This window comes from Haliotis rubra, unplaced genomic scaffold (genome assembly GCF_003918875.1).
Source record: "Haliotis rubra isolate DU_JTF1 unplaced genomic scaffold, ASM391887v1 Scf1571, whole genome shotgun sequence".
NCBI lineage: Eukaryota > Metazoa > Mollusca > Gastropoda > Lepetellida > Haliotidae > Haliotis > Haliotis rubra.
Window position 1 is genome coordinate 4886 of NW_025765527.1, and position 144179 is coordinate 149064.

The 144179-nt window shown below is 39.8% G+C and overlaps 2 protein-coding genes, 2 long non-coding RNA genes and 1 pseudogene across 4 annotated transcripts; all 5 read left to right on the forward strand.

The window, feature by feature from the left end:
* Positions 1-3909: 3909 nt before the first annotated feature.
* On the forward strand, positions 3910-16856 carry LOC124271105. Its single transcript, XR_006896945.1, has 4 exons — positions 3910-4069; positions 14946-15028; positions 15328-15447; positions 16722-16856. It is a non-coding gene; the product is annotated as an uncharacterized LOC124271105 (long non-coding RNA).
* Positions 11834-12428, forward strand: LOC124271106. Its single transcript, XR_006896946.1, has 3 exons — positions 11834-11860; positions 12123-12127; positions 12361-12428. It is a non-coding gene; the product is annotated as an uncharacterized LOC124271106 (long non-coding RNA).
* Positions 16857-27310: 10454 nt separating the features above from the next.
* LOC124271103 lies at positions 27311-47359 on the forward strand (annotated as a pseudogene).
* A 4379-nt stretch (positions 47360-51738) lies between these two features.
* LOC124271104 lies at positions 51739-63817 on the forward strand. The gene is made up of 5 exons (XM_046706174.1): positions 51739-51815; positions 59822-59909; positions 60191-60310; positions 61803-62045; positions 63095-63817. Exons 1-5 carry the CDS (start codon positions 51795-51797, stop codon positions 63286-63288), a joined length of 666 nt encoding a protein of 221 aa, XP_046562130.1. The 5' UTR covers positions 51739-51794; the 3' UTR covers positions 63289-63817.
* A 1022-nt stretch (positions 63818-64839) lies between these two features.
* LOC124271102 (receptor-type tyrosine-protein phosphatase T-like) lies at positions 64840-112291 on the forward strand. The gene is made up of 21 exons (XM_046706173.1): positions 64840-65747; positions 66177-66314; positions 66893-67027; positions 102102-102236; positions 103030-103167; positions 103637-103774; positions 104918-105052; positions 105696-105813; positions 106425-106495; positions 106751-106962; positions 107514-107601; positions 107821-107882; positions 108203-108239; positions 108360-108457; positions 108620-108745; positions 109107-109246; positions 110160-110295; positions 110484-110630; positions 111134-111266; positions 111581-111654; positions 111900-112291. Exons 1-21 carry the CDS (start codon positions 65573-65575, stop codon positions 112080-112082), a joined length of 2619 nt encoding a protein of 872 aa, XP_046562129.1. The 5' UTR covers positions 64840-65572; the 3' UTR covers positions 112083-112291.
* The last annotated feature ends 31888 nt before the right edge of the window (positions 112292-144179 follow it).

The following is a 144179-nucleotide window of genomic DNA, read 5'->3' on the forward strand; positions in this document are numbered from 1 at the left end:
ATTAAAGCTGACTTGATGTGTAAATGTCATCTTGGTATATAACAGAATTGTTATTTTAGTCAAAACTTAATTTAATTGTGTAGTTTGAGCAGGAGCGGAATAGTTATTTGGGGTAAAAATTCAGTCCTACCACATTTTCATCAACATATTCTTTCATAAAGAATAGAAAAGGTTATGGTATTTGTAAAACTATCAGTGATTAAAGCTTCTTTAACTACATGCTGATTAAATTGATGGCTATACCCTAAATTGTCTGTGGCATCACATCTTATTTTCAAAATAGGGTCGGTGGTGCTTAATTAATGCACGGTTGAATATATACATCTAGTAAATCATTACATCAATATATGAAAATTGCAGTGAATTTGCAGTGTAACGATAGCAAGTGATAAGATCGTTTCGTCTTTTGACACAACAGTGCATTGCTGGTAAAATGAACTTATTTCAATCCTGTGCTGTGTACTATGAACATTGGGTGCTTCGAGCATGCATTATGCGTGGAGAAAAGCGCATTACGAAAAAAGACTATTATTATTATCAGATTCACGGAACTCGAGAAGTCACTCGTGCGTAACAATATGTGTAGTGTTCACACACATCAACATTACAGCCTCTTAGTCATCTCTAAGCAATATCACGTCATGGTTATGATCGGGTGTCCCTGTGAGTGATTACGTGTCAGCTCGTCAATATTTAGTCAGTTCGTACATATTCTCCGACAGATACTACTTGTATTCCGGATGTCATTAAAGTGATGTAACTTTTAGCTTGAAAACGGTGTAAGATTTTACTCCGAAACGTCGCTTTATGCAATAACAAGAAGTTGCCATCCATAAAGATGTATGTTTCATTTATAGCAAGTGTCCATAGCAAAATGATAATAACAAAATGTCCATAGCATCGACAGCAGGTGAAACAGTCAAATGCAAGTGAAAGTGTTCAGATGATATGTTCACTAACATGTTATGTTCAATAAACACGTATAACCTGTCATATACTACCTATCAAAAGTTTAGACTCACTTAAAGCACTCACTATATGTTATGCATATATACTGGACAAAATAAGTTAGTGATATTGTTTTTTATTATGATTTATCTTTTATCAGCGTGTCAATGAATAAATAGATCATTATTCAAAATTTAAAAATTTACATATATCCCTAACTATTTTTGTCCAGCATATATGTGGTTACATCAAAGATGAATTTCTATACTAACTTTGGGGATGACGAGGATCATGCATCAAATTGCTGAAATGCATGTGCCAATATCCTGCATGTGCACAGCTGCGTTTTGGTGTAAGAATTCACCAATTTTCACTAAGTTTCATCATTCATTGAACTCATGACAATACCCTTTTCAGCGTTACGAATTCGTTTTACAATACATCAGTTCATGTGTAAACAGTACATTTAAACTATATAAAATATTTTCCAAAATCTAGCTTAGATAGGTTGACTGAAGTAAGTGGCTACATTTACACTAGTGAGGCTACACTTTTGATGGGTAGTATATTACGAGAAGTAAGAGACACATGAACGAAGTTCGAGTACCATGAACGAAATAACCGCTCTAACGACATACAGTAACCCAAACGCCGGGTGCCTTATACATGGATTAAGCTAACTGATAATAGCAATATCAGGGGTTTAGTGTGTCTTCACATGATACACCCCAGCCAGTCTTTAAGTGTTTCAAATGTAATCAACTAAGGCATCAGTATATGTGTAGACGTTATCAGGACACGTGCTTTACACTTCTCACATGCACACTCAATTATATACCATGTCAGCAGGAATTATATAACTGTATGAGTAAAATTGTTCGTGTAGTAAATAATATTAGTTTGCCTGTTTGGCTCTATGATATCTCGTTATCAGTGACGTATGCCCATCAGTAAAATATACGAAACATTTATGAATCCTTATATATGCTCTTCACACTATGCTAAGGATCAAATCATGGATTCAACAGAAAACTATGATGCGGGGTCAAATTTGGTTCAAATATCTAAGCTTATTGTAAGCATGGATCCTAGGTTTCAGTATGTCATTTCATATGTGGAACCCATACATGCTATTGACAGTTGTTGTGTACGTGTCACTGACACGTTCCATGATTACAAAATGGTTGATTGGTGCCATGAAAACCATTCTGATAGTTATTCATGTATCAAGTGCATAAGGTTAGATTAAAGTGACTGTCTGCCTAAAGAGGGGTTACCACATTATCATTTGTCCAGTTTTAAATGGATACAATTTTAAATTATGAATCTACGTTTAAGTAAAGTTGTGAATTTTTGTGATCCTTAGCAAAGTGTGAGTAGTATATTTTTATGAGAAACTGTTGGCCTACGGCCTACTTGTTTTGGATCCAAGCATTTAGAAATACATGTATGCACAGTTGTCATTGACAACAGTATGATACATTTCATAGTTGCCTCCTCGATTAACATAATGCTCTGACATCTGTCAGGAAGACGTATTATGAGTCGTTCAATTCAGGCGGCAAGTTATAATAATATGGTGTTCATTGTCATACAAATGACTTCCCTCACCTAAAGCTTTGTAAATACAACTAAATGTAAATTCCAGTTAATGCGATTATTTTATGACAACGTTATCAGCAGGAATCATGAAAGAGTTATGAGTTATTACTTTATAAACACCATAATCCTAATACCTTATCGTTTTATAAGCAAGGATTATGGTGATGAAGCTGACTTGCTTGAAAATAATATTGTTTCACTGAACGAATGGAGTTGAAATAAGTGAAATTTCTGACATGTAGTTATTCTTTCATTTTCACTTGTGTTTCATTTTCACCCAAAACGTAGCCTTAGACAGTTCAACATTCCCCACTTATTAGAAGCAGTATCATGTTGTTACAATGTCCTTTAATATTCCTGTAAATTATCTGTCGAAAACACGAATTTGACACAGAAATCTTAATCGGAATTAGATTCCACCTTGGCGTTGCTGAAAATATTGTATTTCTTAGTGTAAAGCGAATTTGCCTTCCTTCACAGCTTTCAAAGTGGGTCTTCATTCTGTTTTCATTTCAAATATCCGTCCACGAGGTTATACTTCCTGTGTGAAAATGTCGAAGGGACCTCGATGGGTTTTCAGGTTGAGATGAGTGCATTCAAGAGTAACATCTGCATGTGGCTTTCCACAACAGGGATGTTTACAAAAAAGGGCCAATAGTAATTCTCACAATGACACAGTTATTTGCTATCGAGTTCTTTTCTGTTGTGTGAGCGGAATTTTACAGCATAATACAAGTGAATTATTCATATGGAAATTAGGACAGGGCTGTCTTTGTCCTGTACGGCATGTTCGTTTTCTGTCCTAGGTTGGGTTTGTGCAAGGATCCCAGTTTCACCCCGATGGTGACTTGCCATAAGCACTATACATGCCCACTTAAGCATTCCTATCATTTATCGAGGCCCAACTGGTGATACCAGGGCGTGCACACTAATCGACACTTAAATATCATTCATAACAAATTAGTTATAGATTTAGGGATAGGTGCTGTATTTTACGATACGGTGCTGAGATTAATCCCACTAGTCTCTTTCCTCGATAATTCCCTTCGCTAAACTCACACACCCTCTATTATGAACTACTGTCCTTTGTCGACAGATATTTTAAATTGATTACCTTGTTTTCATCGCTATATGGCTGTAATATTGTCGATGCGATGTAAACTTTGAACTCACTCACTCACTCTGTTATGAAATATATGAGTTTAAAGAGGCAGATACATGATAATGACTACATAGCTTCATTCAATAATTACAAACCCAGGATGATAAACTGTTTGTGTACTTAGAGATAATAAGTATCCAATATTAGATAATAACAAGTGATGTTTACTTGAGCAAATCCTGCAGAGACACCAAGTACATTTTCACCACATTGAAAAAGGAGGCAACCTACAATCCGGATGTAATATCAACTTTAACGAAATACATGTTAATACACACACCAGGTGGCGAGGACGCCTTGCCACAATTTCCTTCCCGGTTGTGTTTCACTGAATTTGTCAAATTTGGAAAGACACTGGTGAGTATCAATAAGCTTGTACATGTCTATCATACATTTGCAGCTTGATATTTTTATGTCTCATATATATGTTTTAACATAACTATGTTACATATGTTGAATATATGTACTTCAACCTTGCTATTATCGCTCATGTAATATGTTTACATAGCGTCCGAAGTTTGAGTTATTGTATATTGTCAGAGCGGTTGTGTCATGGTGATCTGAGTCTATTTTCGGTTGCAATGTACGGTGAATCTTGTTGATAACAAGATGTATTTCTGGATACCTGTTTCGTTCAGTTATATGTTTCTACCTTTCTCGTAATACCCATGGGCACATGTACATACATTTAGCAGATTATTGCTTCGAACATGAGTGAGTGAGTGATAGAGTTTGTGAGTGAGTGAGCAATATTTTACGTCACGAGTGAGTGAGTGAGTGAGCAATATTTCATCCATGTCGTGAAAATTTTAAAACTGTCATCGATGGACAGAAAAAGAACAACTGGCAATATTTCACATATTTGTCTTTAAAATTCGTTATAGAACATTACAACTGGGTATTTGACATTTTACATAACAAGAAGGCAAAGTGATCAACATCCCCTGCAATGGCACAATACTCTTCAAGAATATGTCTACGAGTTACGATTATGTCAAATGTTTTGGCGTGAGTATAGCTAAGTGGAAGGAGAGTACTGAAAGGTTTCAAAGTTTTGCTCCGGAAAGAGTACTAGCACCAATTTCAGTCTAAGTCAAACTTGTTGCCATGGAAACGCAAAAATATTTTATTCAGAAATCCCAAACTACCAAAAGGCACCAGTTCACCAATAGAACTACCTATGTATGAAATTTGGTGACGAAACAGTGAACAGTTTTTAAGTTCTGCTCCGGAAAAGAGCACTACCACCAATTTCAGTCTAAGTCAAACTTGCTGCCATGGAAACGCAAACAAATATTTTATTCAGAAATCCAAAACTACCAAAAGGCACCAGTAGACAACCAGATTTATCTATGTGCCAAGTTTGGTGAAGAAATATTGAATGGTTTTAGAGTTTTGCTCCGGAAAAGACAAATGTGCACGGACGGACGCACGGAGTTGCGGGGGATAAAAATACTCGACAGTAACACAGTTAAGGACACCATACTAGGGACCATGGGGACTTACGGTACCTCTGCTGACTACATGGTTCCCCGGACGGATTTACACCTTTCACCAGTTACAGGCGGTTGTCGAAGGTTTAGCCAGATATTAAAATGAACAATTATTCAACACTTTTTGAAATTTGAATGACATGGTCTCTCTCCGGGGACAATATTTTTACAATGCTTCAACCCTATCAAGGACACAGCCACTATCAACCTCAGTTCATAATCATATCCTACAAATATATAAAAGAAGACATTCACATCAAAATTCATTAATAATTCAATTTTTTTGAAAAATGAAAATATTAAAGGATAACCAACATTGCTAAAATGATTCTTTACTGTGTTCACTTTGAAATATGTCCCTTGAGATGAAAAACTCAACAGTCAAGCAAGACGTGCTTGACTGTAACTCTCTCATCACAGGTGATACAAAACTAGGATCCTCATCCTCTCAGTAACTACTCGTATGTGTATCTCGAGAGGCATCGACCTCTTTAATTCTAGACTGACATACCAAGTAGTTGTAACCGAGAGTTGGATTGATTTCAGGCAGCCTATGACCCGTGAAGGTCCGGGTTAGAATATTGATCTTCAGTAACCCATGCTTGTCGTCAGAGGCGACTAAGGGGATCGGGTGGTCAGGCTCGCTGGCTTGGTTGACGCATGTCATCGGTTCCCAATTGCGCAGATCGATGCTCATCCTGTTGATCACTGGATTGTCTGGTACAAAATCGATTATTTACAGACCGCCGCAATATAGCTGTAATATTGCTGAGTGCGGCGTGAAACTAAACTCACTGATACAACCTATTTACCCCTACCTGGGTATCCACTGCTTTTGCATCAGATCAAGGATGTAACATCTGATAATATGATTATAATCACTATAAAGGATAAGGAGTTGTGTCACAGGTTTGTTGAAAGCTGCTTTAGCAGCAGCATCAGCATCAGCCATTGTGTTACCAGTAATCCGAACGTGGCTGAGTAAGCAACAAAACACGATGTCGTATTGGCCAGTAGCCAGATCATTATACAATTCAAGTATTTCGATTCAAAGTGAATGTTTAAAGGAGAAATTGTCAATGGCTTGAAGACAAGAGAGGGAGTCAGAAAACACATTTAACTTTTTAGACTGGCTGTTTAAATATTTAAGAGCTGTTAATTTTAAACTGGCATTTGATAACCTGAATGATATGGTTCTGGATCCAATGACAGTAGCACTAGTGACTGTGCCACCACTGAAGACAAATGCTGATGTCTTAATGTCTCATATTAATAAATGTATTTAATTTAGATTATTCTAAAGTCTCTGCAGTTCCATTGAATAATATTACAGAAAGTACTCATGGTGGTTAGACTGGTGATCTAGATCGGGGTGTAGGTCGCTAGTAAGCGGAAGCTCTCTGACACAAATGGACGATGAACTGCTAACAATCCTCCTCGTATTCTAATAATACTACAAAGTAAAACCTGGTTGGTCAAAAGAGCGGGGGTACTTTTAACATTATGTATTGATGGGGCGAATTTTTAACTTGCTCGTTGAGTGTAGTGTCGTGAGTGAGTATGTAAATATTTATCGTCACATCGGCAATATTTCAGCCATTTCGTGACGAGAACAGTTATTGATTATATTATAGATCAATAAAATTAAAAATAGAAGCCTGTTGACGAAGAACAGTAAAACTACTAGTGTATCACAGATATCCATTTAAAACTAGTAATTAAATCTAAAACTAAAACTAGAAATAACAAGACAATGTAAAACGGGCTATAGATTGCCAACAACTGAAGGTAGATCACCATACTATAGTTTAGCATGAAATGCATGTGGACCCGGTTTTTGTAAATATCTCTTCATCCAATGACCCAATCGATCTCAAACTGTGCAAGTGGATGTTTTGTCAGACAACCTAATCATATTGTAAATCACCGATTTTATGCATTTGTATTAAAGAATCTGTCTATGTAAGTGTCTACACAAAATAATCAGCAGAACGCAGATTGCTTGCAGAGGGAGGGAGCCAATGACCTGTTACAGTGGCAGTGTTGGGTCATAAAGGTCAACGTTCGTCAATGTAGGTCAGTTATGCACGTGCCAGGTATGAAGAGGTGTCACAGGTCGTGAATAGGGTAAGGTGGGTGCCAACTGTTAACCATCATACGGAGTTTGTTCCTCTGAGTTGTTCAACATTAACCACAAAACCCATTAGTGAGAATTATTCTGTAGGTTAAAATCTTTAAATTTGTAATGTTAATGTCATATTTTGTTTATGCAGTACCTAAGTTGAAATGCATTTAAAGAACACAGAAAGTATATTTACACTAAATCATTAATCGGACCACCTATGGTTAGAACTCAACAACTGTTAAAGCCCTGTTCCCTCGGACACAAGCATACACAATCATGCACACTCATTGAAGAATGAAGACAAAATTGTTATGTTTTGATGTCGTTCACATTCCAAATTAAGCAATGCATTGCTAATAGCTTTAAGCATATAGATAATTAATATTTATATTTTCATGATAATTTTATATGAAATGAGTGTTTCATGTTACACTATAAGTCGTTCGAACTAGTCAGTGCTGTCACTGTTAAAAGAAGTTATATTTCTTTGAGCATATCTGGCTGGATACTATTATTATCTGTAAATATAATAACAGAATTAAACTTCATCAAGTTCACTCCATTCTTCCACAGAGGAGTCATCAGTGTCCAGACGAATGACAACTGGATTAACTGTTTCCTCCTTCAAGCCATCTTTGAGCCAGTACTCTTTCCCCACCTTCTTGACATGTTCAACACATGCATGCCAGCGTGCAATGTCAATGTCACATATAGCAGTGTTGACAATGTGCTTGACATCATTCAACTTGAATGATTGATTTTCCGGGCCACTGTACTTTTATCCTTATTACTTATTATGCACTTGTCCCCAGATAAGTTCGATTGGGTTGAGATCACAGTGGTACGGTGGTAATCTCAAGACATTATGGCCGTGTTGGCGTAGCATGTTGTCAATGTTATATGTGGGTGGAGGTTTGTTAGGTTTAATCAAAGAGTACAACTGTGGTTTAGTGGCCTTAATTGAACATTGTATATTGTTATTTGTTAGCCATTGCTGCATATCTGACTTCTTTGTATTGGAAGTTGGGCACCTATTGTTTGCATCTCGAACACTGTGATAGGGAGCACTGTCCATGACAACAAGACTTTGTAAGGCAGAGCTGGCAACAATTGTTCCTCAACATACTGTGTGAAAACCCTTGAGTTCATTTCTGTATGATAGTCCCTACCATCTGTGCTCTTTGACAGAAATACCAGAACACACCCAGGTAGGAATCCACGGTGGGAATCCAGCATGAAGAACGATTAAACGTTCACCTTTGCCTGTTGGTATTTTCCTACCATCACTGGGATCAGTGGGTAGCCACTGTCTGGCAGCAGTATGGTTTGCATTGACCCAGGTCTCATCCAGATATATGGGTTCGAACCCATCCTCTCTTGCCTGCTTAATTTTCTCTCAGATAGTTACACCTTATTTTCACAATATCAGATCTCTCACACATTACAAGATTCTGGTTTGCTACCTTCTTGTACTTGTATCCAAATGTGAGCAGTAGTTTGCTTAGCATAACCCTAGAAACATTAATGTCGTGATCCTCTGCAAGGATGTGTTTTAACTTTCTTGTGGACAGGTGTTCATTTCTAGCAAATAGCCGGCGAATGACATCTCTGATGCCCCTGATGTCAAAAGAATCTAACGTTGGATGCCTACCTTTTGTACAAGGTTTTGTTTATTGGTTGTTGGTTTATTTGTCACAATTTTTAGCACGATGTTCTTTTTTTATGCCAAGAGCAAAAGTTGTACGTTTCATGTAATCCGACACCTTATAAATCGATTGCTACGTTTGCTCTCTTTTAAAAAAATATTCAACACATTTCTAATTAAACGTTTAGCATCATCTGAATAAGCTTTCATGATGACAGCTAGAAGTAGTCAATGTGAATGATCCAAATGGTCTATCACTGTGCAGTGCACAGGTAACTATCATGAACTGCACGTGCATTGACCTTTATGACCCAACACTGCCGCTGTTACAGGTCATTGGCTCCCTCCCTCTGCAAGCATTCTGCGTTCTGCTGATTATTTTGTTGACAGTTACATAGACAGATTCTTTAATACAAATGCATAAAATCGGTGATTTACAATATGATTAGGTTGTCTGACAAAACATCCACTTGCACAGTTTGAGATCGATTGGGTCATTGGATGAAGAGATATTTACAAAAAACCGGGTCCACATGCATTTCATGCCAAACTATAGGGGCCATGGGGACTTAGAGTGCATTTGCTTCCTGCATGGCCCCTAGCTGGATCTACATCATCGCTTCAGCTGTCAGCAATTGTCGACCAATCTAGCCGTATAGTGTTGTGAAATTGCTATCTTAACATCTCCTAGTATTAATATTACACTGTCGATACCCAATACAATAGGAAAGATGCACATATAACACATGCCCGTAACAAAGTGATAATATCAAAAATACAAGTTAAACATGCGTTCATAACAAACACAACGATAGGGAAGATGCAAGTGAAACTATTCAGACTATGTTTAGTCATATATTTTGTTTCACAGACAAGTCTGTGCAGCCCCACGTTTGGGTTTAGTGAGTGTGTAGCCAAAATATCCCAATAAGTTTTCAAAAATGTCAAATCAACTAGAACAATAATAGACATAACTGTATGTGCATGACGTGTGTGTTATTACTCTTGGACAGTTACCATGTGTTATAGTATTCCTGTAGGCAGGTTCGTATTTACTGTGACATTGTCTCCATGATATCGGGGAAAGAGGTCAGATCAAATGGCTGGGTAAGCATGACGAGATCACCCCAGGGGTTTTATCCCAAGAGTACGTTCAGCAACCCAATGTCAGTGAGATTTCCAGTTGGGAAAGTCAACCCAGTTGAAATTAGGAGAAACATGCCCCTTGCAACTATATATTTAAGCGTGTCTGTTACGACGTAAATTGGTCTCACATTTTAACATCATGAATGTTTCCTTGCATAATAGGCAATGAAATGTATTTTATTACATTTTACCACAGGGGTTATTACAATTTGCCGCAGTTTAAGTTACTACAATTTGCCGCAGTTTTTATAACAATTTACCGCGGTATTACAATTTACCGCGGTGTTATTACAATTTGCCGCAGTTTATTACATTTTACCGCGTTATTACAATTTACGTCGTAACACCTTCGTATTCGACATAACGGTGTTTGACTGTATGATGTTTATAACTAGAAATAGCAACTTACGTTCTTACTCCATGGGAGCATAAATAAAAAAAACGGCTATACACTATCACTACCAGTACCATTCAGCTGTGTTTGTTAACAGCTTTGCATCTCTCATTCGTCAATGATTAGCCTCTCCTTAAATGACTTTATTTACGATCCGTCCCTAAGAACGTCCATGTTTTATGTACGCGTATTTATTTTGCTATTGCGAGTACAGATATCTTCCTGAATATTTAGATAGGAAGATACCTGCATGTGAGGAAAAACACGAACACTTAATGCAGCATAAACATGTCCCTCACGTTGTTACAGTTTCCCGTGTACACAAAATGAAAACCCTCAACATGTTCATATTTTACCAAATGAAATTGTGTACATGAATGTCCAAAAAACAGAAAAAATAACACTGTGTATGGAAGCTGCAAATATATATCACGGTCGTGAGTAAATATTGTTTAAAACCACATCAGCAGTATTGCAGTTATTCGCGACTACACCGTCAGTTATAGAAATGTCACAATAAAGAGTTTCTCCATGAGGAAACATGATACACGGCTAGCATTTTCATTGAATAAAATTCGAACAATAACACATGACTGGGAGATTGCGGTAATGTCCATTACGGTATTTCATGGTAAAGAGATAAAATTATGATGAAAGCGGAAGTCATGTTACAAAAGAATGCGAACGTGTCTACTGTCAGTTTGCCAATATGGACCTGGTGCATGGGCGTGTCTTTGGATTTTGTGTGGTTCAAAATTGTACTGTGTACCATATCGCATTCACTCCGCTAAACTAATTGATGATGAACACGTTAGTTACTCACCACCAACGTGGTGGCCACATACATTCATTTTCAAATACAACAATGTGTTTTAGAGGTGATCGCCGTCACATCGTTGAAATATAGAAGAAACAGTATCATTCAAACTGGAGCACTCTAGCCATTTCAAAAATAAAACATACGCTCATGTTGTTGAAACCAATTCTATCACGCTGTTTCGATATTCGACACTTGTTTATTAAGTAGCTGTGAGATGAGAATTCATTTTTTGCAAGTAGTCGAACAAAGGCTATTCTATGTTGCATTGCATTGCGAATTGTATTGAGGTGGAGATGTATTTCTTGAGACCTGTTTCGTCCATGGTACTTGACATAGGTATCTGCTTTTCTCGTAATGTACATGGACACATCTGTACTCATTTAGGAAATAATTGCTTTGAACATATGAAACCAGCAGCGAACCTCGATACTGTTGGTCGCGTACCGATCCGTCGAATTTCTGATTTCAGAGTAGTAAAATGCATTCGACGGATCGGCACTGTGATCTTAGCTATGAATTAGTTATGTTATCAAAACATTGGATCATACCAAAAAAAAGACGCAAGGGGTGTTGGATGGTTTGACTCTATGTATTTTTTTGTACTTTTGTACAGTATATATCTTTGCCTACTCATATGATACAAGGAGAAATTGATGCATTAAATATATGTTTGGACTCTATATGTTTTTACTTTTGTACAAAATTGAAATTGATGTATTAAATAAAATGCATTCATAAGGAGAAATATATAGTTCGTGATGTTCAAACTTCTCGAGTAGTAATTTAGACTTGGTGCATAAACCTGGGGAGTATAATAATGTAAGTTATACAAAGTAGTAGAGTCTCGGTAGAGTCTCTCAATTCTCTCACATATCTTTGTTATAAAAATTGCTCCAAATAAGGTAAGTTTTTCATTTTGGTTGGCTAGCGGTCCTACAAACTTATAAAAAAAATGGCTGCTTTCTTTACTATTCTGGTAGATACTTTTGTCTGCTCTCCTCCTCATACCTAGGATATACAAGGAGGACATGGAACTCGTCTTCATCTGTGTTTCTACAGAACAGGCAGAGCGCTGCATCAGGGTCAAGGTTTTAGCCCAATACAAGCCGACCCCTTAATTAATGAACTTAGACTCTCCCAGTGTGTTAACGCAGTCTGAAATTCGACCGATTAGCACAGAACCACTCAAGCATGATTCGACGGACGGGCACTGCTGGTTGTTCAAAATTCGGCGGATTAGGCCGTAACCCTACTGTTAACTTGTGAACCAGTCAATAGTTATATAATCAGTGCATATTCCATGACAAATATTGTTTGTATTCCGAGCGTCGTCAAAAGTGAACGTGTTTAATGTTTCATATATTACTTACGTCAACGTAACCACATGTAAAAGTAGACGTAACACTAAAGTACTGTCGGAAATAGAAAAAACCCAACTGTTTTAGGCTATTACTCTGTATCCCTAAAATGTACATAATTACAAATAGCATATGTCGAAATAACCATCATCCGCCTAACTGAGCGTTCAGTAGGATGCTTAATAGAATATCCAGAAAAGCATGTTTACTCGTAAGATCGGTCAAAACCTAGAAAAATACGAATAGCTGCTGAAAACAATAGATCAGAATATAGATGGCAATTAGGTCGCTCAGCCAGGTATGAAGACGGACCGTCGATTCACCTGGCATGAAATGCATGTGCTGCATACAGGCACAAGGGGTCATCTCAAAGATATTTTATGCTTTTTCATGTGCGTTGTATATGTCTCATCTATTGATTAACATCTTACGTTTTCTTCTTCCATAAAGTTTATGTTGAGATATGTAAAGGTGCATGATACCCATAGAAAAGCATAAATTAGCCATCGTATTAAATGTCTAAAAATATATAGGTGACATGACCACCCGAAGATCGACAGGACTGGATATTATTTGTAAATTGTGATGACATGCCGTTTACTTACCCAGTTTAAATCTCCTAAAGGATTATATCATCTTAGCGGATATCTCTATCCCCTAGCCCGACCCCTACCACCGTCTGCGACACCGGCCCCGTCCTGGTATTGCTTTTGAGACGACCCCTCCTACCTGTTTCTTTTCATAGTGATAGTGAGACTCCAGGGTAGCTTCGTCCTTAACAGTTGCAGTCTTAAAGTTATTATTTTTACGTCAGCTATCGTTTATAATGAAGCTAATTTTAATGTCAAAATGGGCATTTAAAAAAGTTTCCTTTGTAATACAATATATTCGCAAACTAATTTGCATAAAGCCATGGTCTGTCACAAATAAGTCGCTTTCGACTTAGAAAAAGAACTGCATTGCTCATTTCTGCACTAATCTCTCTACAGTAAAGTCCTGTTTCTACGCTTCCTATCTCCCTACCCATGGGCGGATCCAGGAATTTTGAAGGGGGTGGGTGGTGGGTGGGTGGGTTTCAGGGGTTCAGGGGTTCAAACTCCCCCACGCACCCCACCCCCAATTGGCTCCGCCAACGGAAAAATAAAATCTGCAATGTGGTCTTAAGTCATTTTCAAAGGGGTGGGTGGGGTTCGAACCCCTGAACCCACCCTCTGGATCCGCCAATGCTACCACTGAGACTGTATTTAGGCCGAACTTATTTTAACAGATATTTCACATTTTCACATATTAACTACATAAATTGTAGATATAAATGCGAAAAAATAGTTTTTGTTTATTTACGACGGTACTTTAGGACTCAAATCCACTGTCATCTGTTGAAAATACTGCAACCCGACAGTCGACACCCAAGACGCTATCAGACAGAACTTCCTTTCACCCAACCCCCATAGTTGACAAGGAGTAGGTAACAATTCCTCCACGTATGCATGGCCAGCCCGACCCACGGAGCAATAGTAAAACACTACATACTAAATAAATGTTCATCTATTATCTCTGGCTATTCTGGGTTTGCATTTTATCACATTTCCTCAACATTCCAGTAATAATAACAGAAGCATTTATAGCACATGTCCATAACAAAGTATGATATCAAATATGCAAATTAAACAGGCCTCATTAGCAAACGGAGATGTTATGTTTATGTACTAGTACCTCATTTGGACCCATCTGTGCAGTCGCAAGTTGCCTCATGAGTATGGCGTGCGTGCAACTGAAATATCCCAATAAGTCTTACAAAATTGCCATTTATAATTACCTGAGACAACAATGAAGGTATATACATTAACTGTTCTGCACGTCCCACATATACAACCAATTGTACATCAAGTCAGCAGAGAGGATAAAAAATAGGTAACTTCTCTGAACTCTGAGTGTGCATTCATCCAGCCATGGACATTTACCATGTATTACAATATTCCTGCCGGGTAGTATTTTACTGTGACATTGTTTCAGTGAGATCGAGAAACAAGTCGTATTAAATGGCCGGGTACGCATAACAAGATCAGCCCATGTGCACATCCAGTAAACCAATGTTGGCAATCAGTAAACTTTAGTGAGATTTTCAGTTAAGAAAGTCGACCCAGATGAAATTAGAAGGAGAAGCATGCCCCGTGTGACTATATATACAAGCATGTCGTCATGTGAAATATGGACAGGGAGCAGAATGAACGCTAATGATTGTTTCGTTGCAGGTTCCATCCCCGGGAACAAAGCCAAACACAATGGCGTGGTTTTGACCACGGTGTTGTTTTCTCGATCACTCGAACACTCACTGGTAGGACATTTTATAGGGTATTTTGGTAGTTGGTATGTTACCATTAGTATGAACTCTGCATCTGGTACTATGTTTCTTGTAGTCCATGACATCATGCATACAACAGTTCTATCTGACACGTCATATAAGATATGATTAGCTGGGACTAAATATTAAGTGGCATTGAACAAGATGTTCAGGAAAGATGTGCTCAGGAAAGGTGAAACATATTCTTTTCTGATGTTTTTTAAATGTTAAAAGTAGATATAATTGAAAAGCTAAGACCAAGAAATCGGTTTCTTGTTTCTTCATCTCTTCAGCTGCCGAGTGTCACTGCAGCACTGCAGCTGCCTGTGCCGTGTTCCCCTCTACTCCCTGTAGCCAGGTCGGCAATCCAGACAGATGTCAGGAAGGATGGTACGGTTCCCATTGCCAGAGACGTGAGTATTGGAATTTTACATTACTCGTATCAATGTGCAAGTTGATCGAACTTATGTCCCGTTTAGATAAAACAATTTCAAGCATTGAAGAAATCCATGTCTGTAGTACTTGCCAAAGTGTTTTCTGCCTAAAACATGGGTCGAAGTCCTTTTTAGAACCTATATGTACCTATAGATACAAACACATTAAGTAAGGACCAAACCTCCTTTGTGTCGCATGTTACTCTCACTTAGACACGCAGACTAAGTACTGATTGTATCCTAGTCAATATGGCCAAAGTATAGTTTATGTCCACGGAACTAAGTTAGTGAGTTACGAGTTTACATTACATTGTCTATATTGTAGCCATATCCCGATTGAGTAAACATTAATTATATTTAAATGTTTGTCGACAAAGAACAGTACAACAGCAGGTCACAGTTTATGTATAACACATACCAATTCCATATTAAAACAAATATCATGTAGTATAACTTACAACAGACCACAAGTAGGCAAAGCTAGACCACCCTTCTGCAGACCAAGGAGACTTACAGAGATTCTGCTTCCTACGTGGCAGAAATTATATATCTAGACATAAACATTAAATTATGAAGCATATTCTTAATACTATAATGTATAGAAATATATAGAAATGGTGGTATAGCGGGTTCTTCGTAAAATGCAAAATGCAATCACATTTGAACAAATCCATTTACGTCCTTGTTGAATAGTATCGCAAAACAACGTGTGGAACAAGTTCTTTCCGGTACCATCATATCTTGGAAAGTTAATTCAACTCTACGATTTCTTAAACTTAATGACCTATGACTGTCTATGAATGGGAGGCATAATTTGTAGTGGTCATTTTGTTTTAACGTTCATACGCACCCTGATATATTCCTGAGTCTCAATTCCCTGGTTTATTTGCCACATTGGAGAAGGCCACAGAAAGAACAACAAAATGCTTTAAGAAGTGGTTGCAAACCGGAATTGAAATTGCTGAGTAGTATGTTTGTATTAGTTTCTTCTACATGTTTCAATTACGAATTGCGAATATACACGTATAAGCGCAGGTTTCTTGACTATGTGCGCACAATGTTAGAATCAGTTGTTGCAAAGAAAATAGTCATATCATATTTAGTCCTGTCGAAATGGTATTTATTTGCTGTAACCCTTACTCCATATTTGATTCTTGTGATGGATTTTTAAAGAGCAGCTACATTAATTGCCGCCGTTATTCCTCACTATTGTCTCATGTGGATGATCTTGTACATCGTTTCACTTTCTTCAGGAAATATTGCCTTAGGACGAAGTGCCACACAGAGTACTTCTTACATTGAAAACAGCGTGAGGACAGGGAATACAGAACACCGATACGACGCCAGGTACGGCGTGGATGGCAGAGCTGCCACCGACTTCTATAGTAAACCACTGACATGTAAAATACCGCCGAAGGAGATCAACAGCCAGCATGGGCTGTGTACCTGAACATCTCAAACACAGACAAGATACAACACGTTAAGCTGTATCTACGTCAGAGCCGTGAGTATGGGTCTCGCAATACAAATCCGTACTGTTTACATAAATGGAACTATCATGTTTAACTAGACATGAACTTTTACTTGTAAATGCAATTTATTACTATGCCTTTTACTTGTCGCGATTCGTTCTGGTGCTGACTCAAATGTAATATTTGATATTTGAAGTAACTATTGTCACACTGAAACCAGTACTGGAGAGAAACAGAGGGATGAAGATATATGTTGGTGGTCAGCTGTGCTTCCAGTGGTAAACGGACACATACCCGCCTGCTATAGCTGACGTCAAATGTCAACAGCAAGCTTAACAGGAAACAACCTCACTATACAGACAAGCGATTATCTCACGGTGTGCGAGGTGCAGATATTTGGTGGGTTAACATAGCCTTATGGGTTTGTGAGTGGCAGATTCTTATTTTGCGTTGATTTGCACATTAATTCCACTCATTTCAGATGGTGATACTTCTTTGTTTTAATGCTCGATTGTTCGCCTAATATATTTCGCTTGCTTTCTCAGACACTTGATATCGCTGTCACAGACAATTTTTCACGTGGCATTTACCGAAGTTCAAATTACACGTAATATAATGGGCATAACACAATCGAAATACATGATACGTGATTTTATACGTGCTGTGCAATGTAGCTTAGAATTCACTTCAGCGTTTGTGTTTGCATATTTTACCAGTGACTTTAAAAAAGCAAAGTGATCTGAGAACACAATTAAAAGTTCAGATTTCGAAAGATACATCGATATACGATATATTGTACGTTTCAACTATGAATTAAGAGAGTAGGTATGATCAAAACTCACTGTTAATTCTCACTGAAGGGTATTTTGACATAATTGTCAGCTGCATATTATCGCTTACAATGATACAAACTGTTGGACATCTGGACTTCCGACAAAGGAGCCTACTTGTCTTTTCTTGTCCTTTTCGGGTAATCGAATTTACGATTTTGTGAAAAAAAAAAGCAAACTTAGTACAAAGGGTTTTTTCCGATGGCTAGGGCGTGCATCTCTTTCAGATTCGATGTTGGAACTTCAATCGAACTCGAGATGAATGATGCACAGTTTGGTCACACTATTATGTAAATATACGAACTTTGTATCCCTTTTTCTGTTCAATGCGCACTTTTTTAAATCACGAAGGCCTTGATGCACCATAAGGGTTAAGGCAGTACCGATAGTCTGGGTAACTAGACGCAATAACCACACAGTGGTACTTTTGAAATAAGTCTCACGCAGCATAGTGACGTCATTCCTTTATCAATTGGCACCAGTGACGTCATATTACAAGGAACTGAAGCCATTGAGGCTTTATTATGGTATTAGGACCCTCAGTAAATGTGCAAAATATGGATGGAACTAATGCAAACAATAAATGCCATATGAACATACTTGTGCATATATATTGTTTTAGTTTTGAAACTAATGGATACATGTTATAATTTTATTGTTGAAATTGATTTTCGAGTAAAGTAGCACTTTAGTAGCCTTACAATCGACTATTAGTTGAGACGATTGATTGCAAATACAACCCTCAAACATCCCTGTCAGTAACATGTCATCAAGCTGGGAGATCCTAGTGTAAAATGAAGTTATAGGCAACAGATTTATAATATGTTCTCGTAATGAAACAACAGATATAATGGATATACTATGTTCATGGCTGACTGTCTTTCCAGTCTCGACTTACTGCATTATAGGTTTCTGTAGGTCGGAAGGAATGTACTCTTTTCCCAGTTGTTATACCCCAAATGCCTTTGAATATCTACCCGTGGGAGATCCGGGTTAGAAATTGATCTTCACTAACCAATGCTTGTCGTCGAGAGGCGACTAACGGGATCGGGTTGTCAGGCTCGCTGATTTGGTTGACACATGTCATTGTTTCCCAGTTGAGTATATCGATGCTCATGTTGTTGATCTCTGGATTGTCTGGTCCAGTCTGGATTATTTACAGACCGCCGCCATACAGCTGGAATAGTGCTGAGTGCGGCGTAAACATAAGCTCACCCACTCACCTTTGAATTTCTTCTTGAAATACCTCGTGTCAAAAAATAGAAACGTCACATAAACTTATCACGCAGGACGTAACATTACAACTGTTTTTTTTACTGACACGTTCTCATGTTCCTGTCTGCATCATGCCCATACAGACGTTATGGTTCTAATTGTGCGTCTCAGTGTTGTCACTGTCAGGGCACTGACGTCTGTGACTTTCAGCCAGGATGGTGGCCAGATCTCTGTTCACAGGGTAGGTACATAATCCTTAATTATTCATGTAAAATTGAAACGCTTAGTCTTTTTGTTGATGGTTTATCATATCTTTACAGCTTGCTGTGACGGTCGCCATGGACACCACTGTCAGTCTGAGTGTGGCCAATATAAAGGAAACCTGCCTTTTAACAAGATCAATGGAACATGTCAACAAGGATGTCAGCCAGGGTTTCAAGAACCATTTTGTAAAGTTGCGATATACTTTTAATGTGACGGAAGTTAACGTGTTCTGTCTTATTGCATGATAAACACTGTTCTCCACTGTTCATACATGAAGAGAACGAATGAACCGATTTTTTCATTGTTACATTCAGTATATATATACATCTCCTCCTCTTCATGTATTATTGCTACTTGACAAGGGTACAGGAGAATATGTATCGAAACGTTGCACTCACGAAATAAAGAAGTTGTTATTCTTTAATTTTTTTCCTATATTGTACGTCTCAACTTCTAAAATGACACTCAAAGAAACATAGCAGCAAGATGAAAATGTATCTCCTCTACTCCCCAGAATGTGTTGATGGTATGTACGGGGATGACTGCATGTCACGATGTGGTCAGTGTAAAGACGCCCTAACCAATGATAAATCCAGCGGGGAATGTCCCGAAGGATGTCAGGGTAACTTCATGAAGCCCCTATGTCAAGGTGAGACACTAAAATCAAAAGAAATAAAATTCTTTCTTTTATTATTTGGATTCCACAACATGCATATGCAAATTGGTTGGTTGGGTTGTTGTTTAAGGCCACAGTTCCAGCTATATGGCGGCGGTCTGTAAATAATATTGCCTGGACCAGACAGTCCACTAATAAACAGCATGCGCATCGATTTATGCATTTGGGATACGATGTGTCGACCAAGTCAGCGAGCCTGACCACCCAATCCCGTTAGTTGCCTCTTACAACAGGCATGAGTACTGTTGCTGAAAACCTAACCCGGCTTTTCACGGGTATATGCAAATTTGGTGACGAGATAAATATTTTCAAAGGTTCATTGTACATTTCATTTACTATTCCTTGAGAGTAGCTTTCTGACATATGTCAAGTCAGCTGCACATACATATATAAAGCAATACTGACCACGTATTTATGTTCTGAACCTGGGTTGGACTGCGAAGGCAGCACTCAACAAATCTGTGACACCACTTCGTATTCCATATATTGATTGTAAAGCCGTTATTAGATCTTATATCCGTGATCTAATGCAAAGAAGTAGGATACTCAAGAAGGTATTCATGCATTGAATGAAATAAAACCCTATATTGGTTACACCTACTTTGGTTGTCAGTCCAGATTTGAAAAAGTCATTTTAAGACGATGCCGTATTGACGTAGTATTTGTGTTAGTTTAAATTATAGCTAAATTTTCCTACAATCGCCACCGGCTGAAGGGATGGTGTAAATTTCCAGCTAGGGTTCATGCAGGTCGCAAAGGTACTGTATGTCCCAATGGTCCCTAGTATGGTGATCTACCTTCAGTTGTCGGCGATCTATAGCCCATTTCTATACTGTACTGACCTAATTTGAAATGCAATTTTAGAGACAGCTGCTAGTTTTGATTCTTTATACTGTGATATTCTAGTTGTTTTACTGTCATTTCCTTGACAGGTTTTATAATTTAATTGCATATATTATGAATTTAAAACTTTTAAGTCACGATATGGCTGAAATATCGACAATGTGACTATAAATTTACCTCACTCACTCTCTCACTCACTCACTCAAACTGGGTTGTACAGAGTGTCCAGCAACATCAGGATACTCAAACCGTGAAGTGCCAGTTGCAGCAACACTAGATGTACTTCTTATCTTAGCTGTCATCGCTCTGTTGACATCAATCGTTTATATCAGAAGGTAATGTGTGAATGATATAGAGGGTCATGGTATTAGACAACAATAAGTGTAAATGATTTTTACGTTTTGCGTCAAGATTGTTAATTGTCGTGTGGATGCATATGAATCAAGCTAGTGATCAACGGGCATGAGCAGCCGGGATCGCTCATTGTGTAAAATTGTCTTTGTGTGCAGACTCTTTCAGTATGAATCTAGGTACCACTACACAAAGAACCACCCACGAATCCGTTGGTATATGACCAGATTGTGGCCACATGAATATGTGCAGACACCGGTTGCAGGCACAGCAACCTGCAGTGAACTTGGACAAAGTACTGTGACTATGTGTCCCAGTCCATCCAGCTGTAAATGGGTACCTCGTAAGGATGGGAAAGCCTCAATACCTCGGTGCGCCTTGTGGCAGCCAGAGTTGTATGATCCCCAGGAAGTTGAGATTGATAATAAGATGTGCCGGTGAGATTGACATCCAATGATCGAGGGGAAAAATACCAGCGCCTTGAGCATGCACTAGTGAGCTATATAAATATCCTATAATAATAAAAGTCTAAGAATATACATCAATCTGACATGGAGCTTGTTTCAAATTTCAAACTTAACGTCCGTTAATTAGATGTACATTGATGCATGCTTTTACTTACATTTCGGTGAAGGATTCCAGGGATGTATGACTTGGTTCTAGCACACACAAATGTAGATGTGGAGCACAGTGGTGTAGTGGTTAACATGCTGACCTCTGACGCCAAAGACCCGGGTTCGAATCCCGGTGGAGACACTAAAATTTGTGACCTGGGTCTCATGCTGTCTTGTGTTCTTGGGCAAGGCATTTCGTCCATATTGCACTCAGTCCACCCAGCTGTTCAAATGGGTACCTGAGAAGCGGATGTACGAACCTATACGGTCGCGCTAGGCGCTTAGTAGCAGCTTTAAAAGTACAATTCCCTCGGGGTAATAATGTAATGCCGGAGAGCAGCATCGTGCTGGATTCTAGGCGCAAAAATTAGCATTATTATTATTAGATTGTTTTGATAGCGATACTTGTAAAACAAGGGATGATTAAAGTTGATTAAAAAAATGCATAAACCTATTTGACGTTCTCATCTTGATATTAAGTACAACAATTGATATTATTTTAAAAAAATGGAAAGCATGGAGATCAATGTGTTTCTGTAGAATCAATTGTGTGTGGTGCCTATAATAGAGGGGTTAACATGCCATGGGTATCACTATGTCATTCTTCCATATTGCAGGATGAACGTTCAACTGGATGCCTTCAAAAGAAACCCGAAGATAACTACATATCTCTAGACGAGAGGACCAAGGATCAGTTGTGGAGAACACATATGAACACATTGGGAATACCACTCAAAACGTTGCAGTGGAAGTTCCCGACGGCCGAATTTGAACGGAACAAAGAAGTTACATGAATTGATGTAGATTAGGCTATTGTTAAGTAACTTGTCTCGTCTTGACGCTCTATCACGGCAATAATACCGTTGCAACGTCACTCAGTCACTCACGCACGCACACACTCACACTTACTCACTCACTTTAGGTCACTGATTACTAAACACTTCAACTAAGATTTTTTTCTGTCGTTAATGATAACCTTTCTGAACCATTTGAACAACGCACAGTATTTACATTCTTATCAATTTCAAGCATCTCCTCTCCTATGCAGTCATTCCATCGCACATTATAACGCGGATCGTTCACCTTCCTGCATTAACATACGTCTTGTCATCGGAATGATAGAGCAAAACCGTGTCTTATCGGTGAAATTTATTTCTTCCCACTTTCTTGACGCCCATCGCTAGTCCAATCTGTACCTGTGACGACACCGAAATTGATGTTGTGCCATCAAGTTTGGTGGTCTGGCCGGGAGCCTTGCATAAATGCAGCAGATGCGTTGACCTGTCCGAAAGGTATTGTCCCCATACAGCATTGGACTTGTCACAGGTGGTGAGGAACACCTGTGCGGCCACTTTCTGATCTGCTATTTAGTCGCTATGTTCTATTTTCTTTGATTTATCTGAATTTGGAGCCAAGGCTCTGGTTTACACTTTGCCAGAGTTAGGAAAGTGGTATATTTCTTCTATTATTAGAGCAGAGATTCGTGCTCATTCACAAATTGAAAAATTATACGATATTGTGTATTATGTCCTCCAATCCGTCTTTGATAAGACTTAAAGAAGTGTGGTTTCCACATCATCTACCAGAGCAACGCTTGGCAGTAATTTATGATGGTCGGTCCACTCTCACTTAGCCAGAGTCTGACCAAAAGGTCTTTTGCACTATGGCAAGATGGGAGATACGAGCCAGGTAATTAGCATTAGCCACTGAAGCATGAGCCTTTGTTCAAGGGCTATAGTCTATATCTACAATGCGACGCGATTTAAGATGTATGTAAGTGTGTGTGCGTTTGTTTGTAATATGAAAATTCTGTTTAAACATATTTATTTCTGATATATTGTTCAGAAACTGCATCGGCAAACAAGCAAACAGCTTATATTAATGCCTGTCCAGACAAAATAACATTTATGCGACTTGCATTTCATAACATTATAACAAAAGTACATGATATCATAAACAACATTAAGCATACAATATACATGAATAGAAACATCATACAGCAAAATGCTTTTAGCAAATGTATCATTAGTGAAATTTTATACAGTACAGAATTTATCTGTGCAGTTCAATTCGCGTCTTTGTGAAACCAGAGGCATAAATGCTTGTGCTCGGAATAATACTTATTTTGCATGAATAATCTTGGATTAGTTAAAATCATTTCACTAATATCACTAATTGAGCATTTCCTGAAATCCTCCAAAAGATACCATATCAATGTTTCTCACTTAAATACAAATGTGACTAATGTCACTAACTAAGCATTTCCTCAAATCCTCAAAAACGTTCAAATAATACCATATCAATGTACAAGCATCTCACTTTAATACAAATTTCACTAATCTCACTAAATGGGCATTTTGTTGAAACAAACTATAGTTCATCTTGACCAGGTGTTATCAAAACACTAAACCCAGTCAGCCAAATACCACTCTGGCTATGTGGAGAGACCTGTTTTGACAGAATCTGGCTAAGTGAGAGGACACCAAGGCAGGTTGTTGTGGAATGTAACATATTGTGCACTAGTGCGTTGAAAAATTGAGAATTAGCAATCACTGCTGCAGCTCCAGTTCTGAGATTGGCTCCCACATCTGCCAATACAAATTTGCAATTTACATTCACCAGTGCCATTAAGATGATACTGAAAACATGTTTGTAGTTGAAAACAATCCTGTATTGTTTAGTGCTCGAATTGATAAATTCACAATAATAGACCCAACCAGTTGTGACGCGGTCACGCAATGCATTAGTATTCAGGTCAAGCTGAACAAGCTGTACCATGGCGCAGCGGGACATGAATACCCCACTCAGATATATTATACTGACTCCGAGCCGTCCAGTCCTTGTTTTACCCATTAATGCGCCAGGCGGGGAACAACAAGTACCATATTTTAACGTCTTTTGGTATGACGCGGCAGGGATCAAACCCGCGACCTTCCGCTCTTCGGACAGACGCTCTAACCACTACACCACGGAGGCGGTACTGTAACTGTCACCTTTGGGTGTTAAAATGATATATATGATAACACGACATCACATAGTAATATTTAAGCTGATATTTACCATCTGAACCCCAATTTTCACTGCAGTCATATTTGTTGCAATATGCCATCGTTTATTCGAAAGATTTATTCACAGTCATATTTAAAGCAGAATGTTGTTTTCTTAGTTGTCAGTGGTCAATACGTATGACAACTGTAGATTTTTACTGTACTTTGTTATAGTAAAACCCAACAGAAAAGAAGCGATATGAGTTAAAATTTGAGGTCACGGTTGCAGTATTTCAGCCAAATCAGTCAGGTTATAGATTTATGATAATTAAAAGTAAATAGTATATCACTTATATAAATGTAAAACTAGTAATTAACTCTAAAACATTTTATCTATAGTGGACAACACAATATAGAAACAGGCTTTAGATTGCCAACAACTGAAGGAAGATCACCATACTAGGGACCATGGGGACTTAATGTGATATTTTATGATAACCTTTTCCGAAAAGATGTTACACTATTGACGTAAAGCTTTTAATAAAAATATACATCATGGTACTTGGTCATTTTGGTTGTAACAGATTATGGTGAAAATTCGGATATATATTCAAATGTGTTCCTCATTTAAATCAGATAATAGTCATTCCAATTACCAAAAATAATGATTATAAATTTGACTGAATTTATAAATTGTTTATCTTTCACTTTCCCTTATTATTCACGTTCACTCATGAAGGTATCCTGTGGTGTTAGTGGGTGCAGCAGTTCCAACTGTGGTGTTACTGGGAAGGGGCGGCAGGGTAGCCAAGTGGGTTAAGCGTTCCCCACATTGGTACAGTTGAGTTGAGTTGAGTTGAGTTGGGTTTTACGTCACATCGGCAATATTCCAGCCATATAGTGACGAGAACAAGTTTGCATTAATAAACATTGTAAGTACATACTCGGAATGAGTTTTATTTCAAAAACATATATTCATTTCATTGTCATTTAACAGCAAAAAAAAGTCACAGCACTAAATTTAAAGGCAGGCAATTTGTTAGTCACATTACAAAGTTACAGTTTATGATACAGATCAACTTCTCTCAGGTAGTCCACACACAATGTGCGAAGACCATTTCTGCTGTCCCCGTCGTGATATTGCTGGATATTGTAAAAAGCGGTCTAAAACCATACTCACGCGTCACTCACTCGTTACAGGAAATATAAGAACACCTGTTTGCACAGAAAAACTAAATCTGAGTCAAATTATGAAAGTATCTATCGTCATTCTTTTACTCAATCACTCACTCTCCTTATAGCAGAAAGTCATATGCAAAGGTAGACTCTCTTTGTGAAAAATGTCGTAATACGACGGCGAACGTAGATGAATGAGCTTATTGCCAGGCAAGTTGACATGCAAGCACTCAAGCAGCACGATGTGTACTTCTTATACATGAATGTGTTATCGGGCCCTGTAATTTAATGCTAACATTGATGCATGCAGGGTTTTACTACATATCACATAACAATTATTCACATATTTGGATGTAATGTGTTCATCTGATACCGAAAATGGTACAGGGTTGTCAGGAATGGTACAAGGTACGGTTCGTGAATAACAAAGACCTAAGATGGGATAAATGTATCACAAAAATACCAGACATCATGAAAAGTGACAACAATAATTTAAAACTTTTGAACAGCACTAAGGGACTGGTCCTTTATTATAGGGAGGATTGGATGGATGTCACAGAAAAACTGTATTTAGTGAGTGAGTGAGTTAAAATTTAACGTCACATAGCAATATGTCAGCCATGTGGTGACGAGAAAGGTTGTGCAGAAACAATAAATACGAGTTGCTAAACAACCAGTCATCGAAGGACTGTAAAATAGCTCGAACATTACAGATGGTGTTAAAACTAGCATGTAAATCTAAAACTATTTTATTTACGAAAACAGTACAATATAACAAAACAGGTTAAAGGTCGCCAACAACTAAAGGCAGATTACCAAACTAGGGACCATGGGGGCTGACAGTGCCTTTGCTACCTGCATTGACCCTAATACGATTTACACCATTCCTTCAGCCGCTGGTGATGGTAGGAAAATTAAGCCATAATTGAAAATAACACTATACGATTGAAAGCATGGTTGCGCTACATTAACTTTGAACGTTTTGGGGACTTACTTGTATTAAGGTCCCTAGTATGGTGATCTACCTTCAGTTGTTGGCGGTCTATAGCCTGTTTTTATCTTGTATTGTCCTAATAGTGCTATTAGTTGTAACCTTCCACACACACTTTCGCCCTGAACTATTATAACGTTAAAAGCACTCGGACGCAAGCGTCCTTGTGCTTTAACTATAATAGTTCAGGGCAAAAGTGTGTTTTATTACACTATACATGGTGGTAGAGCGAAGTGTATTTCTTAAATATGACCTTGTGGAGGCAGCGTTTATAACAAAACATATACTACATCAAACACTTGATAAACTAAACCCAGGAGGAACACACAGGTTTAGTATTTTCCGTATAACGGGGATCTTATATAACAATGTGATGCTTAATAGAGCAGATCCGAGAAATCCTGTTTATGTGCATAACCACGTACAAGGTAACCTACAAACCAGGAAGTAATATCAACATATTACCTGTGGTAGCCTCTCTACAACAGTCGTCTTTGTGCTTCAGTGTCTTGTTCGTATGCTGTAGGACACATGTGAGTATTATATGGTTCTACATGCGGATGAAACCTTTGCAGTTTTATCATGATTTCCTCTACATGTGCACTACAGCAATGCAATTATTGATCAGCTACATCTAGTTGTAAGACTCACGACGTCGGGGTCACTGTGACATGAAACCATTTTAGGTTGCAATGCACAGCGAACTGTGTTGATACTGAGAGGTATTTGAGGATACATTTTTCGTTACTGTACTGAATATATGTCTCGAGCTTTCACATGATGAACATGGACTTATCTATAAACATTTGAAAATCATCGCTTCAGTGACTCAGAGTGATAAGGAAACTCTCCTCAAGGGATGATTTCACCTTTGCAATAGTCAACATTCCTTTCATGTTAAGCAACATTCCAACCTTTCCAGCGTTTAGTATTTACATTTCACAACTGCTGAGGTACAATTGAGTATGCGCTTTAAATGCTAAATATGCATGTGAGTGAGTAAGTTATAAGTTAAAGTCACATCGGCAGTATTTCAGCTATATCGTGATTAACGTGGTCATTGAATGTTAAATGTTTTGGGACCCCTCTCAGGAGGACAATGGTTTTATAGTACTTTAACCCGGATACTGCCGTCAACAATCTGAGTTACTAATTCTAATCTACCAATATAAGAAATGGACATTGACTTATTTGCAAAACATATTTTTTCGAATATTTTTTTTTTTTTTAAAAACAGACCGAATTATCAAACATCATAATTAATTACTAAAAATATCTTTCATAGTTTTTACACTGAAATATTGATCTCTTGTGATAGAAAAATCAATGCCGTCAAGCAACACATGCTTGACCGTGATTCTTTCACAAGGCATATTTAATAAATATTCATGTGTATATGATGTGTGGCCAGTACGAGATCGTCGTGACCTCTTCAAATCCCTGGAATGACAACCCAAGTATGTGTAAACGTTGGTTGGTAAATGTCATGTAACTTATTGATACCTACTTGGGTGTTCAACATTAGATCACTGACGTAATCTAATACCAGTTTGTAATCCGTGTATGGTATCAGAGCGAGTGCCTTTAGTCTTACGCAACACTCAGCAATATTCCAGCTATAACATCGCCAGCAGCTGAAGGTAGATCACAATACTAGGAACTATGGGGACTTATATATCCTGAGTCAAAAAAGAAACTTCACAAAATGTAATTTGAAAAATAATGAATAATTTTTCTCTGATGATACATCTATGTATCCGAAATGGGATCCCTATCTTTCGACTCTAGAAAAACGTTAGCAAAACCCACTCAAACCCATCCATTCGTCGTGCAAATGACGTTAGTGCCAAATCAGGTTTTGCACGTGTAGTCGATCACGTGATCTTCGCATCGAAGTTTTCTTCATATGCACGTGTTTGCATTGGCCTCAAGAATTGAAAAAAACACTTTTAAACCACAGTTCTAACGGTACTTGAAATGCCACGATTGTCAAATGTGCAACGTGAACGTGCCGTTGGCATGTTGCAAGCAGGAAGATCAGTTATTGACGTCGCAAGAGCAATGGGATGCAGCCGTCGTACTGTGTATGACTTGCGAGGTCGTCTACAACAAACTGGCACCACTTCTGATCGCCCAAGGTCGGGTCGTCCACGTGTGACGTCACGAGCAGAAGATCGTCAAATCGTCCTACGTCACCTACGTGACAGATTTCTGCTGGCTACACGAACCAGAGCTGAGATGTTTAGAGGTCGATTGTCCTCACAGACCATTCGAAATCGGTTGCGGGCTGCCAATCTCCATTCTCGACGTCCATATCGTGGGCCAATATTGACGCCATTTCATCAACGTCAACGTCTGCTGTGGGCCCAACGTCACCTCCGATGGACCCAGAGAGACTGGAATCGAGTCGTCTTTAGCGATGAATCCAGGTTTACCCTCAGATTCGCGGACGGCAGGCATAGAGTTTGGAGACGACATCGTGTGTGTACAGGAAGTCGACAGATTCAGGGGCGAAAGATGCATGGTGTGGGGTGCTTTGTGTGGGAACAACCGTTCCCGACTTCTGGTCATCCGTGGAAACCTCACAGCTGCTGCTTACCGCGACCAGGTGCTCACCCCTGAACACGTTCCTTTCCTGGCGGCTCATGGCCAAGGTCTACAGTTCCAGCATGATAATTCTCGGTCGCATACCGCGATGTTGACATGAAATTTCCTTCAAAACGCTGGAATCAACGTCATGGACTGGCCATCGAGGTCCCCTGACCTTAATCCAATAGAGCACGTTTGGGATGCACTTGGGAGAAGGCTTCGTGGTCTTAGGAACCAACCTCAGAATTTGCAGGAACTTGGCGCTGCCTTGCAAGAGCAATGGCGCAGAATCCCCAACCACGTGTTCACAAGCATCAGGCAGTCGATGAGGAGACGGTGTTTGGCAGTGGTGAATGCGCGGGGCGGCCATACACGATATTGAACTGAGAAATTTCGCATTTTTATTCTTGTGACTTGACATTCTGTATACCCATGTTTTGGAACGGCGGTGTAGCCTAATGGAACTGATTATGGCACTGTCAGTGTATCGAGTACATCACACATATCTCAGCAATGAAATAATAACAATTTAACCATCTTACCATCTCTTGTTCTTTTATAGTGCCCTGAAGAAAGAATGTGAAGTTTCTTTTTTGACTCAGTATATTTTTCCCTTGTGATGGAAAAATCAACACAGTTAAGTTAAGCTGGACACGTTTGACCGTGATTCTCTCATCAAAAGGATACTTCTATAATGGCCAATACCGTATCGTCTTAAATCTCCCAATCTCGACTGACAACCCAAGTGGGTGTAACCGTGTAGGGTTCGATGTCGTATTGGCCAGTAGAAAGATCATTATATAGTTCTATGATTTCACGAACAAGTGAACCTTGATCAGGTATATACCTTATGGGAAAGACGGGAAAGGGAGTATAGTATATCCCTTATGTTTATATTGAGCACTTATTTTTATGAGCTGTTAATAGAGCGTTAGCTACTGCAGTGAAAATGGAACTACCATTCGGTAATCTGGTAGATATGGCTCTGGATCCAATGAATGTGACGCTTGCAACTTTGTCACCATCCTTGGATTCATCAGTAAATCTAAATATGTAGTATTGTACATACTGCGCAACAGATTATATTCCTGTTGATAAATTAATCGATTTGTATCTTATTTCTTTAGGTTTGTTAATGGACAATCTACTTGATGATTTGTTTTGGTACAATTGTACCCATAGCTAAACCCAGGAACTTAGCTTCCTTAACAACCTTAACAAGAGTTAGTGAGTGAGTTAAGATTTTAAGTCACATCGGCATACTCACGAATACTAAAATGTTTTGTATCCCTTGTGATGAACGTATCACTTATCCTGCATGACTATATTAATTTTCCCATAAACGGGGCAAATATACTTCAATGTGAAAACGTTAACGGATCTTTCAAACAAAGATAATCCTCATTTACTCCTTAGTTTACTGTAAAGGCAATCGATTTAATTGATACATTTTGATCTTGAAGTGTAATTAGAAAATGAATTTTAATTTGTTAGACTGAATAGTGAGTGAGTGAGTGAGCTAATCTTAAGGTCACATCGGCAATATCTCAGCCATATCGTGACGAGGACAATTTAATTTATATCAATCTAAAAAACAGTAAATTGAGAACATAAAACCTGTCTTCGAAGGACAGAAAAAACTACTAGAATATCACAGCTCTTTAATTAAAACTAGTACCCTATCATAAAAATATATCACTATAGACAGCAATACAATATAAAACCGGGCTATAGATCACCAGCAACTGGAGTCTGATCACCATACTAGGGACTGTTAGATTGAATAAATACCTTTGACTGTTATTGGCAGTGCCTTCAAAGTGGGTTGAAGTAGCGTAAAATGAGTGTCCCCTCCGGGGAGGGTGCGCAAATCCCATTTCATTCAAAGTATTGTTTCATACTAATTTTTAATCGTAGTATATATGTTCCATTAATGTTTGGTACAATCACCAACGCCTGGATCATGGAGGGATGGTGTAAATCCAGCTTGTGTCCTTGCAGGTAGTAAAAGTATTGTGAGTCTCCATGGTCGCTTGTATGGTGATCAGTTGTTAACGATCTATAACACGTTTTTGATATGTATTGTCTTAAATAGTGGTATATTTTAGATTTTAAATTTAATTAGTTTTATTGTCTTTACTGTGATATTCCAGTTGTTTTACTGTCCTTTGTTGACAGATTTTCATCAGTTTATAGTCAACTACTCATATTAATGGGTTAGTGAGTTTAAATGATTGGCCCTTTATTACAGAAGGACTCTGGTGCATGTCACCTGTATTTAGGAACACGGGTTTCTCAAAGTGGGGGCAAGTAAAATACCATACCATTTCAAGACGAGTCACCCTGGTCTCTCGCTCCCATAAAAAACGACCATTCCCATAACTAAACTCACAAACTCATTGTTAGGAACAATTAAGATTTGTTGACAAAACGTGTTCTTGGGGAGTCGGTCAATAATCGAACAGACATGAGAATAACACAGTGAGTGTATTTGGGCATAGCCATCATCTAATGTTTAAAATAACAATGTGAGGTTCAAAAGAGCAGACAGGCCTACTTCATTTTCACTTCATAGATAACGTTAAACCATGTAAAGGTAACCTGTAATCCAAGGTGTAATATGAACTTTAGCGAACTGTTAAATGAGTGTTATGCTACCTGGTGCGATGTGGTCTCCTCCCAACCCTTTTCTGGCTACGCGGAGAGGTATTTGTTGATATCTGACATGGTACTTTATTTGTGTATCCAAGATGTACCTTGAAACTGATTGCTTGTGAACCAGTTGATAGTTATATAATCACTCCATATTCCATGACAAATATTGTTTGCATTCCGAGTGTCATTATGAAGTGAACGTTTGTCTCGTTGCAGGTTCCATCTCCAGGGAGTATAGAGATCAAATTAAAGACACAATGGCGTGGTTTTTAAGCACGGTGTTGTTTTTCTCAATCACTGGGACACTCACTGGTAGGAAATGTTATGGGGGTTATCGGTATGTTACCCTTAGTATAAACAATGCATCTGGTACTATGTTCCATGTTGGGCATGACATCCTTTATACAGCAGTTCTTTCTGACACTGTATCATATATGATTAACTGGGACTAAATATTAAGTGGCATTGACCAAGATGTCAGCCGCCGAGAGATGAAAGGTATTCTGTTCTGATTTTTTAAATTATATAGGTTGATATCATTCAAAACCTAAAAAACATCAAATCAGTGGTTTTGTTTCTTCATCTCGTCAGCTGCCGAGTGTCACTGTAACACCACTACTGCCTGTGCCGTGTTCCCCTCTACTCCCTGTAGCCAGGTCGGTGATCCAGACAGATGTCAGGAAGGATGGTACGGTTCCTATTGCCAGAGACGTGAGTATTTGGACATTTTACATTACGTGTATAGATGTGTAAGATGATCGAAATCCTTCCCGTTTAAATGAAGCAGTGTTCAATCATGGAAGAGATCAATCTACGTACTAGATGCAAAAGTGTTTTCTGTCTGAAACATGGATTAAAGTCTGTCTAGAATGTACCTTTATATACAAACATATAAAGTAATGACAAAGCATCATGTTGTGTCGCATACTGCCCTCACATAGACAGACAAACTGATCGAACCTATTCAATATGATCCAAGCATACATATAGTCTTATAGAATTGATTTACATAGAATTGCGCGTGCGAAGCACATGTATATTTGATAAGCATACTTAATCGTGTCGAAATACTGTTTATAACCTGTAATCCTCTATCTTTTCTTATTATGAGGGATTTTGTAAAGAGCAGCTACATAAAGTAAAGCCGTTATTCCCACTAATGTCTCATGTACATGATGGTGTACATTATTTCACTTTCTTCAGGAAATATTGCCTTAGGACGAAGTGCAACACAGAGCAGTACATACATTGAAAACGGTGTCTTGACAGGGTATAGAGAACACCGTTACGCCGCCAGGTACGGCGTGGATGGCAGAGCTACCATCGACTTCTATAGTAAACCACTGACATGTACACATACATTAGCGGGAGAGCAAACATGGACTGTGCACCTGAACAACTCAAACACAGACAAGATACAACATATCAAGCTGTATCTACGTCAAGACAGTGAGTATTGCACAAACTCCTTTGTCGGCACAATCCCGGGCAGAACAGGTCCACAGCATCCCACTGTTGGTCGTATAAGGCGACCAAATTCGGCAACCCGTTTGCTGTGGGTTGCGCCCCCTGAGCCTGAAACGGTGTTTCTTTTGTCCAACACACCACTTTGACCCTGACTTAACCTGGGTGGTTGGTAGAATGGGCCAGTTCTATCGATCGGCTGGTCACGCCATGTCCTGTGGATGGAAAACATTCATGGGGATTTTTGTCCATTTTTGTGCATTAGTTTGCACTGCAGAGAATGAATGTTATCATTTGAAATTTAATTATATGTATTTGAATAATGAATAATCTGCGTCTCCATTGTTTTGTCTAGAGCCGAAACAGTTTGACATTAAATTGGAATATAAATGCAGCTATTCAAGTCATATTCTCTGGAGTATAACACACCTGTATCCCTGGTGTTATCATATTGGATACCCGGTGCATATTGACATGGCCCTTGTAGACACTCTGTTGTGGGTGGGGAGCCGGGATGCTGGACAATTTTTCTTTCGCCATAACTCAACGACATTCTGTTTCAACTAGATATGAAAAGTACGAAAAGGACAATGTAAAATAACTATATAAAATTAAAATAACAGATTATCACAGATTTCAATTTAAAACTAGTAAGGAACTATAAAACATTTTAACTACATGTGATAATACAATATAAAAAACAGGCAGTAGATTTCCAACGGCTGAAGGTAGGTCACCATACTAGGGACCATGGGGACTGACAGTACATTTGCTTCCTGCATGGACCCTAGCTCGATTTACAAATCCCTTCAGCCGTCTTTAAGTTTAGACAATTTAGTCATAAATTAACATAACACATATTCTACGGTTAGAAATAATGGTATGATTAAATTTACTTCGCATGATTTTTTTTACTTACGTACCCCACAGAAGGACAATAATTTTACAAAGCTTCAACCCCCTGTGAGGATACAGCCACTCACAATCTCAGCTGCTCCATTAAACTACCAATTTTAAAATATGTATCTATTTATAAATCATTCAACAAATCTAATTCTTTTAAAAATGCAATAATTAAATGAGAACTGGTATTATTAAAAAGATCCTTCATAGTTCGTGATTTGAAATAGTTATCCCTTGTGATGGAATATTCAAGAAAGTCAAGCGGGACATGCTTGACCGTGATTCTTTCCTCACTAGGGAACGGAGCATCCTCACCTTTTAATAGGTATTTGTGAGTATAACGCGTATGGCCAATACGACATCGTCGTATGATAACCTCCTCAAATCTGGACTGACAACCCAAGTAGGTGTAACCGATTGTTTGTTTAATTTCATGTAATTTATTGATACCTATTTGTGTGTCCCACTTCTTCTGTATCAGATCACGGATATATGTTCTAATGACTGCTTTGTAATCAGATTATGGGATGAGAAGTGGTGTCACAGATTTGTTGAGGGCTGCTTTAGCAACAGAATCGGCCATTGTGTTTCCAGAAATTCCAACATGGCCGGGTAACCAACAGAGGACGATGTCGTATTGGCCAATAATTTCAATTAAAAGTGGATGTTTGCAAGAAAGATTTGCTATAGCTTGAAGGCACGAAAGAGAAAAAATGATATATTGTTTATATTGAGGATGTTTTTTAACATATTCAAGCGCTGTTAATATTGCATTTGCTTCGGGTAGTATCGCCTGGTAATCTAGATGAGATTTTCTAGATCCAATGACAGTAGCACAACCCAATGCGTCACCATCTTTGGTATTTTTGCCAACATCCTACTGTCCATAATCTAGAAAAACAGTTTTAAAAACTAATGCCAAGGCTGGACGCGCTTTTAAACAAAATATATGTCAATCACGTACACCTATGCCAAAAGGTTTGGACCATAGTCCAAAGAATATAAGGCAAACGTTCCAAATCTACTGTTCACCATCTGAAGGACGGTGATAATTTATTAGCTACTACAACTGACATTGCCAATAAACTTGGTGAAACTCTCGCCAAGCATTCGTCTTCGTCAAATTATGTCACTGACATTCAGGAATCTCAAAAACAACACGAGAAGAAAAGAATCAATTTTAAGATTTGAAGATTATAATGAATTATTTTTACTACATGAGCTCCTTATACTGCCCTTGTGCAAGGTCATGATACAGCATCAAGGGGTGATAATATCCATTATCAACTCCTGAAACATTTGCCCGAATCATGTCTGGAAACGGTCCTATATATATTTCATACAATACGGATTTCAGCAATTTTAGCAAATTCATGGCGTAATGTCAATGTAGTCCCTATACTGAAACTGGGCCAGGATCACAGTAATCCTCCAGTTTTAAATGATTCAATAGATGGATCCTTTTTCTGGATGATTTTGATGATTCTTGTCGTGGTAATCGTATGCAACAAAGTTTACAAGTGGTCACTTGAAAACGGTTTCTAAATTTCAAAATAAAAACAATAATTGTATATTTTTCTGCCGTAAACATAGACCGAATAAAGACCAAGAACTATATTTGAACGACACTCCAATTAAAGTTCTTTGGCCTAATTTTCGTATCCCATTTAACTTCTTCCGCTTTTCAAATATCTAAAAATATAAATGCCTGAAGGCACTTAATTTATTGAAAGTCGTTCCTAATCCAAAGTGGGAAGGGGATCAAGCTACCCTCCTGGACCTATATCGATAACTGGTCCGCTGGTTCTTGGAAAAAAGAACAAAACCTTCCTTTTCTGCTGCTGACAATGAGCTAGCTAATTTATCTCCTTCACGCCTTCTTTCTTTTTCCCCTTGGAAATTACATGTAGTGAGGCCACAAGTTGACCCTTACGGACAACTTTAAAAAAAATACTAAATAAATTACAACATAAGCACGAATTTAATCAATTGAAAAATAAACATAACACATACAAATCCCTATTTACAGATAGATCAAAGGATGGATTCAGAACAATATCTACTAGATTAGCAGATGACAGCTTTTTTCACAGCCGAAGCAAACGCCTTATAATACATCAATAAACACCCCAAATATAAACAATATATAATCTTATCAGACTCTCTTTCGTGTCTATTTAAAACGTATTCAGGATATTCAAAACAAATATGTTAAACATCCACTTTAAATTGAAATAATCCATATCTTGCTTTTGGGCAATTCGACATGTGGTGCCTTCGACGTCTTCTGTTGGTTACCCAGTCATGTTGGAGTTTCTCGTAACACAATACCGATTTTCCTGCCAAGGCATCTAATCTATGACACCACTTCTTATCATATATTACAAAAGCGTGATTACATCCACGATCTAATGCATACGAAATGGGCCACCCAAGTAGCTATAAACAAGTTACACCAAATAAAAACAACTATCGGTTACACCTACTTGGGTTGCCAGTCCAGATTAATAGAGGTCATCATGCGACGATGTCACAGTGGCCATACTAGATACACTGATGACTATTCGCTTGAAGGTGAAGTTCCTCCGGTTTGCATCCCTTGTGATGGATGAATCACAGTCACGCATGTCCTCCTTGACTGTATTGATTTTTCCACCAGAAGGTACACATATTTCAGTCCAAAATCAGTTAAGGATCTTTTTAGCGATGTTGATAATCATTTGATTATTGAATTTTGAAAAGAAATGGAACTAACTGAAAATTCTTTCATTAATATGTATTGTAAATAAATGGTGTATTTTTATGATTGAAAGTTTAAATTAGTAACCGAGATTGTTAGTGGCTGTTTCCTCAAAGGGGGTTAAAGTATTGCAAAGTTATTGTCCCCTTGAGAGGGTACTACTTACCACTTTTTTTAATCGTTGAATATGTGTTCTTTCAATGTATGACTAGATGTGTCAAAATTTCTAACAACTGAAGGGATGGACTACATCCAACTAGGGTCCATGCAGGTAGCAAAAGCAATATAAGTCCCCATGGTCCTTAGTATGGTGATGTACCTTTCGTTGTTGGCAATCTATAACCTGTTTATATATTATATTGTAATCTGTAGTTAAATACGTTAGATTTAATTACCAGTTTTAAGTTTATTATCTGTGATGAACTAGTTGTTTCACTGTCCTTCCATTGACAATTTTCTTTTATAATTTAACGATAATTATTATCAATCTATGACCTGATATGGCTGAAATACTGCCGATGTGACTTAACAGCTTAATTCACTCACTCACAATCACAGTTGTATCGCGTTTAATTACTAAATCTTTAAGAACATAAAATATATCGTTGGTGTAAGTTTTCTGCAGTCCTGCATGTAATAACTTCATGTACATATTCTCATTACGACAATACAACAGATGACCCGGCATTGAAAAGCATGAATCTTTTCCCTTTGAATCGTTCCATTATTGTCCTCCTGAGAGGGTACGTAAGTCCCAAAACTTTCAAAGTTAAATTTTTGCTTACCCGAGTTTTAAACGTAGTATATCTTTCTTCAGGGCACTATAAAGAACAAGAGATGGTAAGATGGTTAAATTGTTATTATTTCATTGTTGAGATCTGTGTGATGTACTCGATACACTGACAGTGCCATAATCAGGTCCATTAGGCTACACCGCCAATCCAAAACATGGGTATACAGAATGTCAAGTCACAAGAATAAAAATGCGAAATTTCTCAGTTCAATATCGTGTATGGCCGCCCCGCTTCTCATTCACCACTGCCAAACACCGTCTCCTCATCGACTGCCTGATGCTTGTGAACACGTGGTTGGGGATTCTGCGCCATTGCTCTTGCAAGGCAGTGCCAAGTTCCTGCAAATTCTGAGGTTGGTTCCTAAGACCACGAAGCCTTCTCCCAAGTGCATCCCAAACGTGCTCTATTGGATTAAGGTCAGGGGACCTCGATGGCCAGTCCATGACGTTGATTCCAGCGTTTTGAAGGAAATTCCGCGTCAACATCGCGGTATGCGACCGAGCATTATCATGCTGGAACTGTAGACCTGGGCCATGAGCCGCCATGAAAGGAATGAGTTCAGGGGTGAGCACCTGGTTGCGGTAAGCAGCAGTTGTGAGGTTTCCACGGATAACCAGAAGTCGGGAATGGTTGTTCCCACAGAAGGCACCCGACACCATGCCACTTCCGCCCCCAAATCTGTCGACTTCCTGTACACAACATTGGGCATACCGTTCACGGCGTCGTCACCAGACTCTATGCCTGCCGTCCGCGAATCTGAGGGTAAACCTGGATTCATCGCTAAAGACGACTCGATTCCAGTCTCTCTTGGTCCATCGGAGGTGACGTTGGGCCCACAGCAGACGTTGACGTTGATGAAACGGCGTCAGTATTGGCCCACGATATGGACGACGAAAATGGAGATTGGCAGCCCGCAACCGATTTCGAATGGTCTGTGAGGACAGTCGACCTCTAAACATCTCAGCCCTGGTTCGTGTAGCCCGGCAGAAATCTGGCCCGTAGGTGACGTAGGGCGATTTGATGGTCTTCTGCTCGTGACGTCACACGTGGACGATCCGACCTTGGGCGATCAGAAGTGTTGCCAGTTTGTTGTAGACGACCTCGCCAGTCATACACAGTACGACGGCTGCATCCCATTGCTCTTGCGACGCCAATAACTGATCTTCCTGCTTGCAACATGCCAACGGCACGTTCACGTTGCACATTTGACAATCGTGGCATTTCAAGTACCGTTAGAACTGTGGTTTAAAAGTGTTTTTCAATTCTTGAGGCCAATGCAAACACGTGCATATGAAGAAAACTTCGATGCGAAGATCGCGTGATCGACTGCAAGTGCAAAACCTGATTTGGCACTTACGTCATTTGCACGACGAAAGGATGGGTTTGAGTGGGTTTTGCTAACGTTTTCTAGAGTCGACAGATAGGGATCCCATTTCGGATACATAGATGTATCATCAGAGAAAAATTATTCATTATTTTTCAAATTACATTTTGTGATGTTTCTTTTTGACTCAGTATATATTTGTTCCTTTAGAATTCGGCTCAAGTTTTCCCAAATCGCCAGCGGCTGCAGGGATGGTGTAAATCCAGCTAGGGTCCATGTAGGTAGCAAAGGTACTGTAAGTCCCCATGGACCCTAGTATGGTGATCTACCTTCAGTTGTTGGCGATCAATAGCCTGTTTTTATATTAGATCGTCCTCTATATTTAAAGCATTTCAGATTTAATCACTAGTTTTAAGTATATAATTGTGATAGTCTAATTGGTTTTACTGTCCTTTGTCGACAGCTATTTAAATTGATTACCTTGTTTTCATCGTTATATGGCTGTAATGTTGCCGATGCCATGTAAAATTTTAACTCACTTACTCACTCACTTTTCCCATTGAAATGCAGTCCGAGAGCGATACAACGGTATGAAGATATATGTTGGTGGACAGCTTTGCTTCCAGTGGTCGACAGTTACCCATCCGCCAGCTATAGCGGACTTCAAATGTCAACAAGCACTGACAGGAAACAACCTGACTATACAGACAAGCGATTATCTCGCGCTGTGCGAGGTGCAGATATTTGGTAGGTTTAAATAAACATTTGAACGTGTGGGCAACATGATAATACATTTCAATCACAAGATGACTGCTTAATGCATATTTACCTGGACAATTGCTGAAAAACCAGATGTTCCAACACTATGCGGCATCTCAGAACTAACGCCACAAGCTGTAAAGCATGACTTGAAATAAGCTCTGGAAATGAAATAGTAGAAACTATAGATACGCTTCAATTATTTTTGAAGGTCTTCCCGTTGTCTCTATTGCTGTTGTTTGTTGGCCAAAAGCAGTGTGTTCTTTTCTTGTTATTGTTAATTTTGAAATCAGATTTTCATAAGGTTTGGATGTTCATTTTTATACTACATGTGAAATATGTTTCCTTTATGTTCGTTTTCAGTTTGCAGTGATGGCTGGTTTGGTGAGGACTGTGACAAACAGTGTCACTGTTCACTAAACACAGAAGTATGTGACAAGATCACTGGACAGTGTCTGAGTGGATGTTCTTCAGGATACATGGGACCAGACTGCCAAACAGGTACAGGCTCTGACACAGACGGAATTTAATAATGTATGAAATGCTGACATTTATTGTATATATGTCATGATATTGCGGAGGTAGAATCACCCAAGTTGTCAGTGATCTAGGCACGTTGCTTCTTTGTGATAAGTTTGTAAACACAAACAGAGGTCTGTGACCTTCGTAAACAATATACATGCGTAAGGAACGTGTGGTATAACAACTTTCAATAAATCTGCATTATGGTCGATATCTGCATTATTATCCCCATTGTTTTCGCCAGTTCAAAACCGTTTTGAAAAACCTGAGTGACAGTTTGCGTTGTGAGTATGTGTCTATGAACAATTATCAAATACTAATGATGTCAGTGTTCATGAAATGAAGCGTTCATTTTCCGCTATGGGTCGCAAACGTGACCAACACATGCAAACTTTCCACGACAAACCACGCAAGGGAATGTGTAGTGCAACAATTCCATCTTAGTTCATTTTGGTCCTGAGAGGGTACGTAAGTCCCAAAATTTTCAAAATCAATTAAAACTTACAAGGATTTTTAAACGTAGTATTCTTGTTATTACAATTTTGTTTTAAGTTTGGCTACATTTGCTGATAATCGCCAGCAGCTTAATAGAGATAGTGTAAATCCAACTAGGGTCCATGCAGGTAGCAAAGGTACTGTAAGTCCCCATGGTCCCTAGTATGGCGATCTACCTTCAGTTGTTGGCGATCTATAGCCTGTTTTTATATTGTATTGTCCACATAGTGCTATTAGTTTTAACTTTCCACACTAGTTGTAATTATAATTGTGATATTCTAGTTGTTTTACTGTCCTTTGATGACAGGTTTTATAATATACCCGACGGTGGCGCGGTGTCATGTGCCACGGTCATTGGATCCAGAACAATATCTTCTAGAATACCAGATAACAGCTCCATTTTTACAGCAGAAGCAAACGCCATATTAGCGGCTCTTAAATATATTCAACGACATCCCAAACATAAACAATATATAATATTTTCTGACTCTTTCTTGTCTTCAGGCTATTAAAATCTTTCTTGTAAACATCCACTTTTATTAGAAATTATTGAATTGTATAATGAGCTTGCTACTGGCCAATGCGACATCGTCTTTTGTTGGTTACCCAGCCACGTTGGCATTTCTGGGAACACAATGGCTGATCTTGCTGCTAAGGCAGCACTCAACAAATCTGTGACACCACTTCTTATTCCATACTCTGATTACAAAGCTAGCATTAGAACTTTCATCCGTGATCTGATGCAGAAGAAGTGGGACACCCAAGTAGGTATGTATAAATTGCATGAATTAAAACCAATATCGGTTACACTTGCTTGGGTTGTCAGTCCAGATTTGAAGAGGTCATCATGCGACGATGTCGTATTGGCCATACAAGGTATACTCACAAATATTTGTTAAATGGTGAAGATCCTCCGTTTTGTATCCCTTGTGATGAGAGAGAGTCACAGTCAAGCATCTCCTGCTTGACTGTGTTGAATTCTCCATCATAAAGGGATAAATATTCAATGTTAAAACTGTTAAGGATCTTTTAATTCTGTTCATCTTCATTTAATTCTTGGTTTTTTAAAAGAAATTGATTTCATTAATGAATTTTGATTAATATATTCTGTATATAGCTGTGTTTTAATGATTGGTAGTTTGATAAGTAACTTAGATTGTTAGTGGCTGTACTCTCAAGGGGGTTGAAGTATTGTAAAATTATTGTCCCCCTGAGAGGGTACGTAAGTCCCAAAACTTCGAAAGTCAATTTAAACTTACCAGGATTTTTAAACGTAGCATTTTTGTCATTTTAATTGTAGCTAACATTTCTTACAATCGCCAGCAGCTGAAGGGATGGTGTAAATCCAACTAGGGTCCATGCAGGTAGCCAAGGTACTGTAAGTCCCCATGGTCCCTAGTATGGTGATCGACCTTCAGTTGTTGGCGATCTATAGCCTGTTTTTATCTTGTATTGTCCTAATAGTGCTATTAGTTTTAACCTTCCACACTAGTTTTAAATCTAATTGTGATATTCTAGTTGTTTTACTGCCCTTCGTTGGCAGGTGTTTTATATTATACACATATTACATTATGTTCTCGTCACGATATGGCTGAAATATTGCCGATGTGACGTTAAATAATAACTCACTCACTCACTCACTATAATATACCCATATTCAATTTAAATGTCAAATATGTTCTCGTCATGAAATGGCTGAAATACTGCCGATGTGACGTTAAATATAAAATCAATCGCTAGATCATTTTGGTCACTAATGTGTCTGTTGAAATATATTCTCCATTATCATTACTCTTCTCAGTGATCCATTTACTGATGTCACTTTGATCTCACAACGTTTACATTATGCTTTTTCACCTATTCGTTCATATAACAGTTTTGTTTGTTGTAAAAACACCTCACTCAGCAATATTGCAGCTATATGGTGTGTAAATATTCGAGTCTCGGAGAGAAACAGCGATCAATCATGAGAAATCGATCTACGCAATTGGGATACGATGACACGTGTCCACCAAGTTTGCGAGCCTGACCAGTTGCCTTTTCGACAAGCATGGATTGCTGAATATCAATTCTGATCCGGATCTTCACGGGTGTTCTAATTTTGCTGTCCTGCCGATGTTTAATGTTCCTTGAGTTAATTTAACCATGACCACGTTTGCAAAGTGAATCTACATGAGGGTAGGAAGACACTTGCTGCCTGCAACTGAATATTTTCCATGTTTCTTATCATGATCAACGCTATAAAAGTCTTATGGTTTTATCATTTTAATGTGTACAGCATGTCAGGATGGACGGTATGGTATAAACTGTGCCTCCCAGTGTGGAAACTGTCTTGATGATGATGTATGTAACAAGTCAACGGGAATGTGCCCTAGAGGATGTGCAGAAGGATGGGTAAATGACAACTGTGCTCAACGTGAGTGTAAATATAGCACTGCATAATTCCATAAAATATATTTAATGTTGAAAGAATAATGTCATGAGTTTCTTAGTTCCTTGATCATTAATGCCCAACTATTGCACAGACGGTAATCTCTCTCTCTGTGTGAGTGTGTGTGTGTGTTTGTGTGCCTGTGCTTGTGCTTGTGCTTGTGTTTGTTTGGTAATTCATAATCCATATACTATTGGTCATCTGCATATTATGGACAACGGAATGTGTTCTATCTCGCCGGCGGTAATTGTGTGTTTGTGAGTGTACTTGTGTGTGCGTTTGTTTGTTTGTTAATTCCTATTCTATTGCTCATAGGCATAGGCATCAACAGAATGTGATTTGATGTTTAAATATTCATCTTCCTTTCGTCTATATTTGAACAAGAGGAAGTTTAACTCATCTTCAAATAACAGTGACATTAAGAAGGCATTATTCGTTTATGTACACAGCATGTCCGGACGGTTACTATGGTCTGGCCTGTGGCGTCCAGTGTGGCAACTGTGTGGATGGTGATGTTTGCATCAAGACAAACGGAACATGTCCTGGAGGATGTGCAGCAGGCTGGGTCAGTGACAGGTGTAATCAAGGTGAGTCAACAGCAGTTATAGCATGCAGCAACACGATGATGATAGCAAGTATTTCTTAAGATAAGATACGATGTTTTATTATCCCGAAAGAAATCTGCTTTACACGGTTAACATTGAAAACACATACAATACAACAAAATATACACATGCAAAAGACCACAATACACCTATGCATAGATGTCAAATAGTACTAAAACAGCTAGCAACAACGCCTAATGTATGAGTTAACGATAAATGATGAATGAATGATAATATATTTATGATTCAGAGCTATATAGTGGCGACATTAGGTCTCTATAACACTGGAAAACATATTTAAAATGTTCTGTTTCGTCGTTTATGACGCCAGTGAGATTATGTGATTATCCAATTCCTAACACGGACAATTTAGCATTCAAGAAAGTTTTTACAGATAATGTAAACATTTCACAGCATGGGAGGGTAACTGATACTAAAATAGGATATTCAGAAAATGAGTTTGAAATATTGTTTACAAATGACCATTTGACATTGTAACATTATATACCCTGTAGTGAAATATAGATGTCAAAATTAATCACCTGATCGAATAAAATCAAAAGAGGGATCATTAGGCCTAAGGTGTGGAGTTGAGTGGGTGGGTGAGTGAAAATTTATAGTCACTTTGGAAATATTTCAGCCATATCGTGACTTAAACGGGTCATATTTAAATAAGTTTATGATGTTATATCTTAAAATATGTCTGCGAAGGACAGTACAAGAACGAGAATATCACAGTGAGAGATTTAATACTAGCATGTGTCTTAAAAATATATACTATTTAGGACATTACAATATAAAAACAGGCTATTGATCACCAGCAGCTAAAGGTAGATCACCATTCTGGGGACCATGGGGACTTACTGGAGTTGTTGACGATTTGACACCTTTTGTTTAGATTTGACTGTATTGCTTATCTAAGCATATTTCCGGTTTGCATAAACATGGTTTCAGCAATCATCAACTTGCTTACATATACTCATGACCCTAAGATTATAAGCATGCCATTTGTCCCTGTCAAGAGTTATGGACAATATGGCTCCAATGTCATTTGATGATGCAATGTCTCGTGCTCACGAATGCAAATTAGACATAGAGTTATCTGAATCACTGAAGCTTACACTCGCTTGGCCTTTATTTTCACTGTACCGTCTACAGCATGCACAGAAAGACGTTATGGTACCAATTGTCCGTCTCCATGTGGTCACTGTCTGGACACTGACTTCTGTGACAAGGTGACCGGGAAATGTCCTGGAGGATGTCAGCCAGGATGGTGGCCAGATCTTTGTTCACAGGGTAGGTACCTAATCCTTAATTATTCATGTAAGATTGAAAAGTGTAGTACTTTTGTTGATGGTTAATCATATCTTTACAGCTTGCAGTGACGGTCGTCATGGACACCATTGTCAGTCTGAGTGTGGCCAATGTAAAGGGAACCTGCCTTGTAACAAGATCAATGGAACATGTGAACAAGGATGTCGGCCAGGGTTTCAAGAACCATTTTGTAAAGGTGGGATAAACGTTTATTGTGACTGTGAGTTTGTTGGTCCATTTTCTAACGCAACCCAGGTTGAGGAGTAAGGTGCATAGATGAATATTTCTACTCCACAGAATGCGCTGATGGTATGTACGGGGATGACTGCATGTCACGATGTGGTCAGTGTAAAGACGCCCTAACCTGTGATAAGTCCAGTGGAGAATGCCCGAAGGATGTCAGGGTAACTTCATGAAACCCCTGTGTCAAGGTAAGACACGAAAAGCAGACGGAAACACAGTGAAATAAACGTGTTTGCTTATCATTAAAAGTCGACTATTCAGTAATGTGATCACGGGATAGGTAATATGAAATAATAATATGATGGTTATGATGATAATATTCACTAAGAGTAACTTTGTAAGACATAAATATATATACAGGAATGTCTACCACGTCTTTGCGTTATCAAACTAGGTTGTGCAGAGTGTAACACCAGGACACTCAAACCAGGTAGTGCCAGTTGCAGCAACACTTGGTACACTTCTCGTTTTGGCTCTCATCGCTCTGCTGACAGCCATCATTTACAACAGAAGGTAAGGGGAGATAATACGTGACAAATATAACATCAAAGAAATTGGATAGTGGGCAAAAGTAACTGGTAATGTTTTTTTTTGCATTAGAACCTCACTATTACTCTCAAGATGCCTCGCTATTCTCCTGCATGTGCATTCATATATATCAATCTGACGTGTCGCTTGTTTCTAAGTTCACACTGATCTGCAGTCATTATATTTAAATGGTCAAACATATACTGTTAAGTACAGTTATGTGATGTATTCTAGGTATATGTGACTTAGTGATTGAGTTAGTCCACATTTACAGTCATATCGAAAATATTTCAGCCATATCGTGATTAAAACAAGTTTTGAATTCACCATAAATACACGTGAATTACGAAAACCTGTCAAGGACAGTAAAATAAACTAGAATATCGCAGTATAAAGAAATAAAACTAGCATCTCTCTAAAATTGTCTTTCAAATTAGGACATTACAGTATAATAATGGGCTATAGATCGCCAACAATTTAAGGTAGATCACCATACTTGAGACCATTGGGACTTACACTACTATGTGACCTAGTTCAAACATATACGAATTATAGTGTACAGTTGGTGATACTTGTAAAAGGAGTTGATAAAGAATCACAGATACCTATGTGGCCTTTTTAATATTGATATTAAGTCCGACTAACGTTTTGTTCAGAATTAAACAGAAATGTGTCCTTATATACTGGGGTACATTACAAAGAGTTAGATAAGACATTTGTGGAGAATCATCCTGTGGTACTTAATAATCATTGAGAGGTAAACATTAAACAGAAAGGGTATAACTAGGGTATTGTTGTATATTGCAGACTAAAGAGTCATCTGGATGCCTTACAAAAGAAATCCGAAGACAAATACATATCCCTAGACGAGAAGACCAATTATCCAGTTATAGAGAACACATATGAGCACATTGACAATATCACCCCTTACATTAATGCAGTGGAGGTTCCTCAGGACCGTAAAATTTGAATAAGAGAAGGCTCCGGTTAAATAAATTGTTCTGTGCGTATGTGTTAAAATGCGGCGGAGTTTGTCACTTTAGGCACTAGTTACTTAGCACCTCTTGGATTAAATATCGAAAATGTTGCCAGTACCGTTCTGTTGTGAAAACACATGTTCCGTGTCGTTGCTAAAAATACGTGTTTGCATTGGCCTCAAGAATTGTCGTAAATAAACGTAGCGGGAAAAACGCAACGTTACTTTCACCTCATCCTGCTTCGATCTGTCAGATAAATGTAGTCACTTGCACAACAGGCTGTTTTAACAATAACCTTTCACCTTCGTCACCGATGTGTATTATGTACATTATTTTGGGGACATTTCCTCAATTTCTGATCAATATCACCTCAGATTAACTTTATTTGTAAGATAAATGTATCCATACGCACAACACGCTGTTTTGATAATATCATGTCACCTCCGTCTCTGATGCTTATTATGTATATTATGTTGGGGGCATATCCTCATCTTGCTTATTATGTATATTATGTTGGGGGCTAATCAACATCGCCCTTTTCTATTTGGATTTGTAAGATAAATGTATGCGTAAAAGATTTTTTCGTACTGATAACTTTGAGTTATGCCAGTTTGACTCTGATTTCCATATGAAATCAATGACAAAGATTGATGATCACCTGTCTTAATGATTGAGTGAGTAAGTGAGTTAATATTTAACGTCACATCGGCAATATCTCAGCCATATCGTGACGAAAACAATTTGTATAATGCAAATATGAAAACATTGTGAAGAGTTAAACCTGTCGACGATGGACAGTAAAAATACTAGAGTATCACAGATATGAACATAAAACTAGCATGTAAAACTAAAACAGTGTAAATGCAGAAGACAATACAATATAAAACACGGGCTATAGATAGCCAGCATCTGAAGGTAGATCACCATACTAGTAACACCTGTCTTAATATGCAAAACAATATCAGGTATGAGTCCTTGTATTTGAGTAGTGTTTGACTTACTGGATTTTCCTCTTTGGTTAGGGACATATTATCAATAGCATATATCGGTAGATTGGCACATCCTATATCACTGTGGAATGTTACTTTTAAGCATTAACAGTGTTAACAAGTACAGGGCCCCGTTTCTCAAAGCGATCGTTACAACATTAAAAGTATGGGAGTTACGATCAATTTGCGCTACGACCCGCTTTGGTGCGTTGGTGCTTTAAACGTTGAATGAAACCCCGCAAAATTATGCTCGTCGTAAAGTGGATCGGATGGTCATATATGTAGATATGGTTGATTGTGGGTTATCCTGCTTTGAACGTTTCTCATCATATTACCTATCGGAATGTAAAATATATATACATGTATATAATACACTCTCGTGTTCATGTGAACATTTTCTGAAGCTAATTTTCACAGTTTATGTCGGGCAACTGATAACATCATAATTATCCTCATACCTGATCATGGATTATGTTAATAAATGGAACATACATCAAAGTACTATTAACATTTGAATAAATGTATGCTTGTAAATAAATGTATTTTGCTTACAGTTATGTATTGTATGTGTCATTTTCACTTATGTTTTGCTGACTACCAAACAGATAGCCTGAGACGTGGCAGTCGTCTAAATGTCGATATGTGTTTCCGTTGTTATACTCAAGACCTCAAACTGGTTCATTTATCTCAAAAAGAAATTTTCAAGGTTACACTCTCTTTGTGAAAATGTCACAGTTCCCCAGCGAATGCAGCTGGAAAGGGTGTATAGCCCGGCAAGCTGAAAGGAATGCAGTCAAGCGGAGCTTAAAAATGAAACAGGCTTTTCCTATCGAGACTTGTTATCTGGTGTGGACACAGTACATGCAGGGTGTAACTACAAAATACAAGAGAATTATTCACCTTATGTGAATTGCGTGTGCCCAGGTGATGTGACATCAAATTTCATGCAAAGTGCTTAAAGTTTGCTACATGTTTATTTAGTTTTCAATTAACATTTATTTTGTGTAATCTTATGTTATGCACAGTTACTTGGTCCGCTTGTATATAACACAATTTGTCATATTGCAATATACTACGATGCGTTTAGATGGTTTTCGGATATCATACTCTTTTACATATCTCAACATAAACTTTATGAAAGAATGACACGTAAGATGTTTATGAATAGATGACATAGTCAACACACATGAAAAAGCACAAAATATCTTTGAGATGACCCCTTGTGCCTATAGGCAGCACGTGCATTTCATGCCAGGTGAGTCAACTGTCCTTCGTCATACCTGGCTGAGCGACCTACTTTCCATCTATATTCTGATCTATTGTTTTCAGCGGCTATTCGTAGTTTTGCCCGATTTTACGAGTAAACATGCTTTTCTGGATATCGTATTACGCATCCCACTGAACGCCCAGTTAGGCCGAAGTGGGTTATTTGGACATATGCTATTTGCAATTGTGTAAAGTTTAGGGATACAGAGTAACAGCCTAACAACAGTTTTTTTTCTATTTCCGACAGTACTTTAGTATACTTTCTCATTGCGGCTTATATGGACATAAAAACATCACATGGTTGTGTATTAACTCTAACGCATGTTCATGACTGTTCTGTGTCCATATCAAAATTGTGTGTCCCATATTTACTGCAATGGCATGCTAATGTCCCAATTCTAGGGTGAGGTGAGGTGAGGTGAGGTGAAATTGGGTTTAACGTCGTGCTTGCGAATATTTCGCTTACATGACGACATGCATGCGTGTGTATGTGTAGGTGCGGCTGCTTGTACTAGCCTAGACTGAAGCTGGTTTTATAGTGCTAGCCCACTGAGATACCATGCCGCAGTGAAGCATGAATACCTCACTCAGACACATTATACTGACTCCGAGCCGACCAGTCCTTGTTGTACCCATTAATGCCGAGCGCCAGGCATGGATCACAACAAATACCATATTTTAACGTCTTTTGGTATGACGCAGTCAAGGATCGAACCCGCGACCTTCCGCTCTCCGGACGGACGCTCTAACCACTACACCACGGAGGCGGTCCAATTCTAGGGACTAGTCCTTCATTGCAGAGAGGGTGGGATGGATGTCACGGACAAATGCTACCTGTATTTAGGGAGGTCGTGTTTCTTAAGTGGTGGAAAGTAAAATACCATACAATGCCAGGACGAAACTCACTTGTGTCCCTTTTCCCAGCATCAACGACCAGTAAGAAAACTCATTATTTTGAAAAAATGTAAGTGTGAGTAGGCAGATACAAATACATATTTAACTACGAGTAGAGAGTAGTTTTGATTTTCTAACTTGATGAAAACAAACCATGATCTCAATGCTTCTCGAAATGATTTTAGCCCGTGACGTCACTTTTGTTAAAAATGGCTGCACCCCGTGGTGAACATCCGTCAGTCTGAGAATAAATGCTATTCAGGTTTGTTTTCACCGAGTTACAAATCAGAACTACTTTCTGCTGGCAGTAAAATATGCATTTGATTGATGGCCAATATGATTTTTCACGACACAGCTTATAACATAACACTTTTTCTCTTGGAAGCGAGGTGGGTGTTAATATAATACTACTTACAATACTATAACAATAGTATTATTATTACTTCGACCACAACTTCGCTTCCGAGGAGGAAATTGTTATGTTACAAATTGTGTCATGCAAAATCCTTTTGGTCATTTCATATACATATTTTACTACAACTAGTAAGTAGTTTTGATGTTTTAACTCCACCTTCCGTGATGTAATCTGAACACAAGTAAGATATCTTTCCAGGCTTCCACAATGCTCGCTTCGCACTCACAAACATAACCCATTTAGCACGAACTGCGGGGTACGGTGGAAATCTTTGCATGGTGACACCATCACCCGACCCCTGGGAGCAACTGACGGCAACACAACGATTCATCACGTCTTCGTTGACGTCGAGATTTCAGCAAAATGACGAGCTTGTTAAACACTTTATATACAACTAACTGAAAATCCTTCCACATATAACGTCACTTCCGGTTCGCTGGCGACAGAGTTACGTAACCTGTCCGTGGTTTCGTTGGCGGGCGAGAGTGAAGCAGACGATTTTTTGACAACTTTTGATTGCTCGGTTTTAATTAACCACAAGTTTGTTTTTTCTTAAGAATGAATTTGGTGTTCCACATATAAGTAAGCACAAGACTTTCATATGTACTGGTTAAGAGAGTACAAAAAAACACTGTTAAGACAAATGTCACTTGTATCCATTTCCCAAGCATATTAAACGACCAGTCACAAAACTCAATATTTTTAAAAAAATATAAGTTTGAGTAGGCAGATAAACGACAAAGCGTGTACTGTGTGTATCAATCGATAAAGCATGAGGAAAAGCAGTATGTGTATTTGGTTGAACTATCATGTCCTGGTCAAAATCCTGGTCACACACCCTCCATTTTACCTCATAGATAACATTAAACCGTGCACAAGGTAACCTGGAATCCGGGATGTAAAACAACTTGCACGAAATATTAAAACAGCCTGATGTTACCTGGTGTGGAAGACGTGTGGTCTCCTCCCCAGAACTTCCGTCTAGGTTGTGTGTCGCTGTATGCTTCTTACGTTCACACGGGTGAGTATCCATAAAGGTTTATATGAACATTATACAATGGTAGTTTAATCTTAATATTGCTTTCGTTTGATACTCATATTTAATATCTGGGATAGGTAGCATTATATCCGAAGGAAGTTGTATTACGACATTGCTATTATCGGTTAGCTTAATCTGTTAGTAAGTCGTCCGACGTTTTGGTTTCTGTATGTCATGAGGGTGGTTGTTATGGTAGTTGATATATGTCTCTAACTTCTCGTAATATATACGGACACATCTGTACATATGTGCATAAAATAAGCACCACCCTGTATTGTTACCCATTAATTTTGTCTGAAATGATATTCTAAACTCTTTGCAAAAATAACCTTTATAATTTGATAGAGCAAGCATTTAACATTTCAAAAACGAAAAGATCATTGAAATTACCATGTATTCTAATAAGGATAATTTAAAACAGGTGTTTTTTCTGTCCTAAAACAAGTTACCTTATTTTGAAAAAAGAAAGTAATAATTGATTGTCGTGTGGCCTATAAATTCGTTATTTATTGTGAATGGATGAAGGTTTATAAACTAAGATTGAGGAAAAGTTACAGTCAAACTGAAAAAAGGAACATTTTAAAAGTTGCTTTACAAACAAAACGAACAGATTTTAGCTGTAATTATCAGTATCCGGCAAGGAGAAATGTTTATTTATTACAATTAACTCAAAATCATAAAAAATAATATTCCAAAATCTTACTAATGTGGCCTTTTTTTAAAAGTTTTTGTCAATTAGCAATCTGAATTGTTGGAAAAAGGTCTGAATCTTTGACAATCGGGTTGTTCCTGATTATGCATAATTAAAGCTTACTTGATGTTTAAATGTCATCTTGGTATATAACAGAATTGATATTTTAGTCAAAACTTAATTTAATTGTGTAGTTTGAGCAGGAGCGGAATAGTTATTTGGGGTAAAAATTCAGTCCTATCACATTTTCATCAACATATTCTTTCATAAAGAATAGAAAAGGTTATGGTATTTGTAAAACTATCAGTGATTAAAGCTTCTTTAACTACATGCTGATTAAATTGATGGTTATATCCTAACTTTTCCTCTTAGTCATGTCTAGCAATATCACGTCATGGTTATGATCGGGTGTCCCTGTGAGTGATTAGCCCAGCCCGTTAATATTTAGACAATTCGTACATATTCCCCGACAGATACTGCTTGTATTCCGGGTGTCATTAAAGTGATGTAACTTTTAGCTTGATAACGGTGTAAGATTTTACTCCGAAACGTCGCTTTATGCAATAACAAGAAGTTGCCATCCATAAAGATGTATGTTTCATTTATAGCACGTGTCCATAGAAAAATGATAATAACAAAATGTCCATAGCATTGACAGCAGGTGAAACAGACAAATGCAAGTGAAACAGTTCAGATGATATGTTTACTAACATGTTATGTTCAATAAACACGTATAGGCTGTCATATCCTACCTATCAAAGGTTTAGACTCACTTAAAGCACTCACGATATGTTATGCATATATACTGGACAAAATAAGTTAGGGACATTGTTTTTGTTATGTTTTTTCTTTTATCAGCGTGTCAATGAATAAATAGATCATTATTCATAATTTCAAAATTTACATATATCCCTAACTATTTTTGTCTAGCATATATGTGGTTACATCGAAGATGAATTTCTCTACTAACTTGGGGGATGACGAGGATCATGCATCAAATTGCTGAAATGCATGTGCCAATATCGTGCATGTGCACAGCTGCGTTTTGGTGTAAGAATTCACCAATTTTCACTAAGTTTCATCATTCATTGAACAGTACCTTTAAACTATATAAAATATTTTGCAAAATCTAGCTTAGATAGGTTGACTGAAGTAATTGGCTACATTTACACTAGTGAGGCTACACTTTTGATGGGTAGTATATTACGAGAAGTTAGAGACACATGAACGAAGTTCAAGTACCATGAACGAAATACCCGCTCTAACGACATACAGTAACCCAAACGCCGGGTGCCTTATACATGGATTAAGCTAAATGATAATAGCAATATCAGGGGTTTAGTGTGTCTTCACATGATACACCCAAGCCAGTCTTTAAGTGTTTCAAAAGTAATCAACTAAGGCATCAGTATATGTGTAGACGTTATCAGGACACGTGCTTTACACATGCACACTCAATTATATACCATGTCAGCAGGAATTATATAACTGTATGAGTAAAATTGTTTGTGTAGTAAATAATATTAGTTTGCCTGTTTGGCTCTATGATATCTCGTTATCAGTGATGCATGCCCATCAGTAAAATATACGAAACAGTTATCAATCCTTATATATGCTATTCACACTTTGCTAAGGATCAAATCATAGATTCAACAGAAAACTATGATGCGGGGTCAAATTTGGTTTAAATATCTAAGCTTATTGTAAGCATGGATCCCAGGTTTCAGTATGTCATTTCATATGTGGAACCCATACATGCTATTGACAGTTGTTGTGTACGTGTCACTGACACGTTCCATGATTTACAAAATGGTTGATCGGTGCCATGAAAACCATTCTGATGGTTATTCATGTATCAAGTGCGTAAGGCTAGATTAAAGTGACTGTCTGCCTAAAGAGGGGTTGCCACATTATCATTTGTCCAGTTTTAAATGGATACAATTTTAAATTATGAATCTACGTTTAAATAAAGTTTTGAATATTTGTGATCCTTAGCTAAGTGTAAATAGTATATTTTTATGATAAAAATTGTTGGCCTACGGCCTACTTGTTTTGGATCCAAGCATTTAGAAATACATGTATGCACAGTAGTCATTGACAACAGTATGATACATTTCACCACAGATATACTTTGTTAGTAAATCAATGGTATCTTTTGCAAGGTCTATAACATACCATTATGTATTATGACACCAAAACATACCTGTACTGTCACCTCATGTTTTACTCTTGTTTCCTAATGCATTTGTTTTGGTCTGTATATAAAGATCAGGACCTGTTTGAGAGTCCAGGTTTCTGTGACCCACACCGATATATTCTTCTCATAAAGTAGAGGAAAGTAGATTGGATGGTCATACAGCATGACATGGGTGACTGTAGGCCTACTTACTTTGGATATCAATCACTGGAATGTCATGTTGGGACTTGATTATTTACAGACCGCTGTCAGATAATCAGAATATTACTGCATGCTGTATCGAGGTTATACAACAAACTCGTGAACATGCACATGACTTTGAAAAGTACACTGTTATCAATTTGTTTGTTTTTTGTATTATCTATTCTAGCCACAAACATCCTTTCTGATTGCCACCTATATGGACATAAAGCGTCATATGATCGTGTATTAACAATAAAGCAAATGCACGTTTTTTACTGGCGCTTTGTAGCAATGGTATGCCTCCTCGAATGACACAATGCTATGACATCTTTCAAGAAGACGTATCATGAGTCGTTCATTTCAGGCAGCAAGTTACAATAATGTGGCATTCATTGTCATACAACTGACTTCCCTCACCTAAAGCATGTAAATACAACTAGAAGTAAAAAGTAAAAAGTAAACGTTATCAGCAGGAATCCCGACAGTGTTATTAGTTATTACTTTATAAACACCCATACTCCTGATACCTGACCGTTTTATAAGCAAGGATTATGGTGATGAATATGACTTGCTTGAAAAATAATAGTTTTGTTTCACTGAATGTATGGAATTGAAACAAGTGAAATTTCTTACATGTTATGATTACACAGTGCCATTTAGGAAGTGGGAAAATGCGACATATGCTATATTTGGATTACACATTCTCAGTAAAGTACAAATTCTAGTAAGTTTTGGGTTTGAGTCCCATCCGGGATTCGAACCCACAACCTCCGATTCAGGCACTAAATCGCCAGCACACAAAGTCAGCCGCCTAACCCCCCTCAGCCACCGCGACTTCTTAAATGTCGTTGTTCTTTCATTTACACTTGTGATTCATTTTCACCCAAAACGCAGCCTTAGCCAGGTCAACATTCGCCACTTATTAGTAGCGGTATCATGTTGTTACATTGTCCTTTTATGTTCCTGGAAATATTGCGTGGTGTCCTGCACTGACTGCTAATTACCTGTCAAAAACACGAATGTGACATAAAAATCTTAATCTGAATTAAATCTCACCTTGGCGTTGCTGGAAATATTGCATTTCTTAGTGTACAGCGAATTTGCCTTCCTTCACAGCTGTCAGAGTGTGTCTTCATACTGTTTTCATTTGAAATATCCGGCTATACTTCCTGTGTGAAAATGTCGAAGGGACCTGGATGAATGCGTTCAAGCGTAACATCTGCATGTGGCTTTCCACAACAGGGATGTTTACAAAAAGGGCTAGTAGTAATTAAATTGATTACCTTGTTTTCATCGCTATATGGCTGTAATATTGCCGATGCGATGTAAAATTTGAACTCACTCACTCACTCTGTTATGAAATATATGAGTTTAAAGAGGCAGATTCATTCAATAATTACAAACCCAGGATGATAAACTGTTTGTGTACTTAGATATAATAAGTATCTAATATTAGATAATAACAAGTGATTTTTATCTGAGCAAATCCTGCAGAGACACCAAGTAAATTTTCACCACATTGAAAAAGGAGGCAACCTACAATCCGGATATAATATCAACTTTAACAATATATCAGTTAATACACACACCAGGTGGTGAGGACGCCTTGCCACAATTTCCTTCCCGGTTGTGTTTCACTGAATTTGTCCAATTTGGAAAGACACTAGTGAGTATCAATAAGCTTGTACATGTCTATCATACATTTGCAGCTTGATATTTTTATGTCTCATATATATGTTTTAACATAACTATGTTACTTATGTTGAATATATGTACTTCAACCTTGCTATTATCGCTCATGTAATATGTTTACATAGCGTCCGAAGTTTGAGTTATTGCATATTGTCAGAGCGGTTGTGTCATGGTGATCTGGGTCTGTTTTCGGTTGCAATGTACGGTGAATCTTGTTGATAACAAGAGGTATTTCTGGATACCTGTTTCGTTCCGTTATATGTTTCTACCTTTCTCGTAATACCCATGGGCACATGTACATACATTTAGCAGATTATTGCTTCGAACATGAGTGAGTGAGTGAGTGAATATTTTACGTCACGAGTGAGTGAGCAATATTTCATCCATGTCGTGAAAATTTTAAAAACTGTCATCGATGGACAGAAAAAGAACAACTGGCAATATTTCACATATTTGTCTTTAAAATTCGTTTAAGAAAATTACAACTGGGTATTTGACATTTTACATAACAAGAAGACAAAGTGATCAACATCCCCTGCAATGGCACAATACTCTTCAAGAATGTGTCTACGAGTGACGATTATGTCAAATGTTTTGGCGTGTGTATAGCAAAGTGGAAGGAGAGTACTGAAAGGTTTCAAAGTTTTGCTCCGGAAGAGTACTAGCACCAATTTCAGTCTAAGTCAAACTTGTTGCCATGGAAACGCAAAAATATTTTATTCAGAAATCCCAAACTACCAAAAGGCACCAGTTCACCAATAGAACTACCTATGTATGAAATTTGGTGACGAAACAGTGAACAGTTTTTAAGTTCTGCTCCGGAAAAGAGCACTACCACCGATTTCAGTCTAAGTCAAACTTGTTGCCATGGAAAAGCAAAAAAATATTTTATTCAGAAATCCAAAACTACCAAAAGGCACCAGTAGACAACTAGATCTATCTATGTGCCAAGTTTGGTGAAGAAATATTGAACGGTTTTAGAGTTTTGCTCCGGAAAAGACAAATGTGCACGGACGGACGAACGGAGTTGCGGGGGATAAAAATGGGGCTCGAGGACGCCAGCAACACAGTTAAGGACACCATACTAGGGACCATGGGGACTTACGGTACCTCTGCTACCTACATGGTTCCCCGGACGGATTTACACCTTTCACCAGTTACAGGCGGTTGTCGAAGGTTTAGCCAGATATTAAAAATGAACAATTATTCAACACTTTTGAAATTCAGGTAGATATAATAACACTTTGAATGACATGGTCTCTCTCCGGGGGACAATATTTTTACAATGCTTCAACCCCATCAAGGGCACAGCCACTATCAACCTCAGTTCACAATCATATCCTACAAATATATAAAAGAAGACATTCACATCAAAATTCATTAATAATTCAATTTCTTTGAAAAATGAAAATATTAAAGGATAACCAACATTGCTAAAATGATTCTTTACTGTGTTCACTTTGAAATATGTCCCTTGAGATGAAAAACTCAACAGTCAAGCAAGACGTGCTTGACTGTAACTCTCTCATCACAAGCGATACAAAAACTAGGATCCTCACCTCTCAGTAAATACTCGTATGTGTATCTCGAGAGGCATCGACCTCTTTAATTCTAGACTGACATACCAAGTAGTTGTAACCGATAGTTGGTTTGATTTCAGGCAGCCTATGACCCATAACCCGTCCGGGTTAGAATATTGGTCTTCAGTAACCCATGCATGTCGTAAGAGGCGACGACTAACGGGATCGGGTGGTCAGCCTCGCTGGCTTGGTTGACGCATGTCATCGGTTCCCAATTGCGCAGATCGATGCTCATCCTGTTGATCACTGGATTGTCTGGTCCAGAATCGATTATTTACAGACCGCCGCCATATAGCTGGAATATTGCTGAGTGCGGCGTGAAACTAAACTCACTGATACAACCTATTTACACCTACCTGGGTATCCACTGCTTTTGCATCAGATCAAGGATGTAACATCTGATAATAGGACTATAATCACTATAAAGGATAAGGAGTTGTGTCACAGATTTGTTGAGAGCTGCTTTAGCAGCAGCATCAGCATCAGCCATTGTGTTACCAGTAATCCGAACGTGGCTGAGTAAGCAACAAAACACGATGTCGTATTGGCCAGTAGCCAGATCATTATACAATTCAAGTATTTCGATTCAAAGTGAATGTTTAAAGGAGAAATTGTCAATGGCTTGAAGACAAGAGAGGGAATCAGAAAACACATTAAACTTTTTAGACTGAGTGTTTAAATATTTAAGAGCTGTTAATTTTAAACTGGCATTTGATAACCTGAATGATATGGTTCTGGATCCAATGACAGTAGCACTAGTGACTGTGCCACCACTGAAGACAAATGCTGATGTCTTAATGTCTCATATTAATAAATGTTGGCTGTTCTGAGCTTGCATGTGGAATCACATTTCCTCATCATTCTAATAACACTACAAAGTAAAACCTGGTTGGTCAAATAAGCGGGGTACTTTTAACATTATGTATTGATGGGGCGAATTTTTAACTTGCTCTTTGAGTATAGTGTCGTGAGTGAGTAAGTAAATATTTATCGTCACATCGGCAATATTTCAGCCATTTCGTGACGAGAACAATTATTAATTATATTATAGATCAATAAAATAAAACATAGAAGCCTGTTGACGAAGAACAGTAAAACTACTAGTGTATCACAGATATCCATTTAAAACTAGTAATTAAATCTAAAACATTTGAACTAGAAATAACAAGACAATGTAAAAACGGGCTATAGATTGCCAACAACTGAACGTAGATCACCATCCTAGGGACCATGGGGACTTACAGTGCATTTGCTTCCTGCATGGCCCCTAGCTGGATCTAAATCATCGCTTCAGCTGTCAGCAATTGTCGACCAATCTAGCCGTATAGTGTTGTGAAATTGCCATCTTAACATCTCCTAATATTAATATTACACCGTCGATACCAAAGACAATAGTTACCATGTGTTATAGTATTCCTGTCGTATTTACTGTGAGATTGTCTCAATGATATCGGGGAAAGAGGTCAGATAAAATGGCTGGGTAAGGAACTGTACGTTCAGCAACCCAATGTCAGTGAGATTTCCATTGGGAAAGTCAACCCAGTTGATATTAGGAGAAGCATTCCCCTTGAGACTATATCTGTAAGCGTGTCGTTATGTGAAATGTTTAGGGGATTGAATAACGCCAATGTCTGTTTTGTTGCAGGTTGCATCCACTAAGAAACAGACCCAAGACACAATGACGTGGTTAGTGACCACGGTATTGTTTTTCTCCATCACTGGCAGACTCACAGGTAGGACTTTGAAGAGATGTTATTGGAATACTGCTCTAAACATAAGCTATGAATCTGCTACTACGTTTCAAATGCACTCGAAACGCTGGATACAACAGTTCTGTCTGACACTTCATATCACTTATGATTAGCTATTATTTAATTTCAAAAGGAATTTACAAAGATGTCAGTCACGGAAAATTGACACACATTTTTTTCTACATGTGTTTTCATCAATAAATAAATATATCCCTGCGTTGTCAAAAGCATGAAATAATTTTCTTTGTTCATTATCTCTTCAGATGCAGAGTGTCACTGTAACACCACTACTGCCTGTGACGTGTTCCCCTCTACTCCCTGTAGTCAGGTCGGTGATCCAGACAGATGTCAGGAAGGCTGGTTTGGCTCCTACTGTCAGAAACGTGAGTGAAGCACTAACATTTGGCTAATCGGTGTGCACGACGATCAAAAAGGTTTAAAATAATTTCAATCTCCCAAGAAATCAGCCTATACGATGTATCAGTAGCCAAAGTCAACGTGCCTACATATACCACCATATGAGATAATGGAATAGTATTACCCACAGACAGACACGGTGCCACCTTGGAACACAAAAACATAATCTGTTCCAACCTAGTCAACCTATTACCTATATCTATCTGTCTATTTTTACTCAAGATAACTCAGTGAGTGAGTTACATTGTAATGGCAAACTTGTTGCAGCGATGCATACAAATATATTGTATTCAAATGTCTGTCGACAAAGGTCAGTGGGTCAATGATCACAGTTTATGTTGGTCGGCGAGCTGTCTAAGGCGCCAGGCTAGTGATCCAGCTGAGGGATCTTGAGGTGCGGGGATCGAGCCCACCTGTGACCGGGTGTACAAACCTTGGAGGCAGCTTTGTGTGTTTGTGTGCAGACTTTTTCAGTGTTGTGACAACCCCTAGTGTACAGTACACAACCCTGTGCAATAAAAGAACCCACGAATCCGTTGGTAAATGACCGGATGGTGACCACAATGAATACGTACATCAACGTACAGTAGTATCACTTGGACAAAGTACTATGACTATGTGTCGCATATACTTATATACTTTTATATAGTACCAATTTAATATTAAAACAAATAATATTTCCGAATATTAAAACTTTTAACACTATAATGCATCATATTAATACTGGAAATAAGGCTATATGTAACGTGAAAGGCGAAAAAAAAATCTAATTGCGAAGATATGTATTTTGCATTCATTTACCGTTACGCCTATACCTTTTATCATAAAATACAACAATGTTTCAATTTTGGTTGTTGAGTTCTTAACGGTAGATTCACAGTTCGGAAAAGCTAACTTCCAGCCTCAGGGAGGCATGACTGGTCAAATATATTCTATATGTTTGGATGTTGATTCAATTCTACGATTCCATACATTTGTGATTTATAATAGTCTGCGATGGGAAGACATGATATATGTTGTATATTTTGTCTTGGCGTTCATGTACTGCGAGTTATTTTCGCAATTCCTGGAAGAATCACTGAATGAACAACGATAATGTTTCAAAGAGTGGTTGCAATCCTGAATATGAAATGTAGAGTATCCAAATGAAAGCCTTAGATGTACAATGTTTTCCGCGACGAAAAAGGGTTCAGTTATTTGTAATTTGTAAAGAAAAATATAAATTTATGCCACATTTAGTAGTGTCTGTATTATACTTCCAAATGCTCTCTGACCCTGTACTGCATATTCTACGTTTTCTTACTATGAGGGATTTCAAAAACCCAGCTATGGTAAGTAAATAAATGTTAAGAATAATGTACATTGTCATGTTTACATTATACACACAATGAAACCAATGCCGTTATTTCCACTATTGTCTCATGTGTATGACGTTGTACATTGCTTCACTTTCATCAGGAAATATTGCCTTAGGAAGAAGTGCCACACAGAGCAGTACTTACAGTGAAAACAATTACCAGACAGGGAATACAACACACAGGTTCGAGGCCTGGTACGCCGTGGATGGCAGAACTACCACCGTCGTCTATAGTAAACCACTGACATGTTCGGTCGCAGGATCTCAATATAGCTGGACCGTGTACCTGAACAACTCAAAAACAGACAAGATACAACACGTCAAACTGTATCTAGATCAGCGCTGTGAGTATTGGGAGCAAACATATTACCTTTCCAATGACAATTATACCGTGCCTGAGGAGCTAAATAGAGAGCATCATATTTAAATGTAGTGGCAACATCCAGTTTGCTGTTATAGGCGACTTGAATGCTAGGGTCGGACTCTAGCAGGATTTATTGTCGATAATGACACTACCTACCTGGATGTAGAATATGACACTGACTCCTCTAACATTAGAAGAGAGTCTAAAGACAATGTAGTAAATTCATCTGGACGATCACTAAATGTTATCGTCATGGCGAGTAATGGGGTTACATAGGCTATAGGGTCGAACAGGAAACGATCAATTTGGAAATTGTACTGCAAGTGGTATGCAGTCAGAGATGTGGGTTGTGGGGCACTTTCAAAGTCAGCCAAAGTGGTAGGACCAGGGATGTGAGATTCGCAAGCGTGAGACATATATTAGGTGTATACATAGGCTTAGATTATCTGGCTCGGCTACTGACTATAAGAACTACATGTATATATCATCAAGAAACATGTTTAAGAACCTACGTAACCACAAAAAATGCCAGGTATGACATATCGGATAAACCAGAATTGACGAGAGTAATAAATAATGGAAGTGTAACAACGCAAGAATTGTGGAAGTTTATCAAATGCTTCAATGGACAAGGGAAGCCTGGCACTGTAGCAATCTCACCAGTGGAGTGGTTTGAGCACTTTTCGTCACTGCTAAACAACAGCAACTTCGATACTGATTTGTGTACACACGTACATGAGTATCTTAGTGGCTATGACGATCACACATACTGTAGTGACTATATTGACGATGGTTTAGTTAAGGTTATTACCATGGAGGAAATTAGTTCTGTGATTTATGACCTTCCCAGTGGTAGAGCCCCAAGGCCTGATGGAATGTTGAACGAGTATTTGAAAGGTATGTCTCATATATTTTTACCATATATTCATATGTTATTCAAGCGTGGACAGAGGCAATAGTATTCCGTATTCACACGAAAGGTACAAAAACCAGAGCCTAACAATTATAGCAGTATCTCTTTGTTATCAGTTTTAGGAAAGGTATTTACCAAAACATTGAACAACGGGCTTTCAAACTGGTGTGATTCTGAGGACAAGTTATATGAGGATGAAGCTGGCTATAGGAAAGGTCACCGTACCATGGACAATATGTTTGTATTGCAGTCTCTAGTTACAAATACAGCGTTGCTATTGTCTATGCATAGATTTCTCAAAGGCATTTGAATATGTTCAGCATCACTTGTTGAAACATGTATTATTGCAGACAGGTGTGAAGGGGAAGTTATTTCATCTCTGTACAGTCAACTACAGTCTTGTGTGCTTGTAATGGGTCTTCACTCTCTGAGTACATTTAGTGTACATTTGAAACCAGGCAAGGGTGTGTGATAAGTCCACTATTGCTCACTTTGTTTTTGAATGAGTTGCTAGATAATCACTAGTCAAGTAATTGCAAGGTTATTTTAGTGAATGAGTATGTTGAAAATATTACCTTGTTAATGTTTGCAGATGATATTGCTAATGTTGGAGATTCTGTGAGAAGATTACAATATCAGGATTTTGCAGTCAACGTGTATTACTCTTGAGGCAGGGTCTGCCAGTATCTTGGTGTGCTTTTCACTCATAAGCTCTCATGGAGTTTGGCCAGAAATACCCTAGCATTTTACATTTTATTTGTTTTTTTTTTCTAAAGAAAATCTAAGCTCAACAGGTGTAAATCCAGCTAGAGTCCATGCAGGTAGCAAAAGTAATGGAAGTCCCCATGGTTCCTAGTATGGTGATCTACCTTCAGTTGTTGGCAATCTATAGCCCGTGTTTTATATTGTATTGTCTTCTTTAATTAATATATTTTAGTTTTACATGCTAGTTTTATGTTCATATATGTGATACTCTAGTATTTTTACTGTCCATCGTCGGTAGGTTTTACTCTCCAAAATGTTTTCATATTTTATTGTATAAATTGTTTTCGTCAGGATATAGCTGAGATATTGCCGATGTGACGTTAATTATTAACTCACTCACTCACTCAAGCTAAGCTCAACATTAAACAGTCTATGTTTCTATTTGACAGGATGGCTTCTCCCATCTTATGCTATGCATCAGGAGTTTGGGGGTTTGAAAGTGTTCAGGTTCTAGAATATGTTCATTGTAAATTTCTCAGAAAAGTTCTTCACGTCAATTCAAACACTCCAGCAGCAGTTTTATATGGATTTGGGAAGGTGTTATTCTCAATAAAATACTAGTTGTAAATTTTGTACATTCCGACAACCAGATATCCAAAGGCTTGTTATCTGATGCTGTATCAGCTTGATGGAGTTGGTAGGTCCACATTGGCAACAAGCATCAACTATTTGTTCAATATTCACGGATTTGGTATAGTTTGGCTGGAACAAGATGTTGGTAATGTCTCCCATTTTATTAGAATTTGTAAGTAACGGCTGCAAGATTGCTGGAAACAAATATGGGCATATACCATAGGTGAAACCAGTAAGCTAAACAGTTATTTCACAAGCAAATTTCTGTTAGAACCTGAAAGGTATCTGTACAACTTGAAAAGTTTAAAATTGTTCAGATATATGATTTGGGAATCATACGTCGGCCGTTTGGAAGAAGTTGCTAAGAGGTCAGAACATGTAAATATTGTTTTAATAATTTGAATCTATCTGCAGTTGAAGACGAAATGTACTTTATCACTTCATGTCATTTGTATAACAAGTTGAGAAACAAGTTTTAAAAAGTGTTTGTTCTAGCGAACTATATAATGTAGACACATTTAAGATTATAACAGATAAATACTATGTCAGAATCTTTAAGCACTGTATATTCTAAAGTGCACGCAAAACAAACAGCTGAATGTTAACAGCTAAGGGAGATAACTGACAATGTTTACGACCGCTTAATTTACTTTTGGTGATGGGGAAACTTAATCCTTGTAATTGATATACATTGTGACTCAAATTTGAATGTATCTGCAGATGAAGACGAAGTGCACTAAATCACTTCATACCATTTGTATAACAAGTTGAGAGATATGTTTTTACCAAGTATTTGTACAAGTTATGACGATAACACTATATCAGAATGTTTAGCACTGCATACTCTAAAGTACACACAAAAACAAGACAGCTGTATGTGGACAGGTAAGGGAGACAAATGACAATTTTACCAAGGCTTCGTTTACATCAGGTGATAGGAAATCTAACCATTATAAATTTTAATGATACAGCATGTGACTTGATAATACACACACACTTTGGTTCTTTTCTTGAGTTAGGAACGGAATGTTCCCATCCCCAGTCCTGTACAGTAACAAGGGCAGGAAGATATCCGTTTGTGGACAGCCTTGCATCCAGTGGTCAACGGTCTCTCATCCGACTGCTATAGCTGACGTCAATGCTGGCTAATGCCATGATCATGTGGACAGCATTTGTTTTGGTGTGCATGGATTCTGAAACTTGCTGTACATTTTACATGTCTCTAATAGCACATTTTTCCTCTTCGAAATGCAGTCATGTGGTACAACAATGGTATGAAGATATATGTTGGTGGACAACTGTGCCATCAGTGGGCAACGGACACGCATCCGCTTGCTATAGCTGACGTCGATTGTCAACAAGCACTGACAGGAAACAACCTCACTATACAGACCAGCAAAGTTGTCACGCTGTGCGAGGTACAGATATTTGGTAGGTTAAGATGCGTTTACGTGTGTTTAAAGGAAATGCTTATATTTATTTTTAAGTGTAATGCACTTGTGTCACAAGAAGACTGCTTAATGTGAAGAAAAAGCCTTAACATCGATTTTGACTATTTCTCGAAACACCTGATGACAAACCAAACATCCAAACCACCGATGACATTATAGACAACAAATGACATAGTCTACAAATAACATTGTAGACAACAGGGCAGCAAAATAAGGGATCTTAATTTAAGAGCAGTTACCATTGTTAAACGTTTTAAGGCAGGCTGTCGTCAAGGTTTCTCTTTATTGCAGTGTTTTATTGTTTGGAGGGTAAGAGTTAGCTAATAGCTAATTATGAAATGTGATATTAGTAGGTTTGGATCTTATCAATTACATTTCATATTTGTTCCCCTTTGATGTTTGTTGTCAGTTTGTAGCGACGGCTGGTTTGGTGAGGACTGTGACAAACAGTGTCACTGTTCACTAAACACAGAAGTATGTGACAAGATCAATGGACAGTGTCTGAGTGGATGTGCTCCAGGATACATGGAAATAGACTGCCAAACAGGTACAGGTTCTGAGCATCTTATCGACGGAATTCGGTAATATGGACACATGTTGATGTGAACACCACAGAGTAGTGGAGGTAGTATGGATGACGCTATTATGACTGCTATGATCTTGAACCTTCATGTTCCCCTTCAACCGTATGAGTGAGTGAGTGATTTGAAATGCATAGTCACATCGGCAGTATGTCAGCCACATCGTGACTGAGACAGGTAAAGCGTTAACAGTTTGAAATATTAGAATAGAATAAGGACAGTTAAAGGTATGAAGATCCAGCGTGTTAATTAACGAGGTAAATCAGTAACCAGTTGGAATGAAAATCATAATATGTCATGGCAGGCGCCGTTAATATATAGATTGTCAATAACTTTTGCCAGCTCCATTGAATACTTACAAACGTTCATATCTCGTAAGGGAAAGGTATTTGTTACTTACATTTGCCTTCTTTGAAAAAAACATCGGATTTCTCTTAGATTCGTGTTTTATATTATCATGATCAGTAATGATGTATTGGATTCATGCAATGCGTGTCTAACGTATGGCACAGTTGAACAATCGATTCTTTTATGTCATGTAAAGCGTGTTCAGACGGTTACTATGGAAACTGCACCTCCAAGTGTGGAAACTGCCTCAACGCTGCCTTTTGTCACAAGTCAACAGGTATCTGCCCTGGAGGTTGTGCAGCAGGGTGGCAAACTGACACCTGTCTTCAACGTGAGTACCCTGTCTTTGCTTCAGTGGAAATGGTAAACTTTGGATTTAACGATATTCTTAAAGTATTCTGATTTATGGAATTCGGCTAAAGCTCGCATTTATAATCTACCTTTCCAAACGAACTTTAATGATTATCTTTTCCACGATTTCTGTGCATAGATATATGAATGACATAAAACCAAACTTTCCAGAGTCATTGATCTTCTGGTGGTTCTAAATGCGATTTCGCCAAGACTGTGATTCATGAATTTTAGTGCAAGTAGAAACGATAAAACCGTTTCGAAAGCCATGAGTGACAGCGTCTCTTGTGGGCATTTGTCTATGAATAACTATCAAATAATGATGATGTCATGTGAAGATGTCTTTGCCTGTCGTTCACAAACGGCACCAAGGCGCAAACCTAATTCAAAATTTCAAACAGAGTCCACAAGTACAAATTAAAACACATATTGCATATTACGTATTTTTCGGCACAGATTACGAAAATACCCTACACATAACGATCATTCGATCTTTTGAACGACTCACTGATACATTTACAACTATACTTCGACCAGACACCTTTTAAACAAACGTTATATGATCGAAGACTTCAGGAACGGGAATATTGCCGAACTCGATGTACAAGTTGACTTCTGGAAAGTTGTAGTAAGCCTCTTGTAATACAGGCTTGGGTCATATTGTCTAGATGTTCGTATGATATTATGTTTTCTCACCTGCTTTTTTTATATACCTCTTCTTGCCGATATCAAATGTAACTTACTGCTAATAACAAACTTTCTCCAAATTTCTTATCATCGGAATCTACTTATCTACTTTTTTTAAGTAATAGTTTTATACTTGTACAGCGTGTCAGGGTGGATGGTTTTGCTGTGGATTTCAGTGTGGAAACTGTCTTGGAGAGGATGTGTGTAACAAGTCGACTGGAGTATGTCCGTAGGAATGTGCAACCTCTGGATTTATGTTTCCTGATAATGTTCCTAATTCCATTTGTTATACGTTCGGGGGGTAAAACACGTTTCGTTTATGTTCACAGCGTGTCCGAATGGTTACTATGGTCCGAACTGTGGCTTCCAATGTGGCAACTGTGTGGATGGGGATGTTTGCATCAAGACAAATGGAACATGTCCTGGAGGATGTGCAGCAGGGTGGATCAACAACACGTGTCATCAAGGTAATTAATCCATGTGCAGTTTAAATCCAACTAGGGTCCAGGCAGGTAGCAAAGGTACTGTAAGTCCCAATGGTCCTTGGTCCTGGTGATCTATAGCCCGTTCTTATATTTTGTCTCTCGTGATATATTTTTATGATAGCGTACTAGTTTTAAATTAAGAACTGTGATATTCTAGTAGTTTGACTGTCCTTCGATGACAGTTTTTTACGTTATAAATGTATTGCTTTGAATATTGATATCAACTGTTCTAGTCACGATATGGCTGTAATATTGCCGATGTGACGTTAAATTTTGACTTACTCACTCACTCATTTGCAGTGTAAGATATGTCACCATATGAACACCAAACTAAATAAAACCAGATTTGAGTAACATAACGTGATGCTATTTATTTATTTCAACTACTGGTTTAAGGAATATGAAGAAAGTAGACTTAGTTAAGGTAGCGTATTTCCTCGGGCGTTCCACCACAAGGGATAAAAATTTCAACGTCAAAACATTGAAGGATCTTTTCAATGTTACTTATCATTTAATCATTTAAGTTTTAAAAGAAATGGAATTGCTAGATACATTTTGATAAATGGTTTGTAAATAGATGAATATTTTATTATTGGTAGCTTAAATTAGTGAGTGAGTGAGTGAGTGAGTTAATATTTATCGTCACATCGGCAATATTTCAGCCATATCGTGACGAGAACAGTTTATAATTATATTATAGATCAATAAAGTAGGACAGTAAAAAACCTGTTGACGAAGAACAGTAAAACTACTAGTGTATCACAGATATCCATTTAAAACTAGCAATGAAATCTAAAATATTGGAACTAGAAATGACAATACAATATAAAAACAGGCTGTAGATTGCTAACGACTGAAGGTAGATCACCATACTAGGGACCATGGGGACTTACAGTACATTTGCTTCCTGCATGGACCCTAGCTGGATTTACACCATCCCTTCAGCCGTCAGCAAGTTTAGACAAATTAGCCATAAGTTAAAATAACACATATTCTACGATTAAAACTAATGGTATGTTTAAATTTAGTTTGAATGTTTTGGGACTTACGTACCCCCTCAGGAGGACAATACTTTTACAGTGCTTCAACCCCCCTGTGAGGATACAGCCACTAACAATCCCAGCTGCTCAATTAAACTACCAATCATAAAATATTTAGCTATTTACAATTCATTCAACAAATCTAATTCTTTTAAAAAGGCAATAACTAAATGAGAACTGATATTATTAAAAAAGATCCTTCAGAGTTTTGGATTTGAAATAGATATCCCTTGTGATGGAATATTCAATGCAGTCAAGCAAGACATGCTTGACTGTGATCCTTTCATCACAAGGGATACAAAACGGAGGATCTTCGCCTTTCAATAAATATTCATGAGTATATCTGGTATGGCCAATGCGACATCGTCGCATAATGACCTCTTCAAATCTGGACTGACAACCCAAGTAGGTGTAACCAATGTAGGGTTTTATTGCATGTAATTTATTAATACCTACTTGGGTGTCCCACTTCTTTTGCATTAGATCGCGGATGTATGTTCTAATGCTGGCTTTATAATCAGAGTATGGGATAAGAAGTGGTGTCACAGATTTGTTGAGGGCTGCCTTAGCAGCAATATCAGCCATCGTGTTCCCAGAAATGCCAACGTGGCTGGGTAACCAACAAAAGACGATGTCGCATTGGCCAGTAGCAAGTTCATTGTACAATTCAAGAATTTCTAATAAAAGTGGATGTTTGCAAGAAAGATTTCTAATCGCCTGAAGGCAAGAAAGAGAGTCAGAAAAGATGATATATTGTTGATATTTACGGTGTGAGTTAATATATTTTAAAGCTGTTAATATGGCGTTAGCTTCCGCCGTGAAAATAGAGCTGTTATCAGGCAATCGAGATGATATTGTTCTGGACCCAATGACAGTGGCACAAGCTACAGCGCCACCATCCTTGGATCCATCTGTATATAAGGATTTATATGTGGTATATTTATTTCTTAACTGACTAAATTCTTGTTTATACTGTAATTCATTAGTTTCGGATTTTTTAAATGTGGTCAAAGTTAGGTCAACTTGGGGCCTAACCAGTTGCCAAGGAGGAGAAGAAAGAAGACGGGAAGGAGCTATATTTTCAAGCTCAATGCCGGCAGCAGACAGGAAGGGCTTAATTCTGTGCCCAAGAGGCGGAACAAGAGAAGGTTTTTTGTTGTAGAAATCCTCATAGAGGGGATGAAAGACACAGTTAAATGCAGGGTTAGACTCATTAGAAAATAGTTTAGTAATATATTGTAAAGATAATTTGATACGGCGTTGTGCAAGAGATGGCTCATCTGCCTCGACGTAGAGACTGTCAACAGGAGAAGTTCGAAAGGACCCAAGACAAAGTCTCAGACCTTGGTGGTGGACAGAATCTAAAAGTTGTAGGTTGCTTTTGCAGGCTCCACCATATATGATGGAGCCATAATCAAGTTTGGAACGTACCAATGATCGATACAGATGTAAGAGGGTAGCTTGATCCCCTCCCCACTTAGAATTTGAAACGACTTTCATCAAATCAAGTGCCTTCAGGCATTTAGTTTTTAGGGATTTAATATGCGGCAGAAATGTTAAATGAGAGTCAAAAATTAGACCCAAGAACTTGGCCTCCTTAACAACTTTGATGGGAGTGCCATTTAAAGATAGTTCTGGGTCGTTATGAGGTTTGTATTTACGGCAGAAATGAATACAATTAGTTTTGGATTTAGAGAATTTAAATCCGTTTTCCAGACACCATTTATGTATTTTGTTTAAACACAACTGCAGTTGCCGTTCAATAGTATGCATATTTTTCCCACGACAAGAAATATTAAAATCATCCACAAATAATGATCCATCGATTGAATCAGTTAAAACCTTGGATAAACTGTTGATCTTAATACTAAACAGGGTGACAGACAAAATACTGCCTTGTGGGACACCCTGATCCTGATTATAATGATCAGACAGGGTTGAACCCACTCGGACTTGAAATTGTCTATCATTTAAAAAAGTTGGATATAAATAGAGGCAAACGGCCTCGTAATCCAAAATCATGTAAATCTCTTAAAATGCCATATTTCCACGTTGTGTCATATGCCTTCTCAAGATCAAAAAAGATAGACACAGCGTGTTGTTTATTAATTAGAGCGTTTTTAACAAACGATTCCAAACGCACCAAGTGATCGACAGTACTTCTGTTTTTTACGGAAACCACATTGTATATCTGTTATGAGGTTATTTGTTTCCAAGTACCAAACAAGTCGATTATTGATCATTCGTTCCATGGTTTTGCAAACACAGCTAGTTAGTGAAATAGGTCGATAATTGGACGGATCTGTATGATCACGTCCAGGTTTAGGTATTGGTACTACTATAGCGTCACGCCATGAGGGAGGAAATTTACCTGATGTCCAAATTTCATCAAAAATATTTAAAAGAGTTTCTAGGCAGGGTTCTGGTAAGTGCTTCAGGAGTTGATAATGTATGTTATCAGCACCTGTAGCAGTATCATGAGCTTGCTCAAGAGCAGTATGGAGTTCATAAATAGAAAATGTTTCATTATAATCTTACCCATTATCTGAATTGAAGTTAATAGTTTTCTTTTCTTGTTGTTTTTGATATTGTTGGAATTTGGGCACATAATTAGAAGAGGAAGAGTGTTTAGCGAGAGTTTCACCAAGTTTATTCGCAATATCTGATTTATTGGTAAGTAATTGATCTCCATTTTTAAGATGATGGACACTAGATTTAGTACCTTTACCTTTAATTTTCTGGACCATGTTCCATACTTTGGACATGGGAGTTCGAGAATTTATTTTTGATACATAATTTTGCCAAGATTGGCGTTTATTCTGTTTAAAGACACGCCGCGCTTTAGCATTTAAAATTTTAAATTTATTCAAATTATGCACCATAGGGTGGCGACGGAAATAATGTTCTGCTTTTTCCGTGCCTTCCGAGCTTGTTTGCACTCATCATTGAACCATGGTTTTCGAATGTGTGGAATTGCAGAGGACTTTGGAATACACTCCTCAGCTATGGTAGTCAGTTCATCAGAAAAACATGTGATAGCATCAGGAACATCAATAAAACATTCAGGTTTAAGTTTGTCAGCACACAACGTTTCATATAAAGGCCAGTTAGCTTTTTTAAAATTCCATCTTGAGGATGGAGGAGCATCAGATGGGGTTACACGTTTGAGTATAGTAGGAAAATGGTCACTTCCACAAAGGTCATCGTGGACTGACCATTCAAATTCATTTAGTAAGTTGGAGTCAGTTATTGACAAATCAAGGGCTGAATATGTTCCTGTACCAGGATGTAAATATGTATCTGTACCATCATTATATATACATAAATTATTATTTGAAATAAATTCCTCCAGAATTTTACCTTTAGTGTTTGCGGTCGCACTGCCCCAGAGTGGGTTGTGGCCATTCAAGTCACCCATGAGTACACATGGTTTGGGAAGATCATCATAAAGTGTTTGAAGATCAGCCTGCATAAGAGTTGATGATGGCGGAATGTACAATGAACACAGAGTAAGTGCAACGTTCAAGGTAATTCGCACTGCAACTGCTTGGAGATTTGTTTTGAGTGTCACGGGGCTGTGGATAACACCATGTCGTACAAGAATGGATGATCCTCCAGTGGCCCTATCACCTGTAGGAGAATAATAATGATATGTGTTGAAATGACGAAAATTTAAAGAATCTGTCTGCTTCAAATACGTTTCTTGTAAGCAGATCGCTGACGGTTGAAACTCCTGGTCCAATAGATGTAGTTCATGTAGATTAGTTTTAAGGCCTCTACAATTCCACTGAATAATGTTCGAAGAAACTATTTCTTCGGGGGGTTTATTGGGGATCTACCCCTTGCCTTTCTAGAGGGCGACACGCTATGTGTCCTATTTGGGATGTTTTCGGACACATCCATGTCCTCCAACGATCCAAATTTATTGAAAAGCTGAATTTTGTTTGTAGATCCTTTTGGGGCTCTGCCACTTTGACATTTTTGTGAAGATTCACTTCTTGATTTCACTTTGGGATGTGCGATTTCTTTGACATTTGTTTGAGAATCAGATATGGATTTAGATTGAGTTGACTTACATAAAGATGCATCCTGAACACGGGTTGACTCCAGAAGAACTTCTGCAGTTTGAGTGGATATTTCAGGTGAGAGAGTCTGAGGGGAATCAGTTTTAAGCCATGTCAAATTGGTTTGACAGCTTGCAGATGTTGTAGTTACAGTGACTGTATCAGAAGGAGGTCTAGATTTGGAAGCATAAGTTTCAGGTAGTTCAGATGTTTGAACTAGTTTTTTGGCTTCTGCAAAACTAATGTCTTGCGTAAATTTAATTTTATTGATTGCCATTTGCTGTTTCCAAATGGGACAGTCTTTTGAGAAAGAGGAGTGATTTCCTTGGCAGTTGGTGCATTTTTTGAAATTGCTATTACAGTCATCTGTCGTGTGAGTTTTCTCACCACAGTGAGCACATGTAACAGATAATTTGCATGTATTGACACCATGGCCGTATCTTTGGCATTTAAAGCATCTTAAAGGATTTGGGATGTAAGTATCCACACTGATGTTACAGTAGCCAGCCTTTATTGATTTTGGAGCAGTAGGACGTGAAAAGGAAAACAGGTACGTGTTTGTTTGAAGGGTTTCATTGTTTCTACGAGTTGTGAATCGCTTAACATAAGTGACACCTTGATCCTTCATCTCTGACACAATATCGAATTCTGTCATGTCAGCAAACAAGTGATCACGGTCTCGCACTATTCCTTTACTGGTGTTAAGGGTTCTGTGTGCTGAGACCGACACAGGAATGTTAACAAACGAGTCAGTCGCCATCAGGTTCGCGGCTTGGTGTTTTTTTACTACATTCAACAAGTAGAGCACCCGAACGCAAGCGTTTGATGTTTTTGACTTCGCCCGCAATTCCTTGTATTCCCTTAGATACCGCAAAAGGGTTTAATTTCAGTGGCGTCTTATCCAGCGTCTCAATGACGACAAAGCGTGGCCAGTAATCAATCGATTTGGTAGATCTGTGGTCAGTTTCATCAGGATCAATGTCAAGTGGACGTTTTGTTTTTTTTGTTGGGGGTTTGGTAATCCATGGTTAATGTTTATATGGTTCATCATCCGAGCTCCCCACCCACCATGGAGTATCACAAGGACAATGCTAAAACAAGCGGGTCTCCGACTTGCAGCACCAAGGATACTCGGATGATATACTCCAGCAGAAAAATTAAAAGATTAATAATTCCACCAGATTGGCCCATGAGCCACCGCCTTCTGGGTATAGTACTCTAGGCAAATTACAAAAGTGAAATATTTTCAAATTCAAAAACATAAACATATAAGCCAAGTCATTTCAGAAAACAGTTTCCAAAGTGTCTAAAACGTGTGTATCAAAATATACATACACAGGGCTTGGCATGACCAGCCGATTGATAGAACCGGGCCAGTTCTACCACCCGTCTAGGTGAAGTAAGGGCCGAAGTGGTGTGTTGGGCAAAGGAACACTGTTCCTGGACCCAGTGCCCTCAACCACCAGAATCCCGTCCTCCACCGACACAGGGGCGCAACCCACGGCAAACGGGTTGGTGGACCATATATCCCCCCGGGTCCACAACGGGGGTGAAGGGCGCTTAGCGTGACCCAGCACCCACCACGAGGAGGTGGCCCTTCATGGGTGCCCTTAAATTAGTAACTGAGATTGTTAGTGGCTGTACCCTCAAAGTTGTCCCACAACATTCAAGGTAGATTGAAACCTACTGTTCTTTTTAATCGTAGTATATATGTTCTTTTAATTTATGGCTGGACTGTCAAAACTTGCTGACAGCTGAAGGGATTATGCAAATCCAGCTAGGGTCCGTGCAGGAAGCAAATGTACTGTAAGTGCCCATGGTCCCTAGTATGGCGATCTACCTTCAGTTTTTGGCAGTCTGTAGCCTGTTTTTATATTGTATTGTCCAAATAGTGCTATCAGTTTTACTTTCCACACTAGGTTTAGTTGAAATTGTGATATACTAGTTGTTTTACTGTCCTTTTTCAACAGATTTTTATAATATAAATATATTCCATTTCCAGGTCAAATATGTTCTCGTCACGATATGGCTGAAATATTGCCGATGTGACGTTAAATATTAAGTCACTCACTCACTATAGCCTGTTTTTTAATTTATCTTGTCATTTTCTGTTCAAACCTTTTTATATTTAATTACTCGTTTTAAATGAACATCTGTGACACACTATTACTTTTACTGTTCTTCGTCAACAGGATTCCTTATTTTATTGATCTATGATATAATCATGAATTGTTCTTCTTACGATATGGCTGAAATATTGCCGATATGACGCTCAATTTAAACTCACTCACTCATGTTACTGTCTTCAGCATGCACAGATGGACGCTATGGTGTCAATTGTGCATCTTCGTGTGGTCACTGTCTGGACACTGACGTCTGTGACAAGGTGACAGGGAAATGTCCTGGAGGATGTCAGCCTGGATGGTGGCCAGATTTCTTTTCCTTAATTATTCATGTAAAATAGAAAAGTTTAGTATTTTTGCTGATGGTTTATCATATCTTTACAGCTTGCAGTGACGGTCGTTATGGACACCAGTGTCAGACTGAGTGTGGCCAATGTAAAGGAAACCTGCCTTGTAACAAGATCTATGGAACATGTGAACAAGGATGTCGGCCAGGGTTTCAAGAACCATTTTGTAAAGGTGGGATAAACATTTATTGTGATAGTTAGTTAAAGTCTTATTGTATGATAAACACTATTTTCTTCTGGTCCATTTGCTAACGCAACCTGGCTTGGAGTAAGGTGCATAGATAACACTTTCTACTCCACGGAATGCGTTCATGGTATGTACGTGGATGACTGCATGTCACGATGTGGTCAGTGTAAAGACGGCCTAACCTGTGATAAGTCCAGTGGAGAATGTCCCGAAGGATGTCAGGGTAACTTCATGAAGCCCCTGTGTCGAGGTAGGACACTAAAAGCAGACGGAAACACAGTGAAATAAACTGTTGTTATTATTAAGAGTCGACTATTCTGCTGATGTGATCACGAGATATATATTATTAAAATAGTACGTATTGAGAGTAACGTTGTAATATATATAGTTGCAGCTGCATAATATATATACTGGAATATGTACCACGTCTTTGTGTTCTTAAACTAGGTTGTGCAGGACACTCAAACCAGGTAGTGCCAGTTGCAGCTACACTTGGAACACTTCTCGTCCTGGCTCTCATCGCTCTGCTGACAGCCATCATTTACATCAGAAGGTAAGGGGAGATAATGCGTGAGAAATATAATATTAAAGAAGTTGTTATTAGGCAACAGTAAGACGAGTTGATAAAGAATCACAGATACCTATGTGGCCTTTAATAATGATATTAAGTCCGACTAAAGTTTTTGTTCAGAATTAGACAGAAATGTGTCCTTATATATTGGGGTACATTACAAAGAGTTAGATAAGACATTTGTGGAGAATCATCCTGTGGTACTTAATAATAATTAAGAGGTAAACATTAAAAAGAAAGGGTATAACTAGGGTATTGTTGTATATTGCAGACTAAAGAGTCATCTGGATGCCTTACAAAAGAAATCCGAAGACAACTACATATCCCTAGATGAGAGGACCAAGCATCCAGCTACGGAGAACACCTATGAACACATAGACAATACCACTCCTTACATTAATGCAGTGGATGTTCCTCAGGACCGAATTTGAACTGATCAAAAGGGGTTCCATAAAATTATGAAAGTAGTTTCCGGTTACGTAAATTGTTCTGAGCAAGAGTTTCTCACTTTAGGTCACTAATTACAAAACAACTCAAGCAAGACAATGTTCTGGGAATGAATATTGAACATGTCACCATTACCGTTCTGTTAAAACGACAAATGGTCCTTTATAAGAACGTTCTTGGTATTGTTTAAATTCATATCAACTTCAATCATTTAAGTTCCCTCTTCCATCCTAAATCATATCGCTGATCGATTTCCAAAACACATGGCGTGAGGTATAGTTTACATTAATGCATGTAGACACGTCTTGTCGTCGGACTATCCTGGTAGATACGCCTGCGTTGTCAGGGATAGTGGCGTACTCTCTCCAACGTTTGTGTTAAAATGCGGCCGCATAAGTTTTACACTGTGTATATAGGAGAATAGTAGTTGACCTTTTGTTGATATTGCTTGAAACATTTCCCCTTGAATATCTGGTTGCGGTTGAAGCGGTTACTTCTCCACGTGAAAATGTACTTTTCATTGCCAGCATGGGTGCATTGTGTGAAGCCACCTCCAGGTTTTTCTCGGTATGGCATAAGGGTTGAACAGTGTGCAATACCATGAGCCTTTAACAATATGACTCTACTGAAATATACATCAATCATATGTCAAATCATAAATACCAAAAACATTTTAAACACAACGCTCCTATAGTTTGGCATTCGCCAAAGTTTTAGACAGACATACATGGCGGTTCTTGAGAGGCATTTGTCATATGTACATGCATGAGAGACATGCATGTACATATGACATTGAAAACGTTTCAGTAAATGTCAAAGATATCACCGTAGTATGTTTCGATAGTATTTTCCATGTCGTTGCTAATAAATACAGGTACAAAAATCCGGTACTTTCATCTCATCTTGTTTCGATCTGTCAGATAAATGTATTCCTTTGCAGAACAGGCTGTTTTAACAATAACTTTTCACCTTCGTCACCGATGCGTATTTATGTATATTATTTTGGGGACATTTCCTCATCTTCTGATCAATATCACCTCAGATTGACTTTATTTGTAAGATAAATGTGTCCATACGCACAACACGCTGTTTTGATAACATCATGTCACATCCGTCTCTGAAGATTATTACGTATATTATGTTGGGGGCATTTCCTCATCTTCTCATCACCATCGACTCATCTTGTTTGGATTTATAAGATAAATGTGAAAAAGAACTTTTTTCGTACTGATACCTTTGAGTTATGCCAGGTTGACTCTGATTTTCAGATGGAATCACTAACTAAGATTGATGCACCATATTTTAACGTCTTTTGGTACGACGCGGTCGGGGATCGAACCCGCGACCTTCCGCTCTCCGGTCGTTTTAAACTACAGATATATGTTGATATGGTAAACTGTGGGTTATCCTACTTTGAGCGTTTCTCATCATATTACCCTTCGGAATGTGAAATATATTACACACCCTCATGTTCATGTGAACATTTTCTGAAGCTATCTTTCACAGTTTATGTTGGGCAACTGATAAGGTGGAGTCTACTAATGTCTATAAGGAATAACGCCTACAGTCTTAAATAAACAGTTTTACGCACCAGTGGTTACAAATTGTACTGCCTACACACTTTCACTAAAGTGGTAGGTCCAACTTAATTGTGCACTAATGCCTACACGGAATACAAAATACAGATTTTTATATGACAATTTATGAGATTTAATCATATCATCATTTTCTTTTCTTCACACAAAAAATTACAATACATTACAAATTATTGTATTATTAATTGAGATGACATTACATTACATTCTAAATCATATATTACATCATTAATCAACTTGAATTATTTACATACGTACAAATATACAAATATACATTTCTGATGACAACTGAAGTCATTCAAGCTGTTTGAGGCATTTACACCAACCAAATATCCAGTAGCTGAGAGGAACTCCATGGGGGTCGTTATTCGAGTTGTCAGCTGGTCCTTCACTCTTGTGAGTCTCATGGTCATCCACCCAGGTGCTGGTGTCGTAGTCGTGGAAGGCATCCTTCTGTGCAATGGCAGGGGCGTCGCCCATGATCTCGATCCAGGCGTCCTGAACAATGGCCACTGGAAGTAGGGGAAGAGCTGCTGTTCTTCTCACCCAACTATTGACTTCAGGATCCTGCTGGTTGGCCGACAGTCTGAACCTTCTTCCAGAGAATCTGTGTGTAGTGGAAGTAGCAGCCACGGATGTCACATTTGTGGAAAACGGTAAAACAGCGTTGATGGTGGCGATTTCGAAATCAGTCTGGATGACAGCAGGCTGAAAGGTGGGGTGGTGGTGGGGGTTTGGGGAGGTGTGGTGAGAGAGAGAGAGGCATCAGACTGCTTGAAGAGTCCAGTCTTGAAATCTCCTCGTCGTAGATGGTCGGTGCTGGCGTTGTCTCAGTTTGTACCAGTCGCAGCAGAGCACTGGCAATCTTCAGAGCTGCTTGATCTTCCTGTGGATGGTTGTGTGGGGACTGATTTCGAAAAACTGTCCGACTATGGTGCACTTACCAATGCAGGCTCCATGAACACACTTCCATTGTACGCAGGTCTGTCGTCGGCTGTTGAGTCTGTATCTGTAGCCATCTAGTATGATCGTGGAAGGCATCCTCTGCTAATTGCTATTTGCCCTCTTCTCACCTAATCCCATTGTAGGCATTAGTGCACACTAAACGGTACAGTCCACTTGTGTGCAGGTCGGCGTATCGCTGTCACAACAAATTTTGTAGCTATTATTCCCTGTAGCTATTTTTCCGTGTATGCATTAGTAGACCAAACCACTGATAACATCATAATTATCCTCATACCTGATCATGGATCATGTTAACAAATGGAACATACATCAAAGTACTATTAACATTTAAATAAATTTATGATTGCAATAAATGTATTTTGCTTACAGTTAAATATTGTTTGTGTCATATTCACTTATGTTTTTCCTACTCTCAAATGCATAGTCTGAAACGTGGCAGTCGTCTAAATGTCGGTACGTCTATTTTAGTATTACTCAAGACCTCAAACTGGTTCATTTTCCTAAAAAAGAAACCCTTAAGGCTGCACTCTCTTTGTGAAAATGTCACAGTACTTTAACGAAGGTAGCTGGATGGGTGTATAGCCCGGCAAGCTGAAATGAATGCATTCAAGCGGTAACTCTGTAGATCGCATTCACCACATTGACATGGAACATACGAATACAAAAACGGGACAGCATAATGCGATCTTCAAAATGAAACAGGCTTTTCCTATCGAGACTTGTTATCTGGTGTGGACACAGTACATGCAGGGTGTAACTACCAAATACAAGAGAATTATTCACCTTATGTGAATTGTGTGTGCCAAGGTGATGTGACATCAAATTTGATGCAAGTGTTTTGTTACATGTTTGTTTAGGTTTATTTCTATAACTTTTCAATTAACATTTATTTTTTTGCAATGTTAACTTATGCATAGTTACTTTTTTCCGTTAGTACATAACACATATTTTATTGCATGGTCAAGATATAATTGCAACAAAACGTCCAAGCATCACATATATGAAAAGTACTTTTTGGTATAGAAGATACAATGTTTATTGGAAAATGTATGTAGGTTGGAATATACATCTTAACAGGTTAAGAAAACAGCCCATGAAGTGGCCTGTCTCACAGTCCTGTCGTAAGAGGCGACTAACGGGATCGGGTGGTCAGGCTCGCTGACTTGGTTCGATGCTGTTGATCACTGGATTTTCAGGTCCGGACTCGATTATTTACAGACCGCGGCCATATAACTAGAATATTGCTGAGTGCGGCGTAAAGCTAAACTTACTCACTCACTCACTCTCACAGTCCTGTCCGTGTGTTCTTCCTCATAACACTAACCGAAAAGCCGCCGTGATATTGCTGGAATATCCCTCATAGCGGCCTAACACTATAGCGCTAAACGACAAGCCTAGATTGTCCACAGTGTCAGGCAGAAATTATCATCTCAGTGGGGTTCCTGTATAATTCAAACATAGATGTTTGTTTTTATATATATAAAAAAAGTAATATTTTCCTAGGGACTCTTCTCAGTCTTACCGGTACGTAAGTCGAAAAATATTTCAAGTAAATTTAAGTCGACCAGATTTTTAATCGGAGTATTTTTATCATTTTAATGTATGGCTAAATATCAGTATGAACGCCAATGGCTGAAGGGATGGTGTATATCCAGGTAGGGTCTAAGCAGGTACCAAAGGTACTGTAAGTCCCCATGGTGATCTACCTTCAGTTGTTGGCATTCTATAGCCTGTTTTTGATCTTGTATTGTCCTAATAGTGCTATTAGTTTTAACCTTCCACACTAGTTTTAAATCCAGTTGTAATATTCTAGTTGTTTTACTGTCTTTCGATGACAGGTTTTATAATATACACAAATTAAATTTCAATGTAAATTATTCTCGTCACGATATGGCTGAGATATTGCCGATGTGACGTTAAATATTAACTCATTCATTCACTCAGTCTTACCGTGACACACAACCATTCCAATCACCCCCATACCATACAAGTGTATATTGCTTTTGTAAGTCTTGATTACAACAAACAGAAGTCAACTGTACGATTTCTCTTTCAATGCTGTAGGTTCATCAGGAAAATATGCTGGACATTTCCAGTTATGAATCCTTGTATGTTTCTATGAATTGTGTTCGCCTTCTTGATTTTTGCCCTGGTTATGAACACTTTGTGGCTACATTACCTGCTGGATGTGTTAGGTACATACACACAGCCTGTTTGAATATAATCATGCCAATAATGGTCGTCACCCTCACCCCACCCCAACCCCCACACACCTCAACACCCCACCACCCCCTCTCCAATTAAAAAATTGAAGGGGGTGACAACCATGATTGGCATGAGTATATTTGATGGTAGTGTTACAACAATTCACCAGACACATGTGTCAAGAAGATCAGAACCTGTTGGGGATTCCAGGTTTCACCTGCCCCTCAGGGATATATGCTTGTTGTACAGGAGAACAAAGCAACTGACGGCAACAAAACGATTCGTCATGTCTTCGTCGACGTCGAGAAATCAGCAACATGACGAGCTTGTTACACACTTTATATACAACTAACTGAAAATCCTTCCACACATAACGTCACTTCCAGTTCGCTGGCGACAGAGTTACGTAACCTGTCTGTCGTTTGGTTGGCGGGCGAGAGTGAAGCAGACGATTTTTTGACAACTTTTGATCGCTCGGTTTTAATTAACCACAGGTTTTTTGGTAAGAATTAATTTGGTGTTCCACATAGGAGTAACCACAAGATTTTCAAATGCAATGGTTAAGAGAGTACAAAAACACTGTTAGGACAAATCTCACTTGTATCCCTTTCCCAAGCATATTAAACGACCAGTCACAACACTCAATATTTTTAAAAATATAAGTTTGAGTAGGCAGATATACGACAAAGCGTGTACTGTGTGCGTCAATCGATAATGCATGAGGAAAAGCAGTATGTGGATTTGTTTGAACTAGGATGCCATGGTCAAAATTAACAATGCGATTAAGTGCAGTCACACACCCTCCATTTTACCTCATAGATAACCATGAAACCGTGCACAAAGTAACGTGGAATCCGGGATGTAAAATCAACTTGCACGAAATATTAAAACAGCCTGATGTTACCTGGTGTGGAAGACGTGTGGTCTCCTCCCCAAAAATTCCGCCTAGGTTGTGTGTCGCTGTATGCTTCTTACGTTCACACGGGTGAGTATCCATGAAGGTTTATATGAGCATTATACAATGGTAGTTTAATCTTAATATTGCTTTCGTGTGATACTCATATTTAATATCTGGCATTATATCCGAAGGAAGTTGTATTACGACATCGCTATTATCAGTTAGCTTAATCTGTTTGTAAGGCGTCCGACGTTTTGGTTTCTGTATGTCATGAGGGCGGCTGTTCTATATATACGGACACATCTATACAACTGTGCATAAAATAAGCACCACCCTGTATTTTTACCTATTAATTTTGTCTGAAATGATATTCTAAACTCTTTCCAAAATATAACCTTTATAATTTGATAGAGCAAGCATTTAACATTTCTAAAACGAAAAGATCATTGAAATTACCATGTACTTTAATAAGGATAATTTAAAACAGGTGTTTTTTCTGTCCTAAAACAAGTTACCTTATTTTGAAAAGAGACAGTAATAATTGATTGTCGTGTGGCCTATAAATTCGTTATTTACTGTGAATGGATGAAGGTTTGTAAACTAAGATTGAGGAAAACTTACAGTCAAACTTAAAAAAAGGAACATTTTAAAAGTTGCTTTACAAACTAAACGGACAGATTTTAGCTGTAATTATCAGTATCCGGCAAGGAGAAATGTTTATTTTTTTACAATTAACTCACAATTTTTTTAGTTTTGGTCAATTAGCAATCTGAATTGTTGGAAAAAGGTCTGAATCTTTGTCAATCGGGTTGTTCCTGATTATGCATAATTAAAGGTTACTTGATGTGTAAATGTAATCTTGGTATATAACAGAATTGATATTTTAGTCAAAACGTAATTTAGTTGTGTAGTTTGAGCAGGAGCGGAAAAGGGGTAAAAATTCAGTCCTATCACATTTTCATCAACATATTCTTTCATAAAGAATAGAAAAGGTTATGGTATTTGTAAAACTATCAGTGGATAAAGCTTCTTTAACTACATGCTGGTTAAATTGATGGCTATACCCTAATTTTTCTGTGGCATCACATCTTATTTTCAAAATAGGGTGGTGCTTAATTAATGCACGGTTGAATATATACATCTAGTAAATCGTTACATCAATATATGAAAATTGCACTATGCAGTGTGACGATAGCAAGTGACAAGAGCGTTTCGTCTTTTGACACAACAGTGCATTGCTGGTAAAATGAACTTATTTCAATCCCGTGCTGTGTACTTTGAACATTGGGCGCTTCGAGCATGCATTATGCGTGGAAAAATGGACTATTATTATTATCAGATTAACGGCACTTGAGAAGTCACTCGTGCGTAACAATATGTGTAGTGTTCACACACATCAACATTACAGCCTCTTAGTCATGTCTAGCAATATCACGTCATGGTTATGATCGGGTGTCCCTGTGAGTCATTACGCGTCAGCTCGTCAATATTTAGACAATTCGTACATATTCTCCGACAGATACTGCTTGTATTCCGTGTGTCATTAAAGTGATGTAACTTTTAGCTTGATAACGGTGTAAGATTTTACTCCGAAACGTCGCTTTATGCAATAACAAGAAGTTGCCATCCATAAAGATGTATGTTTCATTTATAGCACGTGTCCATAGAAAAATGATAATAACAAAATGTCCATAGCATCAACAGCAGGTGAAACAGACAAATGCAAGTGAAAGTGTTCAGATGATATGTTTACTAACATATTATGTTCAATTAACACGTATAACCTGTCATATACTACCTATCAAAAGTTTAGACTCACTTAAAGCACTCACTATATGTTATGCATATATACTGGACAAAATAAGTTAGTGATATTGTTTTTCAAGTTCAAGTACCATGAACGAAATACCCGCTCTAACGACATGCAGTAACCCAAACGCCGGGTGCCTTATGGATTAAGCTAAATGATAATAGCAATATCAGGGGTTTAGTGTGTCTTCACATGATACACCCCAGCCAGTCTTTAAAGGTCACATGCAACGTTCTTCTTACCGAGTCACTTTCTCAGTTCGATACTTAAAAGCAATGTCATTATTTAGCGTTGACACAATTTCTAACTGTGATATAGATATGTCGTTGTCACATACAAAACTTAATGTCTTGTTTTATTGACACCTGTGTGTCTGCCTGCCTGTCTGCTAATGACAATATTCAATACACAACTGCGATCACTGACCACATGCAATTTAACGCATTGATTTATGGCCCGAGTTCGGTCTCTGTCACATTATGTAATTACACAGACAGGCAGGTGTGATACTTGAACACATGACATGTTATGATGTCTGTTGAATGCAAAATGTTATACACAAAAAATGAGCATGTATTTACAACACCCAACATCTCTATATATGCACACACAATGAGCCGTGAGGGCATCTGCAAATGAACCAGCCGTTACACTTGAGTGCACACCCACCCGCTCTGACTGGGTTCGGTATTCCGGATGCTTCGTTTCTTGGGAAGTAAACCCAAGTACACAATATTGCACTTTTGATTTGCGATTGTACGCTTATAATTTTGTTTATATGTTTTTTCATAACCAGCAATGTATATTATATGTCATGAATAAGTGATAATTGTGTTTTAATTATGTTTGATTTTTGGGTAGCATGTGACCTTTAAGAGTTTTAAGTGTAATCAACTAAGGCATCAGTATATGTGTAGACGTTATCAGGACACGTGCTTTACACTTCTCAAATGCACACTCAATTATATACCATGTCAGCAGGAACTATATAACTGTAAGAGTAAAATTGTTTGTGTAGTAAATAATATTAGTTTTCCTGTTTGGTTCTATGATATCTCGTTATCAGTGATGTATGCCCATCAGTAAAATATACGAAACAGTTATCAATCCTTATATATGCTATTCACACTTTGCTAAGGATCAAATCATTGATTCAACAGAAAACTATGATGCAGGGTCAAATTTGGTTTAAATATCTAAGCTTATTGTAAGCATGGATCCTAGGTTTCAGTATGTCATTTCATATGTGGAACCCATACATGCTATTGACAGTTGTTGTATACGTGTCACTGACACGTTCCATGATTTACAAAATGGTTGATCGGTGCCATGAAAACCATTCTAATGGTTATTCATGTATCAGGCGCATAAGGTCTGCCTAAAGAGGGGTTACCACATTATCATTTGTCCAGTTTTTAATGGATACAATTTCAAATTATGAATCTACGTTTATTTAAAGTTGTGAATATTTGTGATCCTTAACAAAGTGTGAGTAGTATATTTTTATGATAAAAATTGTTGGCCTACGGACTACTTGTTTTGGATCCAAGCATTTAGAAATTCATGTATGCACAGTTGTCATTGACAACAGTATGATACATTTCAAAGTTACCACCACCACTTTGTTAGTAAATCAATGGTATCTTTTGCAAGGTCACGTGTTCTATGACATACCATTATGTATTATGACACCAAAAAATACCCGTACTGTCACCTCACGTTTTATTCTTGTTTCCAAATGCATTTGTTTTGGTCTGTATATAAAGATCAGGACCTGTTGGGGAGTCCAGGTTTCTGTGACCCACACCGACATATTCTTCTCATAAAGGAGAGGAAAGTAGATTGGATGGTCATACACCATGACGTGGGTGACTGTAGGTCTACCTACTTTGGATATCAATCTCTGGAATGTCTCATGCAGACTTGATTATTTACGGACCGCCGTCAGATAATCAGAATATTACTGCATGTGGTATCGATGTTATACAACAAACTCGTGAACATGCACATGACTTTGAAAAGTACACTGTTATCAATTTGGTTTTTTTTAAATCATCTATTCTAGCCACAAACACCCTTTCTGATTACGACCGATATGGACATAAAACGTCATATGATCGTGTATTAACAATAAAGCAAATGCACGTTTTTTACTGTCGCTTTGTAACATTGGTAAGCCTCCTCGATTAACATAATGCTCTGACATCTGTCAGGAAGACGCATTATGAGTCGTTCAATTCAGGCGGCAAGTTATAATAATATGGTGTTCATTGTCATACAAATGACTTCCCTCGCCTAAAGCTTTGTAAATACAACTAAAGGTAAATTCCAGTTAATGCGATTATTTTATGACAACGTTATCAGCAGGAATCATGGAAGAGTTATGAGTTATTACTTTATAAGCATCATAATCCTAATACCTTATCGTTTTATAAGCAAGGATTATGGTGATGAAGCTGACTTGCTTGAAAATAATATTGCTTCACTGAATGTATGGAGTTGAAATAAGTGAAATTTGTGACATGTAGTTATTCCATTATTTTCACTTGTGTTTCATTTTCACCCAAAACGTAGCCTTAGCCAGGTCTTATTAGTAGCGGTATCATGTTGTTACATTGTCCTTTTATGTTCATGGAAATTACCTGTCGAAAACACGAATTTGACACAGAAATCTTAATCTGAATTAGACTCCACCTTGGCGTTGCTGAAAATATTGTATTTCTTAGCGTAAAGCGAATTTGCCTTCCTTCACAGCTGTCAAAGTGGGTCTTCATTCTGTTTTCATTTCAGATATCCGTCCACGAGGTTATACTTCCTGTGTGAAAATGTCGAAGGGACCTCGATGGGTTTTGAAATGAAATGAAATAGTTATTTGCTGTCAAGTTCTGTTCTGTTGTGTGAGCGGAATTTTAATGCATAACACGAGATAATAATTGTGATATGGAAAATGGGACACGGCTATCTTTGTCCTGTATGGCACGTCCGTTTTCTCTCCGAGGTTGGGTTTGTGCAAGGATCTCAGTTTCACCTCGATGAATACCTCCCATAAGCACTATATATGCGCACTCAAGCATTCCTATCATTAATCGAGGCACAACTGGTGATATTAGGATGTGCACACAAATCGACACTAAAATATCATTCATAACAAATTAGTTATAGATTTAGGGATAGGTGCTGTATTTTAGGGAGAGTTGGCAAGTGTGTCATGAAAAATGTTACCTATATTTAGGGGGACAGGTCACATAAAAGGATGTAGGGGGAAGGGGTGGGGAGAAAATACGATAGTGTGCTGAGATTAATTCCACTGGTCTCACTCCTCGATAATAAATGACCCTTCCCTTGGCTTAAATCACAAACCCTCTATTATGAAATATATGAGTTTAAGAGGCAGATTCATTCAATAACTACAAACCCAGGATGATAAACAGTTTGTGTATTTAGATATAATAAGGATCCAATATTAGATAATAGCAAGTGATGTTTATCTGAGCAAATCATGCAAGAGACACCAAACACATTTTCACCACATTGAAAAAGGAGGTAATCTTCAATCCGGATGTAATATCAACTTTTTAAAAAAACAACAGTTAATACACACACCAAGTGGGGAGGGCGCCTTGCCACAATTTTCTTCCTGGTTGCGTTTAACTGTCTTTGTCCAACCTGGGAAGACACGGGTGAGTATCAATAAGCTTGAACATGTCTATCATACATTTGCAATTTGATCTTGATGATTTGTTTCATCATAACTATGTTACATATGTTGAATACATGTACTTTAACATCGCTATTATCGCTGATGTAACATGTTTACATAGCGTCCGAAGTTTGAGCTACTGTATATTGTGAGAACGGCTGTGTCATGGTGATCTGAGTCTATTTTAGGTTGCAATGCACGTTAATAGGAAGAGGTATTCGTGGATACCTGTTTCTTTCGCTTATACCTTTCCCGTAATACCAGTGGGCACATGTATATACATTTAGCATATTATTGCTTCGAACATGAGTGAGTGAGTGAGTGAGATTTAAGTCACGTCGGCCATATTTCATCCATGTCGTGACTTGACAAATTCATGCGATACTTTTAAAACTGTCATCGATGGACAAAAAGAGAACACCTGGCAATATTTCGTATAGTTGTATTTAAAATTCGTAATAGAATATTACAACTGAGTATTTGACATTTATACATAAAAATGGGTCTCGAGGACGTCAGCAACAAAGGACACCATACTAGGGACCATGGGCACTTACGGTACCTCTGCTACCTACATGGATCCCCAGACGGATTTACACCTTTCACCCGTTACTGGCGATGGTCGAAGGTGTAGCCAGAGATTTAAAAAATGAACAATTTTTCAGCACTTTTTAAATTCATAATACTTTGAAAGACATGGTTTTAAATACCCTTTTCGGGGTGACGATAATTTTACAATGCTTCAACGCTCATCAAGGGCACAGCAACTAACGATCTCAGTTCATACTCATATCCTACCAATATATAATATAAGATATGCATATCCAAAGTCTTCAAAAAATTCTTTTAAAAAGGATAATATCAAAGGATAACCAACATTGCTAAAATAATCACTTTGAGATATTTATCCCCTGTGATGGAAACTCAACACAGTCAGGTAAGACGTGCTTGACTGTAACTGTCTCATCACAAGGGATGAGGATCCTCACCTTTCAGTAAATACTCGTGTGTGTATATTGAGTGGCCAATACGGCATCGACTCATGACGACCTCTTCAATGCTAGCCTGACAACCCATGTAGGTGTAACTGATCGTTGGTTTAATTTCTTGTAACATATGCACATCTACCTGTGTATCCCACTGCCTTTGCATCAGTTCACGGATGTAACATCTGATAATAGGCGTATGATCACTTTATGGGATAGGGAGTTGTGTCACAAATTTGTTGAGAGCTGCTTTAACAGCTGCAGCAGCCATTATGTTACCAGTAATCCGAACGTGGCTGGGTAACCATCAAAATACGATGTCGTATTGACCTTTAGCCAGATCATTAAATAATTCAAATACTTCGATTAAAAGTGGATGTTTGCAGCAAAAATTGTCAATGGTTCGAAGGCAAGAGAGGGAATCAGGAAACACAATGAACAGTTTAGACTGAGTTTATATATATCTAAGAGCTGTTAATATTGAACTGGCATTAGATGATATGGTTCTGGATCCAATGACAGTAGCACTAGCGACTGCACCACCACTGAAGACAAATGCTCATGTCTTAATGTCTTGTATTACCCATACAGGCTAGGATACACAGATGATTATTTTTGTGATAATCGCACATGTGCTTTTCTGTGATTCTCAAAGTTGATTGGTCAGCTAAGCAGAGAAGAAATATGATTGGTTGACGGAACTACTTTTCATGATCCAAGTTCAGTGACAACTTTTACCGTTTCATTGATATTGAGAACGTGCTGTACTCACACATTACGAGGTTTTAAAAAAAACACATGAAGGTTATAGAATATGAATACTCTTTTTATTAGACATTATTATTTTGCAATAAAATTGCGTTGTATATAGTAGTCGTTTTAAAATAAATAACCTTAAAAAAACCAAAACAATCGTTTGCCATTAGGCTAACCCCGATCAAGGTCAATGATCTAGTTATAGTTGATGGTGACCTAATAGAAAGAGTGATAAGAATTTTACAGCCCTTGAATTCCTACAACCTGTTTGTCGTTAAAACTGATTTCGGGGGAAATAGAGTGAGCCATATCGTGACGGGAACAATTAATAATTATATGAAAGATGAACGAAGTTAGAAATTAATAGCCTGTTGACGAAGAACAGTAAAACTACTAGTGTATCACAAATATCCATTTAAAACTAGTAATGAAATCTAAAATATTTCAACTAAAAATGACAATACAATATAAAAACAGGCCATAGATTGCCAACGACTGAAGGTAGATCACCATATTAGGGATCATGGGGACTTACAGTACATTTGCTCGGGGAAATAGAAGCAGCAAGATAACGACTAAAGGTGTTACCATCCATGCCATAGAACCAAGCACAATATTCCGGGCACAAAAAAGTTCAATCAATAATCAGGAACAACATCTGTCCATTAATAATTGTTGTCAAACCCTTGTATCATGTCGCATGCCGGTAATCTTCATTCTTTACCTACACTATACTCAGGTCCAATTTATGTTGGTGTATTCCACTTCAACATCTCGAATGACCCCTCTGTCAGTCGACAATCTCCCCCAAAGAGGCGTATTCTTCCCATTGACCCGGATTCCGACTAAAGTTCTCCTTCTTGGAACTGCTGTACTCTACTGGGACCAATGACGTGACTGTAACACACCTTCCACAGAACAAAATGTTGTTTAATCTTCAAAGTTGCAAATGTTGAGTTTCTTGACAGAAAACTATTTTCTAGATGTATTCGTGGGATGGTTGTCTTTGAGATTTCCCAACTTTTAACCGTTGACTTTCCCAACAAATGACAGTTTTTTGCCAAAGAGTTTTTCAACACTACACCGTCACCCGACTTGACACAAGTCAGTCGTGAATGAACGATGTTCCGGCGCACTCACTTGATCAAATAACGTTTTAGATGTTATTGCATGAAGTTCAATGATATTGCCTTTAAAAGGTCCTTTTTATCATATTAACAAATGTTAATAAAATTATTCCATAACAAACTATTTTTGTTGCATTTTACAGCGATTTTAGGAGGTACTATTTTCAATAGCTATGTTATTACCGCTGGAGAAGTTAGGTTTAATACGCGCATGAATACCAATCAGCTGTTTGAGGTCACAAGTCCTGTCTCCTAGTGTTTTTTATTTCGTGGTTCTTTTTAAATTACATCGTGGGTAATGAATAGAATAACCAACTCGGCACTGTGAGCATTATTTCAACTCGGGCATATTTCCCGTAATCACTCGTACCGAGTTGGTTATTCTCTTAACATTAAATAACGTAAGTCATTTAGATTATTCTAAAGTCCTCTGCAGTTCAATTGAATAATATTACAGAAGCTACTCATGCTGGTTGGACTGGTGATCTAGATCTGGGTGGAGGTCCACTCCGCTCACTGGAGGCGAACATATAACCTCCATATCAAGGGGGTCAAATACGTCATGGACCTATACAGGGGATAATCAGGAAGGAACCTTCAACTTTTGTAGGCCCCAGGATCGTCTCGTCTGATTTTTACCTTTAGTGTTAAATGGATATCATCGTTAAAGATGTTGTGCGCATGCCGTATATACGACGGGATGTGACAGTAGGAGCGCGTATTATGTTACGCAGTTATTTCCCTATATCTTGCTTGTAATCATACTTCCGCCATCGCTTATCTCCCCTGAATAAACATGTCATTTATCCTGAGGAAACCCTGGGCAAGAGTTATCCACCCTTATCAAATTTAATTTGGGTATGCTGTTTTAATTGGAGATAATGTTGATACCCTCCGGTAACATAATTTTTTTTAATTTTGAATATTTATCTAGTGTGAATTTACTATATAAAGATTAATTTCTAAAAAAATCTTGTGATTATAAAATCTTTTTTCATTGATGAATCGATATTTTTTTTAAATTCCTGGGTTTTTTAATGTGTCAAATCCTACATACTGCCTTGAAAATTGATTTTCTTGCTTTTTGTCATATATATACTGAAATATCTTTATAACAAAACACATACTGAATAATAAAAGTAAACAATTTACTTTTAAGAGAACATTTATTGGCATATTACTTTTTACAGACGGTGCCACAAGGGGGCGCCACTTGTCAAACAAATGCCGTGATGACTTGCTATTGTTATTACATAATTATATTTCGGGACACATTTTTCTACAAAATGATACCAAATTTAGTAAATTCTTGACATTTTGATATTTTGTATCCAACCTCCTTAAGAGTTGAGAGTTGTGTGCACCGAGACAACAAAATTGGTGTTAACAAATTGCTGTAATCCCAGCGGTTTAACAGATTGTTGCCTCCGTGCACATTCAACTAAGAGTGAACGGCTTCGAAGGCGTGTAACATTTTTCACAACGCCACTTCAAATGCCCTTGAAGATGGCAAACGGATTCAATTTCATCGGATTACCATCGGCAGAAGTGATAACAATAAACCGAGACAAAGAAATCCTATTAATTAGTAACTGCGTCATCATCCGATGAAATACAGTCTCCGTGTCTCCTTTTATTATTCTTTGATGAACCAGCTTGTGAATGTGTAGCCGTGGTGACGTAATAGGATTCAGCACGATTGCACCCCATCCGCCATCGACCGTCAACAAGGAAGGTGTTGCAGGCAGGCTTCCCAGGCAGGGCTACAAAGGTGTCATACACCAGAAAATATAGACATGAAAAGCCATGATAATTATCTTAAAGAAAAAGTGCCAGATTGGTTCTGCTTATGACACATTTCTTAAGTACACGTAATTCAGAGGTCTATATAACCAGATTGGCCCATGAGCGACCATGAAGCGGCTTCTCATCACCAGTGCCTCGACATATGAAGACGATAGTATGAAAATAGCTATTGACGAGAGTGTCTCCCATCTGTGACGGTGCACTACTCATCGCAGTCGCGAATTCACTGGTGTGTAACACTCTGTGATCATCTACGAAAACATGAACATAACAACCTGTTAGTCTCGTCACATGACGGTTATAATCGAGTGTCACTGTTATTTGTACCGTGATACTGCCTACTTGTGAGCAAGTTAATAATTATATAGTAAATGCACATTTGTATTTCGAGTGCCATTAAGACTTTCAGGTGATAATACCATAAACTCTGTCAAAAAGAAACGCAACCCCTGTATTTTAGAGATTTTGATCTGAAGTTTTAAGACGACACAGCATTTTTATTATTTAAGACAGAAGTCTGAAATTTGGCAGAATAATAACCAAGATGGGCATGTTTAAAATTGTCATTTCAAAAGTCATCTCACAGACACCAGTTTGTCACCAGGGGGGCGTCTTTCTCAGTATCTCGTATGAGCACCACGAGCTGCAATCACTGCACGGCATCTCCTTGGACAAGAACGGATAAGACGCCGGATTCTTTCCTGGGGAATGGCTCTCCACTCCTCCTGCAGTGCAACGCCGAGCTGTTGCAGCGTCTGTGGCGGCGGCTGACGTTGACGTACGCGTCGACCCAGAGTATCCCACAGGTGTTCAATAGGGTTGAGGTCTGCGGATTTAGAGGGCTATGGCAAGACATTGACGTTGGAATTCTGCAGAAAGTTCATTGTTGCACGTGCAGTATGAGGCCGGGCGTTGTCTGGTTGAAAATCTGTGTCTGTTGGTCAATAATCGGGAGAAGGTGAGGCTGTAATACGTGGTTGATGTAACGTTGGGCTGTCAGGTTCCCTTCAACGATCACCAAGTCTGATTTCTGGTTGTATGAGATGGATCCCCAAACCATAACGCTTTCTCCGCCAAATCTGTCCCCTGTCGGACGCAGATGGGCGCAAAACGTTCATGACGTCTCCTATACACACGTTTCTTCCGTCGTGATGTTGCAAAAAGAAAACGGGATTCATCAGAAAACCAGATGCGCCTCCAGTTTTGTAAAGTCCATATCCTTACGTTGTTGCACCACCTGAGTCGTCGGCGGAGATGTAGGGGCGTAGTACAGGTCCAACAACTGGTCTACAGGCACGTAAACCCGCTTCTTTCAGACGGTTCCTAATCGTTTGAGCTGACACACTCTCCTCAAACCTGGTATTTGTGTGGCAGTCACGGTTGGTAGGGCATGCCGATTACGCAGGTGATGGACCCGGATGTACCGATCTTGAAGGGGGTCGTGATTCTTGGCCTTCCACTCTCGGGCGATCGTTGGTCAAATTGAAGTTGTTGTAGCGGCTCCAAAGTCGGGATATCGTTGTTTTGTGAACATTTAGGTGCCGTGCAACAGTTCCAAAACTTTCTCCGGCTTGAACACGACCAATGGCGATATTTCGGTCGGCAGCACTCAATCGTGGCATTTTTCACACAGCTTTTCATGCGACAAATGAATGAATATAATACGAAAGCACATGGGCTTTATACACCCCTACATTAACTGCCATTTTCATGATTTGCATGTGTTTTTTGTGCGAAGTCACCATGAGGGTCATTTCATGCGTTGTGACGGAATAAGCAATAAAATACACTTATGCGTACAAATGCAGTTGTTTGATGGTAATCTTCATTAATTACGTGTATAATTTCAATACATTCGAATAACATTTAGTTTGGAAGCAATAACTTCATTCAAACGAATTTTTCATATCTGAGGACAGGGGTTGCGTTTCTTTGACAGAGTTTATTACCGTGACATTGTTAGCACCGTGACATTGACATTGTTTCAGTGTGATCGAGAAACGAGGTCAGATCAAATGGCTGGGTAAGCATGACGAGATCACCCCACTGGGTTTATCCCAAGTGTACGTTCAGCATCCCAATGTTAGTGCGATTTCCAGTTGGGAAGGTCAACCCAGTTGAAATTTGGAGAAGGATGCCCTTTGCGACTATATGTGGAAGTGTGTCGTTATGTGAAATATGGTTAGGGGACAGAATGACCGCCAATGACTGTTTTGTTGCAGGTTGTATTCACCAAGAAACAGACCCAAGACACAATGACGTGGTTATTGAGCACGGTGTTGTTTTTCTCCATCATTGGCAGACTCACTATTAGGACTTTGAAGAGGTGTTATTGGAATACTGCTCTAAACATAAGCTATGAATCTACTACTACGTTTCAAATGCACTCGAAACGCTGGATACAACAGTTCTATCTGACACTTCATATCATTTATGATTAACTATAATTCAGTTTCAAATGGACTTTACAAAGATGTCAGTCACGGAAACTTGACACACATTTTCTTCTACATGTGTTTTCAACAATAAATAAATATATCCCTGCGTTGTCAAAAGCATGAAATAATTTTCTTTGTTCATTATCTCTTCAGATGCAGAGTGTCACTGTGCCAGTGAGACTGCATGTGCCGTGTTCCCCTCTACTCCATGTAGCCAGGTCAGTGATCGAGACAGATGTCAGGAAGGATGGTTTGGTTCCTACTGTCAGAAACGTGAGTGAAGCACTAACATTTGGCTAATCGGTGTGCACGACGATCAAACAGGTTTAAAATAATTTCAATCACTGAAGAAATCAATCAATACGATGCATCAGTAGCCAAAGTCAACGTGCCTTTATATACCATCATTTCAGATAATGGAATAGTTGTACCCTGAGACAGACACGGTACCACCTTGGAACACAAAAATAAAATCTGTTCCAACCTAGTCAACTTATAACATATATCTATCTGTCTTTACTCAAGATAACTCAGTGAGTGAGTTACATTGTAATGGCAAAATTGTTGCAGCTATGCATACAAATATATATTGTATTCAAATGTCTGTCGACAAAGGACAGTGGGTCAATGTCACAGTATGGTCGGCGAGCTGTGTGGGGCGCCAGGCTAGTGATCCAGCTCAGGCTATATGTAACGTGAAAGGAGAAAACACATTTTCTACTAATTGGGAAGATGTGTATTTTGCAGTCATTTTACTATTACGCCTATACCTTTATTACAAAATACAACAATGTTTCGATTTTGCTTGTTCAAGTTCTTATCGGTAGATTCACAGTTCGGAAAAGCTAACTTCCAGCCACAGGGAGGCATGACTGGTCAAATATATTCTATATGTTTGAATGTTCATTCAATTCTACGATTTCATACATTTGTGATTTATAATAGTCTGTGATGGGAAGACATGATATATATTGTATATTTTGTCTTAGCGCCCATATTCTACGAGTTATTTTCGCAATTCCTGGACGAATTACTGAATGAACAACGAGAATATTTCAAACAGTGGTTGCAAACCTGAATATAAAATATAGAGTATCGGGCGTCATTTTCCAGTGAGAGGCTTAGATGTACAACGTTTTCCGCGACGAAAACGGATTCAGTTATAATTAATTCTTGTGATGAAACATTTAATTTCATGTCACATTTAGTGGTGTCTGTATTATATTTACTAATGTATAATCACTAACTGTATTATATAACTATCGCTGTTATTTCCACCATTGGCCTCTATTGTATCATGTATGATGTTGTACATTGCTTCACTTTCATCAGGAAATATTGCCTTAGGAAAAAAGCCACACAGAGCAGCACATACATTGAAAACAGTGAGGAGACAGGAATACAACACACAGGTTCAAGGCCAGGTACGCCGTGGATGGTAGAACTACCACCGACGTCTATAGTAAACCCCTGACATGTTCGGTCACAGGATCTCAACCCAGCTGGACTGTGTACCTGAACAACTCAAAAACAGACAAGATACAACACGTCAAGCTGTATCTACATTTTGGCTGTGAGTACTGGGAACAAACATATTAACTTTCCAATGACAATTATACCGTGCCTGAGGAGCTAGATAGAGACCATCCTATTTAAATGTAGTGGCAACATCCAGTTTGCTGTTATAGGCGAATTGAATGCTAGGGTCAGACTCGAGCAGGATTTCATTGTCGATGATGACACTACCTAACTGGATGTAGAATATGACACTGACTCCTCTAACATTAGAAGAGAGTCTAAAGACAATGTAGTAAATTCATCTGGACGATCACTAAATGTTATCGTCATGGCGAGTAATGGGGTTACATAGGCTAAAGGGTCGAACAGGAAACGATCAATTTGGAAATTTTGCTTTTCTTTCACACACTGGAAAAAGTGTCATTGACTATGTCTTATTCTCCACGAGTTCGTACAAAAGTGTGCAAACTTGCCATGCCAGAATCTGACCACCTACCACTAACATGCATATTTACTTCAGACACTTAGGTCAAACTACATAATAAGGCAGGACAGCAGCTGAGACCTTGGAATAGACTTAAGTGGAAACCAAACTTAGGTCAAGTATATATTAGCAACCTAAGAAGTAAAATCAGTAGCAACAGTGAGCTACAAATCATATTTGTGGAGAACCTGGATAATTATGACATTAATGAGACTGTAAGCAATCTATGTATGTATCATTTGTGAATGTGCAGCTGCAAGTGGTATGCAGTCAGAGATGTGGGTTGTGGGGCACTTTCAAAGTCAGCCCAAGTGGTGGGACCAGGGATGTGAGATTCGCAAGCGTGAGACATATATTAGGCATATACTTAGGTGTATACATAGGCTTAGATTATCTGGCTCGGCTACTGACTATAAGAACTATATATCATCCAGAAACATGTTTAAGAACCTACGTAACCACAAAAAATGCCAGGTATGACATATCGGATAAACCAGAATTGACGAGAGTAATAAATAATGGAAGGGTAACAACAACAAAGAATTGTGGAAGTTTATCAAATGCTTGAATAGACAAGGGAAGCCTGACACTGAAGCAGTCTCGCTAGTGGAGTGGTTTGAGCACTTTTCGTCACTGCTAAACAACAGCAACTTCGATACTGATTTTTGTACACACGTACATGAGTATATTAGTGGCTATGACGATCACACATACTGTAGTGACTATATTGAAGATGGTTTAGTTAAGGTTAGTTCTGTGATTTATGACCTTCCCAGTGGTAGAGCCCCAAGGCCTGATGGAATGTTGAACGAGTATTTAAAAGGTATGTCTCATATATTTTTATCATATATTCATATGTTCTTCAAGCGTGGACGGAGGCAATAATATTCCGTATTCATATGAAAGGTAAAAAAAACAGAACCTAACAATTATAGCAGTATCACTTTGTTATCAGTTTAAGGAACGGTATTTACCAAATCATTGAACAACGGGCGTTCAAACTGGTGTGATGCTGAGGACAAGTTATATGAGGAAGAAGCTGGCTATACGTAAGGAAACCGTACCATGGACAATATCTTTTGTATTGCAGTCGCTAGTTACAAATACAGCGTTGCTATTGTCTATGCATAGATTTCTCAAAGGCATTTGAAAATGTTCAGCATCACTTGTTGAAATATGTATTATTGCAGACAGGTGTGAAGGGAAGTTATTTCATCTCTGTACAGTCAACTAAAGTCTTGTGTGCTTGTAATGGGTCTTCACTATTTGAGTACTTTTAGTGTACATTTGAAACCAGGCAAGGGTGTATGATAAGTCCACTATTGTTCACTTTGTTTTGAATGAGTTGCTAGATAATCACTAGACAAGTAATTGCAAGGTTATTTTAGTGAATGAGTATGTTGAAAATATTACCTTGAAAATGTTTGCAGATGATACTGTTAATGTTGGAGATTATGTGAGAAGATTACAATATCAGGATTCTGCAGTCAACGTGTATTACTCTTGAGGCAGGGTCTGCCAGTATCTTGGTGTAGTCTTCACTCCTAAGCTCTCATGGAGTTTGGTCAGAAATACCCTAGCACAACAAGCAGGGAAAAGCCGTGTACATTTTTTATTTGTTTTGTTTTTAAGAAAATCTAAGCTCAACAGGTGTAAATCCAGCTAGAGTCCATGCAGGTAGCAAAAAGTAATGTAAGTCCCCATGGTTCCCACTATGGTGATCTACCTTCAGTTGTTGGCGATCTATAGCCCGTGTTTTATATTGCATTGTCTTCTTTAATTAATATCTTTAAGTTTTACATGTTAGTTTTATGTTCATATCTGTGCTACTCTAGTATTTTTACTGTCCATCGTCGACAGGTTTTACTCTCCAAAATGTCTTCATTTTTAATGTATAAATTGTTTTCGTCAGGATATAGCTGAGATATTGCCGATGTGACGTTAATTATTACTCACTCACTCACTCTAAGCTCAACATCAAAGAGTCTATGTTTCTATTTGACAGGATGGTTTCTCCCATCTTATGTTATGCATCAGGAGTTTGGGGGTTTGAACGTGTTCAGGTTCTAGAAATTTTTCTCAGAACAGTTCTTCACGTCAATTCAAACTCCCCAGCAGCAGTTTTATACGGACTTCGGAAGGTGTTCATCTCAATAAAATACTAGTTGTAAAATTTTGTACATGCCCACAAACAGATATCCAAAAGCTTCTTAACGGATGTTGTATCAGTTTGATGGAGTTGGTAGGTCCACATGGGCAACAAGCATCAAATATTTGTTCAATATTCACGGATTTGGTATAGTTTGGCTGGATCAAGATGTTGGTTATGTCTCCCGTTTTCTAGAGTTTGTGTGGAACGGCTGCAAGATTGTTGGAAACAAACATAGGCATATACCATAGGTGACACCAGTAAGCTAAATAATTATTTCACAAGCACATCTCTGTAAGAACCTGAAATGTATCTGTACAACTTGAAAAGTAAAAAGTTAAGAATTATTCAGATGTATGATGTGGGAATATTGTAAATATTGTTTTATAATTTGAATCTATCTGCAGTTGAAGACTTGTATTACAAGTTGAGAAACAAATATTTAAAAGTGTTTGTTCAAGCGATCTATGTAATGTAGACAAATTTAAGATTATAACAGATAAATACTATGTCAGAATCTTTAGCAGTGTATATTCTAAAGTGCACACAAAACAGACAGGTGAATGTTGACAGCTAAGGGAGATAACTGACAAATTTGCGACCGCTTTATTTACTTTTGTGATGGGGAAACTTAACCACTGTAATTGTTACTGATACACATTGTGACTCGAAATTTGGATGTATCTGCAGATGAAGACGAAGTGCACTTAATCACTTCATGTCATTTGTATAACAAGTTGAGAAACAAATATTTAAAAAGTTTTTGGTCAAGCGATCTATGTAATGTAGACACATTTAAGATTATAACAGATAAATACTATGTCAGAATCTTTAGCAGTGTATATTCTAAAGTGCACACAAAACAGAAAGCTGTATGTGAACAGCTAAGGGAGACAAATTACAATTTTACCAAGGCTTCATTTACTTCAGGTGATGGGAAATCTAACCATTATAAATGTTAATTATGTACATTGTTACTTGACAACAGACAGACAGACAGACAGACACAGAGACAAACACACACATGTACTCTGGGCTGGAGGCCTTTGATAATGAATCTTGAATCTTGGATATCGTAACGATCCTAAATCCTTCTATATGGTATCTTTGGTTCTTTTTTCTTGTGTTACGTACGGAATGTTCCCATTCCCAGTCCTGTTCAGAAACACGAAGGGCAGGAAGATATCCGTCTGTGGACAGCCTTGCTTCCAGCGGTCAACGGTCTCTCATCCGACTGCTATAGCTGACGTCAATGTTGGCTAATGCCATGATCATGTGGACAGCATTTGTTTTGGTGTTTATGGATTCTGAAACTTGCTGTACATTTTACATGTCTCTAATGGCACTTTTCCCAGTCCTAAACAGAAACAAAGGTATGAAGATATATGTTGGTGGACAACTGTGCCGCCAGCGGGCAACGGGCACCCAACCGTCCGCTATAGCTGACGTCCATTGTCAACAAGCACTGACAGGAAACAACCTCACTATTCAGACCAGCGATGTTCTCACGCTGTGCGAGGTACAGATATTTGGTAGGTTAACATGCGCTTACGGGCGTTTAAAGGAAATGCTTTGATATATTTTTAATTGTAACGCACTTGTATCACAAGAAGATTGCGTAATGTGAGGAAAAAGCCTTAAAATTGATTTTGACTATTTCTCAAAACACCTGATGACAAACCAAACATCCAAACCACCTATGACATTATAGACAACAAATGACATAGTCTACGAATAACATTGTAGACAACAGGGCAGCAAAATAAGGGCTCTTGATTTAAGAGCAGTTACCATTGTTAAACGTTTTAAGGCTCTTTATTGCAGTGTTTTATTGTTTGGAGGGTAAGAGTTAGCTAATAATCCTTATAATGAAATGTGATATTAGAAGGTTTGGATGTTATCAATTACATTTCATATTTGTTCCCTTTTGATGTTTGTTTTCAGTTTGTAGCGACGGCTGGTTTGGTGAGGACTGTGACAAACAGTGTCACTGTTCACTAAACACAGAAGTATGTGACAAGATCACTGGACAGTGTCTGAGTGGATGTGCTGCTGGATACATGGAAAAAGACTGCCAAACAGGTACAGGTTCTGAGCATCTTATCGACGGAATTCGGTAATATGGACACATTTTGATATGAACACCCCAGTGTATGGATGTAGTATGGATGACGCTGTTATTACTGCCATGATCTTGAACGTTCATGTTCCCCTTCAACCGTATGAGTGAGTGAATGATTTGAAATGCATAGTCACATCGGCAATGTGTCAGCCATATCGTGACTAAGACAGGTAAAACGTTAACAATATGTAATATTAGAATATTTGTCGACAAAGGACAGTTAACCGTATGAAGATCCAACGTGTTAACTAACGAGATAAATCAGTAACCAGTTGGAATGAAAATCATAATATGTCATGGCAGGCGCCGTTAATATATAGATTGTCAATAACTTTTGCCAGCTCCATTGAATACTTACAAACGTTCATATCTCGTAAGGGAAAGGTATTTGTTACTTACATTTGCCTTCTTTGAAAAAAACATCGGATTTCTCTTAGATTCGTGTTTTATATTATCATGATCAGTAATGATGTATTGGATTCATGCAATGCGTGTCTAACGTATGGCACAGTTGAACAATCGATTCTTTTATGTCATGTAAAGCGTGTTCAGACGGTTACTATGGAAACTGCACCTCTAAGTGTGGAAACTGCCTCAACGCTGCCTTTTGTCACAAGTCGACAGGTATCTGCCCTGGAGGTTGTTCAGCAGGGTGGCAAACTGACACCTGTCTTCAACGTGAGTACCGTGTCTTTCCTTCAAGGGCAATGGTTTGGGTTTAACAATATTCTTAACATATTCTGATTTACGTAATTTGGCTATAGCTCGCTTTTGTAATCATACTTTCTCAACGAACTTTGATGATTATCCTTTCCAAGATTTCTCTGCATAGATATATGAATGACATAAAACCTAGCTTTCCAGTGTCATTGATATTCTAGTGGTTCTAAATTCGATTTCACCAGGACTATGATTCATGAAGTTTAGTGCAAATAGAAACGATAAAACCGTTTCGATAGCCATGAGTGACAGCGTCTCTTGTGGGCATCTGTTGATGAATAACTATCAAATAATGATGATATAATGTGAAGTAGAGAGTCTGTCTTTGCCTTTCGTTCACAAACGTCACCAACACGCAAAACTAATTCAAAATTTCAAAGCCAAACAGAGTCCACAAGTACAAATTAAAACACGCATTGCATCTTACGTATTTTGCGACACGGATGTGTCTATAGAAATATCCTACACATGACGATCATTCGCACTTTTGAACGACTCACTGATACATTTACACCTTTCACTTCGACCAAACACCTTTTGGTTTTATACTTGTACAGCGTGTCAGGGTGCATGGTTTTGCTGTGCCTTTCAGTGTGGAAACTGTCTTGATGAGGATGTGTACCATGTGTAATAAGTCGACTGGAGTATTTTCTTAGGGATGTGCAACCTCTGGATTTATGTTTCCAAATGATGTTTCTAATTCCATTTGTTATACGTTCGGGGGTAAAACACGTTTCGTTTATGTTCACAGGGTGTCCGAATGGCTACTATGGTCCGAACTGTGGCTTCCAGTGTGGCAACTGTGTGGAAGGTGATGTTTGCAGTAAGACAAATGGAACATGTCCTGGAAGATGTGCAGCAGGGTGGATCAACGGCACGTGTCATCAAGGTAAGTACTTCATGTGCAGTATATCATATGAACACCAAACTAAATAATACCAGATTTGAGTAACATACCATGATGCTATTTATTTATTTGAACTATTGGTTCAAAGGAATATGAAGAAAGTAGACCTAGCTAAAGTAGCTTATTTCCTCAGGCGAGTAAACGTGTGTATATGTTTTCAATTCATATTGATGTTTCAATTTACACATCACGGGAGAAAACTGTACCTCTAACATGCCATCACATTCACGATAAAACGCTGAGTATAAGTATCAAACGGCCTATTTGTGTTCGTTTTGCAGACTTAAAAGATGAAACTTTTGAGTAATGACAGGTACGTGATGAGTAATGTGCATCCATATGATGGTGCTTGAATGTTTGAATGAAATGTTCATGTCACAAAGTGTCCTTTATTACATTGACCAAGTTTCATGTCGATTACCATTTCAGTTAAAGAACACTTTTCTTGTAGCATGTCCAGATGGTTACTATGGTACTGGCTGCACGTCCAAGTGTGGAAACTGTCTGGACAACGATGTGTGTAACAAGTCAACGGGAACATGTCCCAAAGGATGTGCACCGGGGTGGATGAATGATACGTGTCATAACAGTAAGTCATTGATTTGATTTCCATTATGCTTCTTCCATATATAACTACGACTGTGTAAAGCGTGAACTATGCTTCAGTCTAACACTTCATTTGTCATTGAGGTTTGTGCGTACATCTGAAGTTGTATCATGGAGTGAAAGAACAGATCATCAGGATATCATAAGTACTTATTATTTCTGTAACAAGTGTTGTTTAGTACCAGCTTTGGAATGATTGGATATTTAAATTTCATTGACGCGATCAATTGTATTTCTAGTTTATATTTACAGATTAAACGTGACAAGGAGTTGTTGATGTATGACGAGGGCATAAAATATTCGCTAAAATAACTGAATTTGCTTTGGGTCAAGCAGTCTGTTTGTAATCGTAAAGTGCGTAAAGATTAATTTTGTTCTGGCCATGAACACAATTTACCAACTTAATACTCGTGAACATAGCACTGCAATGAAAACATTCTCCAATGGGGACGATAATAGCATTGCCTAGATACAGGATGTTCTTACTTATATTAGTATGCACACCTGATCAGTTCATGTGTCTATCATCACAAAGAAAATGTCCTTTGTCAGTACGTCTTTTGCATGCGCCCACATGTTTATGTGCATATGTTCTCGCTACTTGTGTTATATCTGTGTTTCTCACGTTCCAGCGGGTGTGTAGAAGGGAGAAAGAAGAACGTGTCATAACTGTAAATCATTGATTGGATTTCCATTTATGTTTCTACAATATAAGATACCATAATAAACACGACTGTGTAAAACATAGTGTGAACTATGTGTCAGTTTGTCATTGAAGTTTGTGCGCACATCTGCAAGTGTATAATGGAGTGAAAGTACAAGTCACCAGAATACCAGAAGTAATCATTAATTGTGTAAAAGTGCTAAGAACTAACTTTAGAACGTTTTGATATTTGAATTTCATTCACACAAACAATTCTAATTCAGTGTGTATTCACAAATCAGGGCTGCCGAGGAGGGGGGTTGATATTTGAAACGGACATAAAATATTCACTAAAATTGAATTTGATTTGAACATTAAATACAACTTCCATGATATTCATTTATAAGGCATGTATATTACGTGACACAGACGCACACATGTAAACAAGACTTGATTAACATTATAACATACTGGTTATTTCAGTGTGTGAAGACGGGAAGTACGGAATTGGTTGTACGTCAGGATGTGGTCACTGCAAGAACGACACAATCTGTGACAAAACTAACGGAACCTGCGGGAGTGGATGTGATGGGGTGTATTCAGGTGCCCGCTGCGAGCGTAAGTATGTACGTACGTGTATGAACTTAGAAAACAATCGTGAGTGGATGTGATGGAGGCTATTTAGGTGCCTGTTGCAAGGGTAAGTATATACATAAATATCTGAACATGCATGGAAGGAACAGATTTGCAGATGAACGGGGAATGTTTGATTTTGAGTAACATCCATAATCACTGTCAACCCACCAACCTAAGTTTCGAAACTCTTAAATACAGATCGGAAACAAATAGTCCCATGCTTGCAGAATTTGCGTAATATTACGCTGCCCTTGCATGTTTAGTCATGTGAATATTAGTTAGAAAAGAATTTGTTATACACACATATAGTTGTACACACTGAGAAGAATTGTACACAATCACGATTTCCCGACCAAATTTATCCTTGCTAGGTGCTGTACACATACAGTACTTACGAACACGCACACGCACACACACATGTGCATGTATTCTTGTTTGCGCATACAAGGACATCCAGGGCAACTATTAGATTTGTTATTTTATCTGATTATATTTCTCTGATATCTAATATCGCTTTTGCCAAGCTAATGTTTCAATTCTACTAAACCAGTTACAAACAAAAGCAATATTTCTTCTAGTTTGTTTGTAAGAATATTGATAAACAAATAAATTGTATCTGTTTTAGCCATGCAGGTTACGGTTAATGAAAAAGACTCTATGGCTGGAATAATTGGAGGGACAGTTGCAGCTCTGTTGGCAATTACTATCGTCATAATCGTCTTAATTATCATCTTCAGGCGGAGGTAAGAGAAATTTACGGTTCATTCCTTTCCATTAGACTCTACTTATCTTGGATTGTGTTTCTGTACGCATCAAACTGCTAAATTGTATTTTTGTTTTACCTTTTCACTTTTATATTTTTACCTTTTGTATGATATCTCGGCCATTTCAAAGTACATTAAAACTTACCAAATATTTTAAACGTAGCATTTTTGTGATTTTTTAATCATCGGTTAACTTTCCTACAATTGTCAGTGGTGATGGTATAAATCCAGCTTGGGTGAATGCAGGCAGCAAAGTCACAGTAATTCCCCATGGTCATTAGTACGGTGATCTACCTTCAGTTCCTGGCGATCTGTATCCTGCTGATATATTGTATTGTCTTCCTAAATATAATATTTTTAGATTATTATGCCAGGTTTACACACCATCCGTGATGCTCTAGTTATTTCACAGTCCTTCGATGACTAGATCCTTAACAACTTGTGTTTATTGTGTATGCAAAATATTTCTTGTCACAATATGGCTGAAATATTGCCAAAATGACGTTAAATCACTCACTCACTCACTCACTCTCTGCGATTTCAACAAGGTAGATATTTTCAGTATGTAATAACTTTCGTTTCTCTTGAAGGAAGGAACCAAAGCACGATAACGAGAGGCTGCAGTCTAATCAAGATGTACCTAGTTCAAAAGCAAAAACTGGTGAGATTGTAATATTGTCAGCTAATTTCAATATTGATAATGTCACATCCCAAGTGAAACTATGCATGCAACCACAACGCATATTAGAGGCGAAAGAATATGGGAATGTGTACATATGTATAAAGGTAAGTTATCATACCATAAATTTCATGTCATCGTTTTATCTCAGATTAACAGTGGTATATTGCTAAGTTGTGTTACCATAAAAGTGCAGTTTACTCATTCCATCTAGAACAACATCTCGAACGTTTTCAGACAAGGCAGCTAGAATGAAATCCAGTTCAACACCAGCGACCAAGGACGACGAAGACGAAGACGCTACCCTATCTGTTGAAGCTGAAGTTGACGTAGATAACGACGCTGTCGCCACCTACTACAACTTTGTACCTCCTCACATGAAGCTGGACACTCTGCCACAGTGTATAATTGAGAAGAAAACGAAGGCCACTTTTCCAACAGAATTTCAGGTTTGTGAAAATATATACACATCGTGCTTACACATCCCATTTTGGGTTTGAAAACAATGGGACAACTGAGTGCTTAATGTGGATCTTCACACGGAAATCACTGGTTCGATTCCCCAGACCAACAATATTACTACAGCTGAAAACGGTATCACATAATCTGTTTTGATTAGTGTATATTTTCAGTGAGATTTATCTCTTGTGAAAACACCACTTTTACCATTTTTAACAAATACAATGAGCCACACAACAAATCTATACAAATCTTGTCTTCAAGAGACAAATGCATGTATTTTGGTGACGCACATGATCATGCTCGCCTTTATTGTGACACAGCATTGAGCGAGATAAGAAGCTACGGAACATGAACACGACTTTGCAGGACGACAAAGAGCCATCATGAGATAGTAATATCTAAATAAGTTTTACGAATCCTTGTATTTATAAAGCGAAAACATCACAAACGTTCATTGTCATGGCTTGTGAGAAGTTAGCAATATATAAGTAGTATATGTTTCCAACTTTGTGATTTACTTACCACATATATGTTATAGGCCATCCCATATGGAGCAAAGAAACCACATAAATTCGGCAAGCAGCCAGAAAACAAGATCAAGAACCGCTTCCTTGCTCTTTATCCATGTAAGGTGATAACTGCAGATCAGACCACGTATTAAAGACAAGTACATGTAAATATATATGCTGTGATTGTGACAACCATACATTAATAATAAAGAACAAAGAATAGTTTTCATGAAAACATATATAGGTCCAAAACAAGATATCAAGACTACTCAAAGCAAATGTTAGGCATCACTCCACATATATAGAAAGTTTCATGCTGATTGTTGCGTTCTCCAGATGATGAATCGAGGGTAGTGTTGGCAGATGGGGAGGATTACATCAATGCCAATTACATCGGTGTAAGTAACACTATATAACCTTTATACTGTCAACAACGACATGTACAGAGAATACTCAGTCTGTATTGTTTTATGTTAAGGCAAAGTTGTGTAGGACATTGGGTGGGTCTCGAAAACGATCCAATAGTGTCACTGAGGTAATACAACATTTCCTAGACATTATGATGATTCTGCCTCCTTAAACCTGGAAAAAATTAACTAGGTGAAATTACGTATGCAAATGTAACGTTAATCACACATTGCGATATTGAAGCCAGAGGTTCATGGCATTTATTCAGCACATGCAAACAAAGTGTAAATGTACTTTATGTTATTTTCAGGGTTATGATGATACTCAGAAGTACATAGCCACACAAGGTACGTAAGATGTATCATGCGGTTATAGGATATGTGTGTGTTGAACGCGCCAGCTTGTCTTGTATATACTATACTAGATATGACCTTCTTAAACCTAAAGAAAATATATTGACATCACAGGACCCAAGCCGGGGACAGTCACTGACTTCTGGCGGATGGTGTGGCAGGAGGACGTTACCCAGATAGTCATGCTGACGAGGCTGATGGAGATGAACAAGGTGGGATGTGCTTCATGGTAGCTCCAAGGTTCCATTGAATATTTAGTGAATTATCTACATGTCTACATACTGATAATGTGTGTCAATATATGCATGTACCCTGAAGGTGGTGATAGGTTCCAGAGCAAGGGGTGAACTAATCCCTTGCATTTTGTTTTCTAGAAGAAAAGTGCAAAATATTGGCCTGATGCGACCAAGACCGAAAGCTACGGAAACGTCCAGGTTAATAACAAGGATGTGGCAACAAGAGCTGATTACACAATCTCTACTTTCCTGGTACAATGTTCTGTAAGTGAATGAATTTTGTGATGGAATATCTTACACTGTTTCTTGTCATTACATTTAATGAAAAAGTACGTTATTGCAGCCAAGGAAATTAAAGAAGAAAGTAAAGTCTCCTGTGTGATCTGTATTTTCCCTCCAAACGGCTCATTTGGGAAACATTTGTATCCACATTGTAAACGTTAATGTAAATGTCAGTTTCTCTCTCCTTAGTCAGACCTGAAACAGCATAAACATACTATGTTTCCTTGTGTATTTTCTATGTGTATCTATTTTTCTGCCTGATACGTATTATGTTGATTGGTTATATTATCTTGATTGATTAATTGACAAAAGAATTTCTTAATTGTTATTTGTCACTACACAGGGTGTCGAGAGGACTGTGACGCACTACCACTTCACATCTTGGCCTGACCATGGTGTTCCTTCTGCTCCTGCCCTCGTCAACTTCTGGAGACTGGTCAAACAGGGGGACATGGGCAGGGGACCCATGGTGGTGCACTGCAGGTATGTTTGACTGTGAGACAGAAAAGTATTCGTTCACTATGGGCAACTTCACTGATACGTGATATAACATAAAAGTACATTTGCTCATTAAGTACAGATTCTAGGTGTTGGATATGGGGGCATATTACAGGTACGCTTTAGATGTAGCCATTGGTGGGGCTGTAGATATGTGACAGAGGGTGGACAGTTTCTGCACACATTGTGATGCAGTTATATACTCATACTTGACTTGACTCGTGAGTAAGCAATACAAGTGAGGCTGTAAAGACCTGCAGTGAGTGAGTGAGTTTATATTTAACGTCACATCGGCAATATTTCAGCCATATCGTGACGAGAACATTTTACATTGAAATGGAATATGTGTATATTATAAAACCTGTCATCGAAGGACAGTAAAACAACTAGAATATCACAATTAGTTTTAAAACTAGTGTGGAAGGTTAAAAATAATAGCACTATCAGGACAATACAAGATAAAAACAGGCTATAGATCGCCAACAACTGAAGGTAGATCACCATACTAGGGACCATGGGGGTAAAGACCTGCAGGCTAAAGCTGAAACTGAAGCTACAATGTAATTAAAAGATGGCATGCTGATTTATGTATTCTGACATGCGAAAGGATACGGCCTATTCGTGGATATATTAGGCGACCAGTTGCGGGGACCACATACACGAATCCCACGATGTAATAATTAAAAATGATTGTTTGAGCAATTTCATGATTTGAATCCAGTCACTTGCAGAATGTGCCGCCTGTGGTCCTGGACGCGTCATTCACGTTACCCCAGCTGTCTTCTCTTGTGAAGATTATAGAGAACGAAGTGCATGTTGTGCAGTGATCTTCCCCTTCAGTTTATAACTACACTCAAAGTCATATTGTTAGGAAGTTTTTTTCTTTTTACGTTTCAAGCGCCGGAGTGGGGAGAACAGGAGCATTCCTTTCCCTGGACTACCTGATGGATGAAGCTGAGAGTAACAACAGGGTCAACGTTAACATGTGTGTTGGCAAAATGAGACAGAACAGGATGAACATGGTCCAGACAGAGGTATGTGTAAGATCTATCCATATCAGGTCAAATATTTTACAAACATGTCAACAGGCCTTGTAAGGGGACCCGTGTAAGGTGGGCCTGCGTGAAGATTACAGTCTTTCTACCAGCCAATACTATATACACACTGATATGAACTACCGTGTACATGTGCATAGATATGACTGTTTATCCTTTCTGTTCAGAGTCAGTACGAGTTTGTCCATGATGTTGTTCTGGAAGCCCTCCACAGTCGGGGAACGCTCTACACTTTACCAGACTTTGACAAAACATTCGGACTCAGAGAATCCTTCACCACTCAACAGCAGACCATGCTGAAGGAAGAATTCAAGGTATTTCTGTAGATCATCAGCTTAAAGTGGGATGAGAACAGTCCCCGCTGCAGAAATTACTCAATGTATAACGAGAGCAAGTCCTTGTCGACCAATTCTAGGTATCCAATAGTGAGTGAGTTAAAATTATATATATATATTAATATATATATTAACAATAATTAAAGATAGAGTATAAAATCATGTCAAAGAAGGACAGTAACACAACTAGAATATCACAAATATAAATGTAAAACTATAAATTAAATCTAAAACATTTTAACTATAGAGGACAACACAATATAAAAAATAGGCTATAGATCACCAACAGCTGAATATAGATCACCATACTAGGGACAGGTATCCAACAGCAAGTCCTTGTTGAAGTCCAGGTCATGCTGCTGATTCAATTCAATTTTTCAGCAAAGCATACGGAAGAAACAATCCAAAGTATCTAAACAGCTAGATCATGTCGTATTTTGCTCAGTGAGGTAAACAGGTATACATTTTTTTGTTTATTTCAGTTACTGAGAGAGCTGGCATCTAACCTTACAGAAGCACTGCAGGACAACTTCACACGCACTGCTTCCAGAGAACTTCGACAAAAACAGGAGCTTGGATATTCTTCCCGGTACAAACAGCTTGTTCGAAGTCAAAGTACCAGCTTTTAGTAAAATGTTTTGTCTTCATGACTAACATTTCACGTTTAAGATGATCACCATCGTAAACGAAATGTAGTGACGAGGTTTATTTTCTACAAACAAAACACATGAGCCATCCAAACGTTTTAATTCAAATGAAACACATTATACATGTGCAGTGTATATGATTCAGTGGCAACGACACTATTTCTAATCGGACTGAACAATGATTTGTTTTGTTAAATGCAAAATACCAATAAGCATTCCAAATCACCTATCACAATAATTACTTATGCCGTGACGAATAAGTAGTGGTATCATATGTTTAAGGAAATAATTCGAGGCCGTATCTGTGTACACCTGTCCAGAAGCGGAATGACTACATCAACGGAGTATTTCTACCAGTGAGTCGATAATAACCATCAAGATACGAAACAATTACAGCCATAGTGACTGTTTTCCAAAACCGTTTGTAAAAATACAGTTTTGCACGTCATCTTTACACATATATGTCACGGGATGTGTTGTGAGGTAAATTCCAAACTAACATAATAAACCATGTACAACATACGATGATCCGAACACGATTGAACCTACTCCAAAATCTTAGAATAGAAGGGCATTGTCAAACATATGATTTTTGTTTCAGTCAACTCTGCATCTGTCAAGCCTGATCGTCACCCAGACCCCGCTACCAGACACTGTGGTGGACTTCTGGAGACTTGTGTATGACCATGACTGTTTCACCATCGTCTGTCTGGATGACGCACAGGTACATATTTGGGGCAACATCTCATTTTATTATCAAACTAACAGCCATACATTATTTTAGCATCATGTGGACGGTTTGTCTCATTGATGCACTGAGATTTATTTCCATCCAATAAATCTCCATTTTTGCAAAGCATATTTATGTTCCCAGTTTGTTACGACAGACGCTGTCTAGTCACGTCGGTGCTTCTGTAAACAATGTACATGTCACTCAATAATCACTGAGAAGAATTACATCTCAGCTTTTGTTTTGTTACGACGATTTGAAAAAAAGAGAAACAATGATGTGCTTTCATGTCGAAATGTTTCAGCTCCCCTAGTAGTAGAGAGAAAGACAGTCCGGGACCAGTTCCAACAAAAGCCTCTGCAAAGCCTTATTTACCAAATAAGGCTTTTGTCGGACCCTTAGCTCTTGCTACCATTTCCCCTACTATGAAAAAGTTTGAGACGCTAGCGGGGTACGAACGCCCAATGTTATACCTTCTAGCCGCGCTACTGAGCTACCGGGGACTTGGCTGAAGTTCATCTATGCCGTGTTGACAGGAGGTAACACTGTACCGTACGGTACGATCAATAATTCCGCTCTTACAAACCCCCCTACCTGGCCCATCCCTCAAGTAGTATAAGTTAGGCTCGTCTGCTTTGATGTCCACTTTATCTATGTTGTAAGTTTTGACTGACCATATAGGATCGGTGGCTCGCTTACGGCTATCACCCTCGTGTTCCCCCGGCTGGTATAGATACCTCACTAGGGCCCTATCTGGTATCTGTTTCTCCTTCCCACGTAATGGAGCAGCCGGCTCTGCAACTATTGATTTTAGTTTGATAGCGTCTGCCGGTTTCTTATCCGTGAGCCGGGTGACTTCATGGTTGATTGCCGACACCACCTTGGGTAACCTCGCGACCCATTCAGTCGATCGTTTTCCCGGGGTTACCATCTCCCTAGCATACTGATGCCCGAATAAGCGCTCAGCCAAAGTCCTATTAAATCTCTCAACTATGGCTTGGCTGCGATGGGCTCCGGCCGTGCCACGCCTGACCTTTGTATCGTGTTTGGCTAGCAGTTGTGACACGGCACCCATGAATTCCCGTCCGGGGTCAACTTGCAGCTCTGTTGGCCAAGTCAGCGGACTGCGTTTGTATATGCGTTCGAATCCTCTGGCTACCTGGGCCGAATCTTTCGTGGTCAAGGGCTCGGCTTCCTTGTAGCGACTGGCTACGTCCACTACGGTTAAGGCATACTTGTACCTCTTGTCGTGGGGTAGGAACAGTAGGTCTGCCTGGTGAACGCTATTAGGTATGTTAATACCGAACCTCCTTCTAGGCACGTAGCGTGGTGCCGGCAAATAGATCTGCCACAGGGCTTGTTTTTCAAGCCACGCTTTGGCTTCCTCCGGGGGTACTCGCGCCATTTTAGCCAGCTTATCTACAGCGCTAGCTCCTTTCCAGTACCCACGCGGGCTATAGTAAATAGCCTCAAACTTTCTCTGGTTCCGTGACATGTCGTCCCGATATTTATATCTATGTTCTTGGTTCAATTTTCTCATGCCCATACGCGTACGTGTTTATCCCATCAATAGCTATCCAACGTTTAGTGTCCATAGGCGACAGGGACGTCTTGTTTATAGTCAGTCCGTATATCTTATGCCCATCACTTCTAAGTGTGTTCATTTTATGCCTAAAGGTACGGGTCTTGAACAGGGCTTCCTTGAATCTGGCGTGTTTGATGTGTTGTTTCACCACATACTTCTTAACACCCTTAGCCTTCCGGATTTCACCATTGTCGGCCTTCAGTATGGAGTACATCTTAGGCCTCAACCCTATGTACTCGGCTATGGGCGTGCCAGCACACTCGTCCTTCATCTTACCTAGGACCTTTTTTATTTACCGTACTGTGTATGGCATGGTCCTTAGGGTAGTCGCTGGTGTCATACAAATCGAGGTGTTTTTCCATGTCAACGTACACGTCCTCGGTTCGAATCTCCATCAGCAGGGAATCCGTGTCAGTGTACAGAACTTCACACCTGTCGCCGTACTGTTTCTTAAGTTCGTTGTAGTAAAAGTCGTACATCAGGTGTTTGGATAAATCGAGGATGCTCATCCCCACGTAAACAGGCCGGTTGAATTTTATGTGGCTTTTCTTCATGTGTAGGGCAACTAGGTCATCGGTGAATATCTTGCTACGGTTGAATGCCGGACTGGCTATCAGTCTCCTGAGCTTGTCTTCCTCATTCGACCGAACCAGCTTCACGGTCACGCGTTTCCTCAGGTTCTCCATAGTCTTACCAAACACCGAGTTGTTCATGAGCTTGTAGAGGTTTTTCTCAAAGTCACTGGTGGCCAGCTTTCGGAGGTCCGTGTTCATTCTGATGTAAGGCTCCATCCAGGGGCTCTGGGTGAACACGAGCACCCTGTGTATTTTGGTCAGCCTCATACCCAACGACAGGTACAGCTGTAGGTTGCGATAGTGAACGATGTACTTGGTCTTATTCATTAAGTTAGGCACGAGTTTTTCAACGTCTGTCACACGCCCACCTAATAAGTTATGTTGGTACTCAGACATCCAGTCTGGGTTAACCCTCATACGTTCGGGGGCCAGGGGGTAGCTATTGTGTGATGCGTGTAATTCCTTGGGGTATTCCAAGTCAACCTCGAGGATATAACCTTTGTTTGAATCCGGTGCGATGCTCATAACATCGACCTCATGTGACGCCCATTCGAATCCCCCCTGTGGGTAGATACTGGCTCATGGCCCAACCGTACAGATTGTTGGCGTCGAGGTAGAGAATGTGATTGGTTGGCTTGCTAGGGTCGTAGCCCTTAACGTATTGATTATTTGCTTTCGCGTATCGTTTGGTTGCCATGGAGATCCCACCTCGCAAGCCTTTCTCAATGAATAGGTGCATGTCGTAATCAGTAAGCAATTCCAACTTAACTCCGGTCTTTTTAAGCAAGGCATCCCACGACAGACCTGGGCTGGTGTAATACCATGCGGGGTCGAGTTTATACTGCTTGAAACACGTCCGCCTAAACGTCTCAAACACGTCGGCTAACAGCAGTACATCCGTCCTCAAGTACAGGTCGTGATAATCCCCCAGGTTCTTACAACCCAGTTTATTCCATACGTTAATCGCGTGCGAGTAATCGTCTTGGGATATTTCCGAGTCTGTCAGATTGCTGTAAAATTCTCTGATAGGGGGTAGTCTGGTCTCGGTGAACTTGACCCAACTATCCATGTACTCATAAGGGTACACACCCTTCCTCATAAGCAGGGGTCTAGTCTCGGCGTCTGTGTATCGGTCGGTGATAGGGAAGGTATCGTTGGCCTTGACCAGACTGTCTAATGAAGACAAGAGAAATTGTACTGAATCTATGAACCTAAGGCCGTTTAAGCTGAAGGAGATGTATCTCTCCATGTTGTTGGGAATGCACGTTATATTACCATCGATTTTCGCGATGGCCTGCATGATTAAGTGAGAGTCGTACCCTCTCAAGTTGTGAAAGACAACGGGGATGTTTATTGTCTTAGGGGTGATTCTAAGCTTGAGGTTACACATGCTGTGAGCCGCGCCTCTATACTTACCGGTTACGTGGCAGTGATCTCTCACCGAATCACCATTCAGTGGTGAGTCACACACGTGACAGTTAGTGCTACATGCGTGAGCTAGCCTATCGGCTCGGGTCATACGCATTGGAGCGACTCTATACAGTGCATTCCTAATAATTTTTTCTTCCTCCTGCAAACACTTTAGAAACCTTTCAGCCGCGTCAGGGCCCCTATACACTACCGGAGCTTTCGTTTCCCCGTCACAACGGACGACAATGTATCCAAACCCACAGGCTTCATGCTCTTTGTGTTTGTGGGTGAAGCTCTGGTTGGGGTATCCCCAACTGTGGGGGTATCCCCAGGGCCGGCGGCAGCCTCAACTGGTTTGACCAAGGCTTCAAAGTCAGCGTATATGATATAAGGCACGGACATTTGGTGCTTGTGGTTGCCGAATTTTAGGATATTGTCACCTTCCTCAGGCATGTCGACCCGTATGGCCGTCTGCCCCACACCTTGGCAATCCTCCCGGTGGGATTCTAATAAATCAGCTCGGCTGAAACCGTGTAGGCATCGCACACAAAAGTGTTTTTTCCCATCGTGTTTCGACTGGTCGTGCAACAACCGGCTGAGATGTTTTATCCACGTGTAGTGATACTTTTCACCTCGTTGGATCATGAATATATTGATAACGCGAGGGGGGTTTTCCCCTTGGGGTTTCCCCAACACTGGGCTAACCCTGTGCACTATTGTTGTGTCGCCTTCGTGCCCAAAGACATTTATAGCTAGATTATTCTGTTTTTCTACTTTAGTGATCTGGGATATGGGGGTTGGTTCATCTATACCATCCCAGTTGAGCCCATCATCTTGGGGATAGCTAGAAAGCCTGTCTGAATGAGTGTCAGCTGGAAACAAGGCTGACCTGATAGCTACCCTCAGGCAATCGTCTCCTCTATTCTTAACGTTTACCATAGCCTGTTTTTTCCTATAGTAGGGGGCAAGTCTAGGTATGACCCGCCTCTGAAAGGCACGTAGTTAGCTATGTCTAGATAGACATTATCGATTTTATCTACAGTCCACCCGGACCCCAAGTGTGTGTAGCGTTCTAGGTATTCTCTTATCTGCTGAAAACTAGTATCGATTGATGCGTCAATGGTCTCTATATGGGTCACGACCTCTTGTTTACCCCGGAAGTAAGGCTGAACGTACTCAGTGACACCTCCCCCCACGTTCTTATCGAGCGACATTTTCACTGTGATTTGGAATTTGATACTTCCTAGACTGGCTAGTTCCTGGTTGACCTTATCAGCTATCAGAGGCTTGAGGTCTGTAATGTCTATGTTCCTATCAACATGCATACGCCAGCCTCTCAAATAGTTGCCTACAGCGCGCTCAGTGGGTACGAACTGTAGGTCGACAGCTCTATTCTGCCGTAACAGTTCTACAAGCTGTGGCTTTCTCATTCGGGAATATCCCCCTAACCCCAAATCACGTGCCTCGGTTTTCAATTGTTTTACAGTGGGAGGTTTTGCTACGGGGGGCATGTGATAACAATGCGATTAACCCGGCTCTCCCCAGGTTTGAATAACCCGTGAATCCAAGCTGTTTTGCTTGAGCTTTTAATTCTTTTACCGTAGGAGGGGCTTCTAAACCTAGTAATCTCAACAATGCTGGTTTTCGCATGCGAGAATACCCGATCACGCCTCTCTGTCTTGCGATTTGTTTGAGCTCGCGTATAGTCGTCATAGTTGCGTACACACCTAAGAGAACCAATGTCTAATTGGGTCACAGTAAAGGTAAAAAATCAAGATACACCTTATCGATTATTCCCTCAACCCACCCGGAATATGCGCAGCATAGTAGGGTGTTTTGTATTACTTGCAACGAGTCCCCAACAAGTATATCTATATCCCCATGCACATCTACTCGCCCACCATCAAAGTAATTCCAAGTGTGCCCAGCCCATGGCACATCAAACCCTACTTTTACCATGATTGTAAACGAGCACCCCTTATATACTTCACTAATAATCATGGGTTTGAGGACACTGATATCTATACTTTTCCCCACATCCATCTGCCAGCTGCTCAGGCAACCTTCCCTGGGCTCAATTTCCACAAACATAGCTATACGTAGGTGTGTTAATCTCTAATTGGGACACTACACTGCTATCTTGAGAAGTCGCCTACGTTCTTTTATGTAGGCCTTTTTATTCTCGTAGATGAGGTGATGTCTGACTACGTTCGCCCCGTGAGCTTTACATAGACAGTAGTGCCCTTTAACCCCTATACCGCACACAGAACACACGTAGTTAGGGCTTCCCATGTGGAAACAACAGTACCCCTGAGTCCTGCATTTCCTACCACAGGCCTCAGTCTTCCCCATAAGTATGTATTCGCATCGGTATGGAGCAGGTCTCATGTTTAGCATACTTATATGGGTATTTAGTCTAATTGTTTCGCAACCAATGCAGTCGCTGCTATACCCAGCGCTATGAAAGTCAGTTCACGGTCCATTTGTCCCTTGGATGGTGTGTAGTACTGAGCGAGTGTGGGTTTATTGAGTGGTTGCAACTGTTTACCAGTTAATAAGTAGTATTCTTTCGCTGCGTCGTCAACATCGTGGAATGTTTGAACGGCATGGTTTTCACGCCTGAGTTGTTCGTTAATGTAATCGATCCTCTGGAGGCGTTTTTTAGCGTACTCGGATTGGGCAGCCTGTAATTTCTCAATAGCGAGATTATGGCGCTTTCTTTCTTCCTGTATTTCAGCCGCGTGTGACTCTCGTAGTTTCGAGAAGAGGAAATTACTCCCGGAAAATGCTAGGGCATTCACTAACGCCCCACCGACCATCATAGCTATCGTGGCCATCTTTACTTCATAATATTTTCAGGTAGTATCCCTTGTTTTACTAGGATGTCTTTTGTAGCCATCGCCATACCAAGGTTCATTATGAGCATACCCATATCCTGCAGGTTGAAATCTAGCTTGATAGTTGGTTGTTTAAGCACCATTTTGGTCAACCGAGCGTATCCTACGGCTAGACTGGCGACCACTGTGGCGTGGTATGCGTCGTTGACGAACGTTTTCCCCTCAGACATTATGTATATGATATAAAAATATTAAATTATAACATGATGTGCGGGTCGACCTCTAATTGGGGGACCGGATCACCGGAATCCTTGGGACCCTCACTGGGAGTCCTGTGTGGGTTTCCCTCACTGTGTCGTTTATATAGCCACGAGATAGCCACGGCTGCAGTTACGCCTACAACCAACAAGAGACGCTCCGGGTGAGTCACCCTGATAATTTTATGTTGGTTACACCACCGTTTTTTACCGGCAGCTACTCTCTTAGGATTCTTCTGCCTGGTTACTGTGGGTTCCGCCAGTTGTGGGGTCTCCTCGGGAGGGTTCACCTCCAGTTGGGGTTTCTCCAACGTGGGGGTTTCCTCCAGGTGTGGTGTATCCTGTGCATCCATCTATACTATTATTATTATTTTTCCTCTCAAATTGGCAATGCTTTGCCGTAATAATCGCCGCCGTCACCGGGGCTAACAACATACCATATTTGTGGTACAGCTCGCAGCTAATAGAGCTCAAGGCGTGCTCGATAAAAGGGTCTTTCTCGAGGTCTTCCCACAGGTAAAGTCGACGCTCTGGGGGAATGGGAAGGAAGTATGACGCAATACCAGTGTATATCTGGGTCATAGCCGATCCTATTGTCTTTGTCATTTCTGCTCCGAGCCGGGACTCGTATCTAGCGTACAGCTTATCGATTTCTTCGGCTGGCATTTTGTGAATTTTATCTGGAGTGTACTCCCCAAAGTAATGTTTGGCTTTGCCGCCAACAGCCAACGCCACCAGTTTCTCTCGCTTATCATCGTCCACTTGGGGTACCAACAATTGTTCGAGCAATTCCTCACACTCCATCTTATAATATAACAAGTAAGATTTAGTTTTAACTATATAATACCCGATGCAGGCAAAACACAGGGAAATGAAGGTTAAGTTGCACACGACGAACACTTCAAATACCATAGCTATAACTAAATGCTAAGCATTATACTAAGCATTGCTAAGCATTGCTAAGCATTGCTAAGCTTTGCTAAGCTTTGCTAAGCATTGCTAAGCATTTGCTAAGCTAAAACACCCTATATGCTACTGGTTGGTCGGTCTTGAGCACGAGCTTAGCATGTTTAGTTTCAGCGAGCTGTTTCTTCACCCGTTCCCGTTCTAATTTGCTCATCACATCGTTCTCTCTCAAACACTCCTCGAACGAATCCCTGTCCTTGCAATGAAATAAGGCCACCCATCGCGTCTGCTCCCTGAGGTCTTTCAACACCGAGTTGAACTTCTGCGTTAGTACCCAGACGCTGTGATTTGCGTGCCGACCGGAGAAGGCCAGGTACGATAGCATGTCTCTCTTTTTTGTTATCTCACGATTAGAGCTGCAGTCATCCAGTATGAACAGCGTCGGTTCCCCTTTAAATTTCTCGTGAAGAGCTTTCAACCAGTCCTGCAGGCGTGTTCCCGGGTCGACTTTGTGTACGTCCGGGTCAGTCATGACCCAAGGTCTTTCCGTGTACGTTTTATTCATGCTCAGAGTAGGGCACATGATAACGATGTTATCAAACACATCCTTGTAGTAACCCTCCAACATATCCAACACGAAAACGGTCTTCCCACAGCCAGTCTGCCCACACACTATGGCACAGTGTGGGTCGCGGGGTAAATCAGTAGGCAGTGGCCTACTGCCATCAGTAGATGGCTTGCACGAATCTCCCATTGTCTATATTAAGTTGCGCGTCCATAATAACGTACAGATATAATTTCAACTTACCAGCGGGTTGAGCCTTCTTGGTAATCTGGATAGTAATTCCTTCGCTGCCATTGTCTATTCTACGACCACTACCGTGTAGTTTATCGTCATCCGTGGATCGCATGTCCAACCACAGCGCGTACTTGTTAGTTAAGTATTCACCGATTTGCACGGAGGATAGGTCCAGGTCTTTGGCTATATACGGATGTTTGCTCGGTAGCTTTTTTATCTCATCCCACTGCTGGTATGGCCTCATGCCATGACTGAACAGCTGGTTGGGCACGCCCTCTATGGTCACTTCCACCTTTTCAATCTCGGGGTTGAAAAACTTCTCGCTGTCCCTCCGGAACGGTGCGTAATCCTCCACGGGGACGATAAGGATGCCTTTCATCGATCGCGCCGGCACGTTCAGGTTGATATTCCACACAGTGTCGCTCTTATCTCGCACGACTGATCTATGCCTCAGTATGCGGTCGTACAGGATGGCCATCTTCCCAGAGTACTGGCTTCGAACCTGCCTGGCCAGCTCCGGGCTAGTGACCATGTCGAACTCCAGAGAGATGTTGTCTATGGCGTAACTGGCCTCATCACCGTTCGGCGTACGCACTACTTTGCTGTAGTCGTTAAACGTGAGCTCGTATTCAAGCCTATCACCCAGCGCGGCCTGGTAAAACGGCGCGTGCCCGTGAAACAACTTCGAAGTCGAGCGCGCGCAGAACCGGTTCCGATGCGGCAGGCGATGGCCTTTTCACCGTCCGTGATCTTGTCTAGCTGGTCTTGCGTGAAGGCATACCCTATGCGCGACCTGGTCGATTTGCTGATACCCTGGTACACGTCATTGACACGTTCTCCCTCGCTTTTCCAGAGATCCCCGTAGCAGTGAAACACGTCGCTGTCGTCGATGCTCAGCACCTCATTACCGCTGATCTTGATGGTGGTTTTCTTGATGATGGCTCGACCTACGTTCCGCACTAGCTCACGTTTGTCGTTGGTGGAGGTCAACGTGAGGTTGAACGCCAGTCGAACCGTGCCTGGTACAATGAGGTCATTCTCGCCAAGGTTTGGGAATCTAACCAGCAGAGTTTGATTCTGGTCTATCTTGCTGGGATTGTTGGTGATGGTCACCGACTGGCGCACGGCTCTGGCACCTAGAGGCTCTCTTGATCTTCTGAAAGGATCTAGTTTTCTACCGTACATTGTTATATAAATGAAATATATTTTAATACTAAATAATGGCAGAGTACATACCTCTGGATGATATGTGGGATGATAGTGCCCAGGCATTCGAGGATGACACCTCATTCACTACCCCCTTAAGTACTGAACTTATACAGCCAGCTGTCAACGATTATTACAACGCAGTTGAAAATAGAGACAACATCAAGCCGTTGGGAAGGGACTATTCCAAGTTTACAGTCGATAATAAGGGCACGCTGCGATTGAAGGCTTACCCGGAGATCGATCTCATGAATAAGCGCACGAGAGAACCGCTTGCTTTGTCAACACTCACCAGTCGCCATGGGGGTCAGCTGATCCGTGATGAACTAGGCTTCATAGATTACGGCGGCTCGCGGTCAAAGCTTCCCCCAAAGGCCGTCCAAGATCTGCAAGCAGCCAGGGCCAATACTGGGGATGCTAAAGAAACGTCGGACAGTATCGAAAAACTATTGACCACGTACCATGACAAACCCTTGCCGGGTCTCGAATTTCCCCTGAGGGAACTGCGAGGCCTAGACGAAAACTTGAAACATAATGCGCGGAGAACTCGTGAACAACATGGGGAAACTTAATGAAATCGATGAGCACATCGCTCGCGAGAAAATAAAACTCACCGAAGCGGATGGTGATATGAAACGTCGTATCGAGGAGAGAATAAAAAACTTGGAAGACGAGAGACGGACTCGGTTGGAATCCGCTTCCTCTAACCGGGAAGCTCCGATCACAGATCAGTAGAGTACGGGAAACCATCGATCGAGTCCTAAATGAAGACACCACGCTAGCTGACAGGATTCGGATACTGTTCCGGGAGCAAGGCATCACCATCGCCAGCATTCTGACTGCATTGGGTTTCATCATATCAACCCTGGTGGTGTCACTGGGGTAGCCCCCGCCTGCCGGCGGCGGTGGGGGTACCCCCACGCCTGCACCCACAGGTGGTGTCAAAGAGTGGATAAAAAAACTCGGGGAGGCCCTGGCTAAACTGGCTGGTAAGGCTGCCGAAGCCCTACCCGGCATCCTGGGTAGCATCGTCTCGTGGTTGTTGGGCGCTCTGGCTAAAACTGCCACGTGGCTTAGTCAAAACCTGTGGGCAGCCATTGTCGCCATGGTGGGTTTGGTGTACGTAGCGGCTAAGAAATTTTTAACCAAATAAGCCCCAAAGCTACCCCACCAACCACCAGGGCTGTTTTACGATCGATGTGCTGCTGATTGGAGGCTGCAGGCTGTGGGGCCACCCCCACAGGGGGTGTTGGTTGAACCCTAGGCTCCGGGGGTGGCGCCACTATACCCGTTTCACCGGTCGTGGGTGGTGGGACGTGGGGGACGTTGACATCGAGGTTGACGCCCAACTTTTGGTCCGCCGTGGCTACAACTATTTCGTTGTTGTAGCCCACTACTTTTTTTACTCTCAGTTGCATATCACTCGGAGCCATGTACAGCCCCACATCGAAGACGTAGTCGACTTTCGACCTGGCATATTCCAACACGTCTTGGTAGCGTTTGATGGCACTCGGGAGATCAACTGGAGCATTGATAGCATCCTCTACGTTGACAACGAACTGTTTCTGAGCGTCGTAAGCAGTCCCCTTACCGATAATACTGGAACGCGTTTGCGTCTGCGCACCCAACACCGCCCACACGTACGTTCGAATCGAGTCGTTTAAGCGTTCAGTGCCGGCACGAGTAAACCCTTTCGACGTGTCCAACATAAACTTTCCCAGTCATCCGCTGCCCCTCCCTGATCAAACCTCCAGACTCTGTACTCCTTGTTGGCATTGAAAGCCATGTAACGGTCATCCCACTCGTTGGTTGTGAAGAGATGATACGACTTGTATCCCCAATCTTTCACCAGCAGTTTGCTGGCTTCCACAAGGGGCATTTGGTGAACGATGGGGATACCCAACCCGTGGTTCGGCCCCGGCAAACGCCAATCCGTCTTCGGGTTTAGTTCGAATTCGTTGCAAATACGTTCATAGGCTCGCCTATCGTACTTGTTGTTTAATGGGTTCCATGCATTGTCCTGTGGGAGCGGGACGCTGATTTCTTTAAGGATACGCCTGACCTGGTAGTACACGTGGAACTTGAACACAGACTGACTCAGCGGTCCCCGCCGAGTGTCGGTCAATGTCACACCACACCCCGTTGTAGCGCACCACACGGCGAAGTTGAGTTGATTCTGCCAGAACTGCATCGGGTTGTTGAACCAAGCATGAACTACCTTAGCGTTAGTCACCGAAAATTTATACAGGCTGAACACATCTAAAAGCTGGGCGTTGAAATACATCCCATCAGCAACCGCGATCTTCATGGGTGAGAAATCTATGTCCAGTTTAGGGTAAAACACTCCAGGGGAATACATTTTAAAACTATTATATAATGAGCATATATACTCTAACATGTACATAACACTTCCAGGAATAACGAGCGGTGAGGCCATTCAGCTGACGCACGCGATCGATAATACGTCCGGTCAACTCGAAGTCGCACTCTGCGATATCACCTACCTACCGCAATGGACTAACATCAACGCCAGCAACAATAAGCTGTTCGTTAGTGGAACTCGCAGCCAGATAACTGACGGCTACTACAGCGTGTGCTCGCTAAGCGATGAGGTCTTCAAACCCCTGGGAGCCGAACTCAAGATGAACGACTCAAACGGCACAGTGGTGTTAATCAACAACGGAAGAAACTCCTTGAGGCTCGGCCGGCCATTGGCGAGGACACTCGGTATGTCACCTGACGAGATAAAACCAACAACAACCGTCACAGGCACGAGGTTACCCGACCTAGTACCGTACCGAGAGCTGTACATTCATCTAGGTCAGGTGAGCACAACGTACAACATTCAAGGGGGGTCACCCTTCCACTATACTGAGAGCCGTGCCGGTGAAAACGGAGAAATACAACGACGGTAGAACCGAGTCGTTTTCACCGCGGCAGTATAAGAGGTTGACTCAGGGCAACATACCTGAGCTGATAATATCGGTGTTAGATATAAATCATAATCCCGTGAATATAGGATACCTCAGCTTAACGCTTCACATAAAATGACCAGCGCACAAGGGCCCGGGGTGAAAAAATGCGTCAATGTGGGGATCTCCGACCTCGGGGACACACGCGGTTTCGACGCTCCCGGAGTAGATGGTAAATTGTACGCCTTGCAACTGAAAAACAACATTTACAAACGCGTTGAAGTCCCCTCCGGTGGAGCCCTAGGTGATATAGTAGATACCTCAAGAGCGGTAGTCAACACTAAGTACACCCTAGTCACCACCGGTAATGATAATTGGATAATATACCCATCGTTCGGGGGCAAACTGTTCGACTTAGACGATGTTGAGAGCACTACCGTCGCCCGAAACAAGCCATATATGCTCGTCTTCACCGAAGATGACAAGTGGGTGTTGATACCAGATAAAGACGACTGGTTTCTCAATATTAGGCTCGGCTCCCCCCTACGTGTTCACGGATAACAAAGACAACCACCTAAACAAAGTCGTTAACAACGGAACCCTGCTCGTGGCTTACGTCCCGACTCAGAGACGTAGCGTAGTCATCAGCCCAGTCGCCAGTATGGCAGCCCACATGCTATCGAGTAAAGCGGGCATGCAAAACGTGACATTGCAGTTGGTGTCTGAATTTGAAGGCGTGGTCAGGATACTAGAGAGTCTACCGGCGAACTCAACACTGATCATCAAAGTCTACCTAGGGGAACCATCGGGGAATGATGTCGAGATCGTGAAGGGGATCAAACTTGGGTGGGTGAAACGACACCAGTATCACGTTTGCACAGTTTACGTGCGGGTGGGTGTCGGCTCCAACACCAGTCTGCAGGGTGTCACCGTGATCGTGGAAAACACTATATCACTAACCAAGATCTTCCTACCTGACAACATACACTTCATGGGGGTGAAGTTAACCCCTGAACTATTATCAGAAAACCAGTTGGAAATTATCTCGTAATAGTATTATAGCAATGACCAGTCATCACCCCAACACCACGCTTAACGACCTAGGGGACACGGAGGGATTCGATCAGCCTGGTGAGGAAGACACCTCGTACGTCCTACACTTGAAAGACAATGTGTATAGGCGGGCAGCAATAGCCGATCATCTACCCAAACTCACACTCAAGGACCTAGAGGGATTCGATCAGCCTGAGGAAGACACCTTATACATCCTACACTTCAAAGACAAAGTGTATAGGCAGATACCGTTATCAGATTTTAAAGAACCCGAATGGCTAATCAACTTAACCCTCACCTCACCTTATATCACATACAAGGAATATAATGATATCTCTGAAGTTAAGAATAGCGGTACCCAGCCCGGGTGTTTCATTCCGGCCCCTAATACAACGATTTCACTAAGCTTGAACCCCAATAAGTTATTTTCACCCCGAGGGGGTGAGTTAAGGTATGACTGCTACGGGTACGCAAGGATTACATCTATAGCACCAGGCTCCACACTCATCATGGACGTCTTAATAGAGAATATTGCTCCTGCAGAACAACAACTTTTACCCCGGGGTGACTGTACGCTGGAGTTCCCAGGCCAGGTGGAGCCGTTTCCGTATCGTCATACAACCGGACCCCTCAACGGGTAATATAATCTCCTTAATAATCCCCTACTATGGGTGGATAATAAGCCGCCACTTTGAGGAGTTTCATGTGAAAACAACGTCACCTATTGCACTCTCACCTATTTTCCTACATGAGTATTTGCGCCTTATAAGTCTCAAGTACGTTAATCGAAGATTAAATGAAACCCAATTAAAATATCTTTTGAAAGATATATTATAGGATGGGGCTATACCCAGTCATAGAGGAAGTAGCGAAGACACTGGAAACCGTAGATGGGTTCCGCTTGAGGCAGTTATGTGATGTAAAACGTCAACTAGAGCAAGACCGCGACACACGTAAAGCACTATGTAAAAAGTACCATAGAGCTTTCAATATCGTGGACGGGGCTGATACTACCCTTATGGTAACCAGCATGGGACTAGGGGCGGCAGGTGTTGGGTTGTTAGCTACCATCGTGGCTGCACCTATAGTGCTAGGCATTGAAATAACAGCTGGGGTGGCAGGGGTGTTAGGGTTGGCGCTTAAGTTGGCATCACGCAGACTGCATCGTAAGGCATTGAAACATGATGGGATCAGGGTTCTGGCAGAAGCAAAGCTGAACACAGTAAGTGAGCGTATTTCCACTGCACTCACTGACAGTAAGATCTCAGAGGAGGAATTTCGTTCAATCCTCTCTGAACTCACAAAATATAACGAAATGAAACAAGAGATTCGGTCCAAGTCTCGTAAGTCTGCTATCAGCGAGGATGATAAAAAAAAAAGTACATAGAACAAGGTGTGAAAAAAGCCCGGCAAGCCTTTATTACAAACACCAAAGAGATCATAGGCGATTCACATTAAACTGTTTCATCGAGGTAAACATGACATAGTATTGGATGATGCAATCCCAGGATAGACCCGTTAAACCAACATACTTCAGCCAAGTCCCCGGTAGCTCAGTCGGTTAAGAGGTATAACATTGGGCGTTCGTACCCCGCTAGCGTCTCAAACTTTTTCATAGTAGGGGAAATGGTAGCAAGAGCTAAGGGTCCGACAAAAGCCTTATTTGGTAAATAAGGCTTTGCAGAGGCTTTTGTTGGAACTGGTCCCGGACTGTCTTTCTCTCTACTACTTCATGTCCCAGGTCTTGTCCCAAGTGGAAGATCATGTCCCAAGTAGAAGATCATGTCCCAAGTAGAAGATCGCGTCTTAAGGAAAGGATCGTGTCCCAAGTAGTGACGCATCCTAAGTAGGAGATCGTGTCCCAAGTGGAAGATCATGTCCCAAGTAAAAGATCATGTCAAAAGTAGATGATCGTGTCCAAAGTAGATATTGTCCGAAGTAGAAGATCATGTCCCGAGTAGAAGATCATGTACCAAGTAGAAAATCGCGTCCCAAGGAAAGGATCGTGTCCCAAGTAGAAGCTCGTGTCCTATGTAGATATTGTCCGAAGTAGAAGATCATGTCCCGAGTAGAAGATCGCATCCCAAGGAAAGGATCGTGTCCCAAGTAGTGACGCATCCTAAGTAGAAGATCGTGTCCCAAGTGGAAGATCGTGTCCCAAGTAGAAGCTCGTATCCAATGTAGATATTGCCCGAAGTATAAGTTCATGTCCCGAGTAGTGACCGCATCCCAAGTGGGAGGTCATGTCCCAGATAAACTATCTTGTCCCAAGTAGAAGCTCGTGTCCCAAGTAGAAGCTCGTGTCCCAAGGAAGAAGCTCGTGACGCATCCAAGTAGATTATCGTGTCCCAAGTGGAAGAAGTCCCAAGTACAAGATCTTGTCCCAAGTAGTGACGCATCCTAAGTAAAATATCGTGTCCCAAGTGGAAGATCATGTCCCAGGTATTGTCCCAAGTGGAAGATCATGTCCCAAGTAAAAGATCGAGTCCGAAGTAGAAGATCGTGCCCTAAGTAGTGACCGCATCCCAAGTGGGAGGTCATGTCCCAGGTAGACTATCTTGTCCCAAGTGGAAGATCGTGTCCCAGGTAGTAAACCGTATCCCAAGGAGCAGATTGTGTCCAAAGTAGAAGATCGTGTCGTAAGTAGAAGATCTTGTCCCAAGTAATTAATCGTACACCAAGTAGAAGGTCGTGGCCAAAGTAGTGGATCGCGTCCCAAAGATAAGACTGCGTCCCAAGTAGGATATCGTCTTCCAAGGTAAGCTCCCAGGCGCCTGTCAGGATGACAACAAGCACCGTTTTAAACGTATTTTGAGTTTATAGGCTCGGAGAACGCGCCTCCAAACGTCATCCCACCCGAGGCATTCGGGAAGCAAGTAGCATGAACCATGCAATCCAGTGATCAACATTATGAGCATAGATTTGCACATCACATGTGTTGATGAAGTCAGCGAAGCTGACCACTTTGTAACCCCTTTAATAGCCTCTTACGACAAGCATTGGTTGCTGAAGCCCATTTCTAACCCGGATCTTCACGAGTTATATGCATGAAACAGAATGAGTGGCTCTAGTTTCCAAAGAGACAAAACAGTCACCCAGCATTATATATGGGAGTATTGTCGCTTTTATCAAATGTTATTCTGTAAGGCGATGCACCCGACGGTATCTTCACAAGACGTCGACTTCCTAATTCTCAGCCTTAAGTAATAGAATTTAAAGTGATTGCAAGTGGTTACTCATAAACTTCGGCAAAACAGAAAAATCATCGATTTGTCCATGAATATCAACCACTGGTTTAAAATGTAAGCTTTGTAACACCAACACGGTCGAGGATGACACGTATTTTCAATTACTGTAATTTCTGTTCTGATCATAGATATGATCTGAATGTCTTCTTACATATTGTCTCAATGGCTTTTATTATTATCGGAATATCTTCTTAGATATTATCTGAATCCGTGAAGGTCCGTGTTAGAATATTGATCTTCAGTAACCCATGCTTGTCGTAAGAGGCGACTAACGGGATCGGGTGGTCAGGCTCGCTGACTTGGTTGACATATGTCATCGTTTCCCAATTGCGCAGATCGATGCTCATGATGTTGATCACTGGATTGTCTGGTCCAGACTCGATTATTTACAGACCGCCGCCATATAGCTGGAATATTGCTGAGTGCGGCGTAAAACTAAACTCACTCACTCACTCACTCACTTAGATATCTGAATATCTTCTTAGATATGAAATGAATGTCTTCTCGAAATGACCTGAATATCTAATTATATATGCCCATTCCTGGTGTCCCCGCCGTGACATTGCTGGAAAATTGCTAAAGGCGGCGTAAAACCATACTCACTCACTCTAATTAGATATAATCTGAATATCTCCAGTTCATGAACATTCGACATTGACATGTTAATAGCCATCTATAAGAGATAATGAAACGATTAACCGAGTGTTCGTATATGATCTTTACATTTTAATTTTTAATTTCCAGATAAATGTTATTTTTCGGGAAATTATATACTGGTTAAGCAGGTTATGCTTTTTCTAAAATCCGATCTCAATTATTCACATTAATGTAATTTTTGCGCTCACAGGGATTCAAGACCTGGTGCTAATATGAATAAGGAAATACTAACAAAAAGCTCGTCATCGCACTATCCAATACGTAACACGTAACGGAATGATTCGTATTCTTCAGCAGGTGTCCACTCTGTTGGCGCGCAATGCAAGTCACGATACAAGATCACTGCATTAAGTTGCATTTTACGATCAGCATAATTTCTATTCTGATCCGTTGTTCCCACGGGAATTATCCATATTTTCTTGTTGAATGTGATGGAATAGCTGAAGTTCTAATCATACTAATGATAACATGGTACTATAGGAATGTGGTAAAGTTGGACTGCAGTACAACTATAAGCTGTAATCATATATTGAATTACAAAGTAAATAAGGATTGGTAAACAACTCTATTTGCCTCATTTAGAACCACAGATTACTAAAGAAGCAAGGCAACAGAGATGTTTAAATCCAGAGAGGCGCGTCTTTTCAGCAGATTCTACAAGCCACCGGTAAACCAGATGCAGGAAACAAAGAAAATCATTCAGGCATTGGATACCACATTTTATGTTTATGCAATTTAAAAAAAATAATTTTTTACTATTTTTTTTGCATTTTTTGTTTAATTTTTAATTTTTTATGGTGTATACTTATGTATGTGTGTGTGTAAACTTTTAGCATATATACAAGTCTCTCGTAACTCTTATAGAGTGGCTCATATATTCCTTATACTGCTATATTTTTCCATTTCTACGTGTACTTTTACTGTATATTTGAGTTGAGACTCAAATAAACTATCTGTCTGTCTGTCTTTAATGCGAATGTGGTGACTCCTACGCGGGTGACACATCCCGTCAACTAATCAGAAGAATCAAGGAACATTAGGCATCTGTGAAGCAAAAAGACTCCAAAATCAGCCATTTCCAACCACACACAAGCCAATCCAAATCATATCATCCTTTGGAACAACACCATTATTTTTTAAGCCAACCGGCCAGACTTCAAGATAAGTAAACTCTTAGAGGCAATCAACATCAAACGAGGCAACCCGACAATCAACAGAGATCAAGGTTATTACATCCCTACAGCTTACGGTCAACTAATCAAGGCTTATCAAGAATAACCTTCCCCACCCTTTGCCCATAGCCATTACCTATTGTCACAACAAACCATCAGTAATGTCATCAGCCTCTTCAACTGTATAAACTCAAATATCCTTCATGTATCTGTTCTCCTTGTGCATTATTTTGTCCATCCCTTGTTTGATATCAGTATTAGCATTAACAAGAAAAAAATCAAATAAAGAAGTCGTCAATCCATAAAATGTGTTCTTCATCATTATAGCTTCTACATACCACTTCAAGAAGTTAATGCATGATGTAGAAGGATTGCGAATTTTGCAAACAGTTTTGAAGCAACAATCAAATATTGGACTGAATTCAAAAGATTTCCTGTATTTCCTAAAGAGTCATTTTCCTTTAAGAACAAAATTCAAATCATATACTTTGACATGGAAACTTGTCATTTATACTTTGATTATAATTGGAGCAAATAAAGAAAATATGAAGCACATCTTCGTAAGGATGCCCACTCGTAGATGATGGGTTTGTTGTGATATGGTGTAGGATTTATACAGAATGTTCTAAACATTTACTAAATGACTTGCTTTCCTCAAAGATCTTCAATATAAATGTTTCAGCCATTACGGCTTGTTTACCGATCCTTGTTCTATATATTTTGAACAAAATATTATTACACTAATATTTTCAGTTTCAGTGTGCTTGTAGTATAACGTGATTACGATAGTCAACTTCAGAATTTCTTCTCTTTTAGCTTGGTACTGCACATGGATTTGCTTGCGAGAAAATATTACTGATTCAGTTTTGTTAGGGTTAAAATTAACTTGCAAAAGGTTTGCACAAAACATTGCGCGAATTTCTTTACCATTACCTAAGGCTTCTGATATAAAGTTGTGCAAGTATGTCAATTGATAGGCAGAATATCCCTTGGTATAAAACCTGATAGCAGATTAGTTAATACTTTTTTTCTCTGAAGAATATAAACACATATCTGAAAACAGTTTTCTAAAACTGCAGAAAGCTAGCCTGTAAGGTCCTACTGATCTAAAATTCTGACATTTATCAATATCACCCTTTTGGTTTAAACAGTATTTATTCAAAATAAAGACAATACATTAGAAAGAAAAGACAGAACGAACAAAAAGGATTGGCAAACAGGCCGATTAGGGCCTATATTAATGCCTCTCCCGAGAGAAAACAACTTAAACGAATTAAACAAAATTAAGACATTGCAAAAATGATATAAAATTCAATGAGGTAATTTTCAAAACGAACATAACGGGCTAGTACTTATTGTATTCTATGTGTTATGAACAAAACGTTTGGAGTTAATTATGAAATGATAAATGGATTTAAGAAGTAATTCTGTATCAGTATTGGATACGTTATCTTTGCCACAGAGTATTTCGTCAACAGAGGATCCATTGCGGTAGAAGTACTGGTTATGTCTGATGTGTTGGTTTTACCGATGCCTCTTTTCAAATATAAGAAACGTACATTTTACTAATGACATATTGAATAACGTAGTAAGTGGTAAAGAGACTTAAGATACGATACGTTTTATTAATTCATTGCTAAATTTATCTGGTGCACTTACTTGAGAAATGTTGACAGATACAAGACTATCTTCAACTTCTTGCTGAGTAGGTTTGATGGATTTAATGGAATTTACAACCCGATATTTAGTCTAACGAGTATCCGTATTTCAATTATCAATAACTGCTTGACTAACGAAAAGGTCATGTGATTTAAACATATTTATTTCCAATGAAAGGAACCGGATTGGTTAACAAGCATAAGCTTATATGAATACCGCTCCAGGATACAATGGTAGGAAGAGTAAACATGTCATGATAAATGTACAATGTGAATGATTTATAAATGAGTAATAACGCCAACCATTGTAAACAGTATATGTCATATAAACAAATTATTTTGGATCAAATCTGCCTGTTAAATTTATAAACGAGTGCACTGAAATTCAAAGTTCTTTGTTTACTATTGAGGAACAGCTCTGGTTTCCAAACAAAATTGAATTTAGGTCAAACCCTTTAGTATAAATATACATAATTTGACGTATATCGTTGGAAAGAGTACATGAGAAGAAATAATGATCAGAGTCTTCATAGTTGTGGCCACAAGAACAAGATTATGTTGGAGATATAAATCTTTCATATTTGTACTCATTAAAGTCACTACATTCAAGTCGGAGACGAGAATGTATGATATGACAAAATCTGCTTATACAATTGGAGTTATGCTATTGGACAACTACATGCTCCTATATCAAGAAGCTTTACTGTCTACTTTGGGCCCTTTGTTGAATTTTGGTAAATCAACATGTGCATCACAGATGGTTTAAACATAATATATTATTTTTATTCCTCAAAGAATCTGGTTTGGTAAACAAGCAAAACTACTGCAAAGCTTTTTATTACTACCTCACCAGTACATATATCATATAAACAAAATACACAAGAACTAGATAATTGATTGTATAAACGAATTTTGTCATCATACATTCCGTGATAACAATTGACAATGATGCAAAATATGGTGCTATTGACTACAACTGACTCTGATCGATGACTGTTCTCGTAACTCTTTCAACGACTTTATACTCAGGTATGTATGTTATGCTAGGGGCGACTTAAATTCGAATTTTGTTTGAAGCTGACTACTCAATAATGAAGCAAAGAACTTTAATTTCAGTGCGTAAGACCTGCGGAAGACGATCAAAATATTTGTTTGCAATGGTTGGCGTTGTCCTCATTTGCCGTCATTCACGTGTGTTATCATGACATGTTCTCTTCTACCGTGCTGTCTGGAGCGATATTCATACTAACATGTGATACTTAATCGGTCATTGAATAATATGTTTAAATCACATGACCTTTCGTTAGTCAGCACGATTGTTATCGGTAATGCGGATATAGACCAGATATCGGTTGTAAATTCATTAAATCAATGAAGGATGAAGACGGTTCTTTGGTATCTGTCGGCATTTCAATGAATGCGCCAGTCAGGTGGCACGATAATTATTAAAGCGTATCGTATCTTGGTATCTCTTTTACCGCTTACGTTATTCAATAGCTGTCGTTAGTGGAAATGCGTTTCTTATATTTGAAAATCGGTAGAACTGTACGTCGGGTATACCGGCTGCTTCTGCAATAGTCTCTGATTGACGAAGTGACGAATAACGTATCAATGCTGATGCGGAATTTAGCTTCTTGATCCGTTTATCGTTGAACGTTTTGTTCATATTTGCGATGCAATACTGACCTGTGTTCGTTTTGAACCCTTCGTGGTACTGTGTCATTTTTGCGATATTGACTTTTGTTTAATTCGTTTAAGTTAGATGCTGCTACTCGAGACGGTAATATAGATAATCTTACTGTTCCAATCGCACGATTCGTTCTAATCAACATTATTAACATTTTGAATAGGCGGGGTGATGATGATAAATGTGGAGATTTTGAATCGGTTATACGAGCAGCTTTCTGGTTTAAAACTTTGTTTTCGAATGTGGAAAAATCTTGACCAATAATCTGCTATCGGGTACGCTACTGGGATATTCTTATCAATGGGCATGCTGCGCAATCGAAGCCTTGGGTAATGATGAAAATTCGCTGTGCAGGCTTTTACTGAGATGGTACAACCTAACAAAACTGGTGTAATGATGCTATACTTAGCTCTCCATGATACTGATAACTGAAAGAGAATTCTTGGTGACTATCGTAATCACGTTATGCTGGCACACTGAAACTGTATTGATTAATGATAATATTTTGTTCAATATATAGAACAAGGATCGACCAGGCAGAGGCCGTGATAATGAGAGCATTTATGTTAGTCTTTGTGAAGTCGTTGTGGAAATGTTTAGACATTCTGTATAGTACGCATATCCTGCAGTGAATCACTACGAATTATTAATTTGCTCAGTGAAGCCAGCAAATGACAGTTTCATGTCGAAGTATGTGATTTGAACACTGACGGCAAGAAGCTCTTGAAAGATACGGGAAGTGTTTGAATTCGGTCAATTGCTTCAAAACTGTTTGAAATTCTGATCACTACGTCGGCATTAACTTCTTGAAGTGAAGCGTAAATGCTAATGATGGTACGGCGTATGGATTGACGACTGCTGACGTTTTTTCTTTGTTAATGTAATACTGATCGAACGAGGATGGTTAAACTTAGTACATGAAGATGTTGGTTTATACGGTTGAAAAGTGTTGATACTGATGGACTATGAGGAAAACGCTGATTATGATTCTATTGCTGTTAATGATACTGATGACCGATTGCCTGCGCTATCTTGGTCTGGCCGACGGCTTTCAAAACTATTGATTGATTATGGAACTGGATTGGCTTTGATATTGATTTGAAAATGACGTCTTTGCTTCACGGGCTAATGTTCATGATTGACGGGATGTCACCAGCATTCGAATGCCATTCGTGAACGAACTGTCTCGTATATACGATAATGCGCGAAAATGGAAAATAACGGTATGAATGTATGAGCCGCTTCTTATAAGGAAGTTGCGAAGACACTATGCTAAAGAAGTTACGCACAGCATACATAATTATGCATAATAAAATTAAACAAAATGCGAAAACTCAGTAAAATTATTTTTAGGTGAAACGTAAAGATGTGTTGTCAATATGGTGTTTTCTTTGTTCACTAAATACTGTTTGCACCGGTAACTAAATCTGCTGTCGCGCCTCTGAATTTAGGCAATGCTCTGTTGCCTTCTTCTTTAATGTCTGTCGGTTCGTGAACGAATAATATGAACCACGGCTTATGGTGCTGCGGTTAACACCACGTTCTACTGTTCATGTTATCATTAATTGTATTGGGAACTTCGGCTCTTCATCGCAACTGGTGGATATTCCGTGGAAACAACGGATCGGAATTGGCGATCGTAAAATGCAACTTAATATCGACCTTTGTCGTGACGCGTGCGCCATTGGACACCTGCTGAAGAATACCGGTGCGTCTGCGTGGTAATTGTTGCGATGACAGCTTCGCTTGTTCATATTGGCACCGAGATAGCGAATCGGTACAAATTACGTTGAACAGTCGGTTTTTAGAAACATGACGCAATGATATCGAACCGATAACGTTTATCAGGTAAAATTGAAATGTGAATCGTATACCGAACGCTTCGATTATCGTTTCTTATGAATGACATTAACATGTCGATAATCGAATGAATAATGAACTGGAATATTCGGGTATGTCTGGTGGAAATTCATGGTTTTATAGCGTAACGTTTTCCGGCAATATAATGCGACGGAATTCCTCGAAGTGGTATATAATTGAATGTTCGAATAGATTTCGAAGACGACTAAACTAAGAAGATTCGAATAATCAGTGATGATTAATTGATTTGGTTTACGCTCAGCGCAATATTCAACTTTATATAACGGCGATCTGTAAATAATCGGTGCCAGACCAGACTTAATCCGGTGATCGGCGTCATGGGCGTCGGTCTTGGCGCGATTGAAACGATGACATATGTCAACCGGAAGTCTGATACCGATCCCCGTTAATTTTCTTGTGGCATGGTTACTGAAGATCAATGATGGCTGCGGACTTACGGATTCGGAAGCAATATCTGAAGATATGTTCGACAATAATAAGCCATTGGTGTATCGAAGACATTCGGATCTTATCTGCTGATCAGAACGAAAATTACAGTAATTAATGCGACGATAAATCACTAATGTTATTATTACAAACTTTACGTTGATGATTGATGATGTGGACAAATCGATGATTTCTGTTTTCGCCGGTTATGGTAAAACCGCGCAATCGCTGGTCTGTTACTTAAGGCGGAGAGTCGACGTGTGGTTGGGCAGTGCATCGCCTTACTGAAACTGGCGGCTGATGAAACGACAATACTTCTATAATGCTGGTGTTTGCTGTGCCTATTTGGAACTTCAAACCGCTTCATTAAATCATACTCGTGGTCAGTTAGAAAATGAACTCGTAACCAATAGCGATAAATGAAACTATTAAAGGGGTACAAAGTGGTCGGCTTCGTACGACTTCGTAACGTAATTTCTGTCGATCGCTTTGGTGTATGGTTCATATGCTTCGGTCTCGAAGCTTCAAACTCAGGCGCTTTGACCAACTGTTCTCTGACGAACGCCTGGGAGAACTTACCTTGAACGACTGTCTACGCCGATCATATCTTTGACGCGATCCATGATGACGCGATTAGCGGTTGGTCGCTACATACGACACCGATCTTTACTTTGAACGATCTGCTCGCTGAAGTACGATTTTACTACGGGACGTCTTCAGGACAGATAATCTACCTGGTTTATGACCCGCTTGGTTTCGGTCATACCGGGGCACGATCTTCGCCGATGGGACATATTCAGGCCTGGGACATCGATCTTTCCGCTGAGACGATATTTTGCAGGATGCGTCACTACTTTGGACGAGTCACTTTCGCGGGACACGTGTCTACTTGAAGTTTTAGCTTCTTCTTTGAGACACGAGCTTCGCAGGACGAGCTACTGAGACAAGATGATTTATCTGGGACATGACCTCCCGCGCCTGAGATGCTGCGTCCTTTCGGGCAATATCTACATTGAATGCGAGCTTCTGCGCGGGACGCGATCCCGCTTTGGTACGATGCAGGATGCTACTGGTTTGTCTGGGATGCGATCTTCTACTCGGGGTTTGCTCAATCTTCACTTCGGTGCTGGCATATCTACATGGGGAACACGAAGCTACTGAGACGCGATCTACCGCTGGGGCGCGACACTACCACTTTGTACGTGATGCCTTTCGGGAGACGTAATCTTCTGCTTCGGTAATATACTTTTGGTGCGATCGTCACTTTTGACTTTCGATCTTTGCCCCGGGACATGATCTTCCGCCCAACGATGCTCCCCTGCCAGGATGCGTCTGCCGGACGCATTTCGCTGGAACGCGTGCTACTTTGGAATGATCTTCTGCCGGAGACATGATCTTCCGCTTGAGACAGACCTGGGACGTAATGACGAAGAAGGCGGTCGAGACCAGTTAACAAAACCTGCCAAAACTTGCTGACGCGGAAATGGCTTTTGTCGGACCGCGCCCAATAACAGCACCATTTCTACTATGGCTGAACATGGCGGTACTGAGCACTTATTATGCCTCTTGACCGACTGATACCGAACTTTAACGGTATGGGCGGTTGTGGAATACTTATCGGGATTGCGTCGTCAATACTGCTGATAATGTTTACACTCGATAGTACGGCCTGCTCGATCTCTTTTGGTGATTTTAATGACTGCCCGGGGCTTTCGCACTTGTTCTGTATATTGCTTTTTATCGTCTTTCGCTGATAACGGACTTGCGGACTTCGGACGAATCTCTTGTTTCATTTCGTTATGACTTTATTGAGTTCGAAGGATTGAACCACCGGATGCTTATAAGTGATGCGGTGGAATGCGGCTTTCACTTACTGTCTTCGGCACGCTGCGAACCTGATCGTAAATATTTCAATACGCTTGATGCGATGCGTGATACTCGCCAACCCACAGCATACACGCCCGGCTGATACTCGCCTGGCGCTCTGGTGCAGCCGCGATATTTTATTGACATAACACTTCCCGTAGGGTACCATGAGGCAATTATTAGTCACGATATTGAAAGCTCTGTATTTTTACGCGTTCTTTTGCGTCTACCAGTTGGCGTTTTTACATCACGTAACTGCCTCGAGGAACCATCACGATGTTTCCCAAGCTAACTCTCTATGACTGGGTATCGACCCGTCTATATTAACAACAAAGATATTTTAATTGAGGTTTCGACCCCAATCTTCGTTGGCGAACTTATGAACTTTTCTTTCGTAATAAAGGAAAACAGGTGAAGATACTGACCAGGCCTGACGTTGTTTTCTGTTTTCAATATCGCCGTAATCAGTTATTAAGGAGATATATTGCCGTTGAGAATTTCGATTGCCATGACGATGCGAGCTGTCCGCTGACGCGAAACTCCGGCGTTGTCACTATACGGGCGATCACGTAATGAAGATATTGAGAACCTGGTATATGAATCGTCGCTGGTATGGCTGTCATACCGGTGGCTTAATTAATCGTTAACCGTGAGGGCGAATGGTACCCGGTAGTGCACTTCAACTTCGAGATGTCGTGTGTTCGTGTGTGATATGGTGGTGGTGGATGAATTGGCCATTCGGGTTCTTTAAAATCGACCAACATTTATACGCACGATGTTTGGTCAACCCGGGATGTATGAACGATATTTCTCGAGCCGATCGATCCTCTGATGCTGATCGGTTCGGGTAGTGTTACCGCTATACATTGATCTTTCCGGGCGTATTCTCGCCAGCTGATCGAATCCTCGTCAGCGTGATGATTGGTGATGACTATTGCGGACAATTTCGGCTGATTTTCTGATATTCGGGGGTTGGCTTCTTCCATGGTGGCCGTGTTGTCGAATTGAAGGCAACGGTTGATGATGCTCAGTGTTTTCGCGTTGACACCACACCGGGCGACTTTATTCGAACGCCCTTGCTTGCTGGCTCGCCGCGAAGCGTGACGCTGATATGGTTTCACCCGCATCTTCGACATCGTTACGATGATTCCCCTAGGCTGAACTTTGATGATCGTGTTGGTTATTAATTTCTGGCTATCTGACCGCGCCTTCAAACTCGGGCGCCAGCTGCAATGTCGTTTACATGCCGGCTTTACTCGTAGCGTGAATACCATACTGCGACTTTCAGGCTGACTGTTTTACGCTACGATAACGGTGGGACGTAAATACGGTGAAATTTCCGTGATTGACGACTTTGTTGGAGTCGGTTGTTTTGATTACGTGAACGGAGCCGGCTATTATTGACCGGTCGTCTTATCGGTATCGGCTTGATCTTCGGTGACATATATAACTTTGTTCGGGCGACGATAACATCGTCTGAAGTCGGTTGCCCGACGATGAATATTATCATTATCGTGCCGACTGGGAATTGTACTTGTGATTGACTACCGCTCTTTTGAGTCTACTATCGCCTGAAGTTACCGGGCTTCGGCGTTGTAAATGACGGGCTTTTCGATTGCAGGCGTTGTTACCAAATACCACTCGGGCGTCGGCGCGTGTGTCCGGTCAGAATCCCCGATGACGTTTCACCCGATTCTGCTGTCGTATCTATGGGACATATCCGCACCGATAATCGGCTTCCGGGTATCGCCTTTCTGAGTCAACCTCTTTATGCGATGGCTGGCTTTCGGTCTACCGTCGTTATTTCTTCCGTTTTCACCGGCGCTGCTTTCTCGTATAATGGAAGGTGACCGCTTCGAATGATGACGCGTTATTCACCTGACACAGATGAATATTGCGGCTCGCATTTATTCACCGTCGGTAACTTTCGACGCTGTGGCGATTTGTTCGGTTTATCTCGTCGATGTTTACCGATGCGCCGACTGACGACGGTATCGAGTTGATGTACCGCGTCGTTCATCGAAGTCCAGGGACTGGCGTTACTCGTAAACAGCGAACTGCATGGCTCGCCGTCGGTTATCTGGCTGCGAAGACTTCCCTTAACAGGCTGTGTGTGCTGGCGTTATTCCATTGCTCGCGAGTCTTCAGTTGACGATGTCCGTCGTCGCTGAATGGCCTCACCGTCGTATGTACATCGTTGGAAATATATATGCTCGTTATGTAATAGTTTTAAAATCTTGATTCTGAAATCATAATCTTTCCCTGGACACCCGTAATGGCCGGTTGCTTTACAATGGATGTGTTCAGCGGCCCGGCTTTAGTGTCAGCTAATAAATTTTCGATTAACTGCCCCAGATGGTTAAATAACGTTCAACAACCCGATATGGCAGAGATCGCTCAACTTCGCTGATTCCTTAACGAGGTGATATTGACGTCGACTGCGACACTGCCGGTGTAATCGGTCTGTTGTTCAACCGATATTACCGGTCCGGTATCGCTGAAATCGGCGTCGCCTGAACGTAAATGTAGATGATTAAACAACAATTACGATAGGCGAGCCTGACTACGGCTGATCGAGCAAACTGAACTGAACAACGGAATCAAATGCACGAGGTTAGTATCCATGGTTGCCAAATGCTGCTACCGGTGGTGAAGTCGTATCATCTATTAACGACAACGATATTCGTTACGTAACTTTCAATGCTTGACGAAAGAATACCGGAGGTTTGTCGGGCGGCTGGAAAGTTTATGTTGAACAAACGCTGGTATGTAAACGGCTTTCGATTCGAACGACGAACATTGATTGTCGAGTTTTGCTTGCGACAAGAGCGATTCGTTGCCAACGTTGATTGGTAATAACCGGTTCGGTCAACCATCAGCGCTACCAACGTGTTGAATATCACCGAGTCGAAGTTGATGCGACGTGGTGTACGTAATCAGTACGGCTGGTAAAAAGTGGTGAACAACAACAATGGTTGACCATGACTGATGAACGAGATATTACTCGATAATCGCGTTACGTCTACCGCCAACGATTGGTGGTATATTAACGCCGGAATACAGGGAGTCGATAGCGCTATTCGAATATTCAATCAATCGGCGGCACGTCGATCATCTTACCGGTGGTTGATGGTGCGGGGCTTATTGATTGAAACAGCGGCATACACCACCGAATACCGCGACGACTTACGAGTTTGATTAAATGCGATGACGTTTTTAAACCAACAATGACGATATGGATGGGGCGAACGGCATACCAACCGGTTTGGTAAGTTTATTTTAATCGATCTTTAACGTCACCATGATTGATAAACCGCTGGCCCCGCTCGATGTTTCCTGAAGATTGATATGATAATCGCGATCGTCGGCGATGATGATAACCGGAACGGATCGTCCTGTCGTAGCGATGATCTTGGGATAGATGGTTTCCGTGCTCTGCGATCTTCGATTGAAAGAGCGGATTCCAACGGTCGTCTGCAGATATTTCCAGTTTGTTACATCACCGACCGACATTTCTCATCGCCGTCATCGACAGTTTTATTTCTGCGGCCGTCGACAGCTTCGTCAGGGTTTCCTGTTGTTCACGTTGCTCGAGCTTCGTCACGGAAACATAGCGGTTTCCCCTCGAGAAATTACGAGAGTGTCGTAATAGATGATCAGCAGACCACCGTGCTGTCGGCGTTTCTTTAATCCCCGGTATATTGGCCTGAAACGCTGCATCTGGGCGACTTGCTAGAAGGCTTTTGGCCGCTTGGCGCGCGATATGAAGCGCAGTTCATCGCGGATCGCTGGCATGGCGACATTTGACAAAGGCTTCCGTCTTTTATGATAGGCCCGGTATTCTTCAATAACAGCGTCTTATCGACGTGCGGTCGCTCCCGATGTTATGTATTTTCAACTGGCGTTAATAATCGTGGAGCAGCAGCCTGGCCTATTCAGTACCAGAGGTAGTGATGGCACTATCATCCACGCTATCGTCGCCAGGTATGTCTGCCGGTAACCCCAGTATGACCATTTCGACCCCATACTAACGATAATGCGATAGAAAAACAGATTCCTTTCGAAAGATCAGAGAGCGACAAATATCGTGACCATCGCCAACATCGGCGTGGTGGTCAAAACTCTGCTGTTCAAACGCTGGTGAAGAATGTTTACTGTTGTGCTGAGCGCCGTTGGGTACTAGCGTTCATTTTCCGCGTTGACCTCCATGGCATTCAAACGCGGCTTAATGCGGAACAGATAGAGCCGTCATCAGAAAACCACCATCAGATCGCTTTGTTGAATGACATCGGCATTTGGCACGGCGTATTTCACTTTGCGGTTCTGCTGAAGCGAACGACCGGCGACACCAGGTATCAACAGGCCGTTAAACGCCGTAACGCTTCGCTGTAGATGGGCTCGCGGACGACCAGGCAATAAACCAGCTCGCGGCGATTTACTGGCGTTAACGCCGACGCCACTACGTGCGAAGTTGCCCAGCGCTTGGACTGAGCGAATCTGACCAGCGTTTAGCGATGGCGACGCCGAAGCGATGAACCGGTGCATGCCATGGTTCATTTTCTTTCCGACATGATCGGGCTAATACCAGCCGGCGATAATCTACGACTGAATAGTCGTCTTGAATAAACGCAATGAGTATCGGCGATAATCTGTCGTGATGAATTACGGCGTTCGGTGCAATCGGCCGGGTAGATGGAAATTAACCCATCGGCGTCTTACCGGCTGTTCAATCGTATGAGCCATACCAGTGGGGAATGAATCGCCGAGCAGGCACATCGTCAACCGAAGACCTGGATTCAACTCATAAATACCTAAATCATTTTTAACTAACAAAGTGCGGCTGTGGTGAACGCGCTCGCGTCGTAAACTGGTTGTGGCGGCGGCATATCGGAGTACGAAGCTTCAACAAATTATATTTCTGTCGCGTATTATGGGCGGCATCAACTGAGCAATGGGAAGATTGCGTGCAAAACCATCGACGACCGGAGCCACTGCCCTACTGTTACCGGCGTTACGCGATACCATGAACAAATGAACGGAAACTGGCGATGAACGTTTTAGTGTTATCGTTGGAGGAACCACTGGGCTGATAACATCGCCATCATCGCCTACTCTGAGCATAAAGCACGCGAAGACGCTGGTCATGTTTGACGGACGTACGTCGACCAGTACGCCTGCAGGCTGGTTAACTTCGCGAACGGCATGTTCGCTGGACGAACTTCAGTAATAAACAATTCTTCAAGAACATCTTTACCTGGCCTCTCGATCGTGCGCATCGGCGTCTGGTATAGCGCGAAGTTCGTTGAACATCGAGAACATGGTATTGCCATTTCGTTGCGGTGAGGACTTCGGACAATTAGAACGGTGAAACGGCTCGCTGAAAAGCGGCATATGGTGTTTTGGCAGCAAAATAACGGCAAAGCAGCGAAATGTAGCAACAATGCTGAGTATAATGCTTGGCATTTGATTATGTATGTTGACTGTTGCTTTCATTTCCTGTGAACTGCGTGCGTCGGTTCGCTATATGGTTAGCGTCTTACTTATTATATTATGAATGAATGATTAACGTGATGCTGAGATGGGCGATAATGGCGAAAACTGGAAATTGACGTTAGCTGATGGCGACTGCACGGTACACTCGAATAAATTCACAGGCGGCGGCGTCGATAACATGCGTAGATACCGGTCGACAATCGAAATGACGAAAACAGTAATGAGATGGAAGCATGACGAATGCTGGTGTGCGTCATACTTCCCCGGGCGTCTGCGGTAGGGGCTCGAAGACGCTTTATCGGAAACGTATGACTCTATTAACTGGCGACTGTACCACAGCTATGTTGTGTTGTTGGCCCGTGACGGCGTACGACGAAACGTGCTGTTGAAAATAATAATGGTATGGATGGATTGCGCAGGATACACGAGAGAAACGGAAGAAAACAGCTGAAGGTGAACCGTCCGAAGGAAGACTTCCACAACTGGCGGAACCCGCAATGACTGGAATGAAGGCAATGCGGTA

Excerpts from the sequence above, each read along its gene's own strand:
- LOC124271104 (XM_046706174.1), top strand. The coding sequence starts at position 51,795 with ATGCTTCTTACGTTCACACGG. Across the intron at positions 51,816-59,821 it reads TGCTTCTTACGTTCACACGG|GTTGCATCCACTAAGAAACA; the intron begins GTGAGTATCCAT and ends GTTTTGTTGCAG. Across the intron at positions 59,910-60,190 it reads CATCACTGGCAGACTCACAG|ATGCAGAGTGTCACTGTAAC; the intron begins GTAGGACTTTGA and ends TTATCTCTTCAG.
- LOC124271102 (XM_046706173.1), top strand. The coding sequence starts at position 65,573 with ATGTGGTACAACAATGGTATGAAGATATATGTTGGTGGACAACTGTGC. Across the intron at positions 106,496-106,750 it reads TAGTTCAAAAGCAAAAACTG|ACAAGGCAGCTAGAATGAAA; the intron begins GTGAGATTGTAA and ends GAACGTTTTCAG. Across the intron at positions 108,458-108,619 it reads GGCTGATGGAGATGAACAAG|AAGAAAAGTGCAAAATATTG; the intron begins GTGGGATGTGCT and ends TTTGTTTTCTAG.